Source organism: Lolium perenne, chromosome 5 (genome assembly GCF_019359855.2).
Source record: "Lolium perenne isolate Kyuss_39 chromosome 5, Kyuss_2.0, whole genome shotgun sequence".
NCBI lineage: Eukaryota > Viridiplantae > Streptophyta > Magnoliopsida > Poales > Poaceae > Lolium > Lolium perenne.
The window spans coordinates 163,395,311-163,539,489 of NC_067248.2; the positions used below are offsets into that span (position 1 = coordinate 163,395,311).

Below are 144,179 nucleotides of genomic sequence, written 5' to 3' on the forward strand. Positions count from 1 at the left end.
TGCAAGTAGCTATTTACCATACTTTCTTTGTATTCACAAGAGTTTTTGAAACTCTGAAAGAGAATTCATAAGATTTTCATTTTGCCTTGCAAGTAGCCTTTTTACCATACTTTCTTTGTATTTAGAAGAGTTTTTGAAACTTTGAAAGAGAATTCACAGTATTTATCATGTTGAATATTTCAGGCTTCTTTGATCTGGAGAACGGAAACCAGGAGCTCAAGAGTGACCTTAAGCACCTCCACATGAACTCTACAACAATGCAGACTTGTAAATCCTCGATATTTGGCCCAGGTCATTTGCTGCTGAAACCCCTGTCTAGTGTTTTACCATACTATGTATTCACATGAGTTTTTGCAAGTGTGAAAGGCCATGAATTAGTAAACTGGAAAGGCATTGAGTATTTTGGAACCGTGTGATCGTGAGATTTGTGCTTGTGTCTAGGACATCCTCTCTGCATCAAAACATGATACGCTTAGTCCAAATAGATCTCTATTTCTTTTGCTTATATAGGATAAACAGTGTATTTTACTTTTCTATTTGGGAGACTATTGGTTGAGTTTTCACTTTGTGTTGACTGCTCACAGGTTTAACTGATCAGATGGTGTTGCTGACTCTTTGGTCTAAAACATCCTATTTAGGGAGATATTTTTATTCGTTTGTTGTCAGATTTTTTCTGAAGTTCTCTTCAGTGTTTGTGTTTCAGTCTGATTGCTTCTATAAAATGCATGCAAGGCAACCTAAGTCTAGGTTGTGAATGTGGTGCCACTGGCTATTACTATTTGACTAGGCAAGATTTATGGAGTTAGTGATTTGGTTTAAAGTTACAAGATTGCAATCCTTTGAGACTCTTTGCTTTGACAGTTTGAAGTTGGTCTTAGTGATTGTTTTGTCTATATTTGCAATCCATCCAGGGTTTAGTTGATGGTTTCTCTATCTGTGCACTCATTCCTTTGATTTGTGTATGTAGGTGATGCAGCTGATGGAGGGAGGAAGCCAAGTGGCTCCGGCGGCATGGTCTTGATCGCCAAAAAGCAGCCCAGATGTGTTGCTGCTTTGCCTCTAGCTGATTTGGTTCTGATATTATCGGTCGGTTCCGGTGGCTGTGGCTGTGGTTCCGCTGCTGCTTTTGTTTCAGTTTTTATGACATGCAGCACTGAAATTGCATCGTTCCTTTTGGTCCAAATCAGGACTTGTAATAGTTTGCCTCATTCGTGACTTCCAACTTCCCTGTAATTGAACTTGTGAGTAGTGTCGTGTTGTGTTGTATTGCACTTAACATTAAATGATTTTTTTATATGCGCACCAAACGTCCAAAGAAATAATGTTGAGTCATGCCAAATTTTTGGATACTCTTGCTGTCTAGTTAGCTTTGACTAAATTGGTAATTTCCCTTATTTTATTTGAACAAGAATCATAAAGAGCTAGCATGGCAAGTCAGCTAACTTTAGGGTAATCGATGGAACGGAAAAATGCGAAATCTGGTTGTATCGATGCAAGCTGGGTTCAACACAAAATCCCTTTCAAAAAAAAAAAAACGCAGTACAAAAATCTATCAATCGATGGCCTCCAATGATAAGTATTTTTTGATATAGGATCCCCTGAATGGATGTGGCTGATAAGAGCTAGAGCGCTGCTATACACACGACGATTTACATCCGATATTCGTACGATCTGGGCTACCCCGTGTGCCTGCTCGAAAATCCAAGCCAGCGCCAATCCAAACCTCATAGCTCAAGACAAAATCCATCTTCTCCATCTGCATTCTTCCTTCGTTGTGACTCTAAGGATGTCTCCAGCGGTTTGATGTATTTCAGACAATACAAATGGCGGTGCGCGTCCGTTTGTATCGGGTACAGTTAGACATATTTTATTATTATTTTTCATTGATGAGATAGAGATACATAGTTTGCAGGCAAACTTGTCCCACCCCGTGTGCAGCTACATCTTGCCCTACATGTTGAACAAGACCTCGACAGGCCACCGCCAGAAGTTGCAGCTGGCCTCCCGTAGCTGCAACTGGGATGGCTCGACGCCATCGACAAACTCGGCGAACTTGTCCGGGAGCCGCTTGATGCCTAGTGAGTCGTCGTCGATGCGGAGGAGGAACTAGAAGCAGCTCTCCTCCTGCGAAGACGAGGAGGGCGCGGCGACGGCGAGCGTGGGGTCGTAGCTGCTCCACCACGGCGGCCCCTGGCCCGGCCCTGGGGGCGCCCAGACCCGCGGCCTCGACCGCCTCGCCGGCCACCAGGACCCACCATGGACTTCCTCGCGGCCCTGGCTGCGTCGCAGAAGAGCTAGGCGGCGCTACGGTGGAGCTTGTGGCGGCTAGGGTTTGTGTGGAGGAGTGGATGAGGAAGAAGAGCGTGCACCCACTTTATAAAGGTCGGAGGCAGGCGACGGCCGCGGGACGCGTGTCGTCGCCATTACTGCGTTGGGGGAGGTGGGCGGCGGCCGCTCGGCAGGCGAGGCATCGCCATTAACGTGGCGCGGACTGCCGAAGCGACGCAGCGGCGCCAGTCGATGGCGCGCCTGAGAAGACGCATCGACGCAGGGTCGCTGCCAGACGGGCCGACGAAACGTCCGCCAGACGCGAGCGGACACTTTGCGCGTCCGCAGAGATGCATTCAAGATGCATATTTGGACCAGGTTGACGTCGCCGCGGACGGTCCAGTCACTTTGCGTCGTCCCACTGGAGCAAAGACCCGTCGCATTTTTAGGCCCGACGGATGCAAACGGTCGCTGAGCGGATGTTTTGAGATGCCCTAACATTGCTATGTAAGTCTGTATGTTCCATGAGAAATCGATAGCTTGTCAATCCATTAGCTTTGTGCAGACCAAAGAACTCAGCGGAAATAAGCCAAGGCTAGGACTTGCATAGGGCAACGAGTGATGATTAATTAGCACTGTGAAGAAGCATTGTCGGACAGAGATCGTACAAGATTGTCGTGTGTGGAGCAATTCCGTAAGAGCTAATATTAGATGAACTGAGATTTTTGGTATTCTCGTGCTAAGTATAAACATGTAAATAAACCTTTGTTAATTAGCAAATTTGTAATGAAAGAAGATGAATACAGTCTGTAAAGGCATACCAAGACCAGCTGAAGGTTCCTCGTGACTTTTCGATTTTAGAGAAGATTGATTGTCCAGTCTTCAAAAAGAAAAAGAAAAAAAGAAGACATTGTATTTTGCAAGGTGGAACCGAACTGACCGTAACTGATTAACTGTTCTAGCCATACCAAAGGATTGCCAGTAAAGGCTGGGTGCGTGCATGCATGCATGAGGATTAATTAGGGCATTATTGATCTTCCTAATTACGAGGAGGCGGAATAGGCCTGCAGGTCATTGATCCATTCATGGCACTCTGCATCCAGACGACTGATTAGCGGTGAAAATTTCCCGTCGCCGGGCGCTTAGCTCCCAAATTTCAAAGTTCTCTTTCCTCAATCTTGTGTGCCTGCTGTGTTTAGTGACTCCGTTTTCATCTCTCCTTTATTTTCTTTTCTATCGTACGGCTGAGAGAAGAGCAATCCGTGTGAGAGATACTATGGCCAATCATTGGAGCATGCACTGGGCTTCCACGGATCTCTCTCTCCCTCCTCAATTCCAACAAGCTACGCCTCATCTTCTACCTTTCTCTTCTCTCACCCTTGCCTCTATAAGTACAAGACCATCGTGACAGTCCGCGTGCGGAGAGCGCGTGTGACTTAGACTTAGACTTTGACTTTTACTTTTACTTGTCGAGGAGAGGAGAGGGCACTCCGAGATGTCCGGCTGCTTCGAGGAAAAGGGGTCCGACAGATAGGAGATGAGCCGACAAGACAAGATCGAGGAGAGGACGCTCCAAGATATCTGTTTTCTTCCAGGAGGACGGCTCCATCGGACGGGAGATGGGCCGGCAAGACGAGGTAGTTCTTCATCTCTAGTTCGATCACTTCCTTAGTTTGTAGCGGCCGCAGCGTGCGCCTTGTCGTCCTCTTGTTTTGTCTTGCCGTTCCATCAGAAGTTCACCCAGAAATGTTTGCATATTGTGTTCATCTAATTGTCTGCAGAAGATACAGTAGATGCGATAGAGTATCAATCAAACCAAGCAACGCAGTTGTACACTACTCGTACTGTCCGACATCAAGATGTTCAACAGCCCGCTAGATAGTACATAGTATGATACAAGTTCAAGCTATTAATTTGATCATCACAGTGGCCAACCCCTCAAAGTACAAAGTCAGAAAAGAACAATAGGACAGCTGAAATGCGATAAACATTGCTGAATACGACCCAAACCATGTATCGTCCAAAATAAGTAATAATACGGCCTAGCTTAATATTATCAAGTTCAGGTGATGCTCGGATAACATAGCATCAACAGACTGCTGAAATAGTCTCATACATGCCAAGGTACCCAGAATCGGAGCTTCCCCAAGAGCGCATGGAAGGGGAGATAGCACTACGGAAGCACTGGCCCTGAAATGAAAGCATGCGAGCTGACTTCAAGCAAAGACACCCACACCACACGGCCTGAACCATAGAAATGACAGAAGTATTAGCTACCAAATTTGCACAGAACCGAACCAGTAGAATTGTATGAACACAATAGAAGAGCAAGCAGTTAAATATCAAACTGACTTGTGACCATAACATTAAGCTCACGTGTATATTTTTTTATTGCTTGGAATCCAAACACGGAAGGGAATACACAGTCACCTACTGAAAGATTTTCTCTTTCAAAAAGATTGCACCAATTCAGATAAACTGAATTCTACGGTATTATGAAAAGAAAACTGAAACAGATGGGCTATCTTTCCACAAACAATATCATCAACTGAATCTACGCAGGGATCTACAAGGTACTCAACGGATTTATTACAAAGCGAACAACGACACATGTATAATCATACGCAACATGACACGAATAATATCCTTTCTAGACTTCCTTGATCTACTAAATCACCAAATACTAGAAAAAATACAGACACAATAGTATCTTTATTAATTGTAAAGTTGAGATAATGTGAAGTTGAGATTAGTTGTGGCAGTATGGAACTTAATGTGATCAATGACAGTTTTTATAACCAAGAAAAACGGCCAACCCCGAATGTCCAAGAGAATAAACACATTATGGTACTACCTCAGTTCAAATGAATACGGCTTATATTTTCTTAAGAAAATTCAAGCTAAGTAAGGTTTAACAAAACTTTTAGAAAAAACTATGAACAGCTATAAAATTATATAGATATCACATGAAAATACATTTCATGATGTATCTAACGGTATTTACGTTTTTTGTACATGTCAATGATTTTTACTAAAAACTTGGTCAAATTTTACATAGTTTGACTTTTAGAGGAAAAAAAATACAAGCCTTGTTCATTGGAACGGAGGTAGTATGAAGTAAGATGGGATTGCTCAAGATGCTGATTTTCGAGGTACATCATTCAGAAACAGAAGCTAAAAAGTCCAGTCACAAAATTGCAACAAGCCTCTTAAACTAAACTATCAAGCAACTAATCCCCCAGGAAATTATACACGTTTGTTAATTCTGATGGGGATCTCAAAGTTGTCTATGATAAATCAAAATGAACAAGGAAATCAGAGTGAGAGCGGGCGGTTAAATTGCAAACCCAATGAACAAGAATAAATATTTGTCGACAAAATGTAGTCTTTGTTGTATGATTCTGTTGAATCAATAAGATTTGTGGAAATTTGATTAAAATATTTGAACTCCTCATGATTTCCCATAACAATGGAGTCAAGGTGTTTCGATGTCCCAACACCTAAAATTATGTGCACATTTGTGCTGGGTTTGGATGATGAGCATCCACTATGTGTTATTCAACTTGAGGTTGAACTACATTTACTTGTTGAGGATATAATTTCCTCTATTCCGCGGAAGCATGTGAGAATTTATATCTCATGTGGCCAATTTTCTCCCCCTTTTGCTCTCATTTTGGAGGAAAGTGGTTACATTAGGTACCTTCACTCTTTTGGCACATAGGTTGCATGCATAATATGATTTTGTGACATATTTGTCACGAGTAAATGTATGTGGCAGATTTGCAATGTGTTGCAAATTTATGACTAAACTTGTCGTTTAGATTCTCAAGTACGTGAATATAAGGACTGAAAGTCTATGACATTTATTATTTATTTATCGGCATTCTTTGTGGTACTAATCTTCCCCTAATGCCGAAAAATGTCGTTATTGCAAATGCAATCAGCGTACGGGCTATCAATAACTCCCTTGTTAGGGTCTTGAGGCATTTGACGGATAAACAATTATACCTAAGTTATTTATCACATAGATCCCAAATTGATGTGAGGGCCCATGATGTACGATGGGGTGGTGATACCGGTATATAACCGAATTATCGCAGATGGGAAATACTTGTTTGATTTCCACGTACTTACTACAAGGGGAAGTAGTATGATAAGCAACTGTAATGATCTAGATTAGATCTACGGCGTGTAAGACCGCATGTCTCCAACAATATGTTGGTATATCAAAATTTTGTTGCAGTGGCCATTTAATTAGTTTGATTCTTTTGACAAAGAATTTAGTTGCACTATTCTGGGTATGTACACGCAGGTACTTAGTAAAATCATGAATGCTCATAAAAAATATTAGTATTGATTTAACCAATATATATAATATTTTGCTCTTAATTTGATAATTTGAGCAATTAATTTAGTAAAATCATGGATCTGTGGAGATTAAAGACCCATGTAAGACCATCCACTAGATGTGTCTATCAATACCATGAAATACTTATATGACCCGGATAGTTGTTGAATAGTCAACAAGTATCTTCTTGAATAAATTCAAGTAATTTGAGTGGAGTGTGAGAGATTTAGAAGAAAAAAAATTCTCATGGCACATTAGGTGCTCAAAAAATCTAATGATTTGAGAATTTTGCAACTTGTAAATTGTGACCAGCAAAATTTCACTAATTTTTCGCATTATCCCTATAATGGGTGATCAAGGAGATTATGAAAAATCTTAGATTCATCAAAATCTGAAAAAATTAGTTTCGACGCAACAAAGTTTAGTATGAATTTACTTCATACATTGAAATGTCATGTATGAGAAACATGATATTAATGGACAACATACCACATTTAATAGTATGCGTATATGTTAAATGACATATTTGGATAGTCATGAGACAAAATGAAGTCCCAAAAATCTATTGGGAATTTTATTCCACAAGAAACATGTTATTGTGAAGGAGTGTATCTCCTGCCGGATTACACTTTTGTTTTCTTCATGATGAAGAATATAAGTACAATCCATAACCATATTATATTCTGGTGTTTATTGAAGTGAGCTTCAAAATTATCGAAGTGACCTTCAAAATTATCCAGTTGAACTCATATTATATGATGAATTTAGGGGAATAATCCAACCAAAAGTCTTGGGAATTGGGATTTCATATGTATAATGATTCATACAATAACATCTTTGATGAACTTGAGAGTTATGTTATCCCCTTTTAACACGGCCATTATGTTTATGCTTGTCATTTTACCTCCACTTTACATTGATTTCTCATGGTTCTTTTCAAGACCATTGAGATTCTTAGTATTATGAGTAATACTTGAATTTCAGGTCGTGCTATATATCACCCGTAGGGTGTATCTAATGAATCTTCATAAGAAGATAACATATATATATATCCTGAAATAAAGACGATGATGTATGTGCATTACCATCAAAGTAGGATGTAAAGTGCATTGAGGTTTTTGAATCAGGCACATATTTGAAATTGCCTAATCACAAAATATAAACTTGGAGTTGATTTTATAGACAACAGAAGTGAATAACATCAATGGACTAGAAATCCTCAAAAGTGAATGAGAACCTATTAACATTGTATTTATACAACAAATATCTCCTTGGTGGAGATTTTAGAGAGGAATAGATATTTATCCATTTTCTCTCATCTAATATGAGTTTAGTGAATTCCTTTGATGGAGATTTTAGCCTTGCATGAGATGATCATGCAAATCATTTACTATGATAGTAAATAAGTTTGTGAAAATGCTTCTATTGAGCATATTAATGGCCGAGGTAATTCCTTAATTAATGACCATGGAGTAGACATTCAATATTGAGATATTAAATGATACTTCTATCAATGCTTTGGACTTCTTACCCAAAGTGATGGGAGATGTTAAATTCATTGCCAAAACATAGATATGTATTTTTGACATTGGTTATTTATAGTGAATACAATTATCACCATATAATGGAGAACCTATAGTAGTTTTGTGAGAAACTCAATTAGTGTCATGTATGATGGATTTTTGTCTTGATAGACATATGACACGATAATAGTTCTATGATGTAGGTTCCATAATTTTATGTAATACCAATGTAAAATAAAGCATATAGTGATCATGCCGGAATTCAATTTTACTTTGATAGTAAAATTTTCATTTGGTAAACAACAAGTATGCTCTAGAGGAACAATTGAATGTTAAGCTAGTGCTTCCATGCATGCCATATATGTGTGTTGATCTCAAATAGTAAGTTAACACATTGTAGATTTTTTCCCATATTTATGGAGTACATCTCTCATTAAAACATGGTGGATAATGAAAGATTAAATTTGAGGTAGTCACATATTTTATTGGCAATTGTATCTCATATTTTGAATGAGAATTTCACAAGAAAATTTGATTTAAATTGCAAAATAAAATTGTTGTATCAAATTGCATGTTATATAAAATGCTAGAGGCAAATATATACAACACTATATATTTCAGAAATATGCGAAATTTGAGTAAAATATTCTAGCCCAATATGTGGAAGTTTGAGGGCTTGACGTGGTACTTTTACATGATGTAAAATCGTACATAATTATAATTGTTTCATGCAATTTAGCAAGACCATATTATAATTATTTCATGCAATTTAGCAAGACCATATGATCTGTAGTAGTTGTAATGCTAAAGGCTTAAATGTAAACAACAATAAGCAGTTGGTCGAAAACCTCGGTAATGTAAAAATATGCAAAGTCCCACGAATAGGATGACTCGTCTGTAACATGCAAAAGCTAGAGAGCTAATTTGTAAGTATCAGTTTAGCCTAGAGTCTGAACCAGAAACTACAGGGACATTTGCATAAATTACTAAATCTGAAGGAGTAAACGAAAACAACCAAGAGATAAGGTTTCCTATCCTTCCTGCGTGGATAGATAGGAATCAATGGATTCGTTTGCTTCTGCCCAACTTTGCTGTGCGATGGCAACCCGGCCGGTCGCTGTGGCCACCGCATAAATTTCTGTTGTGGAGCCGATTGAGGAGAAGGGGTGTGAAGGCCTGAAGGGTGGACTCGTTGCATCGATTTCTGGCGCCGCCTAGAGGACGAGCGCACCGCGCGTTGCCAGTGGGCATCGCGGGGCACTGGCCGTGCTGCAGTGCTCTGAAGAACATCGGCCCTGCGGGTTGGTGGACGGAGGGCACCGCTGCGTCGCCGGCAGAGGCCGCGGCCGCGGCCGCCGCCATCGGTCGTCGCCTTCGCCGCGCCTGGTTGCCACGCCACCACGAGGAACCGGGCCGAGGGCCACGGCCGTCTCAGGAGGACGAGCGCCGGGGCCGGCGTTGCCTCTGCGCTCGTGTGAGCATGGTCGAGGACCGCTGCCGCGGGCGTGGGACGCCGTGATTGTTCGCGCCGGTGCGAGTAGACGAGGGCCAGTGACGAAGACGCCGGCGGAGACGACTAAGCTTCCTCCCTGATATTTCTTTCCTTCCTCTTCTCAATCTCTCATGTTGCTCTCGGTAGAGGCAGTGCTGATAACGTGTTTAAGAACTAATGAGTGAGAGAATCAAGTGATCTTTCATTGATGATTGTTGGGGGTATATATACCCACCGAACAGACGCCTATAAGGCGGTTACAAAGACATCCCTTCGGGATTACAGCGTTTGGACAAAAGTAACTACCTACTTAGCTTATGATCTAAGCAAATCTTAATAACTTCCTAGTTAGCTTAGTATCAAAGCTATCCTATTTCTAACAGGACTCACCCGCCATGTCCTTGGCACCGTTTTTGCCACGCCGTCGAACACGTCGCCCACCTCCAACTGGGTGCGGGATGACTACACCGTTCTCTCCTGGATGATCTCCTCCGAGCTCCTCGGCACCATCATGGCCCCGGCACCGTTTTTGCCACGCCGTCGAACACGTCGCCCACCTCCAACTGGGTGCGGGATGACTACACCGTTCTCTCCTGGATGATCTCCTCCGAGCTCCTCGGCACCATCATGGCCCCGGGCTCTACGGCACAGCAGATCAGGGACGCCATCGCTAGCCTCTTCCAGGACAACAAGCAATTTGCATATTGTGTGCATCTAATTGTCTGCAGAAGATACAGTAGATGCGATAGAGTATCAATCAAACCAAGCAACACAGTTGTACACTACTCGTACTGTCCGACATCAAGATGCTCAACAGCCCGCTAGATAGTACATAGTATGATACAAGTTCAAGCTATTAATTTGATCATCACAGTGGCCAACCCCTCAAAGTACAAAGTCAGAAAAGAACAATAGGACAGCTGAAATGCGATAAACATTGCTGAATACAACCCAAACCATGTATCGTCCAAAATAAGTAATAATACGGCCTAGCTTAATATTATCAAGTTCAGGTGATGCTCGGATAACATAGCATCAACAGACTGCTGAAATAGTCTCATACATGCCAAGGTACCCAGAATCGGAGCTTCCCCAAGAGCGCATGGAAGGGGAGATAGCACTACGGAAGCACTGGCCCTGAAATGAAAGCATGCGAGCTGACTTCAAGCAAAGAAACCCACACCACACGGCCTGAACCATAGAAATGACAGAAGTATTAGCTACCAAATTTGCACAGAACCGAACCAGTAGAATTGTATGAACACAATAGAAGAGCAAGCAGTTAAATATCAAACTGACTTGTGACCATAACATTAAGCTCACGTGTATATTTTTTTATTGCTTGGAATCCAAACACTGAAGGGAATACACAGTCACCTACTGAAAGATTTTCTCTTTCAGAAAGATTGCACCAATTCAGATAAACTGAATTCTACGGTATTATGAAAAGAAAACTGAAACAGATGGGCTATCTTTCCACAAACAATATCATCAACTGAATCTACGCAGGGATCTACAAGGTACTCAACGGATTTATGACAAAGCGATGTATAATCATACACAACATGACACGAATAATATCCTTTCTAGACTTCCTTGATCTACTAAATCACCAAATACAAGAAAAAATACAGGCACAATAGTATCTTTATTAATTGTAAAGTTGAGATAATGTAAAGTTGAGATTAGTTGTGGCAGTATGGAACTTAATGTGATCAATGACAGTTTTTATAACCAAGACAAACGGCCAACCCCGAATGTCCAAGAGAATAAACACATTATGGTACTACCTCAGTTCAAATGAATAAGGCTTATATTTTCTCAAGAAAATTCAAGCTAAGTAAGGTTTAACAAAACTTTTAGAAAAAACTATGAACAACTATAAAATTATATAGATATCACATGAAAATACATTTCATGATGTATCTAACGGTATTTACTTTTTTTTTGTACATGTCAATGATTGTTTCTAAGAACTTGGTCAAATTTTACGTAGTTTGACTTGTAGAAGAAAAAAAATACAAGCCTTGTTCATTGGTACGGAGGTAGTATGAAGTAAGATGGGATTGCTCAAGATGCTGATTTTAGAGGTATATCATTCAGAAGCAGAAGCTAAAAAGTCCAGTCACAAACTTGCAACAAGCCTCGTAAACTAAACTATCAATTAAGACACTAATCCCCCAGGAAAATATACACGTTTGTTAATTCTGATGGGGATCTCAAAGTTGTCTATGATAAATCAAAATGAACAAGGAAATCAGAGTGAGCGGGCGGTTAAATTGTAAACCCATTGTACAAAACTGCATAATCAAAATGAACATTACAATCCAAAGCAACATGGAACCGAGATAACCCTTGTGGTTGGTCCTGTTGTCGAAACTACATGTGGCCTAGGGTGCATAAAACCGGTCCTAGGAAAGCTTCAAATGAAGTTTGATGTCATGTAACATAGTACCAACATAGTACTGAGATAACCCTTATGGTTGGCCCTATTGTCACAATTACAATTTCCAAATTTGTAAGCTTCGGGATGACAGATACAACTACAACGGCAGGATAGGACAACGAACAGCACTAGCAACCAACAAAATTGTGATGAGAACATGGATGATGGCCTCCCACCTTTTGATTTTGAGCACAATCACTTCAGTATCCTATTGCTACCTACAGAATATCTTGCAAGAAGAAATCCCTATAAGCTAACAGATCCTAGAAAGGATGGGAAACTGTGCTTCCAACAAAGCTAACGCACATACTCATGAATTAGCTAGGTCAGCAAAAGGTTCAGTCCAAAATGTCTGGATAATGAACCTCCTGATGTGATTATACCTCTTTTGGTTTCAGACGTAACACTTATCTCCAATGAATAAAGAGGTGTAGGTTATATAAAAAAAAAAGCTAATGCACATACTTATGGTAGTATTAAGCACCCGCAACGGCGCAACAAGCTACTCCAAGCAAAACAATTGTGCATAAAAATGACACCGTTAAGAGTAGAGAATTGATTGTGCTTCCATGTTCCATTAGCCTACTCCAAAGATAATGCAAATACTTATGATAGCATGCATGCATGAGAACGCAACAAGCTAATCCAGCCAAAACAATTGTGCACAAAAATGACACCAATAAGAGCTAGCAGAGGTTGTCTGGTGCTATAAATTACCTGAAATTCTTCAGTTGTCTGGTGCGAGGAACGCGGGCGGCCATGCGAGGAAGTAGGCGAACATGGGGTGGCCATATTCCTTGCCACGTTTGGTCGCCAGGAGCTCCATCTTGCCGGTGTCCATATGGAAGGAGAAGCGGCCGAATCCCCACGTCTTGATGAACACCTTCCCTGTGCGGCCGGCGTCCATGTCGCTGGGCCAGACGCAGAGGGTCCTGAACATGGGGTCGACGGGCAGGCCACGCAGCTTGTCGCAGAGCACGAGCAAGTCGACGATTTTCCTCTCCAGAATCCAGCCCTTGTCGCCCTTCCCGCGTACCCAGAGCTGCAGCTGCTGCTCGGCGTCGGTGACCAGGCAAAGGCGCCCATCCGGCGTCTCCCCGATGCGGTACTTGGGGTTGCGGTTGTGCGCAAACAGCTCGCCCGGCGCCGCCAAGTAGGAGAACCTGAGCGTGGAAGGGTCCAGCACGAGCAGACGCGAGGACTGGCAGATGTGCCAGTAGATCTTCCCGGCGGCGCGCACGGCGCGTCCCTCGAACCAATAGGGATCGAAATCGACCAGCACCTGCTCGTCCCGCGGGAGCGCGCGCCAGCTGCACTTGCCGTCGTCGACGGACGCGACCCAGGCGCGAGGGTGCCCTCCGTCGATGGCGAAGCAGACGGCCTCGAAGCAGAGCTTGCTCGGGTGCGTGCGGGAGAGAAGCGCGGAGCCGACGTAGTACCTTGAGCTGCGCCAGCGGCGGTCATCGGGCACCGTGTCGCGCGGCGGCGGCGAGAGGACCGTGCGGCGGCGGGTGGCCGGGTCGAGGACGAGGAAGCGGGGGAGGACCACCTTGGGGACGCTCTCGCTCGGCTCGAGAAGGAGGAGACCTTGATGCGCATCGTAGACAAAGAAACGGGAGGCGTCCGGGGCGAAATCGAGGGAAAGGCGCGGGGAGGAGGCGTCGAGGGGAGCGAACACGGCGGGGGTTTCGACGATCTTTGGATCCCGCTCAGGGAACGGAACGTGGACTTCGGCTGGGTGGAAGAAGTAGCCGAGGAGAGGAGGATCGCGAGGGAGGCAGCGGGAGGCCAGGCGGCGCCAGCGGTGGGAGGCGAGGGCAGCACGGAGGAGGTCGGCGAGGGAGAGGCGGCGGAGAATGTCCTGAAGGACGAACTCGGTGAGGACATCGATCGACGGCGTTTCCGCCACCGCAGCCTGTGGCTCCACCGTCGATGGGGAAGGAACCAAGGTGGAGGAAGGCGGGGTTTTGGTTTTTCTTTTCGTCTTCTTGCCTCTGCTCTTCGACGCCGGCGCCATGGTTGGAGGTCCAGACTACTATCTCGCCTTCCTTGGCAGTCTGGCTATAAAATGGAGCAGCATTTACTGTTTGGAAGAAAAGCAAAACACCACCCACAGAACACCCAAGTCGGGTGAAATTACAGTTGTCCATGCCTAGCCCGGCCTGGATGGCCCGACCCGGCCCAAAAATCCCGGGCCGGGCGGGGCTAAGCTCAGGCCTACAGCTGGGCATGGGCAACCCGTCCCGGACGGCCTGATCCGTCCCGGCCCAAAAATCCCGAGCTGGGCTTGCAAGTCGGGTCGGGTTCGGGCCTGAATTTGGAGCCGAACGTCGGGCCGGGTCGGGCTCGGGCTTGAAGAAAACAAGATTTTAGCCTAGTTCGGGCCGGGCTTTGGTCTGTTCGGGCCGGGTTCGGGCCTAATTTGCAAGCTCGAATGTCGGGCTGGTCCGGGCTCGGGCCTGGAAAATTAGGTTCGGGCTTTTTCGGGCCCGGCCCGAGGAGTGCCCATGTGTAATCAGGCCTGATATTTGAACTCGAACGTCAGCAGGGACTGGCAATCGGAGTGGTGGTCGTCGATTGATAGCGCCAACATCATCAACCTCGCTAGTGGAGCTCCACCGGCACCATCGATAAAGTTGACTCGGATGATGACAATGGCGTTGGCACTGACAGCATAGACTTAAATCGTGTTGAGTCGCCGTCATTAGTTTAGTTTTTTTTGTCTTTTAGTTTAAAATTTTCAAACTTTGTACAAATCTGAAAGAAATCCACCGTGTTTTAAGTTTGATGCATGTTTAAGTTCCTACGTAAACTGGCGCTTTAGGTTCGTCGGTGTGTGCAGCCCTCCCCAAATTGCGGGAGCACGTGTCGGCGCCTCCAATAGAGAACTGTCGGCGCAAGCATGCCGGTGCCTATTTGGGGTGTGTGTGTGGGGGCGGTGGAGATACTCTTAGGGAAACATGTACTTCGTTTGAATATATAAGCCTCTACATTTCCAAAACAACCATATGCCTAAACTGCAGTATTCTAATGGCCCAAGATGAAATGTGAAATGCCTTAATTATGGAAAACCACACTTTTGTGTTCTTTCGGCAAAAATATGAGGTGTGTTTTGGAAACCAAAATGTTGTCGGCACGAACTGCGGGCCAATAAGTTGCACGACACCCCCTATAACGGCCATGTAGCGTTGTGGTTGAAGGGTGGGAGGGGCAATTCTGGGAGCATAAGAAAGCCACATGGCCTGTGCGCTGACATTGACATAATGCCCCGATCAACTTATTCTACGCGGTGCATGCATGTCGGTGTGGGTTTGCGACCCGTCACGGTGCGGCTCCCGAGGCCAGTGTAATGGCGTCCATCTACCAGCATCGTTCCACTTGGCCTCTCCTCGATAAAAAGGAGATAGCGCTACCCGGCCTCTGCATTCGCCATCCTCTACGAAACCCTAGCCACCGCATTCGCCATCCTCTACCAAACCCTAACTACTGGGGAGGATTTGGATGTTTCTCCCAGGCATATCCTAGGGGTGCTTTGAGAACCGGTTGGGCAACACAGAGGCCTTCCAGACAACCAGATGGCCCGTTCCTTCAGGATACCAAACGCACCTCCTTGTACTACCAGAGCGTACGCTTTTTCCGTGGTGAGGCATGTCGTCGTGGTGTAACAACAGATGCCATGGGATGGCTTAAGTTGGGGCCGAATGTGCGCTAGAGGATCCGGGGGAGGGTTTTGTTAAAAGGGAAAGAGAGAAAAGAAACCGGATTGTATTGATGAACTTGGCCGAGGGCCAGAGGTTGAAGATGGTACGGTACAAGACCTCTGCTACTCGCTACTGATCGTCATCTAATCTCTCGCTGTTCGTCCCGCGCGGGGGTGTCCCTCCTCTCCTTATATAGGGGAGATGATGGCTTACAAGGGAAGAAACCCTAATGGAATCTTTGATGAGCTAAGCTACGTTATAAAGCTACTTTGGCCCAGCTGACGCCGCTTCTGTCTTTAATCAGGGACTGATGACCTCGTCTGGTATCTTTTACGTCACCTTCAGCTTTGGCGCCAGGGCTTCGATTAAAGCTGAAGTGCCATCGTGGTTGTGGTGACCCATGATGTCTACGTTCCCCCTCCTTTCCTGTAGACAGTGTTGGGCCTCCAAGAGCAGAGGTTTGTAGAACAGCAGCAAGTTTTCCCTTAAGTGGATCACCCAAGGTTTATCGAACTCAGGGAGGAAGAGGTCAAAGATATCCCTCTCATGCAACCCTGCAACCACAAAGCAAGAAGTCTCTTGTGTCCCCAACACACCTAATAGGTGCACTAGTTCGGCGAAGAGATAGTGAAATACAGGTGGTATAAATAAGTATGAGCAGTAGCAACGGTGCCAGAAAATAGCTTGCTGGCGTGTAGTTGATGGTGGTAGTATTGCAAGAAATAGTAACACGGTGAAACAAAGAAACAAGCGTAGTAACGCTTGATTTAGGAACAAGGCCTAGGGATTACACTTTCACTAGTGGACACTCTCAACATTGATCACATAACAGAATAGATAAATGCATACTCTACACTCTTGTTGGATGATGAACACATTGCGTAGGATTACACGAACCCTCAATGCCGGAGTTAACAAGCTCCACAATTAATGTTCATATTTTAGTAACCTTTAGTGTAAGATAGATCAAAAGACTAAACCAAGTACTAGCATAGCATGCACACTGTCACCTTCATGCATATGTAGGAGGAATAGATCACATCAATATTATCATAGCAATAGTTAACTTCGCAATCTACAAGAGATCATGATCATAGCATAAACCAAGTACTAACACGGTGCACACACTGTCACCTTTACACACGTGCAGGAGGAATAGAACTACTTTAATAACTTTGCTAGAGTAGCACATAGATAGATTGTGATACAAACACATTGCAATCATAAAGAGATATAAATAAGCACCTCACTATGCCATTCATCAGTGAATAAGTATTCTGTGAAATATAGCCTAAGAGACCCACACGGTGCACACACTGTCACCTTTACACACGTGGGACAAGGAGTCTCCGGAGATCACATAAGTAAAACTCACTTGACTAGCATAATGACATCTAGATTACAAGCATCATCATATGAATCTCAATCATGTAAGGCAGCTCATGAGATTATTGTATTGAAGTACATAGGAGAGAGATGAACCACATAGCTACCGGTACAGCCCCGAGCCTCGATGGAGAACTACTCCCTCCTCATGGGAGCAGCAGCGGTGATGAAGATGGCGGTGGAGATGGCAGCGGTGTCGATGGAGAAGCCTTCCGGGGGCACTTCCCCGTTCCGGCGGCGTGCCGGAACAGAGACTCCTGTCCCCCAGATCTTGGCTTCGCGATGGCGGCGGCTCTGGAAGGTTTCTGTGGGTTTCGTCGAACGTATCAGGGTTTTCGATCCAGGGGCTTTATATAGGCGAAGAGGCGGCGCAGGAGGGTCGAAGGGGTGCCCACACCATAGGGTGGCGCAGGCCCCCCCTGGCCGCGCCGCCATGTGGTTTGGTGGGCCTGTGCCCCCTCCCTGGTGGCTCTCGGGTGTTCTGGATGCTTCCGGTGAAAATAGGAACCTGGGCGTTGATTTCGTCCGATTCCGAGAATATTTCGTTACTAGGATTTCTGAAACCAAAAACAGCAGAAACAGAACCGGCACTTCGGCATCTTGTTAATAGGTTAGTTCAGAAAATGCACGAATATGACATAAAGTGTGCATAAAACATGTAGATAACATCAATAATGTGGCATGGAACATAAGAAATTATCGATACGTCGAGACGTATCAGCATCCCCAAGCTTAGTTACGCTTCGTCCCGAGCAGGTAAAACGATAACACAGATAATTTCTGGAGTGACATGCCATCATAAACTTGATCATACTATTTGTAAAGCATATGTAGTGAATGCAGCGATCAAAACAATGGTAATGACATGAGTAAACAACTGAATCATAAAGCAAAGACTTTTCATGAATAGTACTTAAAGACAAGCATCAATAAGTCTTGCATAAGAGTTAACTCATAAAGCAATAATTCAAAGTAAAGGCAGTGAAGCAACACAAAAGAAGATTAAGTTTCAGCGGTTGCTTTCAACTTATAACATGTATATCTCATGGATATTGTCAACATAGAGTAATATAATAAGTGCAATATGCAAGTATGTAGGAATCAATGCACAGTTCACACAAGTGTTTGCTTCTTGAGGTGGAGAGAGATAGGTGAACTGACTCAACAATGAAAGTAAAAGAATGGTCCTCCATAGAGGAAAAGCATCGATTGCTATATTTGTGCTAGAGCTTTTATTTTGAAAACATAAAGAGAGCATAAAAATAAAGTTTTGAGAGGTGTATGTTGTTGTCAACGAATGGTAGCGGGTACTCTAACCCCTTGCCAGACAAACCTTCAAAGAGCGGCTCCCATTTTATTTTATTTTTGGGTGGCACTCCTTCCAACCTTTTTTTCACAAACCATGGCTAACCGAATCCTCGGGTGCCTGCCAACAATCTCATACCATGAAGGAGTGCCTTTTTATTTTAGTTTTATTATGATGACACTCCTCCCAACCTTTGCTTACACAAGCCATGGCTAACCGAATCCTTCGGGTACCGTCCAACAATCACATACCATGGAGGAGTGTCTATTTTTGTTAATTAATTTGGGACTGGGAATCCCATTGCCAGCTCTTTTTGCAAAATTATTGGATAAGCGGATGAAGCCACTAGTCCATTGGTGAAAGTTGCCCAACAAGATTGAAAGATAAACACCACATACTTCCTCATGAGCTATAAAACATTGACACAAATCAGAGGTGATAAATTTTGAATTGTTTAAAGGTAGCACTCAAGCAATTTACTTTGGAATGGCAGGAAATACCATGTAGTAGGTAGGTATGGTGGACACAAATGGCATAGTGTTGTTTGGCTCAAGGATTTGGATGCATGAGAAGTATTCCCTCTCGATACAAAGTTTAGGCTAGCAAGGTTGTTTGAAACAAACACAAGGATGAACCGGTGCAACAAAACTCACATAAAAGACATATTGTAAACATTATAAGACTCTACACCGTCTTCCTTGTTGTTCAAACTCAATACTAGAAATTATCTAGACCTTAGAGAAACCAAATATGCAAACCAAATTTAGCATGCTCTATGTATTTCTTCATTAATGGGTGCAAAGCATATGATGCAAGAGCTTAAACATGAGCATAACAATTACCAAGTATCACATTACCCAAGACATTATAGCAATTACTACATGTATCATTTTCCAATTCCAACCATATAACAATTTAACGAAGAGGAAACTTCGCCATGAATATTATGAGCTAAGAACACATGTGTTCATACGAACCAGTGGAGCGTGTCTCTCTCCCACACAAGCATGATGTAATCCAATTTATTCAAACACAAACAAAAACAAAAGCAAACAAACAGACGCTCCAAGTAAAGTACATAAGATGTGATTGAATAAAAATATAGTTTCAAGAGAAGGAACCTGATAATTTGTCGATGAAGAAGGGGATGCCTTGGGCATCCCCAATCTTAGACGCTTGAGTCTTCTTGATATATGCAGGGGTGAACCACCGGGGTATCCCCAAGCTTAGAGCTTTCACTCTCCTTGATCATGTTGCATCATACTCCTCTCTTGATCCTTGAAAACTTCCTCCACACCAAACTCGAAACAACTCATTAGAGGGTTAGTGCACAATAAAAATTAACATATTCAGAGGTGACACAATCATTCTTAACACTTCTGGACATTGCATAATGCTACTGGACATTAACGGATCAAAGAAATTCATCCAACATAGCAAAAGAGGCAATGCGAAATAAAAGGCAGAATCTGTCAAAACAGAACAGTTCGTATTGACGAATTTTAAAATGGCACCAGACTTGCTCAAATGAAAATGCTCAAATTGAATGAAAGTTGCGTACATATCTGAGGATCATGCACGTAAATTGGCTTAATTTTCTGAGCTACCTACAGGGAGGTGGACCCAGATTCGTGACAGCAAAGAAATCTGGAACTGCGCAGTAATCCAAATCTAGTACTTACTTTACTATCAAAGACTTTACTTGGCACAACAAAACACTAAACTAAGATAAGGAGAGGTTGCTACAGTAGTAAACAACTTCCAAGACACAAATATAAAACAAAGTACTGTAGCAAAATAACACATGGGTTATCTCCCAAGAAGTTCTTTCTTTATAGCCATTAAGATGGGCTCAGCAGTTTTAATGATGCACTCGCAAGAAATAGTATTTGAAGCAAAAGAGAGCATCAAAAGGCAAATTCAAAACACATTTTAGTCTAACATGCTTCCTATGCATAGGGATCTTGTAAATAAACAAGTTCATGAAGAGCAAAGTAACAAGCATAGGAAGATAAAACAAGTGTAGCTTCAAAAATTTCAGCACATAGAGAGGTGTTTTAGTAACATGAAAATTTCTATAACCATCTTTTCCTCTCTCATAATAACTTTCAGTAGCATCATGAGCAAACTCAACAATATAAGCATCACATAAAGCATTCTTATCATGAGTCTCATGCATAAAATTATTACTCTCCACATAGGCATAATCAATTTTATTAGTAATAGCGGGAGCAAATTCAACAAAGTAGCTATCATTATTATTCTCATCAAGTGTAGGAGGCATAGTATAATCACAACAAAATTTACTCTCCATAGTAGGTGGCACCAAAAGACCACTATCATTATAATCATCATAAATAGGAGGCAAAGTATCATCAAAGAAAATTTTCTCCTCAATGCTTGGGGGACTAAAAAGATCATGAAAACCAGCTTCCCCAAGCTTAGAACTTTCTATATTATTATCAACAATGGTGTTCAAAGCGTTCATACTAATATTACTACCAGCATGCAAATAAGATTCCATAGGTTTTTTAATTTTCGCATCAAACAATCCATGTTTTAAATCAGGAAATAGAAATAGAAGCTCATTCTTGTCCATTATGCCAAACTAGTGTAAACAAGAAACAAAAAGTTGCAATTGCAGGATCTAAAGGAAATAGCTTCGAGTACTTACAACGCCGGGAAATAGCTTAGTAGCCGAGATCCGGAGTGTGAGTACCTTTTACCTTTCCTCCCCGGCAACGGCGCCAGAAAATAGCTTGATGTCTACGTTCCCCCTCCTTTCCTGTAGACAGTGTTGGGCCTCCAAGAGCAGAGGTTTGTAGAACAGCAGCAAGTTTTCCCTTAAGTGGATCACCCAAGGTTTATCGAACTCAGGGAGGAAGAGGTCAAAGATATCCCTCTCATGCAACCCTGCAACCACAAAGCAAGAAGTCTCTTGTGTCCCCAACACACCTAATAGGTGCACTAGTTCGGCGAAGAGATAGTGAAATACAGGTGGTATAAATAAGTATGAGCAGTAGCAACGGTGCCAGAAAATAGCTTGCTGGCGTGTAGTTGATGGTGGTAGTATTGCAGCAGTAGTAACACAGTGAAACAAGAACAAGCAAAGTAGTAACGCAGTATTTAGGAACAAGGCCTAGGGATTACACTTTCACTAGTGGACACTCTCAACATTGATCACATAACAGAATAGATAAATGCATACTCTACACTCTTGTTGGATGATGAACACATTGCGTAGGATTACACGAACCCTCAATGCCGGAGTTAACAAGCTCCACAATTAATGTTCATATTTTAGTAACCTTTAGTGTAAGATAGATCAAAAGACTAAACCAAGTACTAGCATAGCATGCACACTGTCACCTTCATGCATATGTAGGAGGAATAGATCACATCAATATTATCATAGCAATAGTTAACTTCGCAATCTACAAGAGATCATGATCATAGCATAAACCAAGTACTAACACGGTGCACACACTGTCACCTTTACACACGTGCAGGAGGAATAGAACTACTTTAATAACTTTGCTAGAGTAGCACATAGATAGATTGTGATACAAACACATTGCAATCATAAAGAGATATAAATAAGCACCTCACTATGCCATTCATCAGTGAATAAGTATTCTGTGAAATATAGCCTAAGAGACCCACACGGTGCACACACTGTCACCTTTACACACGTGGGACAAGGAGTCTCCGGAGATCACATAAGTAAAACTCACTTGACTAGCATAATGACATCTAGATTACAAGCATCATCATATGAATCTCAATCATGTAAGGCAGCTCATGAGATTATTGTATTGAAGTACATAGGAGAGAGATGAACCACATAGCTACCGGTACAGCCCCGAGCCTCGATGGAGAACTACTCCCTCCTCATGGGAGCAGCAGCGGTGATGAAGATGGCGGTGGAGATGGCAGCGGTGTCGATGGAGAAGCCTTCCGGGGGCACTTCCCCGTTCCGGCGGCGTGCCGGAACAGAGACTCCTGTCCCCCAGATCTTGGCTTCGCGATGGCGGCGGCTCTGGAAGGTTTCTGTGGGTTTCGTCGAACGTATCAGGGTTTTCGATCCAGGGGCTTTATATAGGCGAAGAGGCGGCGCAGGAGGGTCGAAGGGGTGCCCACACCATAGGGTGGCGCGGGCCCCCCCTGGCCGCGCCGCCATGTGGTTTGGTGGGCCTGTGCCCCCTCCCTGGTGGCTCTCGGGTGTTCTGGATGCTTCCGTGAAAATAGGAACACAGGCGTTGATTTCGTCCGATTCCGAGAATATTTCGTTACTAGGATTTACGAAACCAAAAACAGCAGAAACAGGAACCGACACTTCAAAGATCTTGTTAATAGGTTAGTTCCAGAAAATGCACGAATATGACATAAAGTGTGCATAAAACATGTAGATAACATCAATAATGTGGCATGGAACATAAGAAATTATCGATACGTCGGAGACGTATCAACCCGCCATCGTGGTTGTGGTGACCCACCACTGCCACATGGCAGCGGGACCACATGATGCAGCGGGGTTGTAGTAGGGTCTTCCCACTGACTCCATTATCGACACCATCAACAGTGACATGGCTAATCGCCCTGCCCTTTGCTTCCTGGGAGGCGTCACAGCTCTCGTAGGACACCTCCATTGAAGGATCTCCTGGTTGAAAACATAAGTGAGCATAAAGTATTATGATTCGATTCACCACACGATGATAATGTCAGTTTGCTAAATGCACACAAGCAAAAACAAACAAGTAGGGAAAAGGGTTGACCGAGGTCCCGACCAGCATCTCCGTGTAACGCCTAGTAAATGGAAATGGTGATGAGGGCGTCCTGAAAGATGCAAATGTTTTCAAGATCTAGGTTTTCACCGCGGTGCGCGACGCGGAAGAGAAGGACATGTGGGACGCGGACGAGATGTTGGCCATGCTCACCACGGCACGCGGCTGCCTCCGACAGAAGGATACAACACATAGCCTATCCCACCTATGACTTGACAAGAAACTAAACAAGTGGGAAAAATTCCAGATCTAACGACCATGGCAAAAAGCGGGTCAACCAAAGTACCGTCGCTGGTGAAAACAATGTCCATAATTGCTGTGCCCCATGAAGCAGCTTGATTGGCCGGATAGCCTTACGATCTTTATAAGAGTAATACTTAACGTATTTCAGCTTTCAGGCCCTGGCCTTGTATACTTGGATCTTGACGCAACAAGGAAAGAGACACTTGCTGTTATGAAACAAGCTTGTGCATTATATTCATTCTTAATGCTCAACAATGTGGCAAATTAATACTGGGCCTTGTTGTGTTTCAACATTTTAGCGTATTGGAGTTGACATGTACTACCTCCATCCCAAATCTTAAGGCCTATATTATTTTTAGAAAGTCAAACTATATTAAGTTTGACTATGTTTATACCAAAAATTATTAACATGGAAAATATAAAATTAATATCATTAAATAGATAATGAAAATATATTTTCGTATAATATCTACAAAATATCATATTTGTTGATAGATTGTTCTAAAAGTTTAATCAAAATTTACTTGGTTTGACTTTCAAAAACAGTATAAACTTTACTTGGTTTGACTAATACTGTACTAGTATGGTATTGTTGTGTATCAACATTCTAGCCTATTGGACTTGACATGTATGACACGTCATGCTACTCTAGACGAATAGGGTCGAAATGCATCTAGGTCATGTCTGAAAATGCATAAACATCACGATTTGTGGAAATATCGGGGATGCCGGTGGACTTCTTTATTTATTTTTTAATGCTTCCTCCACCATTAATTGCCGGAGTTGACTTGCATCGTCTGTCCCGCTGTTCCATGGTACTGTACACAAACATAAATTGGAGCTCTTAAGAGCTAGGTACTTCATCCATTCAATAATACTTGTAGTGTTTTTTTTTAGATTCACTTATTTTGGCATGTGTATATCTAGTCTACTTGTAGTGTGTAAATTCACTCATGATGACGTGTATGTAGTTTATTTCAAAATATCTAAAACATCATATATTTATATAACAAGAGAAAATATTAGGTACTACAATTCAATCTAGTTTAATCGATGGGACCACAACCATGTGTACCTCCTGCCCGAGTCCGCACCAATCTAATTTGATTAGAGAGAGTATAAACCTAACATGGTAGGACACAAAGTGGCCAAAATAACGAAGAAACCAAAAGAGGCTACAATGGCTGTATTATTATGCAAACGTGGAATGTAAATGGTCACGCTTACAAAAGACTCCAAATGCAGTCCACTCAGGATTTTAACGTTTGCACAATTTCTCGAGAGCGTTCCGTAATTAGTTGCATCTGTATCTAATTATTACATGCCACACTTGTGAACTTTCAATTTTTTTTTAAAAATAAATCATGAACATTGGTTATGTTATATGTTGTGCCCCGCAAAATTTGGTCTCAAAATACGACCGCATGTGACCTGCGTGAAAAATTTAAATTTTTTTTAGTGAAACTTCATGGATGCAATATACAACACAATCTAGGACCATAATTTATTTTACTACTATATTCTTTTAGAAATTTGAAAGGGCAACATACAAAATGCACATTGTAGTTTGGTGTAGTTTCCCGAGATATTTTCCAACAACGTGTGTGCCCGGCAGCCTGCGGGGCCTCTCCTCAGCTGCCGCCCGTTCGTTCCGCATCAACGTTCGTGCGGCTCTAAGATCCATCCGACAAGCCACTGCCTGTGGGTCACTTGGGTCCGAACCCCAGCTTCCTTTTGCAGAGCAGTGGCTGTGGCTCCCATCGTTTCCGCGCCGCCGCCCGTCGCCTCCAAATCTCCGCCATTCTCCCAACCATCCCCTGATCCCACCCCGCCCCGGCCTCCTCCTCCCCGGAGACCCCTCGCGTCGGCCGGAGACTCGGCCGCGGAGCAGAACGAGCCGTGGATCGTGGCATTTGGCCAGGGAATCGCCCGTCTCCACAGGTCTCCCCGGATCCCGAGCCCAAGATCCCCTCTTGTCCCCGCACCGCGGCTCTGCTCAAATCTCGGCGTCCTCTGCAGCTCGATGCCGAGTTCCTGACCAAGATTAGTGGATTTTTCGCATTGATCGATCCCCGGCCAGTCCCATGGGTGGATTCGGCGGCAACTGCCGGCTGGGGTCCGTGCTCTTCTTCTCCGCCTGGATCACGCTCGCGGCCCTCAACAGGCTGCTGCGGCCGGCGCCCAACGGGTGCCAGATGACCTACATGTACCCGACCTACATCCCGATCTCCACGCCCAAGAACGTCTCCTCCGACAGGTACGGGCTCTTCCTGTACCACGAGGGGTGGAAGAAGATCGACTTCGACGAGCACGTCAGGAAGCTCGATGGCGTGCCGGTGCTGTTCATCCCCGGCAACGGCGGAAGCTACAAGCAGGTGAAAGGCCTGCTTTGACGTTTGCTCATCTAAGTGAAAGCCTCAGTTATGAACTGCAAAATGATATCCTCGATATGTTAGTAAACTTTGAATAATGGCCTCATGAGTCATAAAAAAGCAAGGCCAATGTAACAGTAGACATGTACCGAACTAGCCGCTGATAGATTACAGGACTGAACAGAACTTCATATTCTTCACTGTTTTGTACCTTGTTATCATTTATTCCTGACTGAATGCCCAGCAGTAAACAAGCTGTGGACTTGTAACTATGCTTATTTTGTCATTCTTTCTATATATTACTGTTACTGACAATCATATATTACCATCCTTTCTCATTGTTTTATCATGCTATGGATCTAGGTTCGCTCGTTGGCTGCAGAATCTTTTCGGGCATATCAAAATGGTCCACCCGAGCCCTCCTTCTATCGGGAAGCATCTAGTACATCTGAACTGGAAGACTTCTCCCTTCCATCACGATATGGCTGTATGCTGGATTGGTTTGCTGTTGATCTTGAAGGAGAACACTCGGCAATGGATGGTCGCATACTCGAGGAGCATACGGAACATGTTGTCTATGCCGTCCACAGGGTAACCAATCCTTACTTGTAAGATATGATCCTAGGCTCTTAGCATAGAGTGCAATGGACCTTTCAGCCAAAGTCATACTCCCTCAGTTGCAAATGCGGAGCATGTTTTGATTGGTTGAGCCAGTGGTTTGACCAAAAATTACTCCCTTATTATGCAATTTATATAACATAAGCTTGATCTCATTACTTACGAATGACTTTTATCATGTAAACATGCATATTAAGCAAGTAATTGTTTGTCAAAGCCTAGTCTTAACCAATCAGAATAAATCATGGAAAAAAAACCCTGAAAGAGTAACTGTGAAAACTTCTATTATCGTCTACAAGGAGCAGGACAATTTCCACAACATTGAATTTTCAAATTGTTTGATATGATTATGTTCCTGCAAACAAATTCCACACAATTACTTTCTAGTGGCAACCAATTTATGTCTGTCTTTAGTTCTATGAAGTATGAAAATAGTATTGCTTACTGTTTCCAATATCAATTCTGTGCTCTGTAGATCCTTGATCAATACAAGGAGTCTCATGTAGCGCGATCAAACGATGGCGTTCGATCTGCTGGCAACTTGCCATCTAGTGTAATACTAGTTGGACATTCAATGGGTGGTTTTGTAGCTCGAGCAGCTCTTGTCCACCCAGGCTTGAGGAAAGCAGCAGTCGAAACTATACTAACGCTCTCCAGCCCACACCAGTACTCTCTCTCTCTCTCTCTCTCTCTCTCTCTCTCTCTCTCTCTCTCTCTCTCTCTCTCTCTCTCCGATTCTTTCTATTTTTGTGTTACTTCTGATTGGGTGGCGTGGGCAAGCGAAGTGTCACTCATGTTGTCAAATGATTGCTTATCCAGGTATCCTCCTGTTGCTCTGCAGCCATCTTTGGGTCAGTTTTTCTCCCATGTCAATGAACTATGGAGAGATGGGTACATGACAGGAGAATCACGTACAAGCAGTCCAAAACTCTCAAATGTGGTAGTTGTTTCTGTATCAGGCGGCATCCATGATTATCAGGTATTATTTCTGCCAGAGTATTTTCATTTATATAGTTAATCACTTAATCGTATGCACATTTGGTTATGTCTATGTCTTCTTCAGTGACAAGATGACCTTCTTTGTTAGCACTTGGGTACAGCAAAATTCTCACAAAATCTAGAAGACCATGCTTGTAATGTAGTGGATTGAGATTATAAAATCCGTATTTTTTTATTTTCAAAATTATTTGTCCACTGTATTTTTGTGGTAGATGCAATGCTTCTAATGAACATGTCAGTGTCACGGTATAACTTACAAGTGTAATGTTATCTTTGCTGGCACTCTTAAGTATTCTTAGAATATTAAGTTTCTGTTTGCAAAACATAAAATAAAATCAGTTTTATTCCTACATCAAATCATTGTATGCACACTTAAAGCTGACTTTACTTATACCGATAGGTTTCATTACTTAAATCATTTTTAAATGTTGCTTATAAGATTATGAATTTTCATAGAATTTCAGATAGTTGATTCAATGCCACATTGATTATGGCATGAATTTTGTTAGATCCTCGATTATGTATGGTTAGTTGGCTACAGTGTAGCATTGAGCGACCATTTCGTGACATTGATTAAATCTTCTAAACAAGAGGTCAATCAAATGTTGAGTTTCCATTTATTTTGATTCAGGTTAGGTCAAGGTTGGCCTCATTGGATGGCATTGTACCTTCTACTCATGGCTTTATGGTAGGAAGCTCCAGTGTGAAGAATGTTTGGCTGTCCATGGAACATCAATCTATCCTATGGTGTAATCAATTAGCTGTACAGGTTGAATCTGTATTCCTTTAAAGTGCATTAAGTGATATACATCGTATACCGTACTTATGAGGATTTTAACCTTGTCCAGGTTGCACACACTCTTCTTAGCATGATAGATCCCGTGGACCGACAGCCATTTTTTAGCTCACAAAAAAGAGTTTTCGTGTTTGCAAAAATGCTCCAGAGCGCAGTTCCTCAATCTTTGAGCTGGATGAATCGTGTTTCAGGTTCTCAATCTTCCAATCTTCTCTCAAGTGATACCAGGGATGCTGGTGGTACGACTCGTTCTTTCCGTTCTTTCATCGTTTCCACAATTTAATATTGATAGCCTAAAAGATGAAATATTTGTGGGATTATGAGCACATAAATCTTCACCGGGGATCTGAAATCTAGGTCAAAGGTGATCATTCGTTTTCATATGGCATCAAGAGGTTTCTGAAAGTAGTTTGTCTTTTTTTTGAACATATTGAAACTTTACAGGGCATCTTGTGTATTTCAAATTTTTTTTTTGCTGCCTGTGGAAGTTCTGAAGCGATTTGTGAATGTAGTTGTAGTTCAGCTCCTTTAAAATAATTTGGATGTCCATGTATCTATTTCAGTACTAACACTGATTTATTTAGAATAGTTTAGGTAGAATAACTATACTGCTGTACTGTTACATTCATGGAAGTGCTAGTTTAATAAGTTGTATAGAGCATGCAAACTTGCTAATTTGGTATGACACGTTACTTTTCATGGAAAATTGACGTGTGTCAGATTTTATAGTGAATTTGTTCGCTGATAGTTTCTACTTCGTTTTATTGATTTAGTGTCTTTATATACATATTGAAACACTGTAGTATAAACGTGGCTTTAACCCTCAAAATAACCAGAAGGCGTTATCAAAAAAAGTGGTGCCATAATCTCATGCCAGTCTTGTTGTCTTTACATAACACCATATTTTCTGTAGAATTGCAGCGAAATGATTCACGATTTTGCCCACCATCTGTTCAATGGACAAGTGATGGCCTTGAAAAGGACCTGCACATTCCGTCAAATTTGGTTACCGTTTTAGCAATGGATGGCAGGAGAAGATGGTTAGATATTAAAAAGCTGGTAGGTGAAATTGTCTTACTAGTGCTCAATCAGTGTAGCTTTTTCCAAAGTTCTGCTTATCATTCGGACACCTTATTATAAAGTTAGCACATGCACCTGTAATTGAACAAACTTTGGCTCCTGAACTGTTCTCTCGTTGAAGGGTTCAAATGGAAAAGGACACTTTGTTTTTGTTACAAATCTTGCTCCATGTTCTGGAGTGAGGATTCACCTGTGGCCAGAAAAGCATCATTCATCCATCCAAAATGAAATACCTGCCAGTAAAAAGATAGTTGAGGTCACTTTGAAGATGGTCCAAATCCCAGCAGGACCTGCACCAAAACAGGTAATATTTCTAACTGTTGACCTCTCATGTTTCCACATGCTGGCATTCTCTGTCTTTCTGGTTCACGTGCAGGCTTTTTGTTTCTGATGTGTGTGCGATGATCCAAATGTTTTTTTGTGTTTCCATTGTTGCTCTGTTTTTAAACCATTAACTGCAGCATCTGTATCTTATTTTCTTATGTCATGTTGGGCTACTACCTTAGAAGACGACCCTCAGATTTTCAGTTCTATTAAGTTATTCGCATAGATTTAGTATATTTTATATAGTGCCATCTACATGTAGCAGCTCCTCCTTCCCTTCATTTTCTCAAGTATGTATGTGCAGCGAAAATGAATTTATTGTGAGGGTACCTTTTCTTTCTTAATGATGCCATTGTAACACTCACTGAACAGTAGATCATTTTGTTATCATTGCTGATTTTCCTTCCTCCATTGTAAGTAACATAATATCTGTTATCTTCTGAACATTGGCATTGCTATCACTTTTTGCTTGTCGAGCAGGTAGAACCTGGTAGCCAAACTGAGCAACCGCCTCCTTCTGCATTTCTTCTGCTAAGTCCAGAAGACATGAGTGGTTTCCATTTCATGACCATATCGGTGGCATCACGACCGGTATTACCTTGAACCATTCCTTTTCTCTTATAGAATGTTCTGCACAACCAATCTTGTTTCCTTTGTGAGTTGACTTTCTGAATACAGTGTGCTTTGAATTTCTTCCATCCTTACCTCTTAAGCAAGATGTTTTGTTACTTCTGCAAATAAAAAAATTATGTTAAGTTTAGGGTGCGTAAATGAAATGAATAAAAATCTTATAACTAAGATATTGTGAGGAAAGTCTTCTATTCAAGCATGCACTTATTCTCATAAACATGTTTTATGAGATCAGGCTCAGTTAGGTCTTACCACTTAATTGGTGCTGGAAGGCCTCCTTAGAGCTCTGATTTTTTTGTCTGCCCGGAGCATTTCGGCCTTGCATCTTGACCATTCATTTCGCGTTGGTTGCTGACCTTGGCGCTGTGCATCTTTTTACCACACACAACCTTCACTGTCTGGCTGACTATGGCCCGGTGCTGTATGGGCCTGTTTGCAGCCAGCATGTCTGCCTACTGCTTGGGTGTGGGTGGATTGGAGGAGAGCGGGAGGAGCGGCGTGGTTGCTGGCCGTGTGGTTTGGTCATATTCTTGATGGCGTTCGTGGAATTTCGTGTATCTAACATTGGTTTCTGCTTCTTCCTGTCTGTTCGCTCCATGTTACCAATGTGCCTCTCCCACAACATCGTTCCCCTCTCCACTCACTCCCCTTCTTGGCCGCTGGAGCAGGAAAAAAATGCCCACGCGGGTTGACAACGCTACCTTAGATAAGTCTTTCTAAAAGGGTATTTTCTATGAATGATTCTTAGGCAATCCTCATCGTAAATTTTTGTCATAAACAGATAAGCCTGCGACTTTTACTTGAATTTCGGATATTTTTTACCCAGCTGAAGAAACGTGTTATCAGTTTCTATTAATACGATATATTTTACACTAGCTCTTATACATCAGAAATGAAAGTAGAGCTGCGATTACTGTGTTTTCATGTTCATGTTGGATAAGCAAAAATGTTGAAAATTATTAACCAGATAATGGCCAACAAGCTGAGTTCAGTTACCTATTGGGGGTGAACAGTGCGATCTATCTTTACTCGATATAGGAGCTGGAAGTTTAGAAAGTACTGGACACGTATCCACTAGAAAGTAGGTTTTGCAAAAATAAAATCCTAGACATGCTTCTTGAAAATTCTGGTCCCTCTACTCAAGGGCTTAATTTGTATTTATGGATATTGTTTGTATTCATGGAGACGATACATATAGATGGTATTTTATGTATCTGAATTTATTGCTAATTTTATGTCTGACTTGAATATGAATATACAGTTTGCTGCAGTAACTAGTAAGAAATACAGTTGTAAAATGCCCATCATGTATTATATCCTCCCAAGCAGGCAAGGTGTAGATAGGTCAAATTCTTTTGTCCATGTCCATGAGTCCATCCCATATAACAGAACCACCTGGAGTTTTAACGGATTTGAAATCATAGTGTTATGGACTTGGCCAAAGCAATGCGACGAGCTGGCACACACGCAAAGTGGCAATGACAGGGATTAGGTCAATTAAAAAAACTGAAAGGTTCTCTAGTTATGAAGAGACCAAATTAGGTGACCTGAGCAGCAGAGCATCCTCTGTGGCTCAAGTAGTAACTAATTTCCACGAGTAGGGGGCCATGGAATACACTATTGTAGTAGCTGTGGGGTCCGAATATGTGTGTGTGCGCACCGAAGTATTGGGCACAGCTTGGGTGGTGCTTCAGCACAGATTCAAGGCACTTTTCCATGAGCAACGAGTGTGACAGATCTCGCGAGGCACCTGTGCTGGGAAACACCGTCTGTGCACTTGCAGGACCAGATGCGGATGGATCAAGGGGGAAGTGGCCAAGGTAGTGGTGGAGTGGGATGGAGTTGCCGTGGAGGAAGTGGATCCACGCTTCATAGCTAAATCTAGTGAATTTGAGAACTATAGGTCGTAAACCTGTTAAAATGTGTCACAAAAAACTAAATCCATCAGTTCAATTTGAACTGCCATCTCACGCACATGTATGGTATTTTTGTGGTTATAAAATTTTATCAATAGATGCACATTGCAAATGTTTCGTTTGCTTATTGAATTATGCTCGTTGTTCTAATCTTTAGTATCCAGATGATTTCAGGCAGACCTCCCCCAGCAGCTTCTATGGCAGTGGGCCAGTTCTTTAATCCAGCGGAAGGAACAAGTGCACTTTCTGTTGCCAAGATTGTCCGCTCTAGCTATGTTTCTGAAGTTAGTAATTACTAGTTAGTGCTTAACAGAGTATTGATTATGATGTTGTCTACTGTATGGTACAAAATGAGCTGAAACCTGGATGTCTTAATTCCAGGAAATATTTTTGAAGGAGGATCACCCATTGGCTTTAACCTTGTCGTTTTCTGTCAGTCTTGGTCTTCTACCTGTTATATTATCACTGGGAACTACTGGATGTGGAATAAAAAACATTGGAGACCAAATGGAAGCTGATAAAAACAGTGAGCAACTGCTTCTGTTTAACTTTCTTGTACCCCTAGCTGTTACCTATAAATTGGTCATAGTAATAACAACTAATGCCAACCAGTATGCATCCTATCCGATCATTATGATTTACACCAACATAAGAGCTAATAAAAGCCAGTATGCATTATATTCTGGCCTTTATTATCTATGCAAGACATAACCTCTTCGCCTGTCTGTAGACTGATCAACCTGTATATTGGTTGTTGCACCTGATTAAGTAATTTCTCTACCAGTTTGAAGAGCCTTGGTTAAGCATTGTTACTACTTTATAACTATTCATATGTATGCATTGCAGACCTTTGTAAATTAAGGTGCTTCCCACCTGTTGCACTGGCTTGGGATTCTGTATCAGGCCTACACATCACTCCGAATATCTATTCTGCGACTGTAGTGGTTGATTCATCACCTGCTACTTGGGATTCACATCAAGGGGCTGAGAGAACTACTGTGCTAGTTCTGGTAAGTTTATTTGCCATGCCTTTTAATTGTATTGTGTGGAAGGGAGCTCACTAATGTTACTGGAAAATTACATATTATGGAAATATTTTTGAATTTTGCAAGGCTCTGAACTTTTATTGCACCTGCTTATAGATTTTGTCTATCTTCTAAATTACCATTGTACGAATGGCTTTAATCCCTGTGTTCTATCGTTCTTGTTAGCCGTGCACGACTGGCCATTACCGCTTTTCATACAAATACACGTTTCCACGAGACTAAAACCCTAGGATGACTGGTCGATCCTAATGATTCTACATTGATGTTAGGATTTTGATTCTCGATTCTACACCGAGTCACAGATACTACAATTCGCAATCCTACCGTGGAATCTCTGATTTGCTTCAGAATCACAACCCTGACAAACTTGATGTACTCAGCTTTTCCGTGTACCTCCTAGTGACATGCCGATCATGCTGTCAATGCCACAAACTGTCCGGCTTTAATCACCTAGCTTTACTGTTATCCTCAACTGACTGCCATATTAGTCTCCGCGCTACCATTTTCTATGTTTGCGGTGTTGTTCACCACATGCAGAAAATGTTGACAGTTGCCATGCCTGCATGTTGGTGATGCCAGCCTAGTACCCACTAGCCGTGCACCACATTTGACACGTACAAAAGTCTAAAATTTCAGATCTATAACTTTTTTATTATTGTTATGTTCATTTCTAACATATAACGGCACATAACAATGTTTGGGTGTCCATGCATAGTGTGTCTGTACTTGACTACAATTATACATGAACTGAATACTTAATTTTGTCGGCTTCAAATATTGTAGGCTGATCCGCATTGCTCATACAAAGTCACTGTCCGTGCTTCACTTGGTGCTGCAACGAGCAGGTTCTTTTTGTTGTACATGTCTGAGGTAATCTTATTGTGCAGGATACTTTTATGCATCATTGCAGCGTACCTAGTCCTTGTCTGAGTCATGTTTTGAGGATGGTATCGTAATGTCTCTCTCTGGTGCATCACGTTGATTGTTGATATAGCTCTACTAACTGATCAACATATATGGCCTTAATGTGGCATATGCTGATATGTGCTGACAGTGCTGTGGCAGTTATTATTTGTTTGTACACCTTCTGTAAAGGAATTTCATGGTTTTCAAGCATTATCATGTCCGAGAAAAAAATCAAGCATCACCTTGTCATCTATAGGCCTTGTTCAACCTTTCACATGCACCAGTTTGTAAGAAATATGGCTAGCATAGCATGCCACAGTTTCACCATCCTGTAGAAAGGGGATACTTCAGCTTTACATACTTCACATACCGGCTACATCCACTGCTGGTCTAGGGAATGGACCACCTAACCATGGTAAGAAGGCCGTGGGGATGGCAAGCATCCCTAACCCAAGTGCCTACAATATCTTGTAGGAAGTGGCTTCTTCCTACAACTGCTCTTGGAGTATCCATCCCCAAGCTTGAATCTTCTTCGCTGAGCACTGCAGGCAGAAAAAAACAACTTGGGCTCAGATAAAGTTCAGTCACCCACTTTGCGCGCATTGTACCTAAGCAAAGACATCTACCAAAATAAAGTGTGGTATTTTTCTTACCAAGCGACAATGGCACGGTTGGTTGCCTGCACAATGTGTTGCAGAGGGGTCCCACTGATTAACACATCACACTGGCCTCTTGAAGAATGTAGTAGGCTAAGAGCATCTCTAGCAGAGCCCGTATAAAGTGGAACCGAAAAAACGGAGTTCGGTCTCCTGAATTTGTTTGTTTCGACGTTTTGAGTCGCGGGAAATTTTGCTGCGATGATCCTTGCGAAATGAAAGGAATTCTTGCTCCGATCGAGCTACATTGGAACATAATTTACAATATCAACCAAAATACTTAACTAAACCTAATCCGCCGCTCTAATTTGACCCTAAAATCTAAGAAATTAGCCCGGGGATTGTCACCGGGGCTTCGCTAGCGCTGGAGGAGGGTTTTTTGGCTCGCCGGAGGCGCCTAGGCGAGGACGAGTGTGGCACCTCGACCGACGCCGCTTCCGACGAGCTCCCGCAGGTGAGAGGCCTTCCTCGTCGTCGTCGTTGCCGTCGCCGCGCGGTGGAAGAGCCAGCAGCGGCGGGCTGCACGCGTCGGCTGGCGGCGCCTCGGCTTCCCCCTCGGCCGTTCTGGGGGTCGAGCGGCGACGCGGCGGAGCGGCGGCGGGGGAGTAGGGTTTTGGAACCCAACTCGGCCTCGCGCCCTGTATAAATATGGGGCGACCGTCCAATTTCTCGGGCCCTCGAACTCATTTTACAGGCCAGGCCGTGAGTTCGGGCTCCGTTCTGGGCCTCTTTCGGCCTGAACCCGTATTCTCGCTGGAATTTTTCGGTTTCGGCCTGTTTTTCAGTCTCTGTTAGAGATGCTCTAACAGCTGCCTCATAACCACATCATTATGAAGAGAAGGACCTACAGTTTTAGGCAGCCCAAAGAAGTTATGTACTTCTATATGCCACCTAACCCTCATCATGATCTAATGCTTACCATCATTATTTTATGACGCGTGTCCGCAAAAGGACGTGGCATCTCTCCCCTGTTTCCATGCCTGCACCCTCAGCTGCCCCATGCACCCACTCAGGCCTGGCTATGTGAAAACGGCTGTTTCAGGCGTTCTCAGCAGGCCTGGCTGAGGCATAGTAGCCATGTTCCCGAGTCGGTGGGATCGAGGAACGGGAACGGGGGACGGGAATTGATAGGTGTACAGCAACATGGAACGATAGGAGTATACATCTCTGGATTGACCGATTGATGGCGGGGACACGACCCAAGTAGTTTGGGGACGATGACTGGAATAATACATTCGGTTGAAGGAAAATCTCTGCAGAATTGTGCTATGTTCGGCCTTACCGTAGCACTATGGGCCTTGATTGCCATGCCGAGCCCAGTAAAGAAATGTATCAGCTCCATTGAACCGATCCCTATTCCTTGCCCACAGAAACCTACAGAATGGAAATAGGGATTGGTGACGCTGCTGCTGCCGCCGGACAAAATAGAAGGCGAGATGCAGTCCCCGGTTCCCCGCTATATGCAAGGTGCTCAAGGAAGACCAACGGTGTGGTGGCCGGACCCCAGCCACCACGTCCACGGCCACTGCGTAGGCCGCCGCGAACTTCTTCTGACGGCACATCGGCACATGGCATATTCCGCAAGCAGCGACGTGAATCCACTGGAGTTGTTGATTCTTATCCTTTTTGGTTGACTAAGAAAAGGAGTGCACCACAGTTGCCTGGTAAGTCTCCAGGCTCTTTGTCGTTCCTTAGAGTCTTGGGTCGCGTCCCAGCAATCGACTCGCTCGTACCCTGCCTCGACTCCGACTCCGTTTCCGGGCCGATGAACCCGATTCAGGGAACGTGGCACTGTTCCCCATTTCCGTCTACTATGGGCTGAGGTGTGCTTTAAGTGCCATGCTGGCCAGGCCTGAGGCCTCATGCAGGAAACCAAACACTTAAAACCTGCATCTGTCTGGCCTGGTTGGGCCTCATGCAGTGAACCAAACACGCCATTATGTTACTTAATTCATACGGGGTGTACATATGTATTTATCTTCCTGCGATTAGGGCATGCGTATTACATCTGCAGTTTAGGAAAACTCAGGTTTTTTTTTTTTTTTTTTGCTATACTATCATCTATCCTTTGCAATGGTTACGTGTATTGATGATTATAGAATGATTGTTCTCTCAATTTTACACCATTGATGGGATTCCTGTATATTTGCATAAAACTGCTAGTTACTGTAGCCGGATAACTGCATAAGATTGCCCATGGTTACGTGTTAAACTATTATGCTGTCTTTTGCAGATTCTTGGTTTCATGATTGCTGTAGTACTGTTTGGCCTGATGCGGCAATCATCAGCATGGGAGCGTGATTGTTCTGTACCATCTATTTTGTCAGCTATAGAGATGAACCTGAAACTGTCAAGCCCATGGATGTTCCTTTGCTTCACGCCAATACTTCTATTCCTTGCCTTTTTGTTTCTCACTACAGGGCAAAACCCTCGATTTGGGACCTTCTTGTTTGTTACGGTGATCTGCTATATAATTGCTAATGGTTTCACCATTTTGCTGATACTTTGTTCGAAACTGATTCTGTATGTCGCGGCTATTCTACATGTCTTCGTCAAAAGACGGTTAGTACACCCAAATACATCTTATTAAAGCAGTTTTGATATTTCTTCTGTTATGTTTATCATGATGCAGATACTGTTTAAGAGCTAGGAGCCTTAAATTTATTATTTGTATTTAAAATGTCGACTTCACTCCCTGGACTATCACGTTTGTTCGATTAGTAGCCTGAACTTTAAAATATCTAATTTTTAGTACCGGATCATTTATCCCCCGAGGCCAGTTTTTGCCACGAAGGCATCCATCTCATACCTTCTCTCCCTGATTTGTCTCCCTCCTATCTCTCTCTTTCCTCTCTACTACTAGCTCGGAGGTGTCTTCTTCCTTGTTCGATCGAGTTGGACCCAAGTCATGACCTCACCATAGTGACCAAACAATATAGGCTGGGTTGTCGCTGCCACTTGGAGCCTGCAACCAGCACATGTGAGATTGGGCTTGGCTTTGGTCGATGCAGTACACAGCTCGCCTTTCGGTTTAGAAGTCACTGCATCATGGGGCGCACGTGCACACACATACTCATGCTGGACAGCACCATCAAAGATGCATGTGGTGTCGCGTGAATATGGCAGTGGGAGAAGAGGTGATGAATGCACTTCCTCTTGACCCTCCATGGCTCCACAGAATGACATTTCTCTGCTCCTGTTGGAAGAGAATTGCTAATCTTAGCATTTCGTCGAGCTTGTTGGGAGTGAAGCAGCTTTATCATTTGCATGTGTGTCGAGTTGATTGAGGTTTGGGCAGACGAAGCTAGGGGTCGACCAGACGGAGGTTGAGCAGGGGTTCTCCATGGTAGTAAACCATTTAATTTTCTGTGTAGGGAATCGTGAGTTTAGGTGGCTAAAGAAGTCAATATAAATTTTATGGGGTCAAATGTACGAACATGATACTTGTATGGAGTAAAGTTAGCTTTTCCTACTTCTCTTTTGGGGGTAATGGTTGATTAATATTATAGTAGAACCATATTTGGTACTTTTGTTGTGTGATGCACTGGACTCGCGTATCCTGCATTTCTAATATTACTTATGCTATGAGCTTACTATTTACCCGTTTAAGTATCAGAACATCTGTGAGGAAAACAGGAACTGCGAGTTGTATCTAGAGATGGTTAGAGCTGTGGTATTGAATTGGGCTAGGGACTTCGCAGTAGCTATACATTTTGTCTTTCTTATCCATAGCGACCTTTTAAGAAATTAGCTTTTCTAATGCTATGTTTATGCACGATTTCTGTATCTTTCACTTCATATTCTGCATCCTGGGCAATTGTTTCTCCACAATTCAAATTCTGATAGTAAAGCCGCTGAGGTCTGTAGAACTAATATGAAGTTTCTGAAACTAGTATGTGTGCTTAAAACAGACCATACACAATTTTTCTGTTACTTATCTTGTAATAATGGTATACAGTTGGCAATCATGGGAGGACGGTACCCAATCTCCATTTATTCGCCAGTTTCTCGCTTTCTCATTCTCATTTCAATCTCTCAAGGTAAGTGCCTCCTGGAAGTATGAGTGTATGCAGATATTTAGATCTCTTTTTTTTAAATTGTTGATGCTCATATTCAGATACTAATTGATGTACTTTGGAAAAAAGATTGTGCAGATGACCAAGAACAATACAAATATAGTTGTAGCATTTGCTACAATTTCTCTTGTCTGCTTTGTTCATCCCGCAATTGGTCTTGGTCTATTACTTCTTTCACATTCGCTCCATGCTCATTCAGCACTCTGCAGGTACATTTTATTTTAACTTAAACTGATACACACTAGTTATAGTTACTGTGCTAAATTTTTCGACAACGATCTGTCTGGAACATAAATTACGCAGGAGTTCATTTCGTACAGAAAAAAAACTTGTGCATTCTAAACATGGCTTGTTTATTCCTGCTAGCTCTGTTCCGGTTTATTGCTACCTAGGTAACAAAGTAAATCCAATCTAGTGCCACATTGATCTCCAAAGAAATATAATAGCCACTATAATTTGCTTAGACTTGAAAATTCAATTTTCAAACAGAAAAACCATAAAATTAATCATACTCCCTCCATCCTGAAAAGGATGTCTCAACTTTATCAAGACGTGTTTTATTGTGTAGATACATGCAAATTTAGATAAAGTTGACACATTCTTTTTGTGGACGGAGTGAGTATTATATATTCTGAAAAACCACAAGACAAGATGATGTAGATCGTGGACAGATGTCCCATTAGTCAGTAAGTTACTTTTTGGTAAACGGGAAGTGGCAGGTGGATAATGTTATCTCTATATAGGAGTAAATTTCCGACCTTCATTTCTGTATGCATGCTTTGCTTATGAATCTTTATGGTGTAGGAGTTTTTATAAATATTTTTTCAGAAGAGTGTCTTGCATTTCTTGCATCATTGTCTTGAATGCGTAGATATAGAATCGTAGCATGTGCTTGAAATATTTGTAGAGGTATTCTGAATGTAGCGACCTAGTATCATTTATATCTATTACATATGTAACCCCAGTTGTTCAACTGATGAAGTGGGTGCCTTGGTGTTGTAACAGTTTCTTGGGAGCTTCGTTTCGTAATATCGCTCAGAAAAAAGGCCTCTATAAATCCAAGATGGGTAATAATCCTATTCTACTATCCAAAAGTAAACCAGATGTGATCGAGCAACTCCTGCCAATGGATGATAGCCCAACCGCTGCTAAAAGCTTTACTGACAGCCAGCTAGAAGTGTTCGATTGTCGGCATGGGATCATGATTCTGCATCTTCTAGCTACGCTCATGTTTGTGCCTTCGCTTGTTGCTTGGCTACAGGTTTGTCATTCCTACCTATTTGAATGATTTTGGATATCTCCTCAATGTGCCATTTTTTGCTTATTACCTCGTCAGTGATTACATATAGCATGGACTGATTTTGCCAGCAGCGCCAGTAACCAGTTAGTAGCTATCCCAATGGACCAAAAGCCATTAGCCAATATCTTCTCCAAACCATTATATCTGTCGTATACTAATTGTGAATTTGCTCCTGTATCCGTTGTTGATAAATATACTCCCTCCATTTCAAAGAATAGGGCGCCCTCGTTTTTCGTGTTTTTTTTTTCTTTGACCAAGAATTACTCTAAATATATGAAGATTGTTGATATAAAATTAGCATCATTTGAAAATGTTTTTTTTTCAATACGAACCCAACAATACTAATTACGTACAATATAATCAAGATTTTGTTCAATTTTTCCGGTCAAATTTCTTCTTGGAATAGCCTTATTCGTAGATATGGAGGTAGTAATTGATAATGAATCCTGGCTGGAATGGTGATCTTACTTGCTATGCACTTCTTAATATTTAGGCAACATGTGCTATATAGGTCATTGCCAACAATATTCAATATATAACATGTTACTATCAGGCTTTTATTTGATGCATTCACTCCAAGCTAAAATCTGGGACCCGAATATGGCACGAATGTGCCCGCGTAAGCCCTCGCGCGCGACTTCAAAGTAAAGGTGCCAGGGGAAAATTGTTGTGGGGCCCGGCAACTTCCATTTTTTAAAATGGAAATGCATTGCCAGTTCAGATTTTAAATGGGCGCTGGCGATCACGTCGCGCCGCTGCGCCATCTTGATCACGTTCGCGCGATAGATGTCATCACAATATTGCTAACGAACCTGATTGAATGTTACCGACCCAATGTACGCCAGTGCTGGCACGTCCCTGTCGAGAGCTACACCAATTCCAGCCGGCCCTGCCTTTTCACCCGCTGACTCTAGGCACATGGGTGCAAGGTATGTTGGCATGGGCAGTTCTAGAGCTGCAATCGTCTCCTGGAGGCGTCTGGCAATGGCGATGACACTGCCCTATTGCTCCGAGTCTCGATACCTCGCCATTCTTGGCTGGAGGCAAGGTTCAGCGAGGCCTAATGTCGTTTCATTTTGAAGTTATTGGCACCTCTTCACCTAGTTTTAGGAGTTTGGACCCCTGATGTCGTTGTGTGTGTTTGTGTGTCCCTCCTCTTTGGAGGTTGTACCCCTGATGCCTTCCTGTTCAATGAAATGAGACGCAAATTCTTTTGCGTTTTCTAAAAAAAAAGTGCCTTGTGGAGTGTTTTGGTGGTTTTCGGTGGAGGCGGGTTCGTCTTCGGCCAGGCGGGGCGCGGCCTTGGGGCCGGCGTGGTAGTTGGAGCGGTGGCTCCGGTCTTTCGCCTCCGCCTTTAGCGTTGAGGTGTGGTGTCGACCCGGCTGGTCGTCGACCCGTGTGGAGCGCAGCCTCGGGGCTGGCGTGTGGTGTCGTGTTGTACGGTTTTTCGGCCAGTTTTCCTCATAAACGGGCCAACTCTTTTCTCCTATATCAATGAAAGGCAAAGCTTTTGCCCCGTTTCAAAAAAAAAAAAAAAGTGCCTACCACTATTGAGACTTTTGATTCCAGAATCACATTTGTAATCTATAACTTGGGGCACTCTGCAAGACATCCCATGAAAACATTGACATGATGCTCTACCTCAGCCAACAACTTATGTTATGCTCCTTACTCAATAATGATTTAAATCTGTTCCTGTTTCTTTTTCTGTACAGAGAATCGGAGTAGGCCCGAGATTTCCCTGGTTTGTGGATTCTGCAATTTGTGTGGGTGTTATTCTGCATGGCCTTTTTGGAGCGCAACCAAGTGCCAGCTGTATGTCTTTCAAGTTACCCGGAAGGAGAGGATACGAAGTTGGGCCGAGCTTTCTTTACCTCCTTGGTGGCTATTATTCCTTCGTTAGCTCCATGGCATTGGCACCTTACAGAGCGCTATATGCGATGGCCATCATTGGTTTCATCTGTTTTGCCTCCAGAATTCTCGAGATCAGAGGTAAGATGAGAGGTGAACATAGCTCTAGAAAAAGGCACTGGCATAGACACTAGCTTGGGAACTGATTAATTCTGTGATGACGCTGCAATACATTAGTTTATAATAGCAGCTATTATTATCATTTTAGCTTTTGGGTGCGAACTAGGAAGAGCATTGTTCTGCTTATGATGGGATGCTGCGAAGTGTTCCCCTAAATTTTGAGTTGAATCAGATTTTGTTGGTCTGGACATATTTGTAACCTATAGGTGAGGTCTGGACATGCGATGAGAGCAGATGATTTGGTGACTGCACATACATTATGTATGTAAGCATGGTATACAACGATTGGTGACTGCACATACATTATGTATGTAAGCATGGTATACAACGATTTGTGTTGAAAGCGAATGAATGTGATCTTTGTAGGCCCTGTTCAACATACATGCCTATTTCATTATTTGTCTTATTGTTGTACCAGTTTGCTCAGGTAAATTTTTATCTGGGTGTAGCAGCAAAATCTTGCTGAAATTGGTAAATGAAGGTAAATATTCATTTGACAGTTCATCACAACATTGGCAACCACAAACTGGTGCCAATGGCATGGTAGAGGCTGCCGTGGTCGCTCTGGGAGATGTCCGGCGAGCAATCAGCTTGGTGTGGTCGATGAACTTCCCAATGGGGAACTTCCCAAATGGGAACTCTCCGCTGAGCGTGACCAGTCTTGTAATTTCTTTTGGCCTCTACTAGTATTTTGACTGAACTTTTTTGGCACATCTATCAAAATTTGGTAACCCTAAAAAAAAAATTTATCAAAATTTGGTGGGGTGCCAGATGAAAAGAGAGTTTGTTAATGCACACATGTAGATCGGTTATTATAGCCTTGATTATGGGAATTTAGTTGCTGAACTTTTTCAATCATGACATGGGCCGATCTCGCATCCAGGAAGATCTCTCGGCTGAAATCAATCACCTTTTTCAATCCTAGCTAGGCCAGCTCTCAGTCTAACGCATCTTGCGATTTTTTTGGGCAACAAGGGTCACAAGGAAAAAGGAAACATATAATTCATGTTTGTTCCCATGAGTCTGAGTACGTATTCAGGGAACAAATCAGATACTCCCTCCGGTCCACCCATGAGTCAGAGTACATTTTCAAGCAACAAATCAGATACTCCATCCGATCCACCCATGAGTCTGAGTACATATTCAAGCAACAAATCAGATACTCCCTTCGATCCATGTCACTATTTTAGTACAAAGTTATGCTAAATGAGCAACAATATGAATTGGATGGAGTAACAAACATGACAGAATTGTGTTGATTGTATTTGTGAGCTACAGACAACAAGTCTGCAATTTCAGTTGGAACTTGACAGAAGCTGAAATGAGGTAAAAAGCTTGCCATTTTTATTAAGTACTCCCTCTGTTCCTTTTTAATTGACTCAAATTTAGTACAAATTTATACTAAATTCGAGTCAATTAAAAAAGAACGGAGGGAGTATAAGAGATTGGCCAAAATCCGCCGAAAATCGGTACAAACATCCTTGGCAACCGTCATGGAACATGACCATCGCGAGGGCAACACACAGCCACCCTGGCTAGCAAACGCACACTGCACACACACTGGCGAAGAGAGGATCATCGAGGTTGCTCACCGGTATCCTCCCTGAATCAGCGACTCCAATTTCACCGAAGAAACGACCGCCTAGTAACACCTCGCCGTAGCGGCCTCGTGAAGCCCACACCGGTTCATGCCAAACAGATAGCCCTTCACACCAAAGACCGCCTGCTCCGATTTGAAAACAGGAGATGCACATGACCCGCGTCGAGGAAGGTCTTCACGACAAGACGACGCCACACAGGTCATCTCTCTACATGAGCTCCGACTTCGCAGCACAGGAGTTTCTGACTATAACCCCCGTCCGTTGTTCTGAGTTCTGATTGAAGACATGTTTTGATATGCACCGCCAATACTGAATGTGTATAATAGTACTGACTCCAAACTTGAAGAGGAAATAGGCAATTATTATGGGAACACTTTGCCTAAGTAGAACGTCATAATTAAGCTGAAATTCTGATTGGACTCATAACATGAGAAACAATCATGCTAGAAATTAACAGTTATACAAGATGATCTCATTTATATATTACATCTGTATCACACCATGATTACAGATAAGGACCTATTGTAATTTTATCACAAATCTATAGAAGACAAATTACATCCGATGCACGCAGACTACCAACAAAGACGGTTGAGGTTCTAGGCTTCAGTATCGACCAAGGCGGCGACGGCATCCATACGCGCGACTACGCCTTCGTCGGCAAGCAGGTCGGGCGTAAACAGGTTCTTCCAGCCGGTGCACCAGGCGACGGCCTCCTTGGAAGACGGCTTCCCGGCGCCGGACTGCAGCCAGTGTCGCAGCGCGTCTTCAAATCTGTCGAAGAAGAGCTCTTCTTCAAGGATGAACACCACGGTCTTGGCCGGCACGAGGGGCGCCCACTGCATGAGCGTGTGGAAGGAAGGGTCCATCTGCTTGGGCGGCGCGATCATCAGCTCCCGCACGAGACTCGTCAGCCACGGCAGGACGTGGCGCCGGGTGAAGGTGTCCCACTGTGTCTGGTCCATGTAATCCTTCCATGGCGAGATGACGGCGTACTCGTTGGCGTGGTTGGTGATCTTGCGCTCCACGGCGTCGAAGAGGCCGTCCGGCAAGTGGCCGACGAGGGGGATCCACGGCCGCACCCACTGGTGGCAGTCCGCGTCCCACGACGGCGTCCACTCCCGCGCGTCGGCCGCCATCTTCGGCTTGATCACGCGCTCGACGATGTAGAGCACCGTGGAAGAAGGCAGCGTGGCTTTCCACATCCCCGGCGTTCGCTTCAGCTGAAACATCTTCATGGACTTGACGATCGCCGCCAGCGCCTCCGCCGTCTCCGCTCTGCTGCGAGCGTCGTCGTATCGCGTCATGTCGCGCAGCAGCAGCTCGAGGGTCTTGAAGCAGCACTCCTCCTCGTGCCGCAGGGCTCGTGCAAGCTCCTCGCACCGCCGGCGCCACTCTTCTTGGACCGCCGGCGTCGTGCCAGGAAGGCCGTTTTCGTACGACCTCTCTCCGTAGCCGATGCCGCTTGTAGTGCTGCAGAGCTGTACGGGGGCGACGATCCCTTGTCCCCGCGCGCCGAGGCCGGAACCCTCCTTGAAGTTCCACCGAAGCAGCATCTTGGCCACCGCCGGACTTGTTGACGCCAGTAGCGCCATGCCGGACCGGGAGATCGGGGCGAGCAGGCGCGGCAACCAAAACCAGAACGAGATTCGATCGTCTAGACCTAGAGAGGCGATCGAGTCAGGATGCTTGCTGCTACGAGTACGCGATACAGTATTATATAGACCGGCAGCGTGGACAGGACAAGACACGAAACCGAGTTCGACTTGCTGAGCTGGGCTCGATACTTGGACATGTACTGAAGCCATCCGTGTTGGAGTCCGTGTTGGAGTCCAGCGTGCTCCCAACGAATCGGAGAAGCCATCCGTGTATGTCAAGCATGCATGCACGCGACGACGCGTTGTATCCGTTCAGAAAAAAAAAACTCCGGCTCCTGTTCAAACCATCGAATGATAGTAACTGGTGACGGCTCTCTCATTTCTATCTCTCTTCTGTTGTTCTCACCTCCTGCGCTTGCTCTCCCACCTCTTCTCCTCTCTGTCCGATCTCTCCTTAATCAAGGTGAGGTCATGACATGAGCCAGGGATTTTTGTCCGCCCGTTTGCGCTCAACATTCTCTTGGCATCGATCCATAATTCCTCGCGATAGATGGGAATACGGGAACAAATATTCCCGGAAACATCAGCGCAAGCAGCCAGTCCAGTTACTGACCAGCGACCACCGTTCTCCCAACGAATCAAAGCGACAAAAAACATCAAATGTACATCAAGTCGAATAATTTTACTCCAACCATGAAGCCATTTCTTCCAAGAATGTTGAATTGATCACCAGACATCTGCTCCAGACTGAATCGTGTCATTACTCAATTTTCCGCACCGTCAGTACCTCGTTGTCCAAAGACGGCGTGCAATGTGTGTGGCGTTTAATCGGAGAAGCTGCACTACCTCGTCGAGCCATCCGTCCAGGCCGCAGAAAGGCACGTAGCACCATCTAGATGTTGCTTATATTCACTTACATTTCAGGCCTGCAGTTCAAACATGACAATTGTCCACCAGAACTGGGGTTCAGACATCGATGCGCTGGCAACAGTCTCAGCTCTTGCTAGTTTCGTTGACGTACGTGCTTCTTGATCAAGTCCAGCCTGCATCTTCCTAGTATCACATGATACTGTGATGGTCAATCCACAACTTCAAACTCGAGCTTTTCTCTTCTGAAGTTTTTATTGGTCCCGAATACTACTTCAAACAAAATCTTTCCTAAAGGCATCTCTGGTTTTCCCGGAACTATGCCGTGGAACCCAGCATTCGAAGGTATCAGGTTTGTGAAAGATATGTTCATTGTTCATAAGGTTTTGGCGTAGATCAAATTGATGGCACTTCCTGCGTCAAGGAAAACCCTGCTGCAATCCAACCTGATCTGAGCATCGAGGACCAAAGGTGAGTGACCTGGTCGAGGGATTTTGTAAGGGTGATCCTCCCTACCAAACCCGATGTATTGATCGGACCAGTCGAGGTATTCGAGCGTGAGAGGCAGCACCTGAATCGCCAAGTTTACTTGTCGCGTGATTATCTTCTGCTGCCTATTGGGTGGTCTCCCCTTCTGAATCATGTTGACTGCCCCCCTAGGCTCGGGGTATCCACCCGATGGATTACTGTTGCTTGCCGGTGCTACTTGTATCGCTAGTACTGGATTCTGTGGAGGCAATGGTGGTGGAGGGGGTGCATTGATAGCAACCGACCCAGGCACCCCAGCAAACCCTTGCCTTGATGTGCTCTTCCAAAGACTTGGAGCATCCGCTGGGAAGTCCTGTAATCCTTCACCAAATGATTCGACTGCCTACGCCCTCCAGAGTCGAAGTAGAAGTGCATTAGGCTAAGGTTATGGTGCACAAGAAGGTTTGGAGACCACCACATGCCCCACTCCTGCCCCGCACAAGAGAATGCACAACCCCAACCCCGAGACCGCAGCAACCCTCACCCCAGCACCGGCCCGGCCCAACCATCAACAAAATATGGGTAAAGCTTTTTCCTCACTTTCTTCCTTAAAAAATATGGGTAGATGGCACGATGGTAAATGATCTAGCACGAATAAAGGATGTGTTCACTCTCTTAACTATAATTTCTTATGTATGGTGGCTTGGATGTTGCTTTTGAATCATTTAATTTTTTATAATTCCATTTTAAATGGTCTACATGATGTCTGATCGTTTCCATCCTCCACAGGCGAAGAGACTGGAGTTCTGATGTACAAACGGCAACAATTGGCACAAGGCAAAGATTTCAGGAGAATGTTTGCATCAACTGGTTTTTTTTTTTGGTTTCGTCTTTTTCTCAGTTCTTTTTGTAATGGTGATCAGTCACAAACCTTTAAATCAGCTGAGTTTGTGTCTTGAAACTGGTTGAAGGGGACCAGTAAATGATGGTAAAGGGATAAGTTTAGTCGTGGTATGGAAATCCAATCTGATGGTAATGATGGATAGTGTTACATGCATTTATCTGTGTTCACTCTGAGATGTTGTCTTTCTCGTTGCGTCGGTGCATGATTATTGTGCTTTCATGTGAGATCATATGTTAGTCTGCCGCGGCTGTGACGTTGTTTCCTTCATCTTATGTACGAAAATACTGTGCATTTCAGCGAGCCGGTATTTATTTTCTTCTAAAGAAAGTTGTAGTATGCATGATGTTGTAACCTAAAAGAGATCAAGCTGTTCTTAGACGTGATATGCAAGCGCTACAGGCCATAACGACAAGCCGAAGTACCATTTTCCAAAGAAAATGAACTATGCCTTCAGTTCAGAGTGATCATATAAGAACACCATTACATCAGCAAGACCATGGTAAGCTTTCTCAAACCAGTATCAGCAAGCATTGAATCAGCAAGCTGAAACACAGAACACAGAAGCTCATCTCATTGTCGATCCAGAAGCACAGGGCTAGCTGGAACCCAAGGCCCGCCATGGTTTTGTCCGCAACGGATGGCGGGACGGGGCGTGCCGCGTGTCTGCATGGCAGCGGCACCGGGAGCTGGTTATGGAGTCGGTCGAGGACCATTTGTGCAGTGCAAACGGAAACGCAGGCTGCACGAAATTAACGAAATCCGATAGCAAGATGGTGACGACCTTTCCAACCTGAATACAAGTAGAGTTCGGGGCTTCACTTTCTTCATCGATCGCCGTTGCGCGTAAATCTTTCCGCCCGTCGTCTCCTCCATTCCGTCTGCATTGATCGCGCTTTCCCAGCGACCAACAAGCCGTCGATCGAGCGCCATGGCCACCCGCAAGCGACCTGCCGCCGTCCTGGACGCCAGCCACGCGACCGGCACTCAAGGATCGGCGAGCTGCAGCAAGAGGAGCTGCACCAGCATTGGCAGCACCGACGAGTACGACGAGATTTCACGCATCGGCGAGGGCGGCTTCGCCGTCGTCTACAAGGTGTGCCACTGTGTCACCGGCAAGACCGTGGCCGTCAAGTGCCTGTCCTTGCCGGACGACACCGAGGAACCACCCGACGTCGCCGAGGCCGAGCTCCTGCGTGAGGCCCGATTCCTCGAGACCTGCAGCGGGAACCCTTACGTCGTCGGCTTCGAGTGCCTTGTGCGCGACCCGGCCACCGGAGACCTCTTCCTCGGCATGGAGTACGTCGCCGTGCCAAGCCTGCAAACTTTCTTGTGGAGAAGGCGCCACGGCCCGCCGCTGCCGGAAACCGCGGTGCGCTCTCTAATGTGGAAGCTACTGTCCGGAGCCAAGATGATGCACGACCGCCGCGTCATTCACCGCGACATCAAGACCGGGAACTCGTCAAGATCTGCGACTTTGGGCTGGCGATTTCCAAGTCTGAGCTTCCGCCATACACCCAGGCCGGCACCGCGTGGTACATCGCGCCCGAGATGCTCCTGGGGAAGCCGGACTATGACGCGCGGGTGGACACATGGTCAATCGGGTGCGTCATGGCTGAGATGCTCACCGGCAAGACGCTGTTCCTCTGCGAGGATGACGATGAAGATGAGGAAAAGATCGATGACGAGATCAAAGAAGAGATAGTTCAGCTCCGGAGTATTTTCCGCGTGCTCGGGATGCCGGACAAGAGGACGTGGCCAGGTTTCAGATCTCTGCCTCTCACCGCCAAGCGCTGCAACTGCTACCGGCGGAGCACAAGCGCAGCAGCCTGCTGAGAGATATCTTCCCTGAAGAGAAGCTGACCAAGGAAGGATTCGAGGTGTTTTTTCGATAAAGGTAATATATTAATATCAAAAAATACCAATTACACACCTAGCCTCTGCAACAACGCACCACCCTAATGGCACTACGGATGCACACAGCCAAAAAAAAAGGAAACTAAAAAAATAAAAGTCCCGCTACAGTATCTCGGACCTAACAACAGCAATACATCCACCGCCAAGACAACACCTGAAATACAGACTCTCCAAAAAACGACGCCTCCAAGAAGGAAACAGTGCTCTAACATCGTCGTCGCCCGATCAAAGATCTTAGGTTTTCACCCTGAAGATAGTCCCCGCTCTCAAAACAATGCCTCCAACAAGATCATTGCCACGCACAACCAGTTAAGGTCAGACCTTGGGTTTTCACCCTGAAAGGTAGGACTCTGAACTTCACCTGTGTTGTCGCCCCCACTTTCATACCCCTGCTGTGAAGCCCGTAACACCAAGCAAGTCCCTCAACAGCGCGAAGACTTGAACCTCCCTTAGCTAGTCCTCCCCTCCGGCCTTCATGAAATTCTCTTCTTCCGACTTTCATCATGGATCCATAGTCACTTGATGTCAACACAGAAAAAGAGCGTCGTGCCGCTCCCTCCAGAACCAAACGGTCGGAATAAAAGCATGGGTGCGCACGACCGAATACCACCGATCCAGCAAACTCCAGGCAAAAGCACTTACATTCGCCGGCGGAGCCTTCCGGAACTCAACACTACGGCCAGATCACGAGTCCAGGCCTCCGGTAGATCCTCCTCTTCACGCAAGAGAGGCCCTAGGACCGCCGCCTTTATTCAGGTCGGACCCCCACGCCGGCGACCACCCTGGACTGGCCACTCCAACCCTCCACCGGCGACACCATCGCCGGCTTCCAAGCTCCTCCATCTCGCCGCCGGAACGCGGTGATAGATCAAAAGATCCACCACCACCAACCGCAAGCCGATCCTCTCCGGCGAAGAAGAGGGTCACCTCCACCGTCGAACCCAAGGCTGCTACCCCCAGCGTCCTCCTACCGTGGGAGAACCCCAAGATCATCGCCCCTCACCGGCGAGAGGCGGAGGGAAAGGCGCTGTCCGCCACCACCAGCCACCACCGCCGGCATGCCGCCGATGGGAGGCGGGGAGGCCGCAGCCCGCAGCTGGATCGTCCCCAGGAGGGTCGCCGCCGCCCCTCCAACCTCGTCCGACCGCCGCCGCCCTGGAAGGCGGAAGGGCCGCCGCCGCGCGAGAGACTCCATGGCCGCCGTTCCCGACGCGTCACGAGGGTAGGCCCCCGCCGCCGCTACGCCCCGAGATCTTTGCCACCCCCCGGCGTTGCCGGCGGCGGGAGGGTTGGGAGGCGGGGTGTGGTATGTTAGGGTTTGCTGGTTGATGTTGGATTCGAGGTGTTGCAAGGGCTTCTCACTTGCAATCCCAACAAGCGACTCACGGCAGCCAAGGCGCTCAAACTCTCTCGGTTCATTGCTCCTTGCCCCGCTGCCGCTCCAAAGATTGACCCCTCCCTCGTCGTGCTGCCGAGAAAGAAGACGCCGCGCATCAAGTTCATCCCACCGGCAGTACCAGAGAAGACCACCTTCACGATTCCAGTGGCGATGTGGAACGCACAACGAGTGTAAAACTGTTCAATTGTAGTTTTGCTTTGGTTGGTCTATCCATGTAAACAAACGATGTAACCGTTTCATGCAGAGCTCGGATCGATCCATGTAAATCCTCGATTGAACTGCAATACGATAAATTTTTTTTAGAGAAAAGGGGCTTCCCCCTGGTTCCATTTTTATTAAAATGCAACCAAGTAACAGCATCCAGGTCCATGACAGAACGAGCTACAGCTTACTCACTTCAGACTATTGGAAACATCATACAAACAGGGGGTTTAGAAACTGAGGAAGGCCACAGCTGCTATAAGAAAACATCAACTACAGCCCTAGCATAAGGTCACTTCCAGGCTATCCGCAACAGTTCACCTCTCATCTTTTCTAGCTCCAGCAAATTCCGGTCCAGCAAGCCCTGAATGCACATCCGCGCAGAGATTTTTTTTGTGTGCACAGAATTGGGGTCAAAAGACCCCGGTGGAGCAATTATATAAACACACGTGGCAGGTACATCTTACAGAAAAGCCCCTTAGCATTTACTGCCCTGAAAAACCTAGAATTTGAAGAAGAGGCCTTCCACTTTGCACAAAGCACCCTGACTAAAAAGAAGGAAAAGCAATCAAGTCCAGGTGCTCCTCCGCCCATCGCCGGCGGACTCAAGGCGTCACCGCCGAGTCCCGAGCACAGGACGCTCGAATACTCTTGTCCGGCGCGAAGATCAAGCCCCTGGCTACCACTTGAGAGTCGGGGACGCACCACTTGACTCCCCCGCGGCGTCGAGCTCCAGCAGCCGACCATGAGGGCCTCCGCCATGGAGGTTGCAGATGGGCCGCCACTACGGCCAAGGATCACAGCGACGGTCGTCACTGTGTGTTGCGCCCAGGTAGAAGCTCCGAAGCAGCAAGAATCTCCCGCGCAGAGAATTCACCATCTCCTTATGTTCCCAATGACTTTGCCCCAGACCATATCCATGCCTTGCCAGCTTCGCCCCTGAAATCACATTTCATTTCTTAGTGACCATAAGGACCAAAGCACACCAGAGCAAAAGATATTCAAAACAGCATTCTTGTTATTACTGACCCACCAACGGGCAATCGATTCAAAATCAGAACCTAGCTGAACTTTGAAAACAGTAGATAACGCCTCCCATATCTGTTGTGCTACAAAGAAAAGGTGGTCTACTGATTCAGGTTCAGAGCAGAACAGACAGGATCGATCCTCAACATGCCTACGCTTGTGTAAGTTATCTCTAGTCAGGGTTTTGTTATTAGCAAGCAACCACAAAAACACATGGATCCGTGGAGGAATAGGAAGTTTCCAAATAGCAGGAGTATGGACTGGAGTAATCCCTCCATTATTAACCACTGCATAGAAAGACCTTACATAATACACCCCAGAAGGGTGAATCATCCACACAGGTCCTCATTAGTGAGGGAAATGGTGGTCATAAGGTTGACAAGGTCAAGTCAACGATTATATAGCGTGGGAGATACAGTTCTCCTAAAGGAGATCATCAACTCAACCCCATTCCAGACACTATCAATAGTGACATGGTGCTCATTAGCGATCACATACAAATCCCAGAACACAATAGCGAGGCTACATTGCCCGAACCATATGTCATCCCAAAACAGGATTTTATCGCCCTTACCCAAATTCCAACGGTAGCCAACTTTAACAGATTGAGCTGCCCACATTACACCTCTCCCCGAAGGACCTCGGTGGTCTAGGTATTCCGAACCTCCGCTTGCTTAATCTTGCTCTCCGCTGCCGGTGGGCCTGGCTACAGAAGGTGGACCCCTCTAAGGCCTGGGCGGAGTTTAACATTCAGCTCCCCAGCCTCTGCACCGCTATCTTCGATGCGGCCACCTGCTATGTTCTGGGCAATGGCGAGCGGGCTCGGTTTTGGTCCGATAGGTGGCTGGATGGTTCGGAAGTGGCGGAGATTGCACCAAATGTGGCCAAGATGGTCTCGCGTAGGAGGGCCACCGCTTGCTCGGTGAGAGAGGGCCTGGACGGCCAATGGCTGAGGGATTGTGGGCCGGACATGGATGAGGCAGCCCTCCCGGAGTTCTTGTTGTTGTGGCAGAGGTTGGCGAACGTACAGCTGGACCCAGAGCGGGAGGACGTGCTGCTGTGGAGGTGGTCGACTGATGGCATTTACTCCGCCAAGTCGGCGTACGGAGCTTTCTTCGTGGGCCAGGTGAGGGCCTCCGTCTTAGAGGAGATCTGGCGGTCTAGGGCGCCGTAAAACTGCAAGTTCTTCTCTTGGCTGACCTCGAAGAACCGTTGTTGGACGGCGGATATGCTTCGACGCCGTGGCTTACCGTGTCCGTCGGCCTGCCCGCTTTGTGATCAGGAGCCGGAGACCTTACAGCACGTGCTGCTGGGTTGCGTGGTTGCACGGGAGACGTGGACGTGGGCTCTTAGGTGTTGGGGCAAGGAGGAGTGGCTCCTGGAGCCAGACACCGATCTGTTGGAGTGGTGGACGTCCCGAGCTTGTCCGACAGCTCACAGATGGGACATGTGGACTGCCATCTCCTGGTTTTCTGGTCTATTTGGAGACACAGGAACGACGTGGTCTTCAAAGGAGCGGTGGCTTCTCATGGCGCCATCAGGGACAAGGTGCGAGAGGAGTTCAAGCGGTGGCGCCTAGCCAAGCTTTTCCATGGCATACTCTTTGTTTTTCATGATCCGACCGTTGTACCGTGGCAGCACAGAGAGTAGGCGTGTGTTTGGGGAGCTGCCCCCCGTGGGTAGCGCAAACTTTGCCATCTTTGGCACCTTCTATGTGATTGATACACCTTTCCATGGTGTATTCTCGAAAAAAAAAAAAAGATATTCGGCGAGAAATCATATTTTGCATCAACAATATGTCTCCAAATTTTGTTACCATCTAAATGGTACCTTCTGATCCACGAACCTAGGAGGCATAAGTTCAAATCTCTAAGGTTTTGGAGACCCATACCCCAAACTCTTTCTTCTGGCAAACAATGCAATACGATATATCTGTTTTATGCAGAATTGAATTGGACAGAAACTTCCTTCTTTTCAGATTATGCGATTGTTCCATAGCCCAGGGAAATTACATGCGTACGTGCTTCTTATCAAGTCCAGCCTGTATCTTCCTAGCCCAGGGAAATTAAATACAGGGACTGGTATCCGATCCAAGCATACTGCAGCGCTACAAAGTAAATCCATGTTAAAAACAAAGCATCAGTTGTGAAGCGAAACAAAGGCGCAACATGCATGCTCTTGTTCATGATGGTATCAACCATGGTATCAACATTTTAGGGCCTAGTGCAAGAAAAAAAATTCTCTAAATCTCTGTCTGGCCGTGTTATCTAAAGACGTAGAATACATTTTTTTACTTTCACAAAAGCAGTCCAATTTGTTAATATGAGAGCTGGGACTGAATTTTATCTCTACTAGATTCTGTGCACATGGGTCATGTACTCATGTAAGACATGTAGTCAGAATTGCAGATAGCAAGGATATCTTCTTCTGTACAAAAACAAGACGTAAATTCTGCTTGACCAGGAAGGAAAAAGTAGAAATTTCTGTGCAAAGATGTACATCATGTCCCATAATTTTACTCCAACCATGAAGCCATTGCTGCAGAGTTCTGACTCTAACCACAAACTGCTCTTCTGAGTTCTGACTGAAGCCATGATTTGATATGCACTGCCAATACTGAATGTGTATAATAGTATATAGTTCCATGGCACGTACAACTGATAGAATCGTGACGCAAGCAATAACTGATATATGGCCGAGATGCTTTACATAATATATAGGCCTTTCAAATAACATGTTAAAAAAAGACAAATAACATGTTCAGTTGAAGAAAACATAGTTATAAGGAATAGTCTAGGTTTAAGCGGAGCTACAATTTATACTAGTAGCTAACACTGGAAGAGCACAGTTCATCAAACATTAAAAAGCTGGAAGAAGATCTAGAACACTGAAAATATGTGTACAAGATGATCAGAAGGTCAAGGTAAAACCATACCTCAGTAGAGGGGAAGTTCTAGATAACTCGACCTTTTTGCTAGTCCACATTTTGTCACATGCCCTCGCACTTGCAGGCAATCAGCCTAGGGTGATGTAAATCAACATCAGTGGAACTTGAAAATGCCACATGAAAAACCACCGAGTGATATTTCAAATTTAAAACTGCCAAGGCCAGAAAGGAACTCGATGCAAAGTTGCAAACAAAGACTTTGAAATTATCTCGACAAATAAAATGGCTCACAGCTGTTTCTGCCTACCCTGCTGCAAGATGATGGTTCATCAAAGCAAGTTCACACTGCTAAGCTAAAAAAATTACAGTGCATAGAAAAGGCAGACATCATCACTACAAAGCTGTTACTCAGACGTGCAAGGACCTTCAATTTTTCCTCTATACACTAGCAGATCAGCCTGGGATATTTGTTAGCAAGATATGCAAGCTGCTACATGACTACATCACAAATAAAACCTACAGACCCAATAACACCAGAAATAGTAATCACACTTAATCTCCAAAAAAATGTCATCTACATTCAAATCACTACATACGTGACACTAAACTCAATCAATAGCTCGGCTTGAACTAAGGGTTGGAGGAAGAAGCACCATTATAACTGTCATCCTTCTCCGCCATCTGTATGTTTCACTGCAGCTTCCAGTTCGACATCGACACTCTGTTGTGGACAAGATGGCTCGGCACCTTGCGTGCTTGAGTTGATATTTTCCATTGCTGAGTCGTATGTTGCTGCCAGCGCTGGTGAAGGTCCAGGAGAGGGCGCAGAGTCAACACCGTTATTTTCCTCACGCAGAGGCATAGATTCCATCAGAAGTAAACTATGATCCATTTCGGCAGGATGTCCGGCTTCATCAACATACTCATTGTGCTGTGGAATGACAAAATCTGCTGTCTCACAGTTCTCAGTGGCTAATGAAGCTGAACCGTAATTTTCATCCACACCAAGTAATAAATTGTTGGAACACTGGTTTTCCTCATCCATAGGTTCTAGGGTCAATCTAGCATGCTCCACTGTATGAAGGTCCTCATCTTCCTGGTATTGAACTTCTTGATTGTCACTTAGAATGTTCTGTTCAACTTCAAGCAAAAGTTGAGGCTCATTGTGGGTGGCAGCTGAGTCAACATGTGAACCAGTAGCTGAACCAAAAGGTGAAGCCTCTGGGCCACTCTTTTCCTTCATCTCACCAAGATCATGGAGCACATCTTCAAAACCATGCAAAAATTCAAAAACTAAGGCTTGTGTGGCTGTATCAGCTGTGGATGACATGGCTGTCTTGGCCTTCTTCATCATACCATGCAGCTTATCAACCTACAGGAAAGAATTCATGTTTAATACTAAGTATGTATGGACTACTTGGACAATTCACATTTAGCACTCGTGATCAATATTAGTTCAGTCATATGCAGGATCTAATTATATGAACGTAATGCATGGTTTACCGCTTTGCGGATCATAGGAGACTTGGCCTTGTATTGAAGATCAGAGGAATCATCAGGTGGACATAAAAGTCCTGCTTCAGCATCATCACTGGTTGATGGCACAAGATACCTCCGTGTAGCTCCAGAGTACCACTGCAGATACTCGTCGTAAGATGACAAATCATATTGCTCAGCCTCCCGAAATATGCGATGCCGCCGTGCTTCCCATTCCTGAATATACTCATGATGCGTCTCTTCCCAATTCTCACGCTCTCTACCACGTCGACTAATACGATGTAATGTCTGCAGTGTGGGCCGAAAAGGTGGTGGAATGCATTGGCGGAGTCCGAATTGCCGCATCACTCGCTCAGGCAGATACATCTCAACTATAGGAAAATTTATTAACGGTGCTTGAGTAATCCAAAGGTCAGCATCTTTTGTGCAGAGTGGTGGTAAGCTCAACGACTCGATGAGCATGTACGGCTCCCATTTCAACTGATCTGCTCGCTGTAGGTTTAGCTCATCTCTGTACTGCTTAAGACAGCGAGTAGCATTCTGACTTTGTGCGCGAGCACCAACCCAACGAAAGCCAATTGGGGGCAAGTCTTGTGGGATGTCTGTCTCCATGCATAGGGAAGACCGAGCCAATGGTCTGCCAACATGGGAGTGCTCCCAACTCCAAAGCTGCAAGAGAAGCAAAGAACCACCTATGTTCTTGATATTGTGGGAGGAGGCAACAGAGCAAAGGGCTCGGTATAGGAAGGCGAGGGCTGCGGAGCCCCAGCTGTATGTTCCAACAAGAGAAAGATCAGCAATCAGTGGAAGATATATCAGACTCATCCTTCCTGTCCCGTCTGGAAAGAGCACCCCACATAAGAGGCTCAGGATATATGCTCGAACATGCCTCTGTACTGTCTGATCATCAGCCCCTTCTGGTAACTCATAGAAGTGCTTCTTCAGCCATTTGTAATGCAAAAAGGACTTCCCAGGCATTGATAGACCTCTAGGATCGTGACCTAGACAATCAACGACCATCTGCCCATAATCATGATCCGTAGTACAACAAACCGGGCGGCCATCAATAGGAAGAGCAAACAACATTGCAACATCTTGAAGTGTAACTGTCATCTCCCCAGAAGCCAAGTGGAAGCTGTGGGTTTCTGGCCTCCAACGCTCAACAAGAGCAGTAATCAAGGCTTTATCCAACTGAGGCATTTTCTGGCAAATTTGCGAGAGCCCCAGAAGTCCTGCATCCCTGAGATAAGGACGATATCTCTCATGAAATTTTAATGGTTTGTGGTGACGCAGCTTCAACTGATCCACGGCCTGCAATAATATATAATTCAGTATTACATATTGCAAAAATTATTTCCATTCTATTAACTTGTTATCGGTGAAATAAGAAAACATTTATTGTGCTGAGATTAACCTGATCACCAAAAATTGCATCAGAACGGTGGTTAATCTTAGGATTGAGTAGCGTGCTAGATGCAGGTTCCACAGGTCCTACACAGCAAGCAGGGGCTTGTTCCGGAGTGAACTCGCCATTGTCCTCTCTATCAGAAATGGTACTTGGAGAAGAAGGTACAGGTGTCTCATGGTAATCCATGTAATTTTCTGCCACATCAGCTCTCCCACGGCCGCGGCCCCGGCCCCCGCCACGGCGCACACCTCCTCTTGCCCTTGAAGACATGGTCTACTCTGCACAAAATATCCACGAAATCAGTTGCAAAAATACCATAGATGATCACAGCAGGAAAGGATTAAAAGCACTGCCCACTACATTAGGAGGAAATGTTTTACAAGGAAACAACTCTGTACAAAATGAAACAAGACATATACTTAAAATATAGGGCATTCATGTTCCATTAGAAATCTTTGGCACAGTCTAATCTGTCAGTTGTGAGTCATTTCCACTCCAAAATTGCTACACAGAACTAGCTACTTGCAAACTGCAATGACCAACTGAAACTTTAAACCTCGAACCGGAATTTATTTATCATGGAGAGGGCAAGTCCTAGACAAGTGTCTAGTCGGACTGAGCAATTTCTTCGTCCTTAGAAAGTCCATCGCCAATAAATTAATAGACAATTTTTTTTTTTGCGGGGAATATAAATTTAATAGACAATGCATATGTTTATAAACAACATTTTCGAACGGGAGAGGCCTAGGTTACCCAATAAGACTATAGGTACTCATGAATTCATGATATGTACACATAAAGTGCAATAAATATACCCTAACCAGATCTGCACTAGAGCTAAACAAGACAAGAAAATAATCTGGGGATGGAGAGAGTACTTGATAGGGTACTCGAAACCGGTGGCTGCGGAGGCGACTGGAACGCGGTGACGAGGGAGGGAACTCCAATCTGCAGGGTGGGGGGCATGGGGGAGGGGAAGCGAAGGCGGCAGCGCCGCCGCAGGCGCAGCTCCGGTGGTTCGTCCGGCCGCCGGCGGCGGCCCCTAACCCTAAAACGGGCGAGTAGTTCCTGTCACACAAGCAGGGAAGACGTAGACAATGCGGGCACTACCAGGCGAAGAAGACGTAAAGTAAGGTAACGCAATCAAGGTAGCGTGCGTTAAGTTATGTGCGGGCCCGTGGGCCAGCCTGGGTGTATGCGATGTGTGCCAATTGGGCTCGCAGATGCCGGAGACTCCGAGGCCTCCGCACCAATCTACTCCCTCTCTCACGGTTGAATATAAATTAGACGTGCGCATACCTTTATATAGTAAATTTAATCAAGTTAATATTATTTATATGTTATACAAATTATATTATTAGAATAGAAAGTTTAGATGTCTAAATCATTTGAATAAATAATCATAAAAGCTTTAGTGAAAGCAATATGTTCTTTAGAAGGTGTTGATTTAGAACTAGTTGCAATAATGTTTTCATCGTAGAGTTCATCTTCATCATATTTAGATTATATATAATCATTGGACAAAAGCTTAGATAAATTAGGCTGTCCCTTTTAGCTATGTCATCATCCAACAACTCACTTTCAGCATTAGATGACATCTTAAACAATGGTGAACTAGCTAAAGCACCAATTTTCTTTCTAATATCGGTAGTAGTAGCAGTATTATGTGAAAAATATGGCCTGATAGGCAAGTCTTTATCTATTCGAGCAGTGGAAGGCATCATAACCTTCTTAGAGACTTCCGTATCCTTTCACATGATGATAAATAAATAAGGAAAGAAAGTAAATGATAACAAGTGGACTCACCAATGAAGCTAGGTTTTCCAAAAAAGACGTCAGAAAATGTCTTGATACTCACGAGTATAGGGATCGCTGAAATATTCGATGGGAAGTATTACCCAAATTTTATAGTTTGACTAAAGGTGAACACAAGAATACTAGTAAGACTTTAACAATTGAGGCCTCACTCTCAATCACACTTGTGTATCAATATTCTCAAAAAGGAACTGGTGACTGCAACAGTTGAATCAAAGCTATAAAAAGCAATAGACAATAAAAGCAGATTTCTAGTTTTCACCGAAAGTAGGGAACTTGTAACTTCAGTTGCCAAAAGTGTAGGCATGAGGTGATAACGGGTTGTTACATGAATACGATTGATCATGTAATGTGATAAAAATAACATAATGTTCATCTATAATTCCGTTGTGTGTAGGTATGTGATCCAAATATAGTTATGCATACTAATTAAGATAATTTGCACAACATCTATTGTCCTGCATGCCCATTTCACTGGGGCCAACTTGAAATTGCATGTAATTAAGGTATACCTTTTTGAATAACCCGGAACAAAGCATTAGCATTCCATGAACACACAATATACTCAAACTGTCACATGTTCCCCTTGTTTTCCCCCCTAACTTCCACTTTATGGTTTGCAGGTTCAACTTAATATTAGGCAATACACTTTGCATATAAATACCAAACTCACAATAATATTCCTCTTTTTTTTTTCCGTAACTGCCACTTTAGGGTTCGCAGGTTCAACATAATAATAGGCAATACACTTTGCAGATAAATACCAAACTCATATGTATGATAGGGCAATAAAAATTCAGTACTGAAATCATGTCATTCGGGTCCTAGAAACAAGCCTTACACATAGAAAAGGTGTATCAACACCATACAAGAATATCCTCAAGATGAGCGCATCAAATCTCGATACATATGCATGCGTACATAATCAATCTCATCCAATCCCCATCCACCTTACATACCTACAAAGAAATACTCACTCATGGTGATGGAGAGTGAGCACATGGTTGATGGAGATGGTGTTGATGGCGATGGTGGTGAAGATGGCGTCGAAATCTCCCTCTCCAGCGTGGAGAGCAAGACCAATCTGACCCTCGAAATGAAGATTGTGGTGGTGCATCACTCTATTTTGCGAAAATCTCTATCCTTCTGGCCATGTTGGGTTTTAGGGTATATAAGTACACAAAAGGAATCGGTGAGACGACATCCAAGGTCTAAAAGAGCCTAGCTGGTGCGACCTAGGGTGGGCCTCGCACCACATGCCCTATTTCCCAGCATGTTGATCTCCAGGTTGCCCACTTCAGCTCATTTTTTCATCTTGAAAATTCCAAAACGTGTCCTCTGACCTTTCTTTTTTTAAGTCTCGTAGCTGCTGTAATGCCCAAACACTAACACAAGGCTTTCTGCCAGACATAGTTAAAACAGAAATAAAGGAACTTTATAGGAAAACCCATAAATCATCTATAAATGCACAAGTAATGACATATTAATGCAAATAACAATATCAACTAGTCCTACGAGTTTCTATTATGATGATACAAAATGCACATACCAGGGATACTCTTAGCTACGGGGATTGTCACGTTCAGAGTTGTCAGTGAGCCTCTTCCGCCTTAAGCTCGATATTTCTGTGGTGATCATGTAGGGTGAATTTTTTTACATGCTTGTTCACAAAATTTGAACAGAGGTGTGTCTTGGCATGAGAAACAACATTTCCAATTAGAATTTTCAACATTGCTTTACAAATAATATTTTCCCAATTTTCTAGTGCCAAAATTGTTTTTTTGTGAAGCAACTACCCCAAATAAAATGCAAAACCAAACCAGTGCAATTTTTGCACAAAGTAGATCATGTGGGATGTCCATTATTCTCGCTTTGTTTCTACTTTTGACAATTAAAATGAGTTTCAGGTGATTTTTCAAAACTAATTAAAATTTAAACTCCAAGTGTGTTCTAGTTTTATATTGAAATTTGGTAAAAATAATTTTAAGGTACCCAAGTAGAGTGCTAGGCAATATCCAGAAATAAAGTTGAAAGATTTTTTCCCATGCCAACAATTTAGACCCAATTTTAAAAGAAATCAAAGAAACATAAAAAAATGCAAAATTGGTGCAAGGAGTCCTTTTATGTGTTCTACTGACAAGGAAAAATACCAAACCTAATTTATGTGAATTATTTTTAAAAAGTCTTCTAAAAAATTGGTATCATGTATAACTTATCTTGACTTTCAAGCCAAATGACAAATGTATGGCCACATCCATGGATCCCTTCTTGATATGCATCCAAATTTTGAATAGAGGTGTGTCTTGGAATGGCAAACGACATTGCCAACTAGATTTACGACATTGTTTTACAATTATTTTTTTCCAATTTTCTAGTGCCAAAATTGGTTCTTTCGTGTCAAGCAACTACCACAAATAAGATGCAAAACCGAACCAATGTAATTTTTGTAGGAAGTAGATCATGAAAGATTCGACAATCCGATCTAATATGGATGCCTATGCCGCCAATTTTCACCCCATTTAAAAAGAAATCAAAGAAACATCAAAAAAGGAAATGCAAAAACTACGCAAGGAGTCTTTTTATGTGTTCTACTACCCTAGGGAAAATAGAAAAACCTAAGTTATGACAATTATTTTTAAAAAGTCTTCTAAAAAACTGCTATCATGTATGACTTATTTTGGCTTTCAAGCCAGATGAGAAAGGAATGACCACATTCATGGATTCTTTCATGATAATGCACCCAAAATTTACAAAAAATGTGTCTTGGCATGACAAACAACATTCTTAACTAGAATTTCCAACATTGTTTCACAATTTTGTTTCCAATTTTCTAGTGCCAAAGTTTTTTGTGAAGCAACTACCACAAGTAAGATGAAAAACGAACAAATGTAATTTTCGCATAGATCTTGTGGGATGTCCATTTTCCGGATATGACTTTTTCTCGCTTTCTTGCTACATTTGCCCATTTAAATGAGTTTCGGGTGATTTTCCAAAACTAATTCAACGTGCTTTAGCTTGGTATAGAAACTTGGAGAAAATAATTTTAAGGTACCCAAGTAGGGTGGTATGCAGCATCCACAAAGAAGTTGAAAGATTCGACCATCTGACATGAATGCCCATGCCGTCAATTCTGACCCAATTTTAAAAGAAAAAGAATAAATATAAAAAAATCAAAATCCGCGTGAGGAGTCCTTTTATGTGTTCTACTACCCAGAAAATACCAAACCTAAGTTATGACTATTTTTTCTTTAAAATATCTTGCATGCTTCCCAAAAAAAAAAAAAGGCATGCTGGTGGAGAGATTACATACGCTACTTCACAGGGAGATATGCGGAAGGAATGGTTTTGAGGAAAAATCCAAGCATACTGGCCAATTAAGCGAACCAATAGTTAAATCTAATTGTGTATAATTGACGGGATTTTCCTAATTTTCTACTGAGTGAGTAAACCATTATGGAGGGACTACGAAATACCTAGATGCTAAACCTATGTTTTTTAGTGTATGCTAGAGTTGCTCTTACATGAAGCACACACGTCAAATAAAATCTCAAAGGGTTCCTGCAGATCCAAAAGTCAATCAGAGGAGTTGCTACGATCAATACAAATTTTGTTTCTAAGACTTTAAAGCCTTTGTACAATGGATGTCAATGACTTTTGAATTGTGTTTCTACATCATCATTGTCATAACTCATATCGGTGTTGTCATCATCATCTTAATTAGTCTAACCCTACTAAGCCTAGTTTATTTATGTACTCTGAGTGAGCTAAATGTCATGAGTCTTGAAGGGCTGGGTATACGTTTGGATGAAGAGATTGGTACTTGCATGTCAGTACATTCAACTTATTGCATGAAGATCTGTGGAACATCTCAGAAATCTCAAGAACTAATTACTCCCTTGGTTTTAAAAAAATATCGCAGACTTATCTAAATTCAAATGTATCTACGAACATAATCTTTAGGATGGAGAGAATACTGCAATTGAAGAATAAGAGTAGGACTAACATGCATGTACACCTTTGATTAGTGTGAGCTATCCTAGATTGAATAATAATATAGCCACTTAATTATTATTTCCCCTCCATTTATTTACAAAAATCTACCCTTCTCAACCCGGATGCCCCCTCAGAGCAAGTCCAATAGAGTCTAGTCAGCTGACTATAAGACATTGAATAATATATTTTAGATGAGTTGGAGGAGAGAGAAGAGGAGAGAGAAGGGAGGTGGGCTACTATGCAATAAAAGCTCTTTCGCGTCTTTCTGGCACTTTGTGAGAGTGAAAGGTGGGCCATATGTTAGTAAAGTGCTTCATTCTTGTAGCCAACTATTATACATGTTAGCTATAAGATTGCTACAAATGATATGATATCTTGTTATAGCCAGCAGTTGGCTATACTATTGGAATTGCTCTCACATCTCCCACCCAAAAAATGGGATGCACTGAAATCAAAACAAGTGAGAAAAAAATGATCAAGAATCACAAGTATATCAACAAATTGGGAAGGATGAGCCGGGATCAGAAGCAAGAAATTAGCATGTCCCATGTGCACTCATCCGGATCTCATCCCTGGTCATCAATTCTTAAAGCTCCTTGCATTTACACTTCAATTGTTCCTCAGCCTGCTCCCCCTCTCCTCTGCTGTCCTCTCTGTCCTCGCCACCGTCTTCGTCGACGCGGACAGCGACCTCGTCATTGCAGCCGCTTCACCTTGCGCGCGCTCCGCATGGGCGCCCCGTCGGGGCCGGTGCACGTCCGACTTGTGGTCAGTGGGCGCCGGTTCGTCCTCTCTGTCTATGGCCGTGAGACCGGAGACTGCGTGCACGGAAGCACGGCTCGGTGGCGCGACGGCATGGCTGCCGCCCGCGCCGACCGTTCTCTCCTGCTCGACAAAGAGGAGCTGCACGATCGTGCGCAGTGGCATCCGGTCGTTGGATATCGCCTGCGCCCGCACGTCCGGCGATAGCTTCCGGCAGTCGATCAGTCGGCACAGCCGCTTCTTGTCCGCCTTGCTCAGGTCCGGGTGTTCCTGCCATCAATAAACCGAATTTGATCTATCAGACGAGATCATCCCACGAAGAAAAGTTAAAATACTTTTCTTCTTAGTTTGTGACCTTGAGGTAGGTGTCGATGGCGTGGTAGAGGCCGTCGTGGTCGTTCCGGGCGATGTCCGGCAAGCACTCGGCTAGGTCGATGAACTTGCCGATGGGGAACTCTCCGTCGAGAGCTATCGTCTGCAGATACTCGTCGAAGATCCTGACCACCTTCTCCATGGCGACGCTCATCCGCCGGCGCTCGTCGGCCGCCGCCGGCCGCTGGAACTGCGCCAGGAAGTGCTCCAGCACGGCCTCCGCCGCGCCGACGTCGTACGCCTGCGTGTCCGACGGCAGGGGGATGAGCAGGTCCACCGCCTTGGCCTCGTCGAGCTGGGACCCGGCCTGTCGGATCAGCTGCGCGCGCGTGGACGACGACGCGCCGACGTAGTTCGCGACACGCAACAGCCGGAGAAGGAACCGTCCAGTGACCGACCCCGCGTCACTGGGGATCATGGTGACGACGGTCTCCAGCACGCGCCTCTGCTTCGCGATCGTCTCCTCGGCGTCTGCCGCCATCGAGGAGCTCTGCGCCTGGCCATTGACGCCGGGAGCGCTGGCGCAGTATAGCGGGTCCGGGAGGTGCTTGCATGCGTAGACGTGCAGCGCCTCGCCGATGAGGGGCGGTGGGAGCATGCGCGCGGCGCGCACGGTGGAGACGACCGACCGGAACACCTCGATGTCCAGCTCCGAGATATCCTCCGTCCACCAGTCCTTGGGCACCGACTGGTGGGGCTTCTTAGTGTATCCCGGCCGCGTGTATGTGTACGACCACGAAACCTGCACACACACGCACCTAAACATTCAGTTTTTGGCGCCAAATAACCACCACTATCAATCACAATTTCCCAAAAACCTTTGAAGTTGGGAGGAGGATCTTCTCAACAATGGAGTCGATGCACGGCTGGACGATGCGGCTCTCAGACCAGCCGGAAATCCGCCATGCCGCCTGGAGGGCGGTGATGGAGTCCTTCCAGCCCTGGAGGACGCAGGAGTCGAAGAAGGTCTCGAGCTTAGCAACGAGGTTCCCCTTGGCAACGTGCTCCGTCATGCGGAGGAACCGGGCCGCCAGCATCGCTGGCACGAAGTTGCTGGCGCTGATGCTGATGGCGATGCCGTAGCAGAACTTAGCACAGAGCTCGAACGCCTCCTCGCCGCCAGGGATGTCGTGGAGCGCCACTGGCACCGGCTCGCCGTCGTCGGTGTCGGAGCAGAGGCGCTGCAGGAGACCGCACTTGAGGAGGAGGGGGAACTACATGGTAAAAACACCTGAAATCAAGAGGCTGGACATTGGAAAGGGGAAAGGACCAAAATTCCTATCTGCCCTATAACTACAGCTTCTACTCATGTGTCAAGATTAACATTTTATTTTTCTCCAACTCCTTTTGCTTTTGGGTGTGATATGATCTTAATCTTGAAATCTGGAAACGTGTTGCTGGAAGTAATTGACTAAGAGGTGTTGTCTGAAGTTTTCCTTTTCTGCAGAGAAATTGAGACCAATAGTTCTGTTCTTCAAACTTAATGTGGCTGCTTTAACGGTTATGTACCCTGTTCTTATTATAATTTAAAGTTGTTTTTATTAGAATTCAGACCAACTGTGTCACAAAATTTCCAAAGTTAAAATGCAAAAGCTAGATGCAATCCTGGTAAAATAGTTTTGCAGTAAAATAAATACTCCTACTTATTATTGAAACAACGCGAGTACTGTTACACTACTTTTCTTTGGGGATATTATAATCACCGCTGAAGTTCTCCTCACAGTTATGCCCCCTGTTCTTTGCGTTCATGCACAACACACCAACTGAACCTGAACCTGAACCTTAATGCGATCATGTGTTCACTTGTTGTAAAAATTAGTCTTAGGATCTTAGGCAAAACCAAAATTCATGAACAAACAAGAGCCTAAGCAGAGTGGTTCACATTCATCACTAAGGCCCCTGTCAGTCACCAACCAGTGACACCCAGAGGACATGACGAAAGACAACCCCACTCTATTCTACCAACTTGCTTAATACCTTAGTAGCTAGGTTTGCATGTTATTCAGGAGAAGCTTTTGAAGCGTGGATCTGAAAAGGGAGCTGCACACATTAATTATGCTTCCTTTGGTAAGTGAAGCTTGACAATTTTGGTAAAGCAGATCCCCAGTCCTATGAACCCACACCAGATGTGGGTTTGCCATCCGAAAGGAATGGTTAAACAAAGATAGAGTCGGTTTGAGGTCATGATTAGGCTTTGATCGATGCACGCTAATCATTGCGAGCGGCGAGCGGCGATCGGCTTAGTAAAGGCGCCAAGGACACCAATGACATTTCTTATGGAAAGAAAATGGCAAAGGCTAACATGTGAGCTGATAAACTATCTGAAGAGCATGGATATCTGGTTCGGAGTGTCCTATCCTTTGCCACGTAGTACTTTCTTTTATCAACTTTGCTTTTCGGATATGGAACAAAATCTTTTCAGGGGTGAAGTTCCTCGCATCATATTAGGTGTCAACCTAAGGCATTTCACTTGACATTTATATTCATAAATCGAGGCAATGATTCTTATGACTAGTTCATATTTTCCTAAAATTTCAGAGAAAGCGAGACATATGAAATGTAAAAAGTACAATGATGGCTACTTTTGCATCTATGAGCAAACCTACCTTGTGTAGCTGATACTTCGTATTGTTGACATGTATGATAAGATCAGCAGGTATGTCTGACGCTACTGACCTGTCATGCCACAAGTAAACCCTGTATTAATTGTTGACATTGTAATGTTGAAATGGGCAACCTCTTTCTTAAGTTGTTACACCCAGCAGGTATAAAATTGGCTGCAAAGATGAAAATTTGAATATTTACCTGACGGCCTGTTCGGTGTAGAATGTGTCAGGTTTCGTCCCAAGCTTCATGTACTTCATTGTCAAGGACTTGTTGATCTGCTATCCTCTGGGTCGATTACTGAACAAACATCAAACTTTGAGAAAATACAGATAGAAGGTAGTAGTTTAGTGATTTGTCATTTCATTGGTTGAAAAGTATCATTTGACATTTTTTTTGAGAAATAACTTATTTGGTTACAACTTATAAAACCCCAGAACAAAAATAGATAAAATAACTACGATACAATCGCCTAGGTTTCAGCTAACTACTGACGCAGTTTGTTTCCACAGTCTTAATCAGAACTGAAAAACAAATAAGTCCTTCCAAATTAAACAAGCGACTGAATATGAGCATGAAGAAACTTGACGCGTAAAACATGTGGACGAGAAGCATAATCAATAAAATGCAGTTTGGCCAAAAGATACAAAAATACTCAAGAAAACCGAAACAGATGCAATGCATCATTATCATCATCATGCTAATTTAAGTGGATCCGTACCTTGATGAACTATAGAGAAAACCCAGAAAACCTTAAGATCTAACAGCTAAAAAGCTTGAGCTCCTGGTAAAATGTGGCCCTTGATCTCCTTTACAGAAAAGGCACAATCAGGTCCCTGCTAATTTATATGCACTCTTAAGCGAGAGGAGCTTTCAGGACCACAGGTTCCACTGTGTGAGCCCCATCCTTCGTAGCTAGCTCTCAACAGCCTTTCACCTTCAGAGTATCTTTGAAAAAAAAAAAGTATGTTGCTGATGTGAACTTGTTTGTATGCATTTCCTTGGGGTTTATGCAAGCATGACTTCACAGTTGGTCACACACACACGCAGCATGGTGGCATTTTAGGGGTCCTGTTGTTTGATTAGGCTCATCTCACCTCTTTGTTGATGTGACCTGTGTGCATACTCATCATCCAATACAAAGACAGTGTGTTGGCCACATTAGTGACACAGGTACTGTAAGAGGAAGCTTTTTAAGGAAGCAAAAATCCAAGATAAGGTAAATTAGATTTTCCTCAAAGGATGAGATAAGATACCTAGATACTGGGTTGAACCTAGGTTGATGGTCAAACAGCAGATACTTTAATCCAAGCTTTTCAGGAGGGGTAAAAAAACAACCAAGAGAACAAGATTTGTGGGAATTTGGGATCCCTGAAATCTCAAGATTTGTGTCACTTTTATGTGTGAGTATAGTATTTTGTTGAGTCCCAAAGCATCAAGGCATTAAGGAAGACATATGGGGCCTTCATGCAACTCATGTCCCTTGAAGCCTCATCATGCACCAAACTCCAGCTTGTAGCATATAAACATCCGAGAGAGAGAGAGAGAGAGAGAGAGAGAGAGAGAGAGAGAGAGGTCTGCACTCTGTCTGCAGTGTGGCTTGAAAAAGGCAGGGGAACAAACAGTAGTGTTATATGCACGGCACTAACGCTCTGTGCTGGTTTCAGATGAAATAGTACCTGATCAGGCACCACCACAAGCTCAAGGGCCCATCATACATGTATGCATGGCTTGTTGCTAGCCTGCTCTTCCTCCTCCTCTCCTTTTGTTGTCCTCCCTTTTCTGCACAAGGTGTTGGCAACTTGGCATCATCTCACTGTCTATTTATGTATGCAGGCCTCAGGGTGCAAGTGCAGCCTTTGCCATGGTCAGCACCTAACTACATGAAAATGTTTATGGAGTTTGATTGAGTACCTACATTAAAAAAATGGGATTATTTTCTTTTCCAGACATAATATACCTGAGTGAATAGTAGTTGCAAACTTTCCCTCGACTGCGACGCAGATTCAGAATAAACCCGCTGATTAACTCGTGTGAGATCGATGTTGACTGAAACATCAAGCGCAGCTAGCATGAAATGTACAGCAAATGCCAGGTTCAATGGAGGATGAGCTAACACGATGGTGGGTTGGTTGCATGATGGATGTAAATCAAGGACCATGCGACACATGGGTTTAATGTTTCGCAGCTGGTGCTTCCTGCAGCCTCGATCGGCAGGACTAGCCAGTACAAGTAGTATTCAATGTATGAACTGGAAATGAAAAATGAAAAGGAAGTGCACGTTTCTTTCTCATAAACATGAAACGGAAATTGAAAAGGAATTTGGACAGAAGGATGTTGCTACATGTGGACGACAAGCAAACATCATTGCACGTACTTTTCCAGAACGGGTGAACTCCATTGAGATTTTTTTTTCTTTTGTAATATCCAGAAAAAAAGGTTCTAGAAGAGAACTGTTTCTGCGCCTTCCAACTGTACCCATGCACAATAAAGGCTCCAAAAATTTAATAATAACACCAAGGACTCTAGAAATAATTAGGTTCTTTAGCAATTGGGATGGTACTACTATGGAAGAGAAGAACAGACCAGGAAGTTGGGTTCTTGGGTTCAAAAATATTGTTCTTGTTTTGCCAAAGAAAAGAATGTGCTCAGACGCAATGATCCTGCAGCTCTGTTTGATTTCTGTAATCCTCCATGGACCATGGGGCCTAAGGCTTCTGCCGGCGATGCAAACTAAGACGCGCGCGCGTGCAGGCCATGGCATGCAGATAAGCATAGAGGGAGAAAAATATCACCTTAATTAGGAGCCCCGGCAGGGTGCATGCAGCTCCTCAAAGATCCAGAAATTTTGCTCGGGACGTTGAAGGGGACGCGCGGCTTGGAGGCTCTCCTTCTTCGTCTTCTTCCTCGAAGCCTCTTCTTCTTCTTTGGGCGAGAGAGGGTTCTGTGGAGGGGATTGTTGTGTTGCAGTATGAGATGGGTGCAGGTCTCAGGCCTCCATGATCGAGTTGAGGAAGATTTATATGGAGGAAGGAAGGAAGGGGATCGATGCTGACAATCAAGAGATATCCTACGCTAAAGATTCTCTACTTATTGAGTGTGAGCGGCGAAATAAAGAGAGAGAAATTAAGGGAGAGAGCGCGGCCGCGTGGTGGAAAGAGAGAGAGGGGGAGGGTCCAGGATCTTGTTGTCCCCACTGCTCGGCGGATCGGAGGATAGTGTATTATTGCCATCACTAGGCACACACACTAGCTCGATCGACGTCGCCCCCGAATCTCAATAGGCCAAAAGAGCAGCATCATGAGCCCAGGGGAAAAACTTGAGTCGATCGACGTGTTGGTCTCAATTAATGAATGGTTATCAAAATTTATTCGTATATCTCTCCTGATCTCAAAGATATAGGGGTATACCAATCCTGGCCCAGATCGATCGGACTAGTTGTGATCATTCTAGGAAACGAATAATGTAGACCACTAAATATTTTGACTAATTAATGTAGCAGATAACATATTAATTCAGCCCCTTAAAAAAATCTTGAATTATTTCAACCAATTAATGTAGTAAGAAATAACTGATTATCTCCATGCATGCTTCAATGTATTTTTTTTTGTTTCCACAATGCCAAAATTTCTTACATTGCAACTAAAGTTTGTTTTCAGTTACCACAACTTTACATGAAACAATAAACGCAAAACACCAAAATATGTTCAGATAATTGATGTAGCAAATAACTCCTGATTTTGCCCCCCTTCATATCACGAATTGTTGCAACCGGTTAATATAGCAAATAACTCATGGTCTCCATGATTCGATACAAAAAAATATTTGTTCCAAGGAGGGTGGTGACATTTGTTTCTAACTATGAGAACATTCTAGGAACATAACAATTAAAATTACAAATTATTTTCAGTAATTAATGTAGCAACTAACTTTGATTTCAAAACACTTCAAATTATTTTTACTAATTAATGTATCGAGTAGATCATGGTCTCCCTGCTTCTTTGGTGTAATTCTTTTTGTTCCAACCATGCTAAATTTTGTTTTTCTTGTGCTACAACAGAGTTCATTGCGAACTAAGAAAAGCAGTGAGATCCTTGATGTAGGACGCCAAACCCATGCCCAACCACTAAGGGTAGATCTTCAACCTTCACAAATCTGAAGGCCTCCAAGTGACACCTAGCCCTCTAGTAGGCACACAATCCCCCAAACTAAAAAGTAGTTGGCCTTCACTTGGATACTGAGCCATAGAAAAGTTACACAAAACTATCAAAGGCTCAATGTTCTCTCAAAATATTCGAGTGGAGTCGACTTGAGATACATAAAGCACATGCACAAATCAAAGAATCTTGGGGGTTCAAGTCCTTGCTCTCACATATTAGTATGAGATTTGTATATTAGCAAGTGTGTGTACTTAATATTATGCAATCCTTTGTACTTAATAGTATGAGATTTGTATACTAGCATGTTTGTTATAGTACTATAGAAGTACTGCAATATTCGGGTTATCTGAAGTACTAGAAGTGTTGGTGTGGAAGCACTGATTAAGAAAAAAACATTGGATGATCATAGGGCGCTGAAAAAACAGAGGGTAATATGCCAGTAATACTACACAATAGCTGCAGTGCCCGGAGCAAGAACAACATGCACCGATTGAAAGATGAGACATATGGCGGAGTAAGTTTTTTTTAGAGATACCGGAAAGAAGGTAGTAGAATTTTCGTCGATTGAAAGGGGAAGCAGATGGTGGAGTATATTTCTTTCTAGAGTTGCTACAGAAGAAAATAAATGTATTTTCTCTACCTAAAAGATGCAACGAGTGATGGAGTAAGTATACCTTTAAGGTTGAAGCTTGGTGTAAAAATTACCATACTATTAGCGTGTTTCATACTTTACATTGGCAAATTACTGCTGATGTTCAAGATTTCTACCGAGAAATTGCTTTCAGAAAAAATGTAGGTACCGACTCGCAAAAATTTACTCCTAAATAGTTACTGCGATAAACTAAAATTACCACTGATTTTGCTGGGATGAAGAATTATTGGATGATAATTATACTAATGTTGATGTTCAAGATTTCTACCGAGAAATTGCTTTCGGGAAAAATATAGGTAGTTTACGCCTAGTGAAAAATAATTTCTAAAGATCAGCGTTAAAAAATTACCATCACAGAAATATGCGCACTCGAAGAATTACTATTAGATAGGTAACGAACCATTTCATAGTTAACATCGACATATTAGTCTGACGAAACTTCAAGATTTTTACCGAGAAATTGGTTTTTTGTATGAAAATATAGCACTACTAGAAAAAGTAGCCGTAGAATTGCTAGCAGTAGCGCACCACTACACAAAAGTGGTGCTCCACTGGTAGGCATGTTAGTAGTGGCGCTCTCCAGTAGTGCGCCACTTTTAACTTTCTACTTGGTACACCCCCTCCACAGGCTTACTAGTCGTACACCACTTTTTGGTGCGCCATTGCTATCCCGCATAGCAGTCACGCACCATGCCAGTGGTGCACCACTGGTAAGTATGGCCACTTTTTGAAATGACGAAAAATTGTACCCCTTAGCAATGACGCACCATGGTATGGTGCGCCACTGCTATCTTCATGTACAGTGGCGCACCATCCCCTCCCCCGTGGATCGCTTTTTAGATTTTCAAAAAACAAAAGAAATAGATAGAAATTTCAAAAACTAAAATTCTTCGAGATGTCCATGTATTGTGTCATCTAGTATTAATGAGAATTAACTAACATGAATTTTGACTTTCTTTGCAAAATGGTGCCATGTTTCGGTAAAACGGGATTTCTGGTTGCATACGACCTCCGATGAAAATATTTTTTATATGAAAATGTATCTAGGCGAAATTTCTATCCAATTTACCGTGTTTCTACGAATGTGCCATTCTTCCTCTCCACAATCCTTTCCTTGTGGACACGCTCATGGCTTAGGGGTTTCTTGGCAACCCCTCTACGAACACTTCCTCCACACCTTGAGCTTCCACCTATGAAAAGTAATAGATAGATAGCACGGGGGTAAGCACATATACCTTAGAGATGAATGCCAAAGATGATCCGCAAAGCAAGGGTGAATGCAAATAACATAAAACTTGAGTTGTGCCTAGGACAGAATGCCCGAACTAGTGGGGGCAGAATGTCCAGCCTCCACACAACAACCCTCGATCTGAATTTTTTCAAAGTTTTCACCAAAGTTTTCATAGATCGATCAGAGAGAGAATGAGTATGTATCATGCTACCAAAGTAATTTGAGAACAAAGCCCTATAAACAACATATTAGTGAGAAACCCTAAAAGAGGAAAAAGGGCATGTACGATCTTCCATTGGAGAAACGATTTGGAGGTGAAGGTTCCGGATGGAGGAGCCGATGTGAGGGTTGAAGCATGGAGAAGGAGGACCCTTGAGCCGGAGGAGGCACACGAAGGCAGCAAGGAGGCGATGGATGAACCATGGGGAGAGGGCTTCAGTTTGGGAAAGGAAAGTGACCACTGGTCATTTCCCCCCGACGCACTAGGTTTTAATGTGGTTCACTTAGGCCGGATATTCCGGCCCCCAAGGGGCCAAAATGTCCACCCAGGCTGAATGTCAGGGGGTGTGACACCCCGGATATTCTGGCCTCCATACCGTGCCTTGCCATTTTAAGTATGGGTACATGTAGAGAGATAGAACTGTTTTGAGATTGAGAAAATGGCTTAGGTTAGAGGTGGTAACTGGTGAAATTGTACTACCCATACAAGTTTGCCAATAATTCAAATGCAAATAGCCAAAATTGAATGGATTCCCAAAAGAACCAAAGAAAGGTCAAAGAAATTCCAAATGCAAAAGGAAAGCAAATGGAAACAAAGAGAACTAAAAAAGAAACCAAAAATAACCAAACTCCTCACAAGGAGGAGGTTACTAGGCAACCTTGTTTGAGTACTTAGCCTGGGGTCATGAAGATATATATTAGACCCATGGATAATACTCATAATTCAAGCTCATTTTGTAACTTGATAACATATAGAGAAATAATTTGGTTTACTTTTGGCACAATGGGGGAGGGATATCCCAATAGTTAGGACCGCACAACCCCTATGTTCATGCCCACATCCCAACAAATAGGTGTAGGCGCACGATGATCAAGCCACATTCGATGAATCTAGGATATTCAACTCATGCCTCAATTTCCGGAAACTTTGCTTGTCAAGTGTATTGGTGAATATGTCGGCGAGTTGATCCTTTGTGATGATTAAGGAGAAATCAATATCTTAGCGGGCAATGTGATCATGGATGAAGTGATTGCGAATTTCAATGTGCTTTGTCTTCCCACGAAAGTAACATATTCTACGCAATCTTAATGGCGCTCTCGTTTTCACATAAAAGAGGAACTTTGCTATATTGAATTCCAAAATCCCGCAAGGTTTGCCTCATCCACAATACTTGAGCGCAATAACTAGCCACAACATTCTACTTGGCTTCGGCGGTAGGAAGGGATACAGAGATTTACTTTTTAGAAGACCAACCCACCAAAGAACTATCAGGGAAATGGCAAGCTCTGGAGGTTGACTTCCTATCCATTTGTTCTCCCACCCAATCGTAATCCGTACACATGCACAATGAGAAATCTGTTTCCTTGGGGTACCACAAGCCAAAATTTGTGGTATCAATCAAATACCGGAAGATTCTTTTGACAACCATGAAATGGCTCTCTTTCGGAGCAACTTGGTATCATGGGGAAACACTAAAACTTAACATAATGTTCGGACGGGTGCGTAAAGGTAGAGTAATGAACCTATCATGGAGCGGTACAGTTTTTGGTCCACCGACTTGCTGTTGGGGTCGAGCTTGAGTTTAGTCTTCAATGCCGTGGTGATGCATGTAAAATGCATGCATGAATTTTGTAGTTGATTGCCACATATTCCCACATATTTTTTATCTTATATAATGTTATATCCATGTTTTATATTGTTTTGAGGTATTTTCCAATGGTCCCCTTATTTTGGTTATAACTTTGTAGAACAGGAAATCCCCGTTTTGTGTATGTTTTACTTCCAGGGACGTATACAAAGTCAAATGGACCTGGACTTTTTCGAGGATTAATATTTCTCAAAGACGAACATTCTGGAGTCCTGGAATCTCACGAATGTAGGGCAAAGGCCTAAAGAGCTTGGGTCCATCCATGGCTATGCCACCACCCCTCTTTGCCTCCTCAAGTATTCGCAACCGTCCATCCAAAGCCCTACTTGATGGTCTTTGCCTAAAAAAGCCTATATAAAGGTCCCCCGACACATATTGGAAATGAGGCAAGCGTAACATTGAAACACCTCAATATAGAGCCAGCAGGCCGTCGCGGGAGGAAGATTGGAGGGGGAACGGCTGCCGGAATCGCCCACAATCTTTTTAGAAACTCGTTACCATGCAAGGCTTTTTTTTAAATGGTTACGTTTTTTACATTTGTTGATGATATATAGGTCAGGGAGGTCGTCTCTCCAGCCTCCCGCGACGATGTCGGGTGCCTGCGGGTGAGGTGGTGGATGAGTGCTGCCCTGAGGATTTCCCTCCGTTTCTGTCGGGTGGATCCGGCCGTGGCCGTGGAGCTAGGCTTGGTGACCTCTCGCCGCTTGTCTTGATCGGTGAGGTGCTGATCTCGATCCCGGCGAGGGGCGCGCCGCCGTACGGGGTGGAGGCGTGGATGTTGTTAGGGTTTCCTTTCGTGTCAGTCTGCGTCAATCTAGGCCTGGGAGCGGTTGGGCCGTCGAGTGCGGCTCGGCCGGAGTGTGTTGGGTTGTCCCGACCCAATCTCCGGCGTATCCTCCTTCGTGGCTATGGACCGCAACTGGAGGGGAGGCAACCCCGGGAAGCGGCCTTTCAATGAGATCTCCGGCGCCGGAGGGTGCCATCAGGATCATGACATGAACCAACATCTTGACAGAGACCAGGAAGAACAGCGTCGGCATCATCGTGCTTGGGACGGTGCATCTCAGCGACATAGCGAGGAAGAGAGGTTCGACTGTGACCAACAACTGCCGCCTCTCCCTCCTCTAAATGTGCGAGGGCGCGATTCGGAAAGGGGGGTCGGTCCTTGCCGCATCATGCCACCGTGAAATCTGCAAGGGGCGGATCCGACTGGTGCTCCGACCGGGATCTCGGAGATGGCGGTGGGTGAAACGTCAGGGGGCAACGCCACACGCATTATCTGCTACAAATGCGGTCAGCTTGGGCACATGCAGGTGGACTGCCTTGCTAATCCTTTCCGTGTCAACTGCAAAAAACAAGGCCACCTATCGATAGTGTGTTCAATTTTCTCAAAGCTCCAAGAACCTTTCTGGGAAGGTTTCGATGGAGATGGTGTTGGGTTTTACTGCTTAGAAGTGGCGAAAGATGAGCTACAGAAGCTAGCGACTAATTCGGCCATTATCTGCATAGAATCGGGTAATCTATCGACGGCTTAAGTTGAAGCAGAATTCAAGGACTTGGTGGACGATGAGTGGGACTGGCAAGTCCAGAAAATTCCGGCCACTAATTTCTCTCCGATCTTCCCATCCAAAGAAAGCCGGAGGTTGGCAATCCCTGGGGGTGGCATCAAACTTCCATCTAGAAAGTGCCATGTGCTTGTCATGACTAATACTGTTGTCCGGCCGCGGTGGAGCAGCCGGTGGAGACAAGGGTCAAGCTGTTTTGGGTGCTTCCACCCATCCGTTACGTCGACCGACTCTTGGTGGGGTACTAGGGAGATGGGCAGGCCCTTCTCGGTGGACGAGATTTCTCTGACCAACGACGCTGGCCTCGTCCAGATATCCTTCGGCTGCCAGGCCCTGGTGTAGCTTCTAGAGTACATGATGTTGTTTGTTAACATGCAAGGTTTCTGCATCCATGTGGTCCAGGTGGTGGATGCTATGCCGGCGGCGGCGGCTCCTCCCCCGCCTCCGCCCACGCCTGCCAATGATGAAGAAGAGGACGCTGCCGAATCGGATGGAGATCGTTGGGACGGTTGCTGGAGTCACCATGCGAGTAAAGAGCCACAGAACCAAGCTCCGAAGAACCTAGGAAAAGCTGTTGGGACTAGCCGCAAATCTGTGCAACTGAGACATGTGTTGCCATGTGCTGATGAGGTGGAGGTCTTGACCTCCCTCCCGAAGATGGTTGTCTCTCAGTACGACTCGAACCTCACTAAGGACGGCGATATCTTCCCCCTGGTGGCGCAATTCGTTGCATCGGCCTCCTTGCCGATTGCACACATGGAAGAAGACTCCGCCAATGAGAGCGAAAAACCGCCGATTTCTCTACCTATCTCCAAACATGCAGTGCACGCCAGGGGGTGAGGTGATGGTGCCTATCGTAACGCTGACTTCACAATGTTGGGGAACCCCAAGAGGAAGGTATGATGATCACGACCAGTAGAAGAAAGGCGTGACTTCTGAAGGTGTTGCTAGCTGACTAGTGGCAGGAAACACTACCGGCGTCAGCAACAACGTGGAACCTGCACACAACACAACCAAAATACTTTGCCCCAACTTACAATGAGGTTGTCAATCTCACTGGTTTTGCTGAACACAAAGGATTAAATGTATCAAGTTGAAGGATATCTTTGTAGTAATTAAGGAGAACAGAGCTTGCAGTAAGTGAACAGAACATGATTGCAGTAGATGAATTTATCAGTGTAAAAGAAAGGACCGGGGTCCACAGTTTTCACTAGAGGTGTCTCTCTGATAACCCACAAGTATAGGGGATCGCAACAGTCTTCGAGGGAAGTAAAACCCAAATTTATTCATTCGACACAAGGGGAGGTAAAGAATACTTATAAGCCTTAACAACTGAGTTGTCAATTCAGCTGGACCTGGAAAAGCACTAGTAACAGGGGTGATGTGAAAGCAGCAGTAATATGAGAGCAGTAGTAACAGTAACACATCAGCAGTAGCAGTAATATGAGAGCAATGGCACCAGAAAATAGTTGATACTACTTCCAATGACATATAGGACAGAGTATATGATGATGAGAGATGGACCGGGGTTCCCAGCTATCTACACTAGTGGTAACTCTCCAATAACAAGTGTTGGGTGAACAAATTACAGTTGGGCAATTGATAGGATTGAAATAGCATTAAGACAGAACATCAAGATTATTAATCATGTAGGCATGTTTTCCATATATAGTCATACGTGCTCGCAATGAGAAACTTGCATAACATCTTTTGTCCTACCGGTAGGTGACAGCGGGCCTCTAGGGAATCTCTTTTGGAAATTAAGGTACTCCTTTTAATAGAGCACCGGAGCAAAGCATTAACACTCCGTGAAAACATGTGATCCTCATATCTAAACCTTCCCCTCCCGGTTATCCCGATTCTTTGTCACTACGGGGCCTCGGGTTCCGGACATAGACATGTGCAAACAACTTGTAGATACAATCTAAGCAATAAGTATAGAGCTTAAATCTAAGATCATGCCACTCGGGCCCTAGTGACAAGCATTAAACACAACAAGATTGCAGCAACAATAACTTCACAAACTTATATAGATAGACAAATCATAATGTAACAATCCATCGGATCCCAACAGACACAACACCGATTACATCAGATGAATCTCAATCATGTAAGGCAACTCATGAGATCATTGTATTGAAGTACATGGGGGATAGAGTACCAACTAGCTACAGCTAGAACCCGTAGTCCATGGGGGAACTACTCACGGAGCATGATGGAGGCGGTGGCATCGATGGAGATGGCTTCCGGGGGCACTTCCCCGTCCCGGCGGCGTGCCGGAACAGAGATTCTGTCCCCCGAAACGGAGTTTCGCGATGGCGGCGGCGCCCCTGGAGTCTTTCTGGAGTTTCATCAATTGGTATCGCGTTTTTAGGTCGAAAGGGGTCTTATAGGCGAAGAGGCGGCGCAGGGAGGTGTGCCTGGGGGCTCCTCACCATAGGCTGGCGCGGCCAGGCCTGGGGCCGCGCCGCCTTATGGTGTGGTGGCCCTCTGGCCCGCCTTCGACTCTCCTTCGGTGTTCTGGGGTCTTCCGGGAAAAATAAGATGGTGGGTCTTCGTTTCGTCGAATTCCGAGAATATTGCCCGAACAGCCTTTCTGGAACCAAAAACAACAGAAAACAGGAACTGGCACTGTGGCATCTTGTCAATAGGTTAGTTTCGGAAAACGCATAAAAACATTGTAAAGTGTGAGCAAAACATGTAGGTATTGTCATAAAACTAGCATGGAACATCAGAAATTATAGATACGTTGGAGACGTATCAAGCATCCCCAAGCTTAGTTCCTACTCGCCCTCGGGTAGGTAAACGATAAAAAGAATAATTTCTGAAGTGACATGCTACTTACATAATCTTGATCATACTATTGTAAAGCATATGAGATGAATGCAGTGACTCAAGGCAATGATCTATAGTTTACTAACAAATAGATAACATATAGCAAAACTTTTCATGAATAGTACTTTCAAGACAAGCATCAAAAGGTCTTGCATAAGAGTTAACTCATAAAGCAATAAATTCAAAGTAAAAGGCATTGAAGCAACACAAAGGAAGATTTAAGTTTCAGCAATTGCTTTCAACTTTCAACATGCATATCTCACGGATAATTGTCAACACAAAGTAATATGATGAATGCAAATAAGCAAGTATGTAAGAATCAATGCACAGTTGACACAAGTGTTTGCTTCTAAGATGGAAGGGAGTAGGTAAACTGACTCAACATAAAGTAAAAGAAAGGCCCTTCGCAGAGGGAAGCAGGGATTAAATCATGTGCTAGAGCTTTTTAAGTTTTGAAATCATATAGAGAGTATAAAAGTAAAGTTTTGAGAGGTGTTTGTTGTTGTCAACGAATGGTAGTGGGCACTCTAACTACCTCATCAACCAGACTCTCAAGAGCGCCTCCCATGAAGGAGGTTATCTCTACCAGCAAGGTAGATCATCCCTCTTCTCTTTTGTTTACACATGTATTTTAGTTTTATTTATGGTTGACACTCCTCCCAACCTTTTGCTTTCACAAGTGATACGTCCATTTTGCATCACTATTTTATATCATAATTTACTATTATTCATTGATATATTTCATATTTAGAGATGATACTTATGTTATTTCATCTATTTTGCATGTTTCATGATTATTGGAGAATCGCGCACCTGATACGTCTCCGATGTATCGATAATTTCTTATGTTCCATGCCACATTATTGATGATATCTACATGTTATATGCACATTTTATGTCATATTTATGCGTTTTCTGGAACTAACCTATTAACAAGATGCCGAAGTGCCAGTTCCTGTTTTCTGCTGTTTTTGGTTTCAGAAATCCTAGTAACGAAATATTCTCGGAATCGGACGAAATCAACGCCCAGGTTCCTATTTTGCCCGGAAGCATCCAGAACACACGAGAACCGCCAGAGAGGGGGCACAGGGCCACCAGACCCTAGGCCGGCGCGGCCAAGGGGGGGCCGTGCCCCCCTATAGTGTGGGCCCCCCAGAAGTCCACCGAGGCTGCCCTTCCGCCTATTTAAAGCCTCCGTCGCGAAAACCCTGATACGTTGGACGAAACCCACAGAAACCTTCCAGAGCCGCCGCCATCGCGAAGCCAAGATCTGGGGGACAGGAGTCTCTGTTCCGGCACCCTGCCGGGACGGGGAAGTGCCCCCGGAAGGCTTCTCCATCGACACCGCTGCCATCTCCACCGCCATCTTCATCGCCGCTGCTGCTCCCATGAGGAGGGAGTAGTTCTCCATCGAGGCTAAGGGCTGTACCGGTAGCTATGTGGTTAATCTCTCTCTGTACCCCAATACAATGATCTCATGAGCTGCTTTACATGATTGAGATCCATATGATGAGCTTTGTATCGCTACTAGTTGTGTGCTACTCATGTGATGTTATTAAAGTAGTCTATTCCTCCTGCATGGTGTAAAGGTGACTAGTGTGTGCACCATGTGGTTCTTGTCGTAGGCTATGATCATGATCTCTTGTAGATTGTGGAGTTAATTATCATTATGATAGTATTGATGTGATCTATTCCTCCTTCATAGTGTAATGTGGACAGTGTGTGCACTATGTTAGTTCTTGGTTTATTTTGCAATGATCTATTATGCTCTAAGGTTATTTAAATATGAACATTGAATTGTGGAGCTTGTTAACTCCGGCATTGAGGGTTCGTGTAATCCTACGCAATGTGTTCATCATCCAACAAAAGAGTGTATGTAGCACATATGAGAAAGAGTTATTTATTATGCGATCAATGTTGAGAGTGTCCACTAGTGAAAGTGTAATCCCTAGGCCTTGTTCCTAAATACTGCTATCGCTGCTTGTTTCTTGTTTCTTTGCGTTACTACTGCTGCAATACTACCACCATCAACTACACGCCAGCAAGTTATTTTCTGGCACCGTTGCTACTGCTCATATATATTCATACCACCTGTATTTCACTATCTCTTCGCCGAACTAGTGCACCTATTAGGTGTGTTGGGGACACAAGAGACTTCTTGCTTTGTGGTTGCAGGGTTGCATGAGAGGGATATCTTTGACCTCTTCCTCCCTGAGTTCGATAAACCTTGGGTGATCCACTTAAGGGAAAACTTGCTGCTGTTCTACAAACCTCTGCTCTTGGAGGCCCAACACCGTCTCTGAGGAAAAGGAGGGGGCGTAGACATCAAGCTATTTTCTGGCGCCGTTGCCGGGGAACAAAAAGCTACAATACAGGGATTTCCTCCCTCGTCAACCACGCGCCAGTTGTAGGCAGTCAAGCTATTTTCTGGCGCCGTTGCCGGGGAGGAAAGGTAAAAGGTACTCACACTCCGGATCTCGGCTACTAAGCTATTTTCCGGCGCCTTGTAAGTACTCGAAGCTATTTCCTTTAGATCCTGCAATTGCAACTTTTTGTTTCTTGTTTACACTAGTAAGGCATAATGGAAAACAACAAAAATATGAGAGATCTTTATGAACTTTATCTTGAATTAGGACATGATGTGTTTGAAGAGAGAATTAAAAACCCCATGGAACTTTATATGCATGCTAATGGGAATGTTATTAATATGAATGCTTTGAACACTATTGTTGCTAATGCTATGGAAAATTCTAAGCTTGGGGAAGCTGGTTTTGATGAGCATGATCTTTTTAGTCCACCAAGCATTGAGGAGAAAATTTTCTTTGATGATACTTTGCCTCCTATTTATGATGATTATAATGATAGTAGTCTTTTGTTACTACCTGTTATGGAGGATGAATTTGATTATGAATACAATATGCCTCCTATATTTGATGATGAGAATAATAATGATAGCTACTTTGTTGAATTTGCACCCACTACAACTAATAAAATTGATTATGCTTATGTGGAGAGTAATAATTTTATGCATGAGACTCATGATAAGAATGCTTTATGTGATAGTTATATTGTTGATTTTGCTCATGATGCTACTGAAAGTTATTATGAGAGAGGGAAATATGGTTATATGCATCTTAATAATATTAAGTTTCCCCTCTTTATGTTGAGAATCTTGAAGTTACTCGTGTTTTATCCTCTTATGCTTGTCACTTTGTTCTTCATGAATTCATTTGTGTACAAGATTCCTCTGCATAGGAATCATGTTAGGCTTAAATGTGTTTTGAATTTGCCTCTTGATACTCTCTTTTGCTTCAAATATTATTTCTTGCGAGTGCATCATTAAAACTGTTGAGCCCATCTTAATGGCTATAAAGAAAGAACTTCTTGGGAGATAACCCATGTGTTATTTTGCTACAGTACTTTGTTTTATATTTGTGTCTTGGAAGTTGTTTACTACTGTAGCAACCTCTCCTTATCTTAGTTTAGTGTTTTGTTGTGCCAAGTAAAGTCGTTGATAGTAAGGTTCATACTAGATTTGGATTACTGCGCAGAAACAGATTTCTTTGCTGTCACGAATCTGGGAAAAATTCTCTGTAGGTAACTCAGAAAATTATGCCAATTTACGTGAGTGATCCTCAGATATGTACGCAACTTTCATTCAATTTGAGCATTTTCATTTGAGCAAGTCTGGTGCCTCGATAAAATTCATCAATACGAACTGTTCTGTTTTGACAGATTCTGCCTTTTATTTCGCATTGCTTCTTTTGCTATGTTGGATGGATTTCTTTGTTCCATTGACTTCCAGTAGCTTTGAGCAATGTCCAGAAGTGTTAAGAATGATTGTGTCACCTCTGAACATGTGAGTTTTTGATTATGCACTAACCCTCTAATGAGTTTGTTTCGAGTTTGGTGTGGAGGAAGTTTTCAAGGGTCAAGAGAGGAGGATGATATACTATGATCAAGAAGAGTGAAGAGTCTAAGCTTGGGGATGCCCCGGTGGTTCATCCCTGCATATTTCAAGAGGACTCAAGCATCTAAGTTTGGGGATACCCAAGGCATCCCCTTCTTCATCGACAAATTATCAGGTTCCTTCTCTTGAAACTATATTTTTATTCGGTCACATCTTATGTACTTTACTTGGAGCGTCTGTATGTTTCTTGTTTTTGTTTTTGTTTGAATAAATGCTAGTGTGGGAGAGAGACACGCTCCGCTGTAGCATATGGACAAGTATGTCCTTAGTTTCTACTCATAGTATTCATGGCGAAGTTTCTTCTTCGTTAAATTGTTATATGGTTGGAATTGGAAAATGATACATGTAGTAATTGCTATAAATGTCTTGGGTAATGTGATACTTGGCAATTGTTGTGCTCATGTTTAAGCTCTTGCATCATATGCTTTGCACCCATTAATGAAGAAATACATAGAGCATGCTAAAATTTGGTTTGCATATTTGGTCTCTCTAAGGTCTAGATAATTTCTAGTATTGAGTTTGAACAACAAGGAAGACGGTGTAGAGTCTTATAATGTTTACAATATGTCTTTTATGTGAGTTTTGCTGCACCGGTTCATCCTTGTGTTTGTTTCAAATAGCCTTGCTAGCCTAAACCTTGTATCGAGAGGGATTACTTCTCATGCATCCAAAATACTTGAGCCAACCACTATGCCATTTGTGTCCACCATACCTACCTACTACATGGTATTTTCCGCCATTCCAAAGTAAATTGCTTGAGTGCTACCTTTAAAATTCCATCATTCACCTTTGCAATATATAGCTCATGGGACAAATAGCTTAAAAACTATTGTGGTATTGAATATGTACTTATGCACTTTATCTCTTATTAAGTTGCTTGTTGTGCGATAACCATGTTCACTGGGGACGCCATCAACTACTCTTTGTTGAATTTCATGTGAGTTGCTATGCATGTTCGTCTTGTCTGAAGTAAGAGAGATCTACCACCTTATGGTTAAGCATGCATATTGTTAGAGAAGAACATTGGGCCGCTAACTAAAGCCATGATCCATGGTGGAAGTTTCAGTTTTGGACATATATCCTCAATCTCATATGAGAAAATTATTAATTGTTGTTACATGCTTATGCATAAAAGAGGAGTCCATTATCTGTTGTCTATGTTGTCCCAGTATGGATGTCTAAGTTGAGAATAATCAATAGCGAGAAATCCAATGCGAGCTTTCTCCTTAGACCTTTGTACAGGCGGCATAGAGGTACCCCTTTGTGACACTTGGTTAAAACATGTGCATTGCGATGATCCGGTAGTCCAAGCTAATTAGGACAAGGTGCGGGCACTATTAGTATACTATGCATGAGGCTTGCAACTTGTAAGATATAATTTACATGATACATATGCTTTATTACTACCGTTGACAAAATTGTCTCATGTTTTCAAAATCAAAGCTCTAGCACAAATATAGCAATCGATGCTTTTCCTCTATGGAGGACCATTCTTTTACTTTTATGTTGAGTCAGTTCACCTATTTCTCTCCACCTCAAGAAGCAAACACTTGTGTGAACTGTGCATTGATTCCTACATACTTGCATATTGCACGTATTATATTACTCTATGTTGACAATATCCATGAGATATACATGTTACAAGTTGAAAGCAACCGCTGAAACTTAATCTTCCTTTGTGTTGCTTCAATGCCTCTACTTTGAATTATTGCTTTATGAATTAACTCTTATGCAAGACTTATTGATGCTTGTCTTTAAGTACTATTCATGAAAAGTCTTTGCTTTATGATTCACTTGTTTACTCATGTCATTACCATTGTTTTGATCGCTGCATTCATTACATATGCTTTACAAATAGTATGATCAAGTTTATGATGGCATGTCACTCCAGAAATTATCTTTATTATTGTTTTACCTGCTCGGGACGAGCAGAACTAAGCTTGGGGATGCTGATACGTCTCCGACGTATCGATAATTTCTTATGTTCCATGCCACATTATTGATGATATCTACATGTTATATGCACATTTTATGTCATATTTATGCGTTTTCTGGAACTAACCTATTAACAAGATGCCGAAGTGTCAGTTCCTGTTTTCTGCTGTTTTTGGTTTCAGAAATCCTAGTAACGAAATATTCTCGGAATCGGACGAAATCAACGCCCAGGTTCCTATTTTGCCCGGAAGCATCTAGAACACACGAGAACCGCCAGAGAGGGGGCACAGGGCCACCAGACCCTAGGCCGGCGCGGCCAAGGGGGGGGGCCGCGCCCCCCTATAGTGTGGGCCCCCCAGAAGTCCACCGAGGCTGCCCTTCCGCCTATTTAAAGCCTCCGTCGCGAAAACCCTGATACGTTGGACGAAACCCACAGAAACCTTCCAGAGCCGCCGCCATCGCGAAGCCAAGATCTGGAGGACAGGAGTCTCTGTTCCGGCACCCTGCCGGGACGGGGAAGTGCCCCCGGAAGGCTTCTCCATCGACACCGCTGCCATCTCCACCGCCATCTTCATCACCGCTGCTGCTCCCATGAGGAGGGAGTAGTTCTCCATCGAGGCTAAGGGCTGTACCGGTAGCTATGTGGTTAATCTCTCTCTGTACCCCAATACAATGATCTCATGAGCTGCTTTACATGATTGAGATCCATATGATGAGCTTTGTATCTCTACTAGTTGTGTGCTACTCATGTGATGTTATTAAAGTAGTCTATTCCTCCTGCATGGTGTAAAGGTGAATAGTGTGTGCACCATGTGGTTCTTGTCGTAGGCTATGATCATGATCTCTTGTAGATTGTGGAGTTAATTATCATTATGATAGTATTGATGTGATCTATTCCTCCTTCATAGTGTAATGTGGACAGTGTGTGCACTATGTTAGTTCTTGGTTTATTTTGCAATGATCTATTATGCTCTAAGGTTATTTAAATATGAACATTGAATTGTGGAGCTTGTTAACTCCGGCATTGAGGGTTCGTGTAATCCTACGCAATGTGTTCATCATCCAACAAAAGAGTGTATGTAGCACATATGAGAAAGAGTTATTTATTATGCGATCAATGTTGAGAGTGTCCACTAGTGAAAGTGTAATCCCTAGGCCTTGTTCCTAAATACTGCTATCGCTGCTTGTTTCTTGTTTCTTTGCGTTACTACTGCTGCAATACTACCACCATCAACTACACGCCAGCAAGTTATTTTCTGGCACCGTTGCTACTGCTCATATATATTCATACCACCTGTATTTCACTATCTCTTCGCCGAACTAGTGCACCTATTAGGTGTGTTGGGGACACAAGAGACTTCTTGCTTTGTGGTTGCAGGGTTGCATGAGAGGGATATCTTTGACCTCTTCCTCCCTGAGTTCGATAAACCTTGGGTGATCCACTTAAGGGAAAACTTGCTGCTGTTCTAGAAACCTCTGCTCTTGGAGGCCCAACACTGTCTACAGGAAAAGGAGGGGGCGTAGACATCAGCACCGGAGTCAGGATTCTGCTGGAAAAAGCACCGTCAGAATGCAATATTTCGGAAGATCAGCAATTGACGGAAATTATACGAAAAATCCTATTTTTCCAGAAGACGAAGGGAGCCAGAAGGGAGAGCCGAGGAGGCCCACCATGGGCCCACCTCATAGGCCGGCGCGGGCCCTGCCCTGGCCGCGCCGCCCTGTGAGGAGGGGGCCCACAGCCCCCTCTGGCCGCCTCTCTTTCGCGTACTTCTTCGCCCCGAAAACCTAAGCTCCAGAGGATAGTCGCAAAGAGTCACAGCTGCCTCTGCGGGGCGGAGAACACCAGAGAGAAAAGAGCTCTCTGGCGGGCAGGAATCCGCCGGGGAAATTCCCTCCCGGAGGGGGAAATCGACGCCATCGTCATCGTCATCGAGCTGGACATCATCTCCATCACCATCGTCATCATCTCCATCATCATCACCGCCATCTCCACCGCTGCACCTCGTCACCGCTGTAACAATTCGGGTTGGATCTTGATTGTTTGATAGGGGAAACTCTCCCGGTGTTGATTTCTACTTGTTATTGATGCTATTGAGTGAAACCGTTGAACCAAGGTTTATGTTCAGATTGTTATTCATCATCATATCACCTCTGATCATGTTCCATATGATGTCTCGTGAGTAGTTCGTTTAGTTCTTGAGGACATGGGTGAAGTCTAAATGTTAGTAGTGAATTATGGTTGAGTAATATTCAATGTTATGATATTTCAGTTGTGGTGTTATTCTTCTAGTGGTGTCATGTGAACGTCGACTACATGATACTTCACCTTTATGGGCCTAGGGGAATACATCTTGTACTCGTTTGCCAATTGCGGGGTTGCCGGAGTGACAGAAACCTAAACTCCCGTTGGTATATCGGTGCAGGAGGGATAGCAGGATCTCAGAGTTTAAGGCTGTGGTTAGATTTATATTAATTACTTTCTTGTATTTGCGGATGCTTGCAAGGGCTATAATCACAAGTATGTATTAGTCCTAGGAAGGGTGGTGCATTAGCATAGGTTCACCCACACAACACTTATCAAAACAATGAAGATTAATCAGCTGTATGAAGCGAAAGCACTAGACTAAATTCCCGTGTGTCCTCAAGAACGTTTGGTCATTATAAGTAAACAAACCGGCTTGTCCTTTGTGCTAAAAAGGATTGGGCCACTCGCTGCAGTTATTTCTCTCGCATTTTACTTACTCGTACTTTATTTATCTGCTACATCAAAACCCCCTGAATACTTGTCTGTGAGCATTTACAGTGAATCCTTCATCGAAACTGCTTGTCAACACCTTCTGCTCCTCATTGGGTTCGACACTCTTATTTATCGAAAGTACTACGATACACCCCCTATACTTGTGGGTCATCAAGACTATTTTCTGGCGCCGTTGCCGGGGAGTGAAGCGCTATTGGTAAGTGGAATTGGTAAGGAAAACCTTTACTGTTTGTGCTGATTTTATTTCTGCCTGCTGCTATAAGTCATTATGGAGAGATCTTCTCTTGAATTTCTATTTGGGAAATCTACTACTACTGCAACGGTAGTGGATGAGGCGCCAGGTGAAGAAGTAATACCATATAAAATACCTATGAAAATTATTGAACGTGTTATGGATAACCGCTATGAAGGGGATGGAACTGTCCATCCTGGTGATTGATGCGTGCAATTAACACGTCCGTTGAGAACCCCAAGAGGAAGGTGTGATGCAGACAGTAGCAAGTTTTCCCTCAGAAAGAAACCAAGGTTTATCGAACCAGGAGGAGCCAAGAAGCACGTTGAAGGTTGATGGCGGCGGGATGTAGTGCGGCGCAACACCAGGGATTCCGGCGCCAACGTGGAACCTGAACAACACAACCAAAGTACTTTGCCCCAACGAAACAGTGAGGTTGTCAATCTCACCGGCTTGCTGTAACAAAGGATTAGATGTATAGTGTGGATGATGATTGTTTGCAGAAAATAGTAAAGAACAAATATTGCAGTAGATTGTATTCGATGTAAAGAATAGGACCGGGGTCCACAGTTCACTAGAGGTGTCTCTCCCATAAGATAAATAGCATGTTGGGTGAACAAATTACAGTCGGGCAATTGACAAATAGAGAGGGCATGACAATGCACATACATGATATGATAAATATAGTGAGATTTAATTGGGCATTACGACAAAGTACATAGACCGCTATCCAGCATGCATCTATGCCTAAAAAGTCCACCTTCAGGTTATCATCCGAACCCCTTCCGGTATTAAGTTGCAAACAACAGACAATTGCATTAAGTATGGTGCGTAATGTAATCAATAACTACATCCTCGGACATAGCATCAATGTTTTATCCCTAGTGGCAATAGCACATCCACAACCTTAGAACTTTCTGTCACTGTCCCAGATTTAATGGAGGCATGAACCCACTATCGAGCATAAATACTCCCTCTTGGAGTTAAGAGCAAAAACTTGGCCAGAGCCTCTACTAATAACGGAGAGCATGCAAGATCATAAACAACACATAGGTAATAGATTGATAATCACCATAACATAGTATTCTCTATCCATCGGATCCCGACAAACACAACATATAGCATTACAGATAGATGATCTTGATCATGTTAGGCAGCTCACAAGATCCAACAATGAAGCACATAAGGAGAAGACGACCATCTAGCTACTGCTATGGACCCATAGTCCAGGGGTGAACTACTCACACATCAATCCGGAGGCGACCATGGCGATGAAGAGTCCTCCGGGAGATGATTCCCCTCTCCAGCAGGGTGCCGGAGGCGATCTCCTGAATCCCCCGAGATGGGATTGGCGGCGGCAGCGTCTCTGGAAGGTTTTCCGTATCGTGGCTCTCGGTACTGGGGGTTTCGCAACGGAGGCTTTAAGTAGGCGGAAGGGCAGGTCAGGGGGCGTCACGAGGGGCCCACACGATAGGGCCGCGCGGCCAGGGGCCAGGCCGCGCCGCCCTGTTGTGTGGCCACCTCGTGACCCCACTTCGTGACTCCTTCGGTCTTCTGGAAGCTTCGTGTAAAAATAGGCCCCTGGGCGTTGATTTCGTCCAATTCCGAGAATATTTCCTTTGTAGGATTTCTGAAACCAAAAACAGCAGAAAACAGCAACTGGCTCTTCGGCATCTCGTTAATAGGTTAGTGCCGGAAAATGCATAAATATGACATAAAGTATGCATAAAACATGTAGATATCATCAATAATGTGGCATGAAACATAAGAAATTATCGATACGTCGGAGACGTATCAGTGATCATTTACTGTTTTTACATGAATTATGCGGGTTATTCAAATGTGCAGGTATTGCTATGGATGAAGTTAGAAAGAAACTATTCTCTATATCGCTGTCTGGTAAAGCGGCGCATTGGTATAAATTGCTGAAGAATGGTGATTCTCTTGATTGGGAGGACATTGTGCCCTTATTTTATTCTAAATTCTATCCTCCAAGTGAAATTCACAGAGATCGGAACCGCATATATAATTTTTGGCCTCATGATGGAGAGAGTATTGCCCAAGCATGGGGGAGATTGAAGTCTTTAATGCTCAAATGCCCCATTCATGAGCTTCCTGGTAATATTATTATTAATAATTTCTATGCAAGACTTTCTTTTCAAGACAAGACCTTGCTGGATACTTCTTGTTCTGGATCATTTACACGCAACAAAGAAGAGTTTAAAAGGGACCTTCTTAATCGGATCCAGGAGAATACTGAAGGATGGGAGAACGATAAAGATAGAGAGTCAGGTATAAATTATGATTATAAATGCATTGAAGCTTTTATGGATACTGATAAATTTCGTAATATGAGTGCTACTTATGGTCTTGATTCTCAAGTTGTTGCAAATCTTTATAAAGCTTTTGCCTCTCATTATGAATTGCCTAAGAAGAATTTTGATAAGTATCATGAACCGTATAAAGATAAAATTGATTCATCTATAAACAAATGTGTTGTAATTGAAACTGTTGATCATGTTATTTCTGAAGCTTACATTGAAAAAACTCCTTTCCCTGCTAAAATGAAAGAGTACTCTGTTATATCTAGTGCGGTTAATAAAAGTGCAAAGAAACCTATAGAACCTGAAGAGCAAATAAAAGTTGAACCTGCTATTGCAATAGTTAAAGATCTTGTGACTGAAAATGTGGAAGATGGTCATATTATTTTCTGTGAAGATGCTTCTAATATTGTTTCGCATCCTAATAAGTCTAGAAAAACTAGTGTTCCTATGCTATCTGTTAGAATTGGTGATCATTGTTATTATGGTTTATGTGATATTGGTGCAAGTATTAGTGCTATTCCTTATGAGCTTTACAAAGAGATTATGCACGAAATTGGTTCTTGGGAACTTGAAGATATTGATGTGGTTATTCGGCTAGCTAATAGAGAAACTATCTCTCCAATTGGTATTGTTCGAGATGTGGAAGTTTTATGTGGTAAGATTAAATATCCTGCTGACTTTTTGGTACTTGGTTCTGCTGCTAGTAAGTATTGTCCTATCATTTTTGGTAGACCTTTTCTAAATACTTGTGGAGCTGTTATAGATTGCAAGAAGGAGAAAATTTTGACTAAATTTGCTGGTGAATCTTATGAGTTTAATTTCTCCAAATTTGCCAAAACCCCTTATAAAGCTGATTCGCCTAATAATGATTTTAGAGTTGAACAGTGTGCGTCTATTGCTCTTGCTCCTAATAATCCTTTGCAGCAACATTTGGAGAATAGTGAGAGTGAAGTCTTTAGGGAAGAAAGAAATGAGCTTGATGAAATTTTCCTTCGTCAACCTATTCTTAAGCATGATTTACCGGTAGAAGATTTAGGTACAACACCACCACCAAAGGAAGATCCCGTTTTCGATTTAAAACCATTGCCTGATAATCTTAAATATGCTCATATTGATGATAAGAAAATATACCCTGTTATTATTAGTTCTAAGCTTTCAGAGATTGAGGAAGAAAGGTTATTGGAAATATTGAAGAAACACCGAGGAGCTATTGGCTACACTCTTGATGATTTGAAGGGGATTTCTCCCTCTATTTGCCAACATGCTATCAATATGGAAGATGATGCAAAGCCTGTTGTTGAACATCAGCGTCGTCTAATTCCGAAGATGAAGGATGTGGTAAGGAATGAGGTATTAAAACTTCTTGAAGCTGGTATTATATATCCTATTGCTGATAGTAGATGGGTTAGTCCTGTGCATTGTGTTCCTAAGAAAGGAGGAATGACTGTTGTGCCTAATGATAATGATGAGCTCATCCCTCAAAGAGTAGTTGTAGGGTATAGAATGTGCATTGATTATCGAAAAGTTAATAAGGTTACTAAGAAAGATCATTACCCTTTACCCTTTATTGATCAAATGTTAGAAAGGTTGTCTAAAAATACTCATTTTTGCTTTCTTGATAGTTATTCTGGGTTTTCACAAATTGCTGTTAAAACTAAAGATCAAGAGAAAACCACTTTCACTTGTCCCTATGGAACTTATGCTTATAGACGTATGCCTTTTGGTTTATGTAATGCTCCTGCTACTTTTCAAAGATGCATGTCTGCTATTTTTCATGGCTTTTGCGAGAGTATTGTAGAGGTATTCATGGATGATTTTTCTGTCTATGGGAATTCTTTTGATAATTGCTTGCGAAACCTCGATAAAGTTTTGCAGAGATGTGAAGAAACTAACCTTGTTCTTAATTGGGAGAAATGCCACTTTATGATTAATGAAGGAATTATATTGGGACATAAAATTTCCGAGAGAGGTATTGAAGTTGATAGAGCTAAAGTTGAAGCAATTGAGAAGATGCCCTATTCGAGGGATGTTAAAGGTATTCGTAGTGTTCTTGGTCATGCTGGGTTTTATAGGAGATTTATTAAAGACTTCTCCAAGATTTCAAAGCCTCTTACTAATCTTCTTCAAAAAGATGTACCTTTTGTTTTTGATGATGATTGTAAGGAAGCTTTTGAAACTCTAAAGAAAGACTTAACAACTGCTCCTGTAGTTGAACCTCCTGATTGGAACTTACCTTTTGAAATTATGTGTGATGCTAGTGATTTTGCTGTAGGCGCTGTTCTTGGACAGCGAGTAGATAAAAAATTAAATGTTATTCATTATGCTAGCAAGACTCTTGATGCTGCTCAAAGAAATTATGCTACAACTGAAAAAGAATTGTTAGCTGTAGTCTTTGCTTGTGACAAGTTTAGATCCTATATTGTTGATTCAAAAGTCACGATTCATACTGATCCTGCTGCAATTAGATACCTTATGACAAAGAAAGATGCTAAGCCAAGGCTTATTAGATGGGTACTTCTTTTGCAAGAATTTGATTTACATATTATAGATAGGAAAGGTGCTGATCACTAGTAGGAAAAGCCTCATCGGTGGCGCACCAAAAATGGATTCTGTGGCGCATGGGAGGTGCGCCACAGAAACGTCGCCACAAAAATAAGGTTTCTGTGGCGCACCTGCCCATGCGCCACAGAATTAAGGTTTCTGTGGTGCACTTGTTCTTAGGTGCGCTACAGAAAAGCGTGCGCCACAGAATTGGTTTTTAGTGCGCCACAGAATTTGCTTGTATTATACACGATTTTGTGCTGCCTGCTATACACATGCAGTTTATAGACAGCAATACAGATACACAGGTTATATACAGCAACATTCAGATATAATATAAATATCATGTACATTGCACAGATATAACATAGACATCATCATCACATTACTTAGAGCCCGATCGAGATACATATATAGTGGCAAGTGTCAAATGTTTTGCATACAACTCTTAATTCATACAAAATTCACAATTTCGAGATACAAAGTAGTCTTCATCCGGTTCCTCCTTTGCTCCGTCATCTCTACCCACCAGGCTCGCTTGCATCGGGGTCCTTCATCCAGTTCCTACTATGATGAAAATGGAAGAAAGTGAGACCAACAAGTCCGATGCACAAGAGAAATGGAATAAATGCCTCATACATTGTTGGTCAACACAAATATTAACATTCAGGGACGGTGTAAGTGAGACCAAGTCCGATGCACAAGAGATTGATATTTGTGCTATCTTACCAGGCTCACTTACGCCGCCCCCGAGTGTACGGTGACCAAACATTTTAATCATCGGCATTTTGAAAATCTCAAAGCAAATGGAATGACAAAATGGAATAAGTGCCTCATACATTGTTGGTCAACACAAATATTAACATTCAGGGATGGCGTAAGTAAGACCAAGTCCGATGCACAAGAGATTGATATTTGTGCTATCTTACCAGGCTCACTTACGCCACCCCCAAGTGTACGGTGACCAAACATTTTAATCATCGGCATTTTGAAAATCTCAAAGCAAATGGAATGACAAAATGGAATAAGTGCCTCATACATTGTTGGTCAACACAAATATTAACATTTAGGGATGGTGTAAGAGAGGCCAGGTAGGATGCACACGAGATTGATATTTGTGCTATCTTACCGAGGCTCACTTACGCCACCCCCGAGTGTACGGTGACCAAACATTTTAATCATCGGCATTTTGAAAATCTCAAAGCAAATGGAATGACAAAATAGAATATGTGCCTCATACATTGTTGGTCAACACAAATACTATGGTCAGAAACCATAGTTGCAGTATACACCGCCGTATACTTTGCAGAAGGGCCCCCTTTCCCCGGTCGGCGTTCGTCAACGGGTGCTTGACGACACAACAACGCCGATCTGCATCTCCGGCGCGAGAACCACGCCGGTCCCTCGCTGTCCGGTGAACGAGTCCTTGATGCAAAGACCGTGCCGGCCTGCCGACATTATGCCGGGCCGTGTTGCCGCGCTTCAAGCCGTGTGTCCGCGCCTGCACTGTTCGCCTTCTTGCCCGGTGAACCAATAGGCTGATCGTTGGAATAAGGAAACCGATGACAACCGGTCGCAAGATTAAATTGCGATCGGCCATCATCGGCTTCCTTATTCCAACGATTAGTCTATTCGTTCACCGGGCAAAAAGGCGAAGAGTGCAGGGCGCGTGATCGACACGGCCTGAAGTGCGACAACAGGGGTCGGCATGATGCTAGGGAGGCTGGCACCGTCTTGGCATTAAGGACTCGTTCACGTACTGGACGGCGAGAGAAGAAAAGTGGTGCTGCGCCGGAGAGGCATGTCGGCGTTGTTGTCTCGTCAAGGACTCGTTCACGGAACGGCGGCCAGGGAAAGGGGGCTCGTCTACAAAGTATATTGCGGCGTATAGGTGACCAAACATTCTAATCATCGGCACTAAAATGGAAGAAAGAGCCAAGTGGTATCTCAACTAGATATCATATGCCTCATACTTTGTTGGTCGAAACAAATATTAACATCCAGGGATGTAGTAAGTGAGGCCAGGTACGATGCACAAGTTGATATTTGTGCCATCACACCAAGCCTCACTTGCTCCACCCCCGAGTGTACGAGTGATCGACCAACCATCTAATCATCGACAAGTACAAAAACACCAACAAACCAGCAACCATGGTGACATAAGTCAAGATGCTCAAACACACATAGCATGCATGGAGCAGATGCTCCAAAGGGATTATTCATCACTTGGTATATAGACCAAGTGATGCTGGCAAAAGAGAGGCCAATCAAGAACCAGTAAATCCAGTAAGTGATAGATATGCCTAAACAAGCAACAACACATAGCATATCCCAGCTAACCAGATGAGACAAGTCTTGGTAGCCAACTGAATCACCTAGCACCACCTAGCCTTTTAAAACCATCGAAGCTTGAGTCCTTTTTCTTCAAAGGATACCACAGTGGCATTCATTTACATGATCCCCTACGTGGATATCTCTATTTTCATCAAAGCCAACAAGAAATAGAAATTTATCATTACTCGGTTGAGTTCAAAACAAAGCTGGGGTACCATAAGGGATTATTCATCACTTGGTAGTAACCAAGTGATGCTGGCAAGAGAGGCCAAGCACGAGCTAGTCAATCCGGTAGAGATGGATATGCATAAGTAAGCAAGAACACATAGCCTATCCAAGTTAACCAGATAAAACCAACCTTGACAGCCAACTTAATAACCTAGCATCACCTAGTCTTTTAAACCATCAGAAACTTCCCATTTTCTTCAAAGGATACCACAGTGGCATTCATTTACATGATCCCCTACTGTGGATATCTCTATTTTAGCATACCATAAGCTCACAAGAATCCATCAAGTAAATATGTACAGAGACATAGCAACAGCCATGTCAAACACAAGCACATAGGGTGGAATAACAATGTTTGGTCATCATTTAATCATAGACCAAGTGAAGCCTGGTACAAATGGCAAGGACCAGGAATTTGACCAACTCAAGTCACCATGGTTATGCCAACCAATTGAATAGTAGCATCTTCCAAATGGAACTAGGAAGGAAACCATCCCAGATGATTTACCAAGCCAGCAGTTCATGACTGCAAAGGCCAATTCAACCACCAAACCATCCAAACCACCAAGCCTACACACTTATCATTACCCAACAGGATTCAAAATGAAGCTAGGGTCCCCAACAATAGTTGGCATCCATCTAGCTTAAGTAAATAAGTAATAGAATCATTACTGCAAAGTAGTTCATCTCAATTATCTACATTAACAAGATAAAGTTTCACAGATAAATGAATTAGTCAACTGCTAGGCAACAGGGATGCTTGGCAAGCATCATGCATCCATTCATATGCTTTTCAAAGCATAAGCAACCACTAGTACATGGTGAGAAGCTATACAAATCAAGCAACAACACAGTATATCAAGCAACATGCATAGATAGAGAAAGTAGTAAGTAATTATCAACCAATTGGTGATCAAATGATCACCAGAGCTTGCAAACACAAGCCATAGGGGCAGCGGAGGAGGAATTAAGAGGGAGAGGAGGGGAGGGGAGAGAGAGCACCGATGCCAGGGGTGGAGGATGAGCTTGAAGATGACGGCAGGGGTGGAGGAGGAGGAGGAGGCGGTGGATCCTCCACCTTGTCGCGATGGCGGCCCCTCCTCGCGGCGGCCCCTCCTCGCCGTAGGGGCAGCTTGTGCTGCAGGTGGCGGGGATGGGAGGACCGCGGCGGCATGCGCCCCTCGCGGAGGAAGGCGGCGGCGACGGCGGCGGCGACGACCATGGAGGATCCAGGCGACCACGGAGGAAGACGGCGGCGGCGGATCCAGGCGACCACGGAGGAGAGGGGAGAGGGGAGAGGGGAGGAATCCTCCAGGCGACCACGGTGGAAGGCGGCGGTGGCGGATCCAGGCGACCACGGAGGAGAGGGGAGAGGGGAGAGGGGAGGGGCTCGAGAGGGGAGAGGTGAACAGGCGGGGGAGGGCACGGGCGAGATGATATAAGTCCCTTAATTCTGTGGCGCACCGGAGAAGGTGCGCCACAGAATCAACTACTTCTGTGGCGCACCAAAGCCAGTGCGCCACAGAAAAAGTTATTTCTGTGGCGCAGCACGACATGTGCGCCACAGAAATACCTCTGATAATAAATGGTGGTGGCAGGATGTGGGCCCCACATAGTTTCTGTGGCGCACTACCCAAGCGTGCGCCACAAAATTAAGCTATTTCTGTGGCGCACCCAGAATGGTGCGCCACAAAATAATATTCTGTGGCGCATTTTTAGTGGTGCGCCACAGAAATAAGCTCCGCCTATAAGGGTTTTCCTACTAGTGGATAATCCTGTTGCTGATAATTTATCTAGATTGGAAAATATTACTTATGATCCTGTTCCTGTTAATGATAGTTTTCCAAATGAACAATTGGCTGTAATAAAGGTGAACTCGCGAGATAGCCCTTGGTACGCTGATTATGCTAACTTTATTGTTTCCAAGTACTTGCCTCCAACATTTTCAGCTCAGCAAAGGAGAAAATTCTTTTATGACTTGAGGCATTATTTTTGGGATGACCCACACTTATATAAAGAAGGAGTGGATGGTATTATGCGAAGATGTGTTCCTGAATATGAACAACAAGAGATATTGAGTAAATGTCATGGTAGTGCTTATGGAGGACATCACGCCGGAGATAGAACTGCACAAAAGGTTCTACAATCAGGTTTTATTGGCCAACTCTCTTCAAAGATGCAAGGAAGTTTATTTTATCTTGTGATGAATGTCAAAGGGTTGGTAATATCTCCAGACGCAATGAAATGCCTATGAATTATACTCTTGTTATTGAACCATTCGATTGTTGGGGATTTGACTTCATGGGTTCTTTCCCTTCTTCAGAAGGTAACACTCATATACTTGTCGCTGTTGATTATGTTACTAAATGGGTAGAAGCCATACCCACAAAAAGTGATGATGGTTAGACTTCTTTAAAAATGCTTTTAGATATTATTTTTCCTAGATTTGGAGTACCTAGATATATTATGACTGATGGAGGTTCTCATTTTATTCATGGAGGTTTTAGAAAAACTCTTGCTAAATATGGTATTAATCATAGAATTGCTTCCGCTTATCATCCTCAAACTAGCGGGCAAGTAGAATTATCAAATAGAGAGATTAAATCTATTTTGGGAAAGACTATTAATAAATCTAGAAAGAATTGGGCTATTAAATTGAAGGACGCATTATGGGCTTATAGAACTGTTTATAAAAATCCTATGGGTATGTCGCCTTATAAAATGGTTTATGGGAAAGCTTGTCATTTACCTTTAGAATTAGAGCACAAAGCTTATTGGGCTGTAAGAGAACTAAATAAAGATCCTAAACTTGCCGGTAAGAAGAGATTGCTACAATTGAGTTCTTTAGATGAATGGAGAAGTGAAGCATATGAAAATGCTAAACTCTTTAAGGAGAAAGTTAAGAAATGGCATGATAGAAGAATTATCAAAAGAGAATTTAATGTTGGGGATAAAGTCCTATTGTATCGGTCTCGTCTCAGATTCTTTGCAGGGAAGTTGCTCTCAAAGTGGGAAGGACCATATACTATTGTGGAGGTGTATCGTTCAGGGGCAATTAAAATTAGCTCTCTACAAGGTGATGCCACACAAGTAGTTAATGGACAAAGACTCAAGCATTATATCTCTGGAGATTCTTATAATGAAGATGTTGATGTTATTCAAGTGGTAACTCCGGAAGCTTTCATCAAAGGTCAAACGGACAGTTCTGCAGAGTTCGACTTCGAATAGGTAACAGTACTGGTAATAAAAAGTCCGCGATTTACTTTCCGAACAATGTTTTTGCTGTTTTTGGAAAATATGAAAAATTACGAGATCGAAACGGAGTGGAGGAGACGCACGAGGGCGTGCCCCCATAGGCCGGCGCGGGCCCCAGCCTGGCCGCGCCGCCCTATGAGGACACCGCCTCGTTGTCCCTCTCCGACTCTTATTCGACCTGGTACTTTCCTTCTGTCGTAAAAATTACTGCTATATAATCCCCCGGACCCCTGGAGGTCCGTATATCGTTTTCTCGACGTGTTTTGTTTCGAGCTGTTTCTGCCAGGATCTATTTTCAATCTAGAAGCACCATGGTCTCCAACAACAAAGACAAGGAGCCTATGGAGGAAGATATCCAAGGTTTCGAGCTGAAAGAAGAATTCAAAGAGGAAGTGAAGGAGACGTCATCAATGAAAAGGAAGCGGCAAACTATGGGGAGTAAGCCAATATTGGTGGGATCGGTTAACACTGGACGTTCTTTTTCTCATAACTTGCAGGGACCTCTTCCGCCTGCTCTTAGCCTCGACTCTTTCCCTTGTGTGGAAGAAGCATTACAGTTTACCGATGAGTTTTGTGATCAATACCGTGCGCTGAGAAGGGAAGTGGAGATACTTCTTAAGGAGAACAACCGACTTCGCAGAATGCTGGAGTATTACTCAACTACTATCACAAGGCCACCACCACCACTTTCAGATAACAATGAATTTCTTCGAGTCTTAGTGCAGAATTGCCAAACTGAGAAGCTGAAGCTGAAGGATATCCTTAAGGATCGCAGGAACGGACCATCACCATCACCACCGAAGGAGTAATTCATCATCGGTATTGGCATCCCCTTGGTTTGTTCCAAGCTTGGGGGGAGTGATACGTCCAAAACGTATCTACTTTCCCAAACACTTTTGCTATTGTTTTGCCTCTAATTTGTGTATTTTGGATACAACTAACACGGACTAACGCTGTTTTCAGCAGAACTGTTCTGGTGTCTCGTTTTTGTGCAGAAATCCAACTTTCGGGAAAATCCTCGGAATTTATGCAGAAGGCCCTATTTTCCCAGAATACTGACGGAGCCAGAAGGTCAAGTAAGGTGGAGGCCCGAGGGCCCCACACCATAAGGTGGCGTGGCCTAGGGGGGGCCCGCGCGACCCTATGGTGTGGCCCCCTCGGTCGGCCTCCGACGCCCTCCTTCGGACTATTTATCGGCCTCGACCTAAAAACGCACGGGGAGAAGTCGAAGTCGCCAGAAACCCTCCAGAACGCCGCCACATCGCGAAACTCCATCGCGGGAGCCAGAAGTCTCCGTTCTGGCACTCCGCCGGGACGGAGAATTGGAGGAGATCATCGCCATCATCACCGCCAACGCCTCTACATCAACCAGCCATGTTTCCCCCATCCATGTGTGAGTAATTCCCCCGCTGTAGGCCGAAGGGGATGGTAGGGATTGGATGAGATTGGTCATGTAATAGCATAAGATTGTTAGGGCATAGTGCCTAGTGTCCGTAATTGGTACTTTGATGATATTGTTGCAACTTGTTATGCTTAATGCTTGTCACTAGGGCCCGAGTGCCATGATCTCAGATCTGAACATGTTATTGTTTCATCATGATATTCATTGTTTATTGATCTTACCTGCAAGTTGTATACACATGTCGCTGTCCGGAACCGATGGCCCCGAAGTGACAGAAATCGGGACAACCGGAGGGAATGGTAGTGATGTGAGGATCACATGTGTTCACGGAGTGTTAATGCTTTGCTCCGGTACTTTATTAAAAGGAGTACCTTAATATCCAGTAGTTTCCCTTGAGGCCCGGCTGCCACCGGCTGGTAGGACAAAAGATGTTGTGCAAGTTTCTCATTGCGAGCACGTACGACTATATATGGAACACATGCCTATTGATTGCTTTGTACTTGGAAACCGTTTTATTATTATCTGCAAATGCCCTGCTATGATTGTTACATGAGTTTCTCTCATCCATGCAACGCCCGTTCATCCGTCCCCGTGCCTACAATATTTTAATCCTGTTGTTTACTAAAATCACTACTGCTGTCTTTGTTACTCTGCTGCTGTTATTTCACTACTGCTACTGCTATAAAACTGTTACTACTGATAAACTCTTGCGAGCAAGTCTGTTTCCAGGTACAGCTGAATTGACAACTCCGCTGTTAAGGCTTTCAAGTATTCTTTGTCTCCCCTTGTGTCGAATCAATAAATTGGGTTTTACTTCCCTCGAAGACTGTTGCGATCCCCTATACTTGTGGGTCATCAAGACTATTTTCTGGCGCTGTTGCTGGGGAGCATAGCTTTATTTGGAAGTTCACTTGGATTGATATTGTTCGCTGCAAATTCTCCATCATGGGTAAACCTCGCGATACTAAGGTCGCCATATTACCATCCACTACAACAAAAGCTACAACTCTGAGTACCTCTGCTGCTCTTGATTCACCATCTGTGATTGATAAACTTGTTTCACCGCCACATGCTTCACATGCGGGTACTTCTGCTGAATCTGAAAACTCTCATAATATTGATAATATTTCTGCTGTGCTTGATGATAGTGGTTCATTGGGATCCTTTCTAGATGCTACGATTGCTAGGTCTAGACAAATTGAAAATACTGAAACTCCTAATGCTACTACACCTGTTAATTCACCTGAACTTGATTATTCTAGTGATGATCCTGATGAAGATTATGTGGAGCTTAATGATGATTTTATTGAAAAATGCAATGCTACTACTGATGCAAGAAAAATTAAAAAGTTGCTTGCAGAACATGCTGTTAGATATAAACTGTCTCCTGATCCTAAATTTGCCACATCTCCTATAAACATTAAGGATAAAGATTATGATTTTTCTCTTGATCTATCTCATATAGCTATTGTTGAGAAAACACCCTTTTGTGGTACTGAAAAAGAAAGTGCTGTTGAACACATGATTGAGTTATCTACTCTAAGTAGCTTGTTTTCTGATGATGTTAAGAAGCGTACTTACTTTGTTGCTAAAATCTTTCCATTCTCATTAAAGGATGACGCTAAAACTTGGTATAATAGTTTGCCACCTAATTCTATTAAAAGTCCAAAAGAATTGCTTGATGTTTTCTTCCGTAAATACTTTCCTGCTAGTGCTCAACATATTGCTTTGCAGAGAATCTATAATTTTGACCAGGGAGATGGAGAGAAATTGCCTGAGGCTTGGGCTAGATTTTGCTCTCTTATTAGAGCTCGGCCTGATCATGATTTGGAAAAGCATGATTTACTGGATATATTTTATAGTGGACTAACCATTGAGTCTAGGGCATACCTGGATAGTTGTGCTGGTTGTGTTTTCAGGAAAAGAACTCCAGACGATGCTGAAGAATTATTGGCTAAAATAGGCCGGAATCATGATGATTGGACTACGCCTGAACCAACTCCAATGCCAATATTAAAGAAGAGGGGTTTAATTAAATTAAATGATGAAGATATGAGGGAAGCCAAGAAGTCTCTCAAGGAGAAAGGTATTAAATCTGAAGATGTGAAGAATCTTCCTCCCATAGAAGATATATGTGAGATAATTCCCCCTTCATCCATGATTGAGGTAAACTCCCTTCAACGCTTTACTAGGGAAGATATTCCGTATTCGAAACCTCCTGCACAATGCTTAGATGAGTTTGATAATTACATTGTTAAGCAAGAAATTTTTAATATGAGAGTAGAGAATCATTTAATGGAAAATTCTCGAGCTATTAGTGAATTGCATGATATTGTAGAGAGAACCTCCAATGACGTTAAGATGCTTGTTAAACATTTTCATATGGTTCAAACTCAAATTGATCAACTCACTAAAGTGCAAAATGACTTGTTGGGGAATAATTCTAAAGAGAAACATGCTTATGAAGTAACAACTAGAGGTGGTGTCTCTACCCAGGATCCTCTATATCCTGAAGGGCATCCCAAAAGAGTTGAACAAGATTCTCAACGAACTAAAACTAGTGCTCCTTCAAAGAAGAAAAAGAAGAAGAAACATAAGAATGTTGTAGAATCCTCTGAACCTGTTAATGATCCTAATAGCATTTCTATTTCTGATGCTGAGACTGAAAGTGGTAATGAACATGATAATGATAATGATAAGAAGGATGCTTCTGATAAAGAAGAGGTAGAAGATGAACCTGAAAGGCATGCTAAAAATAAAAAGTACACTAAAGAAGATTTTATTGCTGAGAAACATGGTAATGAAAGAGAACCTTGGGTTCAAAATCAAGTGCCTTTTCCTGCTAAGAAACTAAAATCAAAGGAAGAAGAACACTATAATAAATTCTGTGATTGGATGAAACCTTTATTCTTGCAAATCCCTTTGACTGATGCTATTAAATTGCCTCCTTATTCAAAGTATATGAAAGATATTGTTACTAACAAAAGGAAAATCCCCAATGAGGAAATTTCCACTATGCTTGCTAATTACTCTTTCAATGGCAAAGTGCCAAAGAAGTTGGGCGACCCAGGTATACCTACTATTCCTTGTTCTATTAAGAATAATTATGTTAAAACTGCTCTATGTGACTTGGGAGCCGATATTAGTGTTATGCCTTTTTCTCTTTATAAGAGACTTTACTTAGATAAGTTGATACCTACTAATATATCTTTGCAAATGGCTGATAAATCTACTGCTATTCCTGTTGGTATATGTGAGGATGTTCCTGTTCAAGTTACTAATAACTGCTTGATATTAACTGATTTTGTTGTGTTGGAAATGCCTGAAGATGATAATATGTCTATTATTCTTGGGAGACCTTTTCTTAACACCGCAGGGGCTGTTATTGATTGCAATAAAGGAAAGGTTACTTTCAATGTTGATGATAGGGAGCATACCGTTTATTTTCCCAAGAGGATTGAGAAAGCGTGTGGAGTTAATACTATTTCTAATGTGAGAACTATCAAAGTGGGAACTATTGATTGTCCTATATATGAGCCTAAAGAAGAATATCAAACTCTCGTGATTGGATCCATATCAATACAATTCAAGGTAACATGATTGATTTGAGGTTTATTTCTTCTTATGCTATGTAAAATTTATTTGGTGGCAAGACTTGATCAACCTTGTTAACAAATACTTTTTATATGCATAGAGGAGGTAAACAACATCTCTTTCTTCCTCCACTTGCTCTAGTTGCTGTAGCACTTTTAATTTGCAAAGTTCCTTAGTTAATTGGGGATTTCAAAATTTTCCTGGCCAATAATAATAAACTAAATACCCAGAAATGTGCATTTTTCAAAGTTTTCAAAAAATTCACAAAAATTATACCGTTGGTCCTATTTTTAGACGAGGCACCTGGGAGCACCGGAGGATGACCTGTGGGGCACCAGAGGGTGCCACACCACAGGCTGGCGCGGCCAAGGAGGTGGGCGCGCCACCCTGTGGTGTGGGCCCCTCCTTGCCCCACTACTTCATCTCTTTCTCCCAGCATCTTCTTGATGCTGTCCAGGACTGGCGCGTGGTTGACGAGGGAGGAAATCCCTGTTGTGTAGCTTTCTGGTCCCCGGCGACGGCGCCAGAAAATAGCTTGATGTCTACGCCCCCCTCCTTTTCCTGTAGACAGTGTTGGGCCTCCAAGAGCAGAGGTTTGTAGAACAGCAGCAAGTTTTCCCTTAAGTGGATCACCCAAGGTTTATTGAACTCAGGGAGGAAGAGGTCAAAGATATCCCTCTCAAGCAACCCTGCAACCACAAAGCAAGAAGTCTCTTGTGTCCCCAACACACCTAATAGGTGCACTAGTTCGGCGAAGAGATAGTGAAATACAGGTGGTATGAATATATATGAGCAGTAGCAACGGTGCCAGAAAATAGCTTGCTGGCGTGTAGTTGATGGTGGCAGTATTGCAGCAGTAGTAACGCAGTAAAACAGTAAACAAGTAGCGATAGCAGTATTTAGGAACAAGGCCTAGGGATTAGACTTTCACTAGTGGACACTCTCAACATTGATCACATAACAGAATAGATAAATGCATACTCTACACTCTTGTTGGATGATGAACACATTGCGTAGGATTACACGAACCCTCAATGCCGGAGTTAACAAGCTCCACAATTCAATGTTCGTATTTAAGTAACCTTAGAGTGTAAGATAGATCAAAAGACTAAACCAAGTACTAACATAGCATGCACACTGTCACCTTCATGCATATGTAGGAGGAATAGATCACATCAATACTGTCATAGCAATAGTTAACTTCGCAATCTACAAGAGATCATGATCATAGCATAAACCAAGTACTAACACGGATGCACACACTGTCACCATTACATCGTGTAGGAGGAATAAAACTACTTTAATAACATTGCTAGAGTAGCACATAGATAAATTGTGATACAAAATACATTGCAATCATAAAGAGATATAAATAAGCACCTCACTATGCCATTCATCAGTGAATAAGTATTCTGTGAAATATAGCCTAAGAGACCCACACGGTGCACACACTGTCACCTTTACACACGTGGGACAAGGAGTCTCCGGAGATCACATAAGTAAAATTCACTTGACTAGCATAACGACATCTAGATTACAAGCATCATCATATGAATCTCAATCATGTAAGGCAGCTCATGAGATTATTGTATTGAAGCACATATGAGAGAGATGAACCACATAGCTACCGGTACAGCCCCGAGCCTCGATGGAGAACTACTCCCTCCTCATGGGAGCAGCAGCGGTGATGAAGATGGCGGTGAAGATGGCAGCGGTGTCGATGGAGAAGCCTTCCGGGGGCACTTCCTCGTTCCGGCAGCGTGCCGGAACAGAGACTCCTGTCCCCCAGATCTTGGCTTCGCGATGGCGGCGGCTCTGGAAGGTTTCTGTGGGTTTCGTCGAACGTATCAGGGTTTTCGCGACGGAGGCTTTAAATAGGCGAAGAGGCGGCGCCAGAGGGTCGAAGGGGTGCCCACACCATAGGGTGGCGCGGGCCCCCCTAGCCGCGCCGGCCTAGGGTTTGGTGGGCCTGTGCCCCCCCTCTGGTCCTTCTCGTGTGTTCTGGATGCTTCCGGTGAAAATAGGAACCTGGGCGTTGATTTCGTCCAATTCCGAGAATATTTCGTTACTAGGATTTCTGAAACCAAAAACAGCAGAAAACAGGAACTGGCACTTCGGCATCTTGTTAATAGGTTAGTTCCAGAAAATGCACGAATATGACATAAAGTGTGCATAAAACATGTAGATAACATCAATAATGTGGCATGGAACATAAGAAATTATTGATACGTCGGAGACGTATCAGCATCCCCAAGCTTAGTTCTGCTCGTCCCGAGCAGGTAAAACGATAACACAGATAATTTCTGGAGTGACATGCCATCATAACCTTGATCATACTATTTGTAAAACATATGTAGCGAATGCAGCGATCAAAACAATGTATATGACATGAGTAAACAAGTGAATCATATAGCAAAGACTTTTCATGAATAGCACTTCAAGACAAGCAACAATAAGTCTTGCATAAGAGTTAACTCATAAAGCAATAATTCAAAGTAAAGGTATTGAAGCAACATAAAAGAAGATTAAGTTTCAGCGGTTGCTTTCAACTTGTAACATGTATATCTCATGGATAATTGTCAACATAGAGTAATATAACAAGTGCAATATGCAAATATGTAGGAATCAATGCACAGTTCACACAAGTGTTTGCTTCTTGAGGTAGAGAGAAATAGGTGAACTGACTCAACAATGAAAGTAAAAGAATGGTCCTTCATAGAGGAAAAGCATCGATTGCTATATTTGTGCTAGAGCTTTGATTTTGAAAACATGAAACAATTTTGTCAACGGTAGTAATAAAGCATATGTATCATGTAAATTATATCTTACAAGTTGCAAGCCTCATGCATAGTATACTAATAGTGCCCGCACCTTGTCCTAATTAGCTTGGACTACCGGATCATCACAATGCACATGTTTTAACCAAGTGTCACAAAGGGGTACCTCTATGCCGCCTGTACAAATGTCTAAGGAGAAAGCTCGCATTGGATTTCTCGCTATTGATTATTCTCAACTTAGACATCCATACCGGGACAACATAGACAACAGATAATGGACTCCTCTTTTATGCATAAGCATGTAACAACAATTAATAAATTTCTCATATGAGATTGAGGATATTTGTCCAAAACTGAAACTTCCACCATGAATCATGGCTTTAGTTAGCGGCCCAATGTTCTTCTCTAACAATATGCATGCTTAACCATAAGGTGGTAGATCTCTCTTACTTCAGACAAGACGAACATGCATAGCAACTCACATGATATTCAACAAAGAATAGTTGATGGCGTCCCCAGAAACATGGTTATCGCACAACAAGCAACTTAATAAGAGATAAAGTGCATAAGTACATATTCAATACCACAATAGTTTTAAGCTATTTGTCCCATGAACTATATATTGTAAAGGCGAATGATGGAATTTTAAAGGTAGCACTCAAGCAATTTACTTTGGAATGGCGGAGAAATACCATGTAGTAGGTAGGTATGGTGGACACAAATGGCATAGTGGTTGGCTCAAGTATTTTGGATGCATGAGAAGTATTCCCTCTCGATACAAGGTTTAGGCTAGCAAGGTTTATTTGAAACAAACACAAGGATGAACCGGTGCAACAAAACTCACATAAAAGACATATTGAAAACATTATAAGACTCTACACCGTCTTCCTTGTTGTTCAAAACTCAATACTAGAAATTATCTAGACCTTAGAGAGACCAAATATGCAAACCAAATTTTAGCATGCTCTATGTATTTCTTCATTAATAGGTGCAAAGCATATGATGCAAGAGCTTAAACATGAGCACAACAATTGCCAAGTATCACATTACCCAAGACATTTATAGCAATTACTACATGTATCATTTTCCAATTCCAACCATATAACAATTTAACGAAGAGAAAACTTCGCCATGAATATTATGAGCTAAGAACACATGTGTTCATACGAACCAGCGGAGCGTGTCTCTCTCCCACACAAGCATTTATTCAAACAAAACAAAAAACAAAAACAAACCGACGCTCCAAGCAAAGCACATAAGATGTGATGGAATAAAAATATAGTTTCAGGGGAGGAACCTGATAATGTTGTCGATGAAGAAGGGGATGCCTTGGGCATCCCCAAGCTTAGACGCTTGAGTCTTCTTAGAGTATGCAGGGGTGAACCACCGGAGCACCCCCAAGCTTAGAGCTTTCACTCTCCTTGATCATGTTGCATCATACTCCTCTCTTGATCCTTGAAAACTTCCTCCACACCAAACTCGAAACAACTCATTAGAGGGTTAGTGCACAATAAATATTAACATGTTCAGAGGTGACACAATCATTCTTAACACTTCTGGACATTGCATAAAGCTACTGGACATTAGTGGATCAAAGAAATTCATCCAACATAGCAAAAGAGGCAATGCGAAATAAAAGGCAGAATCTGTCAAAACAGAACAGTTCGTATTGACGAATTTTATTGGACCACCAGACTTGCTCAAATGAAAATGCTCAAATTGAATGAAAGTTGCGTACATATCTGAGGATCATGAACGTAAATTGGCTTAATTTTCTGAGCTACCTACAGGGAGGTAGACCCAGATTCGTGACAGCAAAGAAATCTGTTTCTGCGCAGTAATCCAAATCTAGTACTTACTTTTCTATCAAAGACTTTACTTGGCACAATAAAACACTAAACTAAGATAAGGAGAGGTTGCTACAGTAGTAAACAACTTCCAAGACACAAATATAAAACAAAGTACTGTAGCAAAATAACACATGGGTTATCTCCCAAGAAGTTCTTTCTTTATAGCCATTAAGATGGGCTCAGCAGTTTTAATGATGCACTTGCAAGAAATAGTATTTGAAGCAAAAGAGAGCATCAAGAGGCAAATTCAAAACACATTTAAGTCTAACATGCTTCCTATGCATAGGAATCTTGTAAATAAACAAGTTCATGAAGAGCAAAGTAACAAGCATAGGAAGATAGAACAAGTGTAGCTTAAAAAATTTCAGCACATAGAGAGGTGTTTTAGTAACATGAAAATTTCTACAACCATATTTTCCTCTCTCATAATAACTTTCAGTAGTGTCATGAGCAAACTCAACAATATAACTATCACATAAAGCATTCTTATCATGAGTCTCATGCATAAAATTATTACTCTCCGCATAAGCATAGTTATTCTTATTAATTGTAGTAGGAGCAAATTCAACAAAGTAGCTATCATTATTATTCTCATCAAGTGTAGGAGGCATAGTATTATCATCATAAAAATTACTCTCCATAGTAGGCGGCACTAAAAGACCAATATCATTATAATCATCATAAATAGGAGGCAAAGTATCATCAAAGAAAATTTTCTCCTCAATGCTTGGGGGACTAAAAAGATCATGAAAACCAGCTTCCCCAAGCATAGAACTTTCTATATCATTATCAACAATGGTGTTCAAAGCGTTCATACTAATATTACTACCAGCATGCAAATAAGATTCCATAGGTTTTTTAATTTTCGCATCAAACAATCCATGTTTTAAATCAGGAAATAGAATAAGAAGCTCATTCTTGTCCATTATGCCAAACTAGTGTAAACAAGAAACAAAAAGATGCAATTGCAGGATCTAAAGGAAATAGCTTCGAGTACTTACAATGGCGGGAAATAGCTTAGTAGCCGAGATCCGGAGTGTGAGTACCTTTTACCTTTCCTCCCCGGCAACGGCGCCAGAAAATACTTGATGCTGTCCAGGACTGGCGCGTGGTTGACGAGGGAGGAAATCCCTGTTGTGTAGCTTTCTGGTCCCCGGCAACGGCGCCAGAAAATAGCTTGATGTCTACGCCCCCCTCCTTTTCCTGTAGACAGTGTTGGGCCTCCAAGAGCAGAGGTTTGTAGAACAGCAGCAAGTTTTCCCTTAAGTGGATCACCCAAGGTTTATCGAACTCAGGGAGGAAGAGGTCAAAGATATCCCTCTCAAGCAACCCTGCAACCACAAAGCAAGAAGTCTCTTGTGTCCCCAACACACCTAATAGGTGCACTAGTTCGGCGAAGAGATAGTGAAATACAGGTGGTATAAATATATATGAGCAGTAGCAACGGTGCCAGAAAATAGCTTGCTGGCGTGTAGTTGATGGTGGTAGTATTGCAGCAGTAGTAACGCAAGAAACAAGAAACAAGTAGCGATAGCAGTATTTAGGAACAAGGCCTAGGGATTAGACTTTCACTAGTGGACACTCTCAACATTGATCACATAACAGAATAGATAAATGCATACTCTACACTCTTGTTGGATGATGAACACATTGCGTAGGATTACACGAACCCTCAATGCCGGAGTTAACAAGCTCCACAATTCAATGTTCGTATTTAAGTAACCTTATAGTGTAAGATAGATCAAAAGACTAAACCAAGTACTAACATAGCATGCACACTGTCACCTTCATGCATATGTAGGAGGAATAGATCACATCAATACTGTCATAGCAATAGTTAACTTCGCAATCTACAAGAGATCATGATCATAGCATAAACCAAGTACTAACACGGATGCACACACTGTCACCATTACATCGTGTAGGAGGAATAAAACTACTTTAATAACATTGCTAGAGTAGCACATAGATAAATTGTGATACAAAATACATTGCAATCATAAAGAGATATAAATAAGCACCTCACTATGCCATTCATCAGTGAATAAGTATACTGTGAAATATAGCCTAAGAGACCCACACGGTGCACACACTGTCACCTTTACACACGTGGGACAAGGAGTCTCCGGAGATCACATAAGTAAAATTCACTTGACTAGCATAACGACATCTAGATTACAAGCATCATCATATGAATCTCAATCATGTAAGGCAGCTCATGAGATTATTGTATTGAAGCACATATGAGAGAGATGAACCACATAGCTACCGGTACAGCCCCGAGCCTCGATGGAGAACTACTCCCTCCTCATGGGAGCAGCAGCGGTGATGAAGATGGCGGTGAAGATGGTAGCGGTGTCGATGGAGAAGCCTTCCGGGGGCACTTCCCCGTTCCGGCAGCGTGCCGGAACAGAGACTCCAGTCCCCCAGATCTTGGCTTCGCGATGGCGGCGGCTCTGGAAGGTTTCTGTGGGTTTCGTCGAACGTATCAGGGTTTTCGCGACGGAGGCTTTAAATAGGTGAAGAGGCGGCGCCAGAGGGTCGAAGGGGTGCCCACACCATAGGGTGGCGCGGGCCCCCCCTGGCCGCGCCGGCCTAGGGTTTGGTGGGCCTGTGCCCCCACTCTGGTCCTTCTCGTGTGTTCTGGATGCTTCCGGTGAAAATAGGAACCTGGGCGTTGATTTCGTCCAATTCCGAGAATATTTCGTTACTAGGATTTCTGAAACCAAAAACAGCAGAAAACAGGAACTGGCACTTCGGCATCTTGTTAATAGGTTAGTTCCAGAAAATGCACGAATATGACATAAAGTGTGCATAAAACATGTAGATAACATCAATAATGTGGCATGGAACATAAGAAATTATCGATACGTCGGAGACGTATCACTTCTCTCTCCCGAAAAACTCGAACCAGCTTCCTCTCACTCGCGTTTTTGCTCAAGAGCTCAGGATTTTTCGATCTCTTTGCTCAGCCCAGATTTCTGTCTGAAATTTGGCACATTTGCTCTCCAAAAATGGAGTGGAGTAGATATCAACTTAACCAACAAGAATTGGAGGTCCAACAAGTTATGAGAGTGAATCGTGAAGAGGGAGTATACCCCTCTTACTACCCGTGCGCGGATTTCATGAGAAGCGCGGGAATATTGGAAGATGTTCGGAGTCTAATTTCTCGAGCAGGGCTGAGTGATTTTGTTGAAGGAGAGCCAAGACAATATGCAAAATTAACTATGTCTTTTGTGCAGGACTTTAAGTTCAATTGGTCGCGATCTAACCCCACGGTTCAGTATAAAATTTACAATAAAGCTGTCAACTTGCCATTCAGTGATTTTTGTGCAGCAATTAGAGTACCGCAATGGGGATCATGCGAGAAGATAAGGGGATTGCCGCAAGAACTCTTAAGCCTCTTCAAGATGATTTGCTATGGAAGGAGTTTCTCAGAGGATAGTGGTAAAATCACTAGCATTCAGCTCCCGGCTATCCACTACTTTGCCTATTTCATTACTAAATGCGTTCTTGCTAGAAAGATTGGTGGTAAACTTTCTATCCCGGATTTAGCTTTTCTAGCTGCGGCACTACAAAGTAGTAGGACTTATAATTTGGGGGCATTGATAGCTTATAGACTCGCTACTAACCGTGAGAAAGGTGGAATTTGTGGAGGTCTCATCGCCTCTCGTTTACTAGCTTTTCATAATGTAGAACCTCATCATTTTGATATTCCATTCTCCATAGAAAAACTTGACATAGCCTCTATGATTAAACATGAATTTGTTTCTGATTCCTCCAACTTGGGTAACCTGTTTTACAAGATGACATTTTATAAGAAAGTCTGGAGAATAACTAAGAAAACTAAGAAACTAGTAAGATTGCCTGCGCCTGTTCTGTCTAACCTTGATTCCAGGGGAGATTGGTCGGTCACAGAAGGTGCACTGGATGCACACATAGAGGGAGGAGGCCATCATGCAAGAGACGACTCGGAGGTCGAGGAGCACCTCGACTCATCATCCGATGCAGCAAGTTCCTCGCATCAACATGTTGGACATGTGGAGCCTCCACGCTTTTCTTCTGCACAGGAACTTTACTATGACTACGCCATGAATTATCCACCGGCGAGGAACAGCGATCCTCGTTGGGGTTGAACTCCACTTAGGCCAAAAGCCTAAGCTTGGGGGGAGGTATACCGGCATCACTCATTCTTTGCATATTATGGTTGCTGGATACTTGTATATACTCCCTCCGGTCTCTTTTAATTGACTCGGATTTAGTACAACTCTATACTAAATTTGAGTCAATTAAAAAGGACCGGAGGGAGTACTTGTTTAGTCTCTTTGAGTGGTTTTCTAATGAGAGGGAGATGATATTTGGGGAAGTGCTGCCTGAAAACAGATTCTGGGCTGTTACTAGAAAAATTCGTGCGCACAGCCAGAACGTTATTTTGAGCTGCCAATTTTTGTGCAGGTTCCCCAGGTTGTTATCTAACTTTCATTAGTTGAACACTTTTCGAGCTGAGCAACGTAAGATTTTTGTAAAAATCAATTTCTGTACTGCTGTCAGGTTTTGACAGATTTCTGCCATCTCGCTTTTCTGTGTTTCTTCTAGTTTGCTATTTCTTGTTTTTTGCTTTGTTTCCTTTCCAAAACACAAAAAGACCAAAAATATTTCTGTTGTTTCTCTTCATAATTTGTTTGCTTTGGTTTCTTGCATTTGTTTCGCTTTATTTGCTATTGCTAGTTTGCTATAAGAAAACCCAAAAAGATTTTGCTTTGTTCGCTTGTTTCCTTTTGTTCTTGTTCTCAAATTCGAAAACACCAAAAATATTTTCTGTTCTTCTTTGGTTTGTAAAGTTCATCTTGAGTTCAATGATCTTCGGTGGCTGGAGCGTGGTTTTCATTTCATATTGTCCAAGGTACACGAGTGAAAGGCAATAATGACGATCTACGACAATTGGATTGCGGTGAGAGGCTGGTATGAACTCTATTTGTTTTCATTTTTGTACATATACTCATCCATGTGAGCATGCTTAGTTGGTTCATGTGAGGTATATGTTATTTGAGAAAGTCTAGTAGTTTATGATCTCTCATGTTTAGCTCCAATCTATTAATATGAGTAGCATGTCATGGATGTTTGCTTGCATTGTTTTATTCATAAGTAAGTATGGCATTGTGGTATCCTCCTCTGAATAATTCATTTATATCGACTTGGCACATGCTCACGCATGCATATGACTGAACAAAAAGTCAATTAAGCCTTGATGATCTATATTGCTTCAGAGTTCTTGTATCATTTTTATGCCTCCGTTAATTTATTTTGCCGCAAGCATGATTATGACAGTTACTGCTCTCTTGATTTGTCACTCGCTAGTCTATTGCTAGCCTTCACTTGTACTGAGCGGGAACGCTGCTCGTGCTTCCAAACACATGAAAACCAAGTTATCCCAGAGTGTCCACCATAAATACCTATGCATGGCATTTCAAACCATTCCAAGTAAATTCTCATGCGCTACCTTTAAAACCTTCAAAATGCTTCTCAGTTTGTGTTTATGTTTCATAGCTCATGAGGAAGTATGTGGTGTTTAGCTTTCAACCTTGTCATTTACTTTTGACGGACTCTCATATGGACTAGTGGCACATCCGCTTATCCAATAACTTTGCAAAAAGAGCTGGCAATGGGATTCCCAGTCCCAAATTAATTAACTTAAATAGACACTCCTCCATGGTTTGTGATTGTTGGACGGCACCCGAAGGATTTGGTTAGCCATGGCTTGTGTAAGCAAAGGTTGGGGGGAGTGTCATCATCATAATAAAACTAAAATAAAAAGGCACTCCTTCATGGTATGAGATTGTTGGCAGGCACCCGAGGATTCGGTTAGCCATGGTTTGTGTAAGAAAGGTTGGAAGGAGTGCCACATAAACATGCAAATAATTCATGGGAGCCGCTCTTGGGAGTCCGGTTGGCGAGGTAGTTAGTGTACCCATTACCATTCGTTGACAACAACAAACACCTCTCAAAATAATTTTACTCCTGTCTTTATAAAAATGAAAAGCTCTAGCGCATGTTAATCCCTGCTTCCCTCTGCGAAGGGTCAATCTTTTACTTTTATGTTGTGTCTCCATTATTTCTTTGAGCACTATCTTGAGAGCACGACTGTCATTCTTAGTATAATATGCTTGTTTCAAAATATGATTGATTGTGGTATAACTTTGATGCTTTCATCTTTGACAATCACTATTTCTAGTCTTTCTATGAACTCCAGAGGTGCCCTGGCATTTATGTTTTGCCAATCAAATACAGGCAAGCGAGATACCACTTTATCATACTTTCTTATGAACATTGCAATCCTGCTTATATACATGATTCATGATGCTTATTATTAATTGTTGGTACCTCTTCATGATTGACATAGCTGTTAGATGATCTTATTTGCATGTGTCTTATTATGAACTGCTTAAGTATTAGCCATATCATGAGAATATATACATCATATGAGCAAATGTGTTCGTGAAAGTTCTTTTATCGCTCAGTTGTTAACTGAATTGCTTGAGGACAAGCAATAAGCTAAGCTTGGGGGGGAGTTGATACGTCCAAAACGTATCTACTTTCCCGAACACTTTTGCTATTGTTTTGCCTCTAATTTGTGTATTTTGGATACAACTAACACGGACTAACGCTGTTTTCAGCAGAACTGTTCTGGTGTCTCGTTTTTGTGCAGAAATCCAACTTTCGGGAAAATCCTCGGAATTTATGCAGAAGGCCCTATTTTCCCAGAATACTGACGGAGCCAGAAGGTCAAGTAAGGTGGAGGCCCGAGGGCCCCACACCATAAGGCGGCGTGGCCTAGGGGGGGCCCGCGCGGCCCTATGGTGTGGCCCCCTCGGTCGGCCTCCGACGCCCTCCTTCGGACTATTTATCGGCCTCGACCTAAAAACACACGGGGAGAAGTCGAAGTCGCTAGAAACCCTCCAGAACGCCGCCACATCGCGAAACTCCGTCGCGGGAGCCAGAAGTCTCCGTTCTGGCACTCCGCCGGGACGGGGAATTGGAGGAGATCATCGCCATCATCACCGCCAACGCCTCTACATCAACCAGCCATGTTTCCCCCATCCATGTGTGAGTAATTCCCCCGCTGTAGGCCGAAGGGGATGGTAGGGATTGGATGAGATTGGTCATGTAATAGCATAAGATTGTTAGGGCATAGTGCCTAGTGTCCGTAATTGGTACTTTGATGATATTGTTGCAACTTGTTATGCTTAATGCTTGTCACTAGGGCCCGAGTGCCATGATCTCAGATCTGAACATGTTATTGTTTCATCATGATATTCATTGTTTATTGATCTTACCTGCAAGTTGTATACACATGTCGCTGTCCGGAACCGATGGCCCCGAAGTGACAGAAATCGGGACAACCGGAGGGAATGGTAGTGATGTGAGGATCACATGTGTTCACGGAGTGTTAATGCTTTGCTCCGGTACTTTATTAAAAGGAGTACCTTGATATCCAGTAGTTTCCCTTGAGGCCCGGCTGCCACCGGCTGGTAGGACAAAAGATGTTGTGCAAGTTTCTCATTGCGAGCACGTACGACTATATATGGAACACATGCCTATTGATTGCTTTGTACTTGGACACCGTTTTATTATTATCTGCAAATGCCCTGCTATGATTGTTACATGAGTTTCTCTCATCCATGCAACGCCCGTTCATCCGTCCCCGTGCCTACAGTATTTTAATCCTGCTGTTTACTAAAATCACTACTGCTGTCTTTGTTACTCTGCTGCTGTTATTTCACTACTGCTACTGCTATAAAACTGTTACTACTGATAAACTCTTGCGAGCAAGTCTGTTTCCAGGTGCAGCTGAATTGACAACTCCGCTGTTAAGGCTTTCAAGTATTCTTTGTCTCCCCTTGTATCGAATCAATAAATTGGGTTTTACTTCCCTCGAAGGCTGTTGCGATCCCCTATACTTGTGGGTCATCAGGGAGTGCCGCGGTATCACATCATCACTATCTTTTACCTTTTTGCTATCAAGTAGTGTCATATCATGAGTAGGGAAGTTATCATATAAGATGTGTTGCGGTATGGAAGTATCTCTCTTTAGTTGGTTATCTATGTATCCCTTGGTGTGAGTTATCGTTATGGAATATTAATGAGAAGTTTTATCATTTACATATTGCACATCTTATTTTAGTTTGCAATCTCTATTATGTGATTGATCTTGTTGTTAGTATTGGCATCACTTTGGGAGCATTGAGTAAATCTATTTGGTTTTGGCAAACTTAGCATTGGTCAATAGCAACAACACTTTGAGTTTAAGAAGAATAGAGAAGAAATACATGTAGATATGTTAGTTCATTGTACTACTTTCTTGATTAATTATGAGCTTGGTATTCTGAAGTTAAAATTGTTTGTGTTTGCAAGTAAGATGATTGATTGTTTCTATCACATGTATATTTGTTTGTTTACCTCAACTCTTATGCTTGCTAATCAACCTTGCTAGCCAAAGACCTGTACTGAGAGGGAATGCTTCTCGTGCATCCAAACCTTTAAACCAAAACCCATGCCATGTGTGTCCACTATAACTACCTATTATGTGGTATTTCCTGCCACTCCAAGTAAATACTTCATGTGCTACCTTTAAACAATTCAAAACTTTATTACTCCTTATTTGTGTCAATGTTTTATAGCTCATGAGGATGTGGTGTTTATCTTTCAATCTTGTTGGGCAACTTTCACCAATGGACTAGTGGCTTCATCCACTTATCCAATAACTTTGCAAAAAGAGCTGGCAATGGGGTTCCCAGTCCCAAGTTAATTAACTTTTGTAATTTTACAAATAGACAATCCTCCATGGTATGTGATTGTTGGACGGCACCCGAGGATTCGGTTAGCCATGTCTTGAGAAAGCAAAGGTGGGGAGGAGTGTCATCTAAATAAAACTAAAATAAAAAGACGCTCCTTCATGGTATGAGATTGCTGGCAGACACCCGAGGATTCGGTTAGTCATGGTTTGTGAAAGCAAAGGTTGGAAGGAGTGTCAACCAAAAAAAAACTTTATGGGAGCCGCTCTTTGAGAGTTTGTCTGGCAAGGGGGTTAGAGTACCCGCTACTAGTCGTTGACAATAACAAACACCTCTCAAAACTTTACTTTTATGCTCTCTATATGATTTCAAATCTTGAAAATCTCTAGCACATGATTCAATCCCTGCTTCCCTCTGCGAAGGGCTTATCTTTTACTTTATGTTGAGTCAGTAAACCTATTTCCCTCCATCTTGAGCAAGCAATTGAGCTGTTGTGATCCAACCATCTATATTGTGATTTATTTAGTCATGCCTTTTATTCTTCCTTGTTTAGTACAAGTTTTATCTGATGAATATAGCTTTGAAGATTATCAATGATTATGAGGAGATTATTATGATTGAGTATGCAAGTTGTGCTATATAAGCTTTAATATAAGAGCTCCGCTCGATAGATAAGTATAATCTGTTAACTGTTCTTTGACCAAGAACGAAGTTTGCCATCACCAATTATCATTTCCTATGCACCTTTACTTGTGATTTCCTTTTACTTGCTTCAAGTTGAGTTATATGAGGAAGTTGTTCACTAGAATGTCTTGTGTGAATTAATATGATGCTTCTTGTCCGTATTTTATTTATCGACTCTTCACTCCATAAACATGTGGTCTTGTTTCTTGAGCTCGATTTCGCTTGGGGACAAAGCGAAGTCTAAGCTTGGGGGGAGTTGATACGTCCATTTTGCATCACTATTTTATATCATAATTTACTGTTATTCATTGATATATTTCATATTTAGAGATGATACTTATGTTATTTCATCTATTTTGCATGTTTCATGATTATTGGAGAATCGCGCACCAGAGTCAGGATTCTGCTGGAAAAAGCACCGTCAGAATGCAATATTTCGGAAGATCAGCAATTGACGGAAATTATACGAAAAATCCTATTTTTCCAGAAGATGAAGGGAGCCAGAAGGGGGAGCCGAGGAGGGCCGCCATGGGCCTACCTCATAGGCCGGCGCGGGCCCTGCCCTAGCCGCGCCGCCCTATGAGGAGGGGGCCCACAGCCCCCTCTAGCCACCTCTCTTTCGCGTACTTCTTCGCCCCGAAAACCTAAGCTCCAGAGGATAGTCGCAAAGAGTCACAGCCGCCTCTGCGGGGCGGAGAACACCAGCGAGAAAAGAGCTCTCCGGCAGGCAGGAATCTGCCAGGGAAATTCCCTCCCGGAGGGGGAAATCGACGCCATCGTCACCGTCATCGAGCTGGACATCATCTCCATCACCATCGTCATCATCTCCATCATCATCACCGCCATCTCCACCGCTGCACCTCGTCACCGCTGTAACAATTCGGGTTGGATCTTGATTGTTTGATAGGGGAAACTCTCCCGGTGTTGATTTCTACTTGTTATTGATGCTATTGAGTGAAACCGTTGAACCAAGGTTTATGTTCAGATTGTTATTCATCATCATATCACCTCTGATCATGTTCCATATGATGTCTCGTGAGTAGTTCGTTTAGTTCTTGAGGACATGGGTGAAGTCTAAATGTTAGTAGTGAATTATGGTTGAGTAATATTCAATGTTATGGTATTTAAGTTGTGGTGTTATTCTTCTAGTGGTGTCATGTGAACGTCAACTACATGATACTTCACCTTTATGGGCCTAGGGGGATACATCTTGTACTCGTTTGCCAATTGCGGGGTTGCCGGAGTGACAGAAACCTAAACCCCTGTTGGTATATCGATGCAGGAGGGATAGCAGGATCTCAGAGTTTAAGGCTGTGGTTAGATTTATCTTAATTACTTTCTTGTATTTGCGGATGCTTGCAAGGGGTATAATCACAAGTATGTATTAGTCCTAGGAAGGGCGGTGCATTAGCATAGGTTCACCCACACAACACTTATCAAAACAATGAAGATTAATCAGCTGTATGAAGCGAAAGCACTAGACTAAATTCCCGTGTGTCCTCAAGAACGTTTGGTCATTATAAGTAAACAAACCGGCTTGTCCTTTGTGCTAAAAAGGATTGGGCCACTCGCTGCAGTTATTTCTCTCGCATTTTACTTACTCGTACTTTATTTATCTGCTACATCAAAACCCCCTGAATACTTGTCTGTGAGCATTTACAGTGAATCCTTCATCGAAACTGCTTGTCAACACCTTCTGCTCCTCGTTGGGTTCGACACTCTTATTTATCGAAAGTACTACGATACACCCCCTATACTTGTGGGTCATCAACAAGCCATGGCTAACCGAATCCTCGGGTGCCTTCCAACATTCACATACCATGAAGGAGTGTCTATTTGCAAAATTAAGTTGCTTACTGATGAATCAGGGCAAAACATGTGAAGAGAATTATTAATGAAGGTTAATTAATTGGGGCTGGGAACCCCATTGCCAGCTCTTTTTGCAAAATTATTGGATAAGCAGATGTGCCACTAGTCCATTGGTGAGAGTCTGTCAGAAGTAAATGACAAGATCGAAAGATAAACACCACATACTTTCTCATGAGCTATAAAACATTGACACAAATAAGAGATAATAGCTTTTGAATTGTTTAAAGGTAGCACATGAAGTATTTACTTGGAATGGCAGAAAATACCACATAGTAGGTAGGTATGGTGGACACACATGGCATAGGTTTTGGCTCAAGGTTTTGGATGCACGAGAAGCATTCCCTCTCAGTACAAAGCTTTGGCTAGCAAGGTTGTTTGAAGCAAACACAAGTATGAACCGGTACAGCAAAACTTACATAAGAACATATTGCAAGCATTATAAGACTCTACACTGTCTTCCTTGTTGCTCAACCACTTTTACCAGAAAATATCTAGACCTTAGAGAGACCTATTGATGTCTACGTCCCCCTCCTTTTCCTGTAGACAGTGTTGGGCCTCCAAGAGCAGATGTTTGTAGAACAGCAGCAAGTTTTCCCTTAAGTGGATCACCCAAGGTTTATCGAACTCAGGGAGGAAGAGGTCAAAGATATCCCTCTCATGCAACCCTGCAACCACAAAGCAAGAAGTCTCTTGTGTCCCCAACACACCAAATAGGTGCACTAGTTCGGCGAAGAGATAGTGAAATACAGGTGGTATGAATAAGTAGCAACGGCACCAGAAAAGTGCTTTGCCCAGGACAGTAAACAAGCAGTAGTAACGCAGCAGTAGTAACACAGTAAAACAGTAAACAAGCAGCGATAGCAGTATTTAGGAACAAGGCCTAGGGATTACACTTTCACTAGTGGACACTCTCAACATTGATCGCATAATAAATAACTCTTTCTCATATGTGCTACATACACTCTTTTGTTGGATGATGAACACATTGCGTAGGATTACACGAACCCTCAATGCCGGAGTTAACAAGCTCCACAATTCAATGTTCATATTTAAATAACCTTAGAGCATAATAGATCATTGCAAAATAAACCAAGAACTAACATAGTGCACACACTGTCCACATTACACTATGAAGGAGGAATAGATCACATCAATACTATCATAATGATAATTAACTCCACAATCTACAAGAGATCATGATCATAGCCTACGACAAGAACCACACGGTGCACACACTAGTCACCTTTACACCATGCAGGAGGAATAGACTACTTTAATAACATCACATGAGTAGCACACAACTAGTAGCGATACAAAGCTCATATGAATCTCAATCATGTAAAGCAGCTCATGAGATCATTGTATTGAAGTACATAGGAGAGAGATTAACCACATAGCTACCGGTACAGCCCCGAGCCTCGATGGAGAACTACTCCCTCCTCATGGGAGCAGCAGCGGTGATGAAGATGGCGGTGGAGATGGCAGCGGTGTAGATGGAGAAGCCTTCCGGGGGCACTTCCCCGTCCCGGCGGCGTGCCGAAACAGAGACTCCTGTCCCCCAGATCTTGGCTTCGCGATGGCGGCGGCTCTGGAAGGTTTACGTGGGTTTCGTCGATCGTGATAGGGTTTCGCGACGGAGGCTTTAAATAGACGGAAGGGCAGCCTCGGAGGGGGCACAGGGCCACCACACCATAGGGCGGCGCGGCCCCCCCTCTGGCCGCGCCAGGGTGTAGTGTGGGGCCCCCAGGGCTTCCCTCTGGCGGTTCTCGGGTGTTCTGGATGCTTCCGGTGAAAATAGGAAACTGGGCGTTGATTTCGTCCAATTCCGAGAATATTTCGTTACTAGGATTTCTGAAACCAAAAATAGCAGAAAACAGGAACTGGCACTTCGGCATCTTGTTAATAGGTTAGTTCCAGAAAACGCATAAATATGACATATAATGTGTATAAAACATGTAGATATCATCAATAATGTGGCATGGAACATAAGAAATTATCGATACGTCGGAGACGTATCAGCATCCCCAAGCTTAGTTCTGCTCGTCCCGAGCAGGTAAAACGATAACAAAGATAATTTCTGGAGTGACATGCCATCATAAACTTGATCATATTGTAAACATATGTAATGAATGCAGCGATCAAAACAATGGTAATGACATGAGTAAACAACTGAATCATAAAGCAAAGACTTTTCATGAATAGTACTTTCAAGACAAGCATCAATAAGTCTTGCATAAGAGTTAACTCATAAAGCAATAATTCAAAGTAGAGGCATTGAAGCAACACAAAGGAAGATTAAGTTTCAGCGGTTGCTTTCAACTTATAACATGTATATCTCATGGATAATCGTCAATGCAAAGCAATATAACAAATGCAATATGCAAATATGTAAGAATGAATGCAAAGTTCACACAAGTGTTTGCTTCTTGAGGTGGAGAGAAATAGGTGAACTGACTCAACAATAAAAGTAAAACAATGGTCCTTCGAAGAGGAAAGCATCGATTGCTATATTTGTGCTAGAGCTTTGATTTTGAAAACAAGAAACAATTTTGTCAACGGTTGTAATAAAGCATATGTATCATGCAAATTATATCTTACAAGTTGCAAGCCTCATGCATAGTATACTAATAGTGCCCGCACCTTGTCCTAATTAGCTTGGACTACCGGGATCATCGCAATGCACATGTTTTAACCAAGTGTCACAAAGGGGTACCTCTATGCCGCCTGTACAAAGGTCTAAGGAGAAAGCTCGCATCGGATTTCTCGCTATTGATTATTCTCAACTTAGACATCCATACCGGGACAACATAGACAACAGATAATGGACTCCTCTTTTATGCATAAGCATGTAACAACAATTAATTTTCTCATATGAGATTGAGGATATATGTCCAAAACTGAAACTTCCACCATGGATCATGGCTTTAGTTAGCGGCCCAATGTTCTTCTCTAACAATATGCATGCTCTAACCATAAGGTGGTAGATCGCTCTTACTTCAGACAAGACGAACATGCATAGCAACTCACATGAAATTCAACAAAGGGTAGTTGATGGCGTCCCCAGTGAACATGGTTATCGCACAACGAGCAACTTAATAAGAGATAAAGTGCATAAGTACATATTCAATACCACAATAGTTTTTAAGCTATTTGTCCCATGAGCTATATATTGTAAAGGTGAAGAATGGAAATTTAAAGGTAGCACTCAAGCAATTTACTTTGGAATGGCGGAGAAATACCATGTAGTAGGTAGGTATGGTGGACACAAATGGCATAGTGGTTGGCTCAAGTATTTTGGATGCATGAGAAGTATTCCCTCTCGATACAAGGTTTAGGCTAGCAAAGCTATTTGAAACAAACACAAGGATGAAGCGGTGCAGCAAAACTCACATAAAAGACATATTGAAAACATTATAAGACTCTACACCGTCTTCCTTGTTGTTCAAACTCAATACTAGAAATTATCTAGACATTAGAGAGACCAAACATGCAAACCAAATTTTAGCAAGCTCTATGTATTTCTTCATTAATGGGTGCAAAGTATATGATGCAAGAGCTTAAACATGAGCACAACAATTGCCAAGTATCAAATTATTCAAGACATTTTAGAATTACTACATGTAGCATTTTCCAATTCCAACCATATAACAATTTAACGAAGAAGAAACTTCGCCATGAATACTATGAGTAAAGCCTATGGACACATTTGTCCATATGCAACAGCGGAGCGTGTCTCTCTCCCACACAATGAATGCTAGGATCCATTTTATTCAAACAAAAATAAAAACAAACAGACGCTCCAAGTAAAGTACATAAGATGTGACCGAATAAAAATATAGTTTCAAGAGAAGGAACCTGATAATTTGTCGATGAAGAAGGGGATGCCTTGGGCATCCCCAAGCTTAGATGCTTGAGTCTTCTTGAAATATGCAGGGATGAACCACCGGGGCATCCCCAAGCTTAGAGCTTTCACTCTCCTTGATCATAGTATATCATCCTCCTCTCTTGACCCTTGAAAACTTCCTCCACACCAAACTCGAAACAAACTCATTAGAGGGTTAGTGCATAATCAAAAACTCACATGTTCAGAGGTGTCACAATCATTCTTAACACTTCTGTACATTGCTCAAAGCTACTGGACATTAATGGATCAAAGAAATTCATCCAACATAGCAAAAGAGGCAATGCGAAATAAAAGGCAGAATCTGTCAAAACAGAACAGTCCGTAAAGACGAATTTTAAAAGGGCACCAGACTTGCTCAAATGAAAATTCTCAAATTGAATGAAAGTTGCGTACATATCGGAGGATCACTCACGTAAATTGGCATAATTTTCTGAGTTACCTACAGAGAATTAGGCCCAGATTCGTGACAGCAAAGAAATCTGTTTCTGTGCAGTAATCCAAATCTAGTATGAACCTTACTATCAACGACTTTACTTGGCACAACAAAACACAAAACTAAGATAAGGAGAGGTTTCTAAAGTAGTAAACAACTTCCAAGACACAAATATAAAACAAAGTACTGTAGCAAAATAACACATGGGTTATCTCCCAAGAAGTTCTTTCTTTATAGCCATTAAGATGGGCTCAGCAGTTTTAATGATGCACTCGCAAGAAATAGTATTTGAAGCAAAAGAGAGCATCAAGAGGCAAATTCAAAACAACTTTAAGTCTAACATGCTTCCTATGCATAGGAATCTTGTAAATAAACAAGTTCATGAAGAGCAAAGTAACAAGCATAGGAAGATAGAACAAGTGTAGCTTCAAAAATTTCAGCACATAGAGAGGCATTTTAGTAACATGAAAATTTCTACAACCATATTTTCCTCTCTCATAATAACTTTCAGTAGCATCATGAGCAAACTCAACAATATAACTATCACATAAAGCATTCTTATCAAGAGACTCATGCATAAAATTATTACTACCCACATAAGCATAATCAATTTTATTAGTAATAGCGGGAGCAAATTCAACAAAGTAGCTATCATTATTATTCTCATCATCAAATATAGGAGGCAAAGTATCATCAAAGAAAATTTTCTCCTCAATGCTTGGGGGACTAAAAAGATCATGAAAACCAGCTTCCCCAAGCTTAGAACTTTCTATATTATTATCAACAATGGTGTTCAAAGCGTTCATACTAATATTACTACCAGCATGCAAATAAGATTCCATAGGTTTTTTAATTTTCGCATCAAACAATCCATGTTTTAAATCAGGAAATAGAATAAGAAGCTCATTCTTGTCCATTATGCCAAACTAGTGTAAACAAGAAACAAAAAGATGCAATTACAGGATCTAAAGGAAATAGCTTCGAGTACTTACAACGGCGAAAATAGCTTAGTAGCCGAGATCCGGAGTGTGAGTACCTTTTACCTTTCCTCCCCGGCAACGGCGCCAGAAAATAGCTTGATGTCTACGCCCCCCTCCTTTTCCTGTAGACAGTGTTGGGCCTCCAAGAGCAAAGGTTCGTAGAACAGCAGCAAGTTTTCCCTTAAGTGGATCACCCAAGGTTTATCGAACTCAGGGAGGAAGAGGTCAAAGATATCCCTCTCATGCAACCCTGCAACCACAAAGCAAGAAGTCTCTTGTGTCCCCAACACACCAAATAGGTGCACTAGTTCGGCGAAGAGATAGTGAAATACAGGTGGTATGAATAAGTAGCAACGGCACCAGAAAAGTGCTTTGCCCAGGACAGTAAACAAGCAGTAGTAACGCAGCAGTAGTAACACAAGAAAAACAGTAAACAAGCAGCGATAGCAGTATTTAGGAACAAGGCCTAGGGATTACACTTTCACTAGTGGACACTCTCAACATTGATCGCATAATAAATAACTCTTTCTCATATGTGCTACATACACTCTTTTGTTGGATGATGAACACATTGCGTAGGATTACACGAACCCTCAATGCCGGAGTTAACAAGCTCCACAATTCAATGTTCATATTTAAATAACCTTAGAGCATAATAGATCATTGCAAAATAAACCAAGAACTAACATAGTGCACACACTGTCCACATTACACTATGAAGGAGGAATAGATCACATCAATACTATCATAATGATAATTAACTCCACAATCTACAAGAGATCATGATCATAGTCTACGACAAGAACCACACGGTGCACACACTAGTCACCTTTACACCATGCAGGAGGAATAGACTACTTTAATAACATCACATGAGTAGCACACAACTAGTAGCGATACAAAGCTCATATGAATCTCAATCATGTAAAGCAGCTCATGAGATCATTGTATTGAAGTAAATAGGAGAGAGATTAACCACATAGCTACCGGTACAGCCCCGAGCCTCGATGGAGAACTACTCCCTCCTCATGGGAGCAGCAGCGGTGATGAAGATGGCGGTGGAGATGGCAGCGGTGTAGATGGAGAAGCCTTCCGGGGGCACTTCCCCGTCCCGGCGGCGTGCCGGAACAGAGACTCCTGTCCCCCAGATCTTGGCTTCGCGATGGCGGCGGCTCTGGAAGGTTTCTGTGGGTTTCGTCGATCGTGATAGGGTTTTCGCGACGGAGGCTTTAAATATGCGGAAGGGCAGCCTCGGAGGGGCCCTGGGGCCACCACACCATAGGGCGGCGCGGCCCCCCCCTCTGGCCGCGCCAGGGTGTAGTGTGGGGCCCCCAGGGCTTCCCTCTGGCGGTTCTCGGGTGTTCTGGATGCTTCCGGTGAAAATAGGAACCTGGGCGTTGATTTCGTCCAATTCCGAGAATATTTCGTTACTAGGATTTCTGAAACCAAAAACAGCAGAAAACAGGAACTGGCACTTCGGCATCTTGTTAATAGGTTAGTTCCAGAAAACGCATAAATATGACATATAATGTGTATAAAACATGTTGATATCATCAATAATGTGGCATGGAACATAAGAAATTATCGATACGTCGGAGACGTATCACCTATCATGCAAACCAATTTCAACAAGCTCTACGGTAGTTCTCCACTAATAGGTTTAAAATACATGATGCAAGAGCTTAAACATGATCTACTTGAGAGCTCAAAACAATTTCCAAGTATCAAAATTTTCAAGACAATATGAAGCATTTTCTGTTTCCAACCAAATACCAATAAGTGCAGCGGTTTTCAACTTCCGCCATGAATATGAAAAACGAAGAACACCAGTGTTCATATGAAAAAGCAGAGCGTGTCTCTCTCCCACACAAGGATTGCTAGGATCCGAATTTATTCAAGCACAACAAAAATAAAAACAAAATATAGTTTTACTAGAGGTGACCTGATAAGTTGTTGATGAAGATGGGGATGCCTTGGGCATCCCCAAGCTTAGACGCTTGAGTCTTCTTGAAATATGCAGGGGTGAACCACGGGGGCATCCCCAAGCTTAGACTTTTCACTCTTCTTGATCATATATCATCCTCCTCTCTTGACCATTGAAAACTTCCTTCACACCAAACTTCTCATAAACTTCATTAGAGGGGTTAGCACTCAAAAAAAAACTTTAATCCACTTTAGTCCTGTAGTGACACATTGCAAGAACTCAATAAAACATTAGCTACAGCTCTCCACGTCTAGAAAGCCTCACTTAAAGTCCACAAGAGACAATGGAAAAAACAGAGACATAATCTGTCAAAACAGAACAACCAGTAAAGACGAATTTTTAAGAGGTACTTCCGTTGCTCAAATCAGAAAACTCAAAACTAATGAAAGTTGCGTACATATCTGAGGAACACTCATGTAAATTGGCAGATTTTTCTGAGTTTCCTACAGAGAGACCTACTCAAATTCGTGACAGATAGAAATCTGTTTCTGCGCAGAAATCCAAATCTAGTATCAACTTCCTATTAGAGACTTTACTTGGCACAACAATGCAATAAAATAAAGATAAGGAGAGGTTGCTACAGTAGTAACAACTTCCAAGACACAACAAAACAGTAGCAAAATAAATACATGGGTTATCTCCCAAGAAGTGCTTTCTTTATAGCCATTAAGATGGGCTCAGCAATTTTAATGATGCTCACATAAGGATGAGAGTTGAAGCAAAAGAGAGCATCAAAAAGCAAGTTCAAAACACATTTAAGTCTAACCCACTTCCTATGCATAGGAATCTTGTACACAAATAAATTAATGAAGAACAAAGTGACAAGCATAAGAAGATAAAACAAGAATAACTTTAAAATTTTCAACATATAGAGAGGTGTTTTAGTACCATGAAAATTTCTACAACCATATTTTCCTCTCTCATAATAATTTTCAGTAGCTTCATGGATAAACTCAACAATATAACTATCACATAAAGCATGCTTTTCATGATCCATAAACACATAATTTTTATCAAGTTCAAAAATAATAGGATCAAAACTTTCTAAACCACTTTTATCAATAATATAACAAGATGATTGATCAATCTCAAAAGATATGGGACTCCTAGATAAAGTCAAGACCTCTCCAATCCCATTTTCATTAGTAGTACAATTAATATTATCAAGTAACATAGGACCATCATCTAGAGATTTATCATAAACATTTGCTAAGCAAAACTCTTTAGTACCATGCGTTTCGACATCAGGCACAAACAAAACATTATCATAAGATTTATCAAAATAGCATGGATTATCATAGATAACAGCAGCATAATCATTCTCACAAGTTTTACTCATAGGTAATATTTCAAGAGAATCCACAGGAACATAACATTCATCCTCCTTTGGTAAGCATGGAGGACAATCAAATAGTGTAAGAGACAAAGAGTTACTCTCATTAGAAGGTTGGCATGGGTAGCTAATCCATTCTTCCTCCTTTTGTTCATCACTCTCCTCTTCTTTTTCATCCAATGAGCTTTCAGGTTCATCAATTTCCTCCTCTTTTTCATCCAATGAGCTTTCAGGTTCATCAATTTCTTCTTCCACGGGTTCCTGCAAATTGTGAGTGCATTCTTGTGCATTAATGAGTCTCTCTTTATAATCAATGATATAAGGATTATCACTGTAACTTTCTATACAAAAATTAAGGATAGAAGAGACATAATCTTTAAGGTCCTTACAAACAACACAAGTTTCATAATTTTTAGCCATGAAGGATTCTATCTCAGAAGCTCCCATAAACAAAACAAATTGTTCTACTTCTTCGAACCCAAAATGAATATAGCTATTCCAATTATAGTTCTTAATTAAAACTTCCTCACTAAAGCCACATTGAAATTTAAGATGTTTAGTATCCTGTTTAGAGCAACAGTTTATATCATGGCGTTTAAGCAAGATTTTAGCAATTGTACTCAATTTTTCTATCACAACACTCATAACTTTTCCCGTTCTTGATTCTCTATAATTATTATATAATTCTATAAGCTCCAAATAGGTTGTGGGTTCTTCCATAACAACAGTTTTTAATTTTTCGGTTTTTCAAATTTTTATGGATTTTCAGGTATATAGGAGAAAAGTAAAACAAAAACAAACTAGACAAAAGTAAACTAAGCAAAACAAAATAAATAAAACAGAGAGAGGTGGAGTGTACTCCCCAGGTGAACTTATGAGTAGAGCTATGCCTCCCCGGCAACGGCGCCAGAAAATAGTCTTGATAACCCACAAGTATAGGGGATCGCAACAGTCTTCGAGGGAAGTAAAACCCAAATTTATTGATTCGACACAAGGGGAGGTAAAGAATACTTATAAGCCTTAACAACTGAGTTGTCAATTCAGCTGCACCTGGAAAAGCACTAGTAATAGGGGTGATGTGAAAGCAGCAGTAATATGAGAGCAGTAGTAACAGTAACACAGCAGCAGTAGCAGTAATATGAGAGCAATGGCACCAGAAAATAGTTTATATTACTTCCAATGACATATAGGACCGAGTATATGATGATGAGAGATGGACCGGGGTTCCCAGCTATCTACACTAGTGGTAACTCTCCAATAACAAGTGTTGGGTGAACAAATTACAGTTGGGCAATTGATAGGATTGAAATAGCATTAAGACAGAACATCAAGATTATTAATCATGTAGGCATGTTTTCCATATATAGTCATACATGCTCGCAATGAGAAACTTGCATAACATCTTTTGTCCTACCAGCCGGTGGCAGCCGGGCCTCTAGGGAATCTACTGGAAATTAAGGTACTCCTTTTAATAGAGCACTGGAGCAAAGCATTAACACTCCGTGAAAACATGTGATCCTCATATCTAAGCCTTCCCCTCCAGTTATCCCGATTCTTTGTCACTCTGGGGCCTCGGGTTCCGGACATAGACATGTGCAAACAACTTGTAGATACAATCTAAGCAATAAGTATAGAGCTTAAATCTAAGATCATGCCACTCGGGCCCTAGTGACAAGCATTAAACACACCAAGATTGCAACAACAATATCACAAACTTATATAGATAGACTAATCTTAATGTAACAATCCATCGGATCCCAACAAACACAACACCGATTACATCAGATGAATCTCAATCATGTAAGGCAGCTCATGAGATCATTGTATTGAAGTACATGGGGGATAGAGTACCAACTAGCTACAGCTAGAACCCGTAGTCCATGGGGGAACTACTCACGGAGCATGATGGAGGCGGTGGCGTCGATGGAGATGGCTTCCGGGGGCACTTCCCCGTCCCGGCGGCGTGCCGGAACAGAGATTCTGTCCCCTGAAACGGAGTTTCGCGATGGCGGCGGCACCCCTGGAGTCTTTCTGGAGTTTCGTCAATTGGTATCGCGTTTTTAGGTCGAAAGGGGTCTTATAGGCAAAGAGGCGGCGCAAGGAGGTGCCTGGGGGCTCCTCACCATAGGCTAGTGCGGCCAGGCCTGGGGCTGCGCCGCATTATGGTGTGGTGGCCCTCTGGCCCGCCTCCGACTCTCCTTCGGTGTTCTGGGGTCTTCCGGGAAAAATAAGATGTTGGGTCTTCGTTTCGTCGAATTCCGAGAATATTGCCCGAACAGCCTTTCTGGAACTAAAAACAACAGAAAACAGGAACTAACACTGTGGCATCTTGTCAATAGGTTAGTTCCGGAAAACGCATAAAAACATTATAAAGTGTGAACAAAACATGTAGGTATTATCATAAAACTAGCATGGAACATCAGAAATTATAGATACGTTGGAGACGTATCACTCTCCATAAAGATAAATAGCATGCTGGGTGAACAAATTACAGCTGGGCGCGCAATTGACAGAATATCGACCATACATGACAAGATGATTACTATGAGATTTGTTTGGGCATTATAACAATATACATAGACCATAATCCAACTGCGTCTATGACTAACAATCCACCTTCCGGTTATCGTCCGAACCCCTTTCAGTATTAAATTGCAAGCAAGAGATTATCGCATTAAGCAATGTGTGTAAAGTAAACAATAGAATTACCCTTGGATAAAACATTGTTGATTTCTCCCTAGTAGCAACAACACATCTACAATCTTAGAAGTTATTGTCACTCTTCCAGAAAACTAGAGACATGAACCTACTATCGAGCATAAATACCCCCTCTTGGAGTCACAAGCACCTACTTGGCCAGAGTATCTACTAGCAACACAGAACATCTAAGGTCATAAATAACTGATACGTCTCAAACGTATCTATAATTTCTTATGACAATACTAACATGTTTTATGACAATACTAACATGTTTTATATACACTTTATGACAATACTAACATGTTTTATATACACTTTACATCATGTTGATGCATTTTCCGGTACTAACCTATTAACAAGATGCTGAAGCGCCAGTTCCTGTTTTCTGCTGTTTTTGGTTTCAGAAATCCTACACAGGAAATATTCTCGGAATTGGACGAAACAAAAGCCCACGGTCTTATTTTCCACGGAGCCTTCCAGAACACCGAAGAGGAGACGAAGAGGGGCCACGAGGCGGCCACCCCACATGGCGGCGCGGTGGGGCCCCTGGCCGCGCCGGCTGATGTCTACGCACGCTTCTATTCCTGTAGACAGTGTTGGGCCTCCAAGAGCAGAGGTTTGTAGAACAGCAGCAAGTTTCCCTAAGTGAATCACCCAAGGTTTATCGAACTCAGGGAGGTAGAGGTCAGAGATATTCCTCTCAAGCAACCCTGCAATTAAGATACAACAAGTCTCTTGTGTCCCCAACACACCTAATACACTTGTCAGATGTATAGGTGCACTAGTTCGGCGAAGAGATAGTGAAACGCAGGTGGTATAGATGGTGGTAAACGGTAATTGCGATCTGAAGTAAATATTGCAGGAAGTAAAGATGCAGTAAAACAGTAAATAAGCGATGTTTGCAGTATTTGGAAACAAGGCCTAGGGATCCTACTTTCACTAGTGGCCACTCTCAACATTGCAATCATAATTGAATATAAATATAAGCACTTCATCATACTACTCTCCTGTTGGATAAAGAACTCAAATTCATTGGGCAAGTGTGCAAAAGCACACCTCAAAGGCGTATTCCCAAGTACTAATAAACACCCCACACTGTCACCATGAGCATTCATAGGAGGTACTAACACACCACAATTCATAAGGGAGTTACACACGGCGCACACACTGTCACCATTACACCGAGGTCACAGTAACTCCAAAGTTCACATAATAAAACACTTGAATAGCATATGACATCTAGATTGCAAAGCCTACGATCACATAGATGAACAAATAAGTACTACTCTCAAACACTCTCTTGTTGGATAACAAACACCATTCATTGTGTAGGGCTACAAGAGCACACCTCAAGCCGGAGTAAACAAGCTCCACAACATCCGGAGTTCATATTAAAGTAACCTTTAGAGTGCATAATAGACAAGAGTAACATCTACATATTCATAAAGATCACACCATGGGAGAGAGATATGAACCACATAGCTACCGGTAGAGCCCTCGGCCTCGGGGGAGAACTACTCCCTCCTCATCATGGGAGACAGCAACGGCGATGAAGATGGCGGTGGTGTCGATGGAGATGACTCCGGGGGCAATTCCCCGTCCCGACGGCGTGTCGGAACAGAGACTTCTGTCCCCCGAAACGGAGTTTCGCGATGGCGGCGGCGTCCCTGGAGTCTTTCTGGAGTTTCGTCAATTGTTGTAGGGTTTTCACGTCACGAGAGATTATATAGGCGAAGAGGCGGCGCAAGGGGGTGCCTGGGGGGCCCACCCCATAGGGCGGCAAGCCCCCTCTTGGCCGTGCCAGCCTATGTTGTGGAGGCCCTGGGCCTCCTCTCCGTCTCCCCTTCGGTGTTCTGGTCCGTCTCGGTGAAATAAGATGTTTGGCTTTTGTTTCGTCGAATTCCGAGAATATTACCCGAACAGCCTTTCTGGAACCAAAAACAGCAGAAAACAGGAACTGGCACCTCGGCATCTTGTTAATAGGTTAGTTCCGGAAAATGCATAAAATCATTATAAAGTGTGAGCAAAACATGTAGGTATTGTCATAAAACTAGCATGGAACATCAGAAATTATAGGTACGTTGGAGACGTATCAAGCATCCCCAAGCTTAGTTCCTACTCGCCCTCGAGTAGGTAAACGATAACAAGGATAATTTCTGAAGTGACATGCTACTATCATAATCTTGATCAATACTATTGTAAAGCATATGAGATGAATGAAGTGACTCAAAGCAATGGTCTATAGTTTGTTAACAAATAGATAATGACTAAACAACTGAATCATATAGCAAAGACTTTTCATGAATAGTACTTTCAAGACAAGCATCAACAAGTCTTGCATAAGAGTTGACTCATAAAGCAATAGATTCTTAATAGAAGGTTTTGAAGCAACACAAAGGAAGATTTATGTTTCAGCAATTGCTTTCAACTTTCAACATGAATATCTCATGGATAATTGTCAACACAAAGTAATATGATGAGTGCAATAAGTAAACATGTAAGAATCAATGCACACAGTTGACACAAGTGTTTGCTTCTAAGATAGAAAGAAGTAGGTAAACTGACTCAACATAAAGTAAAAGAAAGGCCCTTTGCAGAGGGAAACATGGATTACTATTTTTGTGATAGAGCTATTATTTTTAAAACATAGAAACAATTTTGTCAACGGTAGTGATAATTCATATGTGTTATGCATAAGACATCCTATAAGTTGCAAGCCTCATGCATAGAATACCAATAGTGCTCGCACCTTGTTCTAATTAGCTTGGATTTCCATGGATTATCATTGCATTACATATGTTCCAACCAAGTGTCACAAAGGGGTACCTCTATGCCGCCTGTACAAAGGTCCAAGGAGATAGATCGCATTTGATTTCTCATTTTTGATAGATCTCAACTAAGGACATCCATACCGGGACAACATAGAAAACAGATAATGGACTCGTCTTTAATGCATAAGCATTCAACAATAGATAATATTCTCATAAGAGATTGAGGATTAATGTCCAAACTGAAACTTCCACCATGATACATGGCTTCGGTTAGCGGCCCAATGTTCTTCTCTAACAATATGCATACTCAAACCATTTGATCATGATAAATCACCCTTACTTCAGACAAGACGAACATGCATAGCAACTCACATGATATTCAACAAAAGTGTAATAGTTGATGGCGTCCCCAGAAACATGGTTACCGCTCAACAAGCAACTTATAAGAAATAAGATACATAAGCTACATATTCTTTACCACAATAGTTTTTAAGGCTATTTTCCCATGAGCTATATATTGCAAAGACAAGGAATGAAATTTTAAAGGTAGCACTCAAGCAATTTACTTTGGAATGACAGAGAAATACCACATAGTAGGTAGGTATGGTGGACACAAATGGCATGAGTTTTGGCTCAAGGTTTTTGGATGCACGAGAAGCATTTCCTCTCAGTACAAGGCTTTGGCTAGCAAGGTTGTTTGAAGCAACACAAGTATGAACCGGTACAACAAAACTTACATAAGAACATATTGCAAGCATTATAAGACTCTACACTGTCTCCTTGTTGATCAAACACTTTTACCAGAAAATATCTAGACTTTAGAGAGACCAATCATGCAAACCAAATTTCAACAAGCTCTACGGTAGCTCTCCACTAATAGGTTTAAACTACATGATGAAAAAGCTTAAACATGATCTAATTGAGAGCTCAAAACAATTGCCAAGTATCAAATTGTTCAAGACAATATACCATCTATCACATGAAGCATTTTCTGTTTCCAACCAAATAGCAATAAATGTTGCGGCTTTCAGCTTCCGCCATGAACATGAATTAAGAACACAAGTGTTCATATGAAAAAGCGGAGCGTGTCTCTCTCCCAAACAAACATGGTATGATGGTGCCCACTTTATTGAAAATAAAATACACAATAGAAAATAAAGACACTCCAAGAATAACACATAGTATATGAAGCAATAAAAATATAGTGAACAAAAACAGGACCTGATATTTTTATTGATGAAGAAGGGGATGCCTTGGGCATCCCCAAGTTTTGATGCTTGTACTTATTGAATATATCTTGGGGTGACATGGGCATCCCCAAGCTTCAGCTTTTGTCCATTCTTCATCTCATCTCATCATTCTTCTTTCCTACACTTGAAAACTTCCTTCATACAAAACTCATCACAAATCTCATTAGCAGCGTTAGTGCAATGATAATATTAATCAAATCTACAAAGTTTAGTATGACATATGAAAAACATTTTAATAAGCATTAGCTACTGTAGCACAACTTCAATAAGGTTCTTTGATCAAGAGAACTCAAAAATGTGGGCAAAAAGATGCAAATGCAAAACAGTGCAAGAATCTGTCAAAACAGAACAGTTCGTAAAAATTAATTTTTAAAAAATAGTTACGCTCCGTAACTCGAAAAACTCTGAACTAATGAAAGTTAGATAAATACCTGGGGAAGATGCTCGTAAATTTGCAGCTCAAACTTACGTTCTGGTGATTTTTGGCGATTTTTCTCGTGACGAAACAGAAACAGTAAACAAGATTGCAAATCTCCCAAATACCACTTTCTTACCATTAGAGGCAATTCTTGGCACAAAAACAAAACAAACATGATAAGGAGAGGTTGCTACAGTAGTAACAACTTCCAAGACACAACAAAACAGTAGCAAAATAATAAGATGGTTTATCTCCCAAGAAGTGCTTTCTTTATAGCCATTAAGATGGGCTCAGTAATTTTAATGATGCTCGCGCAAGAAATAAGAGTTGAAGCAAAAGAGGGCATCAAAAGCAAATAAAAAACACTTTTAAGTCTAACCCACTTCCTATGAAAAGGAATCTTGTAAGTAAACAAGTCATGTAAGCATAATGCAACAAGCATAGAAAGGCAACACAAGCGCAACTTCAAGATTCTCAACATAAAGAGGGGAAACATAATATTATTAAGATGCATATAACCATGTTTCCCTCTCTCATAATAACTTTCAGTAGCATCATGAACAAACTCAACAATATAACTATCACATAAAGCATTCTTATTCACATGCATAAAAGTATCATTACTCTCCACATAAGCATAATCAATTTTATTAGTAATAGTGGGAGTAAAACTATCACAACCATCATTGTAATTATCATAAATTGCAGGCATGGTATAATCATAATAAACTTTATCCTCCATAGTAGGTGGCACCAAAATACCACTATCATTATAATCATCATAAATGGGAGGCAAAGTATCATCAAAGAAATTTTTCTCCTCAAAACTTGGGGGACTAAAAATATCACAACCAGCTTCCCCAAGCTTAAATTCTTCCATAGCATTAGCAATAATAGTATTCAAAGAGTTCATGCTAATAACATTGCTACAACTATTTTGCAAACAAAGTTCCATGGGTTTTTTAATTATCTCTTCAAACACATCATGTCCTAATTCAATATAAAGTTCATAAAGATCTCTATTTTTTTGTTGTTTTCCATTAAGCCTAACTAGTGAAAATAAAAACAAGAAACAAAAAGATATAATTGCAGGATCTAAAGGAGATACCTTCGAGCACTCACACACCGGCAACAGTGCTAGGAAATAGCTTAGTAGTCGGAGGATATGAATACCTTTTACCTTACCTCCCCGGCAACGGCGCTAGAAAATAGCTTGATGTCTACGCACGCTTCTATTCCTGTAGACAGTGTTGGGCCTCCAAGAGCAGAGGTTGTAGAATAGCAGCAAGTTTCCCTTAAGTGAATCACCCAAGGTTTATCGAACTCAGGGAGGTAGAGGTCAGAGATATTCCTCTCAAGCAACCCTGCAATTAAGATACAAGAAGTCTCTTGTGTCCCCAACACACCTAATACACTTGTCAGATGTATAGGTGCACTAGTTCGGCGAAGAGATAGTGAAACGCAGGTGGTATAGATGGTGGTAAACGGTAATTGCGATCTGAAGTAAATAATGCAGGAAGTAAAGATGCAGTAAAATAGTAAATAAGCGATGTTTGCAGTATTTGGAAACAAGGCCTAGGTATCCTACTTTCACTAGTGGCCACTCTCAACATTGCAATCATAATTGAATATAAATATAAGCACTTCATCATACTACTCTCCTGTTGGATAAAGAACTCAAATTCATTGGGCAAGTGTGCAAAAGCACACCTCAAAGGCGTATTCCCAAGTACTAATAAACACCCCACACTGTCACCGTGAGCATTCATAGGAGGTACTAACACACCACAATTCATAAGGGAGTTACACACGGCGCACACACTGTCACCATTACACCAAGGTCACAGTAACTCCAAAGTTCACATAATAAAACACTTGAATAGCATATGACATCTAGATTGCAAAGCCTACGATCACATAGATGAACAAATAAGTGCTACTCTCAAACACTCTCTTGTTGGATAACAAACACCATTCATTGTGTAGGGCTACAAGAGCACACCTCAAGCCGGAGTAAACAAGCTCCACAACATCCGGAGTTCATATTAAAGTAACCTTTAGAGTGCATAATAGACAAGAGTAACATCTACATATTCATAAAGATCACACCATGGGAGAGAGATATGAACCACATAGCTACCGGTAGAGCCCTCAGCCTATGGGGAGAACTACTCCCTCCTCATCATGGGAGACAGCAACGGCGATGAAGATGGCGGTGGTGTCGATGGAGATGACTGCGGGGGTAATTCCCCGTCCCGGCGGCGTGCCGGAACAGAGACTTATGTCCCCCGAAACGGAGTTTCGCGATGGCGGCGGCGTCCCTGGAGTCTTTCTGGAGTTTTGTCAATTGTTGTAGGGTTTTCACGTCACGAGAGATTATATAGGCGAAGAGGCGGCGCAAGGGGCTGCCTGGGGGGCCCACCCCATAGGGCGGCGCGCCCCCCTCTTGGCCGCGCCAGCCTATGGTGTGGAGGCCCTGGGCCTCCTCTCCGTCTCCCCTTCGGTGTTCTTGTCCGTCTCGGTGAAATAAGATGTTTGGCTTTTGTTTCGTCGAATTCCGAGAATATTGCCCGAACAGCCTTTCTGGAACCAAAAACAGCAGAAAACAGGAACTGGCACCTCGGCATCTTGTTAATAGGTTAGTTCCGGAAAATGCATAAAATCATTATAAAGTGTGAGCAAAACATGTAGGTATTGTCATAAAACTAGCATGGAACATCAGAAATTATAGGTACGTTGGAGACGTATCACCGGCCTATGGGGTGGGCCCCTCGAGCGCCCCCCGACTCTGCCCCTTCGCCTATATATTCTCTCCATCGCGAAAACCCTATCACCGAGAGCCACATAACGAGAAAAGTTACTGAGACGCCGCCGCCGCCAATCCCATCTCGGGGGATTCAGGAGATCACCTCCGGCACCCTGCCGGAGAGGGGAATCATCACCGGAGGGCTCTACATCACCATGCCCGCCTCCGGACTGATGCGTGAGTAGTTCATCCTTGGACTATGGGTCCATAGCAGTAGCTAGATGGTTGTCTTCTCCTCTTGTGCTATCATGTTTAGATCTTGTGAGCTGCCTATCATGATCAAGATCATCTATTTGTAATGCTACATGTTGTGTTTGTTGGGATCCGATGAATATGGAATACTATGTCAAGTTGATTATCGATCTATCATATATGTGTTATTTATGTTCTTGCATGCTCTCTGTTGCTAGTAGAGGCTCTGGCCAAGTTGATACTTGTGACTCCAAGAGGGAGTATTTATGCTCGATAGTGGGTTCATGCCTCCATTGAATCTGGGATAGTGACAGAAAGTTCTAAGGTTGTGGATGTGCTATTGCCACTAGGGATAAAACATCAATGCTTTGTCTAAGGATATTTGTATTGATTACATTACGCACAGTACTTAATGCAATTGTCTGTTATTTGCAACTTAATACTGGAAGGGGTGCGGATGCTAACCCGAAGGTGGACTTTTTAGGCATAGATGCATGCTGGATAGCGGTCTGTGTTCTTTGTCGTAATGCCCTAAGTAAATCTCATGGTAGTCATCATGATATGTATGTGCATTGTTATGCCCTCTCTATTTGTCAGTTGCCCAACTGTAATTTGTTCACCCAAAATGCTATTTATCTTATTGGAGAGACACCACTAGTGAACTGTGAACCCCGGTCCATTCTTTTACATCTGAAATACAACCTACTGCAATCATTGTTCTCTGTTGTTCTTTGCAAACAAACATCATTCTCCACACCATACGTTTAATCCTTTGTTTAGAGCAAGCCGGTGAGATTGACAACCTCAATGTTAAGTTGGGGCAAAGTATTTTGATTGTGTTGTGCAGGTTCCACGTTGGCGCCAGAATCCCTGGTGTTGCGCCGCACTACACTCCTTCACCAACAACCTTCACGTGGCCTTCATCTCCTACTGGTTCGATAACCTTGGTTTCTTACTGAGGGAAAACTTGCTGCTGTACGCCTCACACCTTCCTCTTGGGGTTCCAACGGACGTGTGCTTCACGCGTTATCAAGCATATTTTCTGGCGCCGTTGCCGGGGAGATCAAGACACGCTGCAAGGGGAGTCTCTCACATCCAATCTCTTTACTTTTTTGTATTGCTTTATTTTATTTTCTGTCTTGTTTGCTTTCTTTATATCAAAAAAACACAAAAAAATTAGTTACTTGTTTTACTTTATTCGGTTTGCTTTACTACTGTTAAAATGAATACTCCTGAAAACACTAAGTTGTGTGATTTTACTAGCACCAATAATAATGATTTCATATGCACTCCTATTGCTCCACCTGCCACTACAGCAGAATTTTATGAAATTAAACCTGCTTTACTAAATCTTGTTATGAGAGAGCAATTTTCTGGTGTCAATACTGATGATGCTGCTGCCCATCTTAATAATTTTGTTGAACTTTGTGAAATGCAAAAGTATAAGGATGTAGATGGGGATATTATAAAACTGAAATTGTTTCCTTTCTCCTTAAGAGGAAGAGCTAAAGATTGGTTGCTATCTTTGCCTAAGAATAGTATTGATTCATGGACTAAATGTAAAGATGCTTTCATTGGAAGATATTATCCTCCCGCTAAAATTATATCTTTGAGAAGTAGCATTATGAATTTTAAGCAATTGGATAATGAACATGTTGCCCAAGCATGGGAAAGAATGAAATCTTTGGTAAAGAATTGCCCTACCCATGGACTAACTACTTGGATGATCATCCAAACCTTCTATGCAGGATTAAATTTTTCTTCAAGGAACCTATTGGATTCAGCTGCTGGAGGTACTTTTATGTCCATCACTTTGGGTGCTGCAACAAAGCTTCTTGATGATATGATGATTAACTACTCTGAATGGCACACTGAAAGGACTCCTCAAGGTAAGAAGGTAAATTCTGTTGAAGAAACCTCCTCCTTGAGTGATAAGATTGATGTTACTATGTCTATGCTTGTTAATGGTAGATCTAATGTTGATCCTAATAATGTACCTTTAGCTTCATTTGTTGCTCAAGAAGAGCATGTTGATGTGAACTTCATTAAAAATAGTAATTTCAACAACAATGCTTATAGGAATAATTTTGGTAACAACTATAGGCCATATCCTTCTAATAATGGTAATGGTTATGGTAATTCTTATGGTAATTCTTACAACAATAGTAGGAGTGCACCCTCTTGTCTTGAAGTTATGCTTAAAGAATTTATTAGTACACAAACTGCTTTCAATAAATCTGTTGAAGAAAAGCTTGGTAAAATTGATGTTCTTGCTTCTAAGGTTGATAGTCTTGCTGCTGATGTTGATCTTTTAAAATTGAAAGTTATGCCTAATGAAGATAAAGATATTAAGTCATTTGCTACAGCAAACGCTATCCAAGTTTGAATTAATGACAATATTAGAATGATGGCTGAATTGCATGCTAGGTGGGAAAGAGAAGAAAAACTTGCTAAAGAGAATAATGTAGCTAAAGTTTGGACTATTACCACCACTAGTAATGTTAATGCTTCACATGTTGCTAAACCTCCTACTATCAATGGTAGAATAATTGGTGTTGGCAATGTTTCTACTCCTAATACAAAGCATGCAAAATTGCCTGAAACTACTGAAACTGTTTGTGATAAAAGTGCTGAAATTTTTCAGAGTATTGGGGACAATGATCCCATTGCTTTAGATCATAATGGTTTTGATTTTGATAATTTTCATATCTCTGAAGTAATTAAGTTCTTGCAAAAACTTGCTAGAAGTCCTAATGCTAGTGCTATAAACTTGGCCTTTACAAAACATATTACAAATGCTCTCATTAAAGCTAGAGAAGAGGAGTTAAAACTTGAAGCTTCTATTCCTAGGAAGTTAGAAGATGGTTGGGAGCCCATCATTAAAATGAAGGTCAATGATTTTGATTGTAATGCTTTATGTGATCTTGGTGCAAGTATTTCTGTTATGCCTAAGAAACTCTATGATATGCTTGACTTGCCACCATTGATATATTGTTATTTGGATGTTAATCTTGCTGATAATTCTATAAAGAAACCTTTGGGGAGGATTGATAATGTTCACATTACGGTTAACAATAACCTTGTCCCCGTTGATTTTGCTGTCTTGGATATTGAATGCAATGCATCTTGTCCTATTATTTTGGGAAGACCCTTTCTTCGAACTGTTGGTGCTATTATTGATATGAAAGAAGGAAATATTAAATATCAATTCCCTCTCAAGAAAGGTATGGAACACTTCCCTAGAAATAGAATGAAGTTTCCTTTTGATTCTATTATTAGAACAAATTATGATGTTGATGCTTCTTCTCTTGATGTTACTTGATTTGCACTTTCTGCGCCTAGCTGAAAGGCGTTAAAGAAAAGCACTTCTTGGGAGATAACCCATGATGTTTTTATTTTACTACTGTTTTGTTGTGTCTTGGAAGTTGTTATTACTGTAGCAACCTCTCCTTATCATGTTTATTTCGTTGTTGTGCCAAGTAAAGTCTTTGATAGTAAAGTTGATACTAGATTTGGATTCCTGCGCAGAAACAGATTTTTAGCTGTCACGAATTTGAGTTGATCTCTCTGTAGGAAAGTCGTAAAATCCTGAAAAAATTCATGCGTGATCCTCAGATATGTACGCAACTTTAATTCAATTTGAGCTTCTTGATCTGAGTCTGTTAAGTGCCTCGAAAAAATTCGTCTTTACGGACTGTTCTGTTTTGACAGATTCTGCCTTTTATTTCGCATTGCCTCTTTTATTGTGTTGAGTGGATTTCTTTGTTCCATTAACTTTCAGTAGCCTTGGGTAATGTCCAGAAGTGTTGGGAATGATTGCTTCCTCGCTGAACATGTGAATTTTTGATTATGCACTAACCCTCTAATGAGATTGTTTTGAGTCTGGTGTGAAGGAAGTTTTCAAGGATCAAGAGAGGAGGATGATATGATATGATCAAGAAGAGTGAAAAGTCTAAGCTTGGGGATGCCCCCGTGGTTCATCCCCACATATTTCAAGAAGACTCAAACATCTAAGCTTGGGGATGCCCAAGGCATCCCCTTCTTCATCAACAACTTATCAGGTCACCTCTAGTGAAACTATATTTTTATTCTGTCACATCTTATGTGCTTTACTTGGAGCGTCTGTTTGTTTTTATTTTTGTTTATGTTTGAATAAAATCGGATCCTAGCAATCCTTGTGTTGGAGAGAGACACGCTCCGCTTTTTCATATGAACACTGGTGTTCTTAGTTTTACTTTTAATGTTCATGGCGAAAGGTGAAAGTCGCTTCATTTATTGCTATTTGGTTGGAAACAGAAAATTCTTCACGTGGTAATTGGTATATTGTCTTGAATAATTTGATACTTGGCAATTGCTTTGAGCTCTCAAGTAGATCATGTTTAAGCTTTTGCATCATGTAGTTTAAACCTATTAGTGGAGAACTACCGTAGAGCTTGTTGAAATTTGGTTTGCATGATTGGTCTCTCTAAAGTCTAGATATTTTCTGGTAAAAGTGTTTGAGCAACAAGGAAGACAGTGTAGAGTCTTATAATGCTTGCAATATGTTCTTATGTAAGTTTTGTTGTACCGGTTCATACTTGTGTTTGCTTCAAACAACCTTGCTAGCCAAAGCCTTGTACTGAGAGGGAATACTTCTCGTGCATCCAAAACCTTGAGCCAAAACTTATGCCATTTGTGTCCACCATAACTACCTACTATGTGGTATTTTTCTGCCATTCCAAATTAAATTGCTTGCGTGCTACCTTAAAAAAAAATTCATTCCTTGTCTTTGCAATACATAGCTCATGGGAAAGTAGCCTACAAAACTATTGTGGTAATGAATATGTCGCTTATGTATTTTAGTTCTTATAAGTTGCTTGTTGAGCGGTAACCATGTTTCTGGGGATGCCATCAACCTGTTACACCTTTGTTGAATATCATGTGAGTTGCTATGCATGTTCGTCTTGTCTGAAGTAAGGGAGATTTCTCATGATTAAATGGTTTGAG

The 144,179-nt window shown here is 42.7% G+C and overlaps 5 protein-coding genes, 1 long non-coding RNA gene and 1 pseudogene across 20 annotated transcripts in view; 3 read left to right on the plus strand and 4 right to left on the minus strand.

Annotated features, from left to right (window-relative positions):
• Positions 1 to 1,308, plus strand: part of LOC139831050 (uncharacterized) — an 11,143-nt gene extending 9,835 nt beyond the window's left edge. Inside the window, exons 8-9 of the long non-coding RNA XR_011745191.1 lie at positions 184 to 291; positions 968 to 1,308. This is a non-coding gene — a long non-coding RNA (uncharacterized lncRNA). The remainder of the gene's footprint in view (positions 1 to 183; positions 292 to 967) is intronic.
• A 2,770-nt stretch (positions 1,309 to 4,078) lies between these two features.
• Positions 4,079 to 14,158, minus strand: LOC127300457 (uncharacterized). Of its 2 annotated transcripts, none has more exons than XM_051330560.2 (2): positions 12,795 to 14,158; positions 4,079 to 4,512 (listed from the first exon to the last, which is right to left on the minus strand). In XM_051330560.2, exon 1 carries the CDS (start codon positions 14,092 to 14,094, stop codon positions 12,805 to 12,807), a length of 1,290 nt encoding a protein of 429 aa, XP_051186520.1. In that variant the 5' UTR covers positions 14,095 to 14,158; the 3' UTR covers positions 4,079 to 4,512; positions 12,795 to 12,804. The 2 variants fall into 2 exon arrangements, with proteins under 2 accessions (XP_051186520.1, XP_051186524.1); XM_051330564.2 differs by lacking the exon at positions 4,079 to 4,512 and adding an exon at positions 10,470 to 10,822.
• An 11,033-nt stretch (positions 14,159 to 25,191) lies between these two features.
• Positions 25,192 to 42,624, plus strand: LOC127300462 (uncharacterized). 2 transcript variants are annotated; one of them, XM_051330566.2, is made up of 19 exons: positions 25,192 to 25,438; positions 25,517 to 25,872; positions 26,233 to 26,460; positions 26,963 to 27,153; positions 27,307 to 27,466; positions 28,118 to 28,255; positions 28,335 to 28,521; positions 29,196 to 29,341; positions 29,484 to 29,666; positions 30,167 to 30,277; positions 32,397 to 32,516; positions 32,614 to 32,758; positions 33,079 to 33,242; positions 34,062 to 34,148; positions 37,074 to 37,402; positions 38,799 to 38,880; positions 38,986 to 39,125; positions 39,922 to 40,177; positions 41,932 to 42,624. In XM_051330566.2, the coding sequence occupies exons 2-19, from the start codon at positions 25,582 to 25,584 to the stop codon at positions 42,259 to 42,261; spliced, it is 3,288 nt and encodes a 1,095-aa protein (XP_051186526.1). In that variant the 5' UTR covers positions 25,192 to 25,438; positions 25,517 to 25,581; the 3' UTR covers positions 42,262 to 42,624. The 2 variants fall into 2 exon arrangements, with proteins under 2 accessions (XP_051186526.1, XP_051186527.1); XM_051330567.1 differs by lacking the exons at positions 25,192 to 25,438; positions 25,517 to 25,872 and having other exon boundaries at positions 26,347 to 26,477.
• Positions 42,625 to 44,429: 1,805 nt separating this feature from the next.
• On the minus strand, positions 44,430 to 45,514 carry LOC127304905 (septin and tuftelin-interacting protein 1 homolog 1-like). Its single transcript, XM_051335458.1, has one exon. It carries the CDS (start codon positions 45,441 to 45,443, stop codon positions 44,448 to 44,450), a length of 996 nt encoding a protein of 331 aa, XP_051191418.1. The 5' UTR covers positions 45,444 to 45,514; the 3' UTR covers positions 44,430 to 44,447.
• A 3,099-nt stretch (positions 45,515 to 48,613) lies between these two features.
• LOC127304906 (putative cyclin-dependent kinase F-2) lies at positions 48,614 to 51,172 on the plus strand (annotated as a pseudogene).
• A 4,330-nt stretch (positions 51,173 to 55,502) lies between these two features.
• On the minus strand, positions 55,503 to 59,116 carry LOC127300463 (serine/threonine-protein phosphatase 7 long form homolog). Of its 2 annotated transcripts, none has more exons than XM_051330569.1 (4): positions 58,896 to 59,116; positions 58,024 to 58,290; positions 56,616 to 57,920; positions 55,503 to 56,484 (listed from the first exon to the last, which is right to left on the minus strand). In XM_051330569.1, the coding sequence occupies exons 2-4, from the start codon at positions 58,285 to 58,287 to the stop codon at positions 55,777 to 55,779; spliced, it is 2,277 nt and encodes a 758-aa protein (XP_051186529.1). In that variant the 5' UTR covers positions 58,288 to 58,290; positions 58,896 to 59,116; the 3' UTR covers positions 55,503 to 55,776. The 2 variants fall into 2 exon arrangements, with proteins under 2 accessions (XP_051186529.1, XP_051186528.1); XM_051330568.1 differs by having other exon boundaries at positions 58,024 to 58,295.
• Positions 59,117 to 64,286: 5,170 nt separating this feature from the next.
• LOC127300464 (BTB/POZ domain-containing protein At5g47800) lies at positions 64,287 to 70,781 on the minus strand. 12 transcript variants are annotated; one of them, XM_051330573.2, is made up of 8 exons: positions 70,359 to 70,781; positions 69,524 to 69,612; positions 69,243 to 69,345; positions 67,765 to 67,851; positions 67,566 to 67,656; positions 65,778 to 66,173; positions 64,943 to 65,701; positions 64,287 to 64,857 (listed from the first exon to the last, which is right to left on the minus strand). In XM_051330573.2, exons 4-8 carry the CDS (start codon positions 67,821 to 67,823, stop codon positions 64,435 to 64,437), a joined length of 1,728 nt encoding a protein of 575 aa, XP_051186533.1. In that variant the 5' UTR covers positions 67,824 to 67,851; positions 69,243 to 69,345; positions 69,524 to 69,612; positions 70,359 to 70,781; the 3' UTR covers positions 64,287 to 64,434. The 12 variants fall into 12 exon arrangements, with proteins under 12 accessions (XP_051186533.1, XP_051186530.1, XP_051186532.1 ...); XM_051330570.2 differs by having other exon boundaries at positions 67,765 to 67,863; XM_051330572.2 differs by having other exon boundaries at positions 67,765 to 67,879.
• Between the last annotated feature and the right edge of the window lie 73,398 nt (positions 70,782 to 144,179).

What these genes read in the sequence shown, in the direction of transcription:
- LOC127300457 (XM_051330560.2), bottom strand. Translation starts at nt 14,094, where the DNA reads ATGGCGCCGGCGTCGAAGAGCAGAGGCAAGAAGACGAAAAGAAAAACC.
- LOC127300462 (XM_051330566.2), top strand. Translation starts at nt 25,582, where the DNA reads ATGGGTGGATTCGGCGGCAACTGCCGGCTGGGGTCCGTGCTCTTCTTC. An exon ending in CATGTCTTCGTCAAAAGACG is followed by an intron (nt 37,403 to 38,798) that starts GTTAGTACACCC and finishes AATGGTATACAG; the next exon opens with TTGGCAATCATGGGAGGACG. An exon ending in CGCTTGTTGCTTGGCTACAG is followed by an intron (nt 40,178 to 41,931) that starts GTTTGTCATTCC and finishes TTTTCTGTACAG; the next exon opens with AGAATCGGAGTAGGCCCGAG.
- LOC127304905 (XM_051335458.1), bottom strand. Translation starts at nt 45,443, where the DNA reads ATGGCGCTACTGGCGTCAACAAGTCCGGCGGTGGCCAAGATGCTGCTT.
- LOC127300463 (XM_051330569.1), bottom strand. Translation starts at nt 58,287, where the DNA reads ATGTCTTCAAGGGCAAGAGGAGGTGTGCGCCGTGGCGGGGGCCGGGGC. An exon ending in ATGCAATTTTTGGTGATCAG is followed by an intron (nt 57,921 to 58,023) that starts GTTAATCTCAGC and finishes ATATTATTGCAG; the next exon opens with GCCGTGGATCAGTTGAAGCT. An exon ending in CTCCTATGATCCGCAAAGCG is followed by an intron (nt 56,485 to 56,615) that starts GTAAACCATGCA and finishes TCTTTCCTGTAG; the next exon opens with GTTGATAAGCTGCATGGTAT.
- LOC127300464 (XM_051330577.2), bottom strand. Translation starts at nt 67,823, where the DNA reads ATGAAGTACATGAAGCTTGGGACGAAACCTGACACATTCTACACCGAA. An exon ending in TACACCGAACAGGCCGTCAG is followed by an intron (nt 67,657 to 67,764) that starts GTAAATATTCAA and finishes CAATTAATACAG; the next exon opens with GGTTTACTTGTGGCATGACA. An exon ending in CGAAGTATCAGCTACACAAG is followed by an intron (nt 66,174 to 67,565) that starts GTAGGTTTGCTC and finishes TTTACCATGTAG; the next exon opens with TTCCCCCTCCTCCTCAAGTG.